General features: G+C 44.9%; 3 protein-coding genes, 3 non-coding genes and 1 pseudogene across 7 annotated transcripts in view; 2 read left to right on the top strand and 5 right to left on the bottom strand.

Moving 5' to 3' along the window:
- Positions 1-44,486: 44,486 nt before the first annotated feature.
- On the bottom strand, positions 44,487-95,416 carry PLRG1 (pleiotropic regulator 1). Of its 2 annotated transcripts, none has more exons than XM_066573614.1 (15): positions 95,301-95,416; positions 71,144-71,250; positions 69,189-69,316; positions 68,482-68,535; positions 67,495-67,588; positions 67,234-67,324; positions 63,918-64,019; positions 63,287-63,379; positions 61,406-61,555; positions 60,547-60,648; positions 59,903-60,005; positions 54,217-54,325; positions 52,281-52,420; positions 51,999-52,192; positions 44,487-45,040 (listed from the first exon to the last, which is right to left on the bottom strand). In XM_066573614.1, the coding sequence occupies exons 1-15, from the start codon at positions 95,328-95,330 to the stop codon at positions 44,981-44,983; spliced, it is 1,557 nt and encodes a 518-aa protein (XP_066429711.1). In that variant the 5' UTR covers positions 95,331-95,416; the 3' UTR covers positions 44,487-44,980. The 2 variants fall into 2 exon arrangements, with proteins under 2 accessions (XP_066429711.1, XP_066429710.1); XM_066573613.1 differs by lacking the exon at positions 95,301-95,416 and adding an exon at positions 87,794-87,979.
- Positions 85,126-85,218, bottom strand: LOC136573695 (Z30 small nucleolar RNA). Its single transcript, XR_010785917.1, has one exon. It is a non-coding gene; the product is annotated as a Z30 small nucleolar RNA (small nucleolar RNA).
- LOC136574202 (Z30 small nucleolar RNA) lies at positions 89,185-89,277 on the bottom strand. Its single transcript, XR_010786291.1, has one exon. It is a non-coding gene; the product is annotated as a Z30 small nucleolar RNA (small nucleolar RNA).
- LOC136574201 (Z30 small nucleolar RNA) lies at positions 92,937-93,029 on the bottom strand. The gene has a single exon (XR_010786290.1). It is a non-coding gene; the product is annotated as a Z30 small nucleolar RNA (small nucleolar RNA).
- An 11,636-nt stretch (positions 95,417-107,052) lies between the features above and the next one.
- On the top strand, positions 107,053-108,300 carry LOC136573391 (NAD-dependent protein deacylase sirtuin-6-like; annotated as a pseudogene).
- A 4,069-nt stretch (positions 108,301-112,369) lies between these two features.
- FGB (fibrinogen beta chain) lies at positions 112,370-120,506 on the top strand. Its single transcript, XM_066573612.1, has 9 exons — positions 112,370-112,491; positions 112,600-112,620; positions 113,051-113,257; positions 113,508-113,691; positions 117,090-117,317; positions 117,511-117,624; positions 118,066-118,188; positions 119,173-119,458; positions 119,783-120,506. Exons 1-9 carry the CDS (start codon positions 112,402-112,404, stop codon positions 120,009-120,011), a joined length of 1,482 nt encoding a protein of 493 aa, XP_066429709.1. The 5' UTR covers positions 112,370-112,401; the 3' UTR covers positions 120,012-120,506.
- Positions 120,507-136,590: 16,084 nt separating this feature from the next.
- Positions 136,591-144,179, bottom strand: part of FGA (fibrinogen alpha chain) — a 10,026-nt gene continuing 2,437 nt past the window's right edge. Inside the window, exons 3-6 of the mRNA XM_066573611.1 lie at positions 143,021-143,204; positions 139,804-139,949; positions 137,941-138,886; positions 136,591-137,425 (exon numbers count right to left, since the gene is read on the bottom strand). Of these exons, the coding sequence (XP_066429708.1) occupies positions 136,719-137,425; positions 137,941-138,886; positions 139,804-139,949; positions 143,021-143,204 (1,983 nt within the window). The 3' untranslated portion in view covers positions 136,591-136,718. The remainder of the gene's footprint in view (positions 137,426-137,940; positions 138,887-139,803; positions 139,950-143,020; positions 143,205-144,179) is intronic.

Here is a 144,179-nt window from a genome sequence, read left to right as displayed (position 1 = left end):
TATGCAAGGCAGCGTAAGACGCAATAGTGCCATGATAAATAGCATTTTATTGATGTGCCACCTTTTCTGTTTTAGTGCTGCAATCCGGTGGGCACCTCCTAGACATCATGTGAATAATTACCTAAGAAACATTACACAAATGAATATTTTTAAGCATAGTCTTGCTCTGTAGAGTGTAAAAGATTAGACAATTCATCATTATGCAACCCGTTTCACAGCATGTATTTGCCAAACAGAGGCAAAGCAGCGAGGGAAGATTACTTGCAGACAGCTACTGAGGAGATGTGCAATAAACTGCAAATACATTTTTTTATTTTTTTTTAAGACGTGTGTTCTGCATGACAAGTGGCTGTTGGGAGGGTTATAGAATTTTATTACCTTCAGCTGAACCGACTAAAGAGCGTCTCTATTCACGTTAATCTGAGTTATGTATATTCTTGCAATGAGCCACAACGGCAGTTACTGAATACGCAGAGGAGTAAACTCAAGTTAAATCACCTTAAAGGGGGTGCAGAGGTAGGAGTCATGGGCTCTGGTGCCAGGTGTGAAGACCACTGTAGTAAATAGCACAGGGTAGGTAGGTGGGTCACATTTACAGCTTTGCACTAGGAATTTAAAGTTATGACTCTGTAAACAGGGATTTGGTGTGTGACTCATAGAGTAAGCAGATTCCAAAAATGTTTATTTTGTTATACAAGTGTAAAGGGGGACAGAGAGTAGAGGCAGTATTAACCCTTTCCAATCCACTGTCTGACCTGTGAAGACGTTATGATTTAAGGCTGTACAGCTCCGATGTTGAAAGACATCCGTCTGGGTTCTCTTACTGTATATTGCCAGTCTCTCTGCTGTTGGAGCCTATCCAACGTGTCACCTCATGCAGTACTGGCTTTAGCCAGTAGATAGCGCCATTGTATTACGGCAGAAAAAGAGTAAGCCCCTTAGGAAAACCAGGATACAAATTGGATTGGAAAGGGTTAACCATCTTGTTTGCTAATAAAGCACTTTTCCTACATCCAAATAGGGCCGTTATTGCAGAACAGTTCCATGTAATGTAAAAAGGTGCTGATTTGCCTAAAAGTGGCATTTCTAGGCAGCTTTAGGACAGACCAAGGATGACTTATTGTAATTTGTCCCACAATTTAGGATTTCAATGCTGGAGGGTTTGGGCACTATACAGTACTGGGCAAAAGTTTTTGCAAAAACAGTATGGCTTTTTGGCTGTAATTCCTCTATAAAGACCACTTCTGGCCAGACTTTTCCGAACAGTAGATGCATACTTGGGTCCTGCTGGTTTCAGTCAGTTCTGAGCTGATTGCGTTGCTGGACATCTTCCAGTTTCAAAGTGAAGTAAGCATGATGTGTCTGTCATCTGTTGCACTGTTTTCTTGGCTGACCACTACGACTACTGTCTTTAAATTTCCCCGTTTCTTTGAGCGTCTTCAAAGGGGCTTGAACAGCAGATCTTGAAACACCAGTTTACTTTGAAATCTTTGTCTGCAAGAGACCTTTCTGATGCAGTATAACTACCTTGTGTCTTTTTGCTGTGCTCAATCTTGCCATGGTGTATGTCCTGTGACATGAAACTGTCTTCCACAACCTCACCTTTGGCTATTCCTCACCAGGTTTTAAGCCTCCTACACAGCTGTTTCTGCTTCAGTTAATGACTACATTTCTACTTACATACAAAAAGGATGATCATTATCACCTATGTGGTATAATTGGGTAACCATACAGCTGACTTTAATACAAAATCCCTGATTTTATGTAAGTGTACCTAGAATTGATGCTGGTTTGAAGGCAAAGGGCGGTCACACCAAATATGGATTTGATTTACATTTCTCTTTTGTTCATTCACTTTGCCATTTTTTAGTTGATAAAAAAAAACTAGTAGCACTATTTTTGATACTTTTTAGCATTTTTCCATACCTGTCTAAAACTTTTGCACTGCACTGTTTATTGATTAATGATTGTATTATCAAAAGTTAGGCAATGCTCTATACTCGTGTTATATTTTCTTTGAAATGTGTATAGACATACTATATGCATTAGCAATAGCAGCCATCAATCATTGCTGAGAAGGGGTGGAAGGTAGAGGTAAGAAGTGATGAACTGTCAGGCTTATGAGTATGCTGGAGTTATAACTGTAAAGCATTTTCTGAGCAATTATTCCATTGGTACAATATTATTTTTGCCATTTAGGATAATAGCTGATTGGGGCTGTCATTATGTTACCCTTAAGTAGATATTAGAGATGAGCGAACGTACTCATTTCAAGTAATTACTCGATCGAGCACCGCGATTTTCGAGTACTTCAGTACTCAGGTGAAAAGATTCGGGGGGCGCCGGGGGGCGGGGGGAGGCGTGGTGGCGTGGGGGATAGCAGCGGGGAACAGGGGGGAGCCCTCTCTCTCTCCCACTCCCCACTGCAACCCCTCACTCACCCACGGCGCCCCCCGAATCTTTTCTCCCGAGTACGTAAGTACTCGAAAATCGCGGTACTCGGGCGAAAAAGGGGTGTGGCCGAGTACGCTCACTCATCTCTAATAGATATTGATTAAGGTCTGATAATGATTACTTTCTGTCTTACAGATGACAATATTGAACTACACTGTATTTGATAACCTCTTGGGCTATGAATTAGTGTGAAAGCTCTGGTCTGTCTGACATGTCCATGCTGGACAATTGGTCTTGTGCCATATCATACTTCATTACATGTAAGCACAGAGTATATCAATAATGTCCTGAGATTTTTTTTTCACTTGACTGTTTGCCAGGGAAACCCAAATTCTATACATTTGGGGGAGCCCATGATGTCAGACAGTGTGACCCACTGTGGAGATACAGGGCGATCCCCTGCTTTGCCAGTAGGCGAAGTGTGGCGCACCTATCTGTGGTTGGTGTCTTTGGTATCCATTACATGTGCAGACTATGTTTGTTTGCAGTCACTCCTTCCCAGTCTGGGCTGGGTTGAGTGAGTGGCTTGCACTATTAGTCTGCATTGAACAAGTAGCTCCTCCATATTATAGTATGGCCCACTGCATTCTACTAGGGTCTACGGTGATTGTGTCTGGCCTGCAGTCTATCAAGTGTTACATTGCTGAATTCCTTTTCAGTGAATAATGTCCTTTTTTTTCTCTCACCGCTGTGATTTTAAGTTCTGGATGGCTGTTGAATGGCCACCCTGCTCCTACAAGAATGAAACTTAAGCAAGGAATTGGCAGAGTGATGTTTTTGGTCGGAATATTGGGAAGTGAGATGGTAAGGCCCTTTAGGGTTCCTAAATATGTCAAAATGAACTCCTCACTCAAAAGGAGTTGCTAACTGAGCATTTTCTGCCATGGTATTAAAAGAAAAAAACGTGCCTTCTGAAATAAAACCATTATCATGCAAGACAGTGCACCATACTATGCTGGAAAAAAACATTGACTCCTTGGATGCTATGGGCATAATACATGATAAAATCATGGTTTAGCCACCATTATCTCCTAATGAGTGATTAGTGGAATAATTGGTTCATTTCGGAATCAGGCTGATTTCAAGAAAATCATCATGAATGGGGACAGTCTATTTGAATCCCATTTAAATCAATGGGAGTAAAAATTGGTTTCACCATTTTGCTCTCCAGAAGATCCTTAATGCAGCCAAAGTCCCCCAAATTGCATAGGAATACAGACACACATCTGAAGAATACTGTGCTCCTCCCAAAAATTGGTAAAATAGTGTACAGTGTACTCGTAGCATACAGGTGTCACTTAGAACAAAAAAGGCCCACATAGGGATTCCTACATCAAAAATTGTGCCAAGGAAGGCGGCAGGTGTGCTGCTTGTTTTAAAACCAATGTCACAAATCTTACAGGGACAAATTCTGCCAGGTCAATACAACACTTGAGCATGGACCTACTGCAAGGTATAGTTGTAGAACTACCAAAGATTACACTACGCAAGAGAGCAGGTGGGCTGCCTGTTGTAAAAGCAATGTCATAAATTTTACAAGCACAAGTTCTGCCTGGTGAACACAACACTTAAGCACGGGCCTCCTACTCCTTCTTCTCCTCCTCCAAATAAAAGCAGTAGAGTTACCAAAAGGGAGACAGCAGGTGTGCTGCTTGTTTTAAAAGCAATGTCATAAAGTTTGCAAATGACGGATTCTACCAGGTGAACAGAGAAGCCTAGCATGAGCCTGTTCCAAGGAAAAGCCGTAGAGCTAGGCCGCCTGCAGCCCTATAGCTGTTTCTTATGCTTTAGAAAAGGAAACATGGCAGAAGAAGGAGATCAGTAGGCGTTCCACCACCAGTAGCAACAGCACCTTGAGGGCAGAGTGCGCTCCTTGTGGAAACATGAACGCTGTAGTTCCGTATTTCTATATTGTCATATTTTTCATTTGAGAAAAGTAGGAGGAAGAAACATGGTGGAAGCAGGAGAAGAAAACTAGCAGTAGAATGTGCCATGGGGGTGCAGAAGTCAAATTAAATCAATATCAGATGATCCACATTGTCTGCGGACAGGCGGATGCATCTGTCAACTATCACACCCCTAGCTGTGCTGAACACCTTTCCTGATGGCAGCGGGGCAGGCAAGCACCTCTAAAGCATGTTGTGCAAGTTTTAGCCACTCGTCCAGCTTAGACATCCAGAAGTCAAAGGAGCCAATGCCATGTCTGAGCACATCCACACAGGAGCTGACATAGTCTTGGACCATCATAAATAAGTGCTGCCTGTGCCTGAGTCCTACCCTGTCCTTTTGCTCCAGGCTGCGACGGGCTGAAAAAACTATTTCATACCTCTGTTAGACTTGCCCTGCCATCCATGGCGGTGCTACTGCTGCTTGTCTGCCTGAATTAATTGGGCAAAAATGGGGTCAATTTTATCACGCGACCATCAAGACGAGCAACACTGTTCCTGACTACAATCCTATTGAGAACCCGTGGAGTATCCCAGGGGTGTAGCTAAAGGCTCATGGGCCCGGTGCAAAAGTTTATCTTGGGGCCCCCCAACTTCTCTCAACCCCTAACACAGAGGCGTAACTTGAAGCTCCTGGGCCCCAATGCAAAACCTGTAACAGGGGCCCCAACAATAATGCTTTATTCATAGTACTGGGCTACCTATGCGGAGAAAAGAGGCCTTATGGGTCCCCTAAGGCTCTAGGGCCCGGGTGCAACCGCATCCCCTGCATACCCTGCATACCCTATAGTTACGCCAGTGGAGCATCCTTAAAAGGAAGATATATGACAATGGATGTCGGTATACCTGAGAACAGCAGCTCTGAGAGGCAATACTGGCATCCTCTAATGAAATACAAGCAGAAACTATACATGGACTTACAAGTTTAATGCATAAGAGAGTTGTTCATGTCATATCAAAGAAGGGCTTGTACATCAATATGTAACCTGATCCGGAATATAACTTTTTGGTTTTAAGGTGTGCTGATCTTTTGCACAATTACCTGTGCCTGCAGCAAATGATGGGAATGTCATTATTTGTTCAAAACCTTAATTCAGCATAATATTTTGGAACAACATATTTTGCGTTCATTTCAAAATCTAAATACAGCCATCGCCACTATCAGTACTTCCAACAGTAATAGCAGCCATAGTGTAATAAAACTGTGGAGGACATAAATAAATCCCTGCATATACTGTAAAGAAAAATGGCATGTGCATAATAATTTGGAACACCGTGTACAGCAGCGTTTATACAGCAGCTTTCTATCTCTGAAGCAGGATGCAGAAAAAGTCTAGAGCTCAAGTGGCTACATGAGGATACAAAAAAAGGCGCACACAGGCATGAAAGGGTTCATTTTTTGCTGTGATGACACTTTAAAGGAGTTTTCTAGAATTTGTATCACGAGTTGCCCCTACCCCCCCCCCCCCCCTCCCTCATGAATAACACTATTTGTGCTGCGATGGGGCTATGTCTAGTATTGCAGTTCAGCACTATTCATTTAAATAGGGATGAGCTACAATTCATGATATTACCCTTGGAATCTAGAACTTGGGAGGTAATTAACCCCCTCGACTCTTCCTTAGGCCTCTTACCCACGATTGTCAATGGGATTTATTAATGCTAAAAACGCATCGCACTAAAATCCCAAAGCACAAACTTGTGATGTGTTTTTAACATTAGAAAGTCCCATTGACAATAGCATGAAAATAGCGATATCGCAGCATTAAAAAAACGCAAGTGGGTAGAAGCCCTTAGGTCGGCTGCACACAACCAGGTCAGATTCCACATCTGAGAGCCCGCAGTGGAATCCAACCCTTTGCCCAGCCGGCAGTGTGTACCTGCCTTTTCTGTATCCTCTCTGTACTGTGGATAGTCCGCACGGGGAGCAGTCGGACATGCGCAGTACAGATTTTTTTTTTTTTAAAACCCTGCTTTCCCACGTCATCGCTAGGCCTTTATAGAAGGGACATGGATCGGACAGCTTCCACTGACTTCAAAGGAAGCCATCCGCATAGAATCAGTGCAAAAATAGAACAATGCTGTGATTTTTCCTCCGCAAGTGGAAATTGCAATCGATTTCTGCTCATGTACAGGAAAAAACGCTTTTCCATAGCATGCTATGGGCGGTATTTGCTGCAGAATATGGAGGCAGATGCCCACTCCAAATTCTGCAATGCAAATCCGCTCGTGTGCAGGCGGCCTTAGTCACACCTCATTTGGAATACTGTGGTTAGTTCCAGGCACCCCACTTTAAGTCCTCATGCAGAATCCCGTAGCAGGTCTCTTCTTTCCCGCGGACATGAGGCCTGATAATTGATTTTTCTCACCTGCCTGGATGCAGCAGATCTTCCCTCCGTCGCGGCCGGATCTTCTTTCTCTGGCCCGGCGGATGTGCTCGGCACGCCGGAAGCGTGCCGCACTCATGCACCGTGCACTCTTTTTTTTTGAACTTCTGCTTTCCCACGCTCCCGCGCCGGAGAGCAGGAATTCAGCTGCGGGTGTGCCGTGGATACGGACGGCTTCCATAGGCTTCTATGGAAGCCTGCGGGAGCCGTCCACGTGGGAGACCCGCAGAAAACGGAGCATGCTGCCGGTGATTTCCTGCACGTGCGATCCGCGCGGCAGTGAAAAAGGACATCCGCGGGTATTTACTTACCTGCGGGTGTCCTATGCATCCCTATGGCCCCGGAAAATGCAAGCGGGACACCCGCGCGGATTTTTCAATTATAATTGTCCAGTGGACATGAGGCCTAAACAAACACATAGACAAACTGGAGCAAGTTCAGAGAAGGGTTACCGAGATGGTGAGCGGTCTGCAAATCATGTGCTATGAGGAACGGTTAAAGGATCTGGGAATGTTTAGATTGCAAAAAAGAAGGCTGAGAGGAGACTTAATAGCTGTCTACATATATCTGAAGGGCTGTAACAGTGCAGATGGATCAGCCCTATTCTCATCTGCACAAGGAAAGACTAGAAGCAATGGGATGAAACTGAAAGAGAGGAGACACAAATTAGATATTAGAAAAACGTTTTGATAGTGAGGGTGATGAATGAGTGGAACAGGTTACCACGGGAGGTGGTGAGTTCTCCTTCAATGTAAGTCTTCAAACAGAAGCTGGACAAATATCTGTCTGGGATGATTTTGTGAATACTGAGCATTGAGCAGGGTCTTGGACCCGATGACCCTGGAGACCCCTTGCAATGATATGAGTCTGTGCTTATTTTCCCATGCAAGGTTTGTGCATCTTGGAATCCAACAGAACTCGTGCAGCGACCGGGAACCAGGCCTTTAGCCGAGGGAACGGCGGGGTACAGTTTCACAAACAGTCCATGGTGGCCCTATTGTCTCCCTTTTCCAATATGGTTGAAGGATAACCTAGCCCAGCCACCCACAGGGGAGAATAAGGGTGTATAACTTGGTTACCTCGAAGTAGATCCTGATTGTCGTTGTGATGCCAGTGTTCCTGGACAAGTGACGAATCACCAGCCTTGAATAAAGGTCATGTGGTTTACTTTTACTCATGATTACCTTGGATAACTCCAATTACAAACAGTTCACTTGAGCTTTGCAAAGTACGGCAGTAAATGCTTCAACATAACCATTAGATTTACGTTCCTTGACTGATTCAAATTAGAGAACAGTTCCTTTCCCAGGGCACACTCATCCTCAGTCGCTGTTATCTGATGGACGCAAACTCTCTGAAACATTCACATATTCATTCCTGTTGCTAACGGCAATTAGTTTCTCACTGGTTTCTTTAAGCTGTTGTTCAGCGGGGGAGCAGGCCATGCTGCACTCTCACACCAACTCCTTTCCTGCATTCCTTGCATTACTATCCCAGGAGGAGATGAACTTCCCACGAGGAGAGACCTCATCCAGGCTCAGCCTCGGCAGGAGCGGCCCTTCTCTCCTCCATCTCCATTCTTTCCACCCTCTCTTCATCAACTCCCGTCTCTTCTCCTCTCACACTCTCTCTAACTTTTCTCCTAACAACTGACCCATTACACAACACGGGAATATTGAAGTTAGGAGAGACAATACACATAACTAGACTAGACTGATACAATTCCAGACATTAACTCTTTCATGTCCTGTTTTTTATTAATACAGATAAACACAAAGACAAACAGATTCAGTGCTGAAGGGGCCCCTACTCCGGACCACTACACTCACCCAAAAAATTGCCTATGTGAATAGAGGGTAGAGAGCCTCGAAAAAGACAGCAGAGAATTTTTGTAAGCCTTATTAGGGGACATGGACATCACAGAGGGGACCTACCCATAGGACCACCTTCTATCAGAGCAGATAGTTTCTAACGAAGCTCTGCTTCAGCTCTGGGGGCCATGTATTATATCCAGCAATGTATTATATGGTAGGCCATTACATCACGTTAGAGATGAGCGAGCACCCAAATGCTCGAGTCCGTGTTATTAGAGTTGAGCTTTTCATAAAATTCGAGAGCTCTACTCGAGTAACGAACCCCATTGGCTACAATGGGAGACTCAAGCATTTTTGTATGTGGGACGCCGGGTGCCAAGCTTTTTTTTTCCTAGGTTCATTTCTCTCTCTCTCACCAATGACGCACGCTGCATCGTGGCGGGGAGGGGCCAAAACAGGCACGTCACAGCGGGGAGGAGCCAAAAACTGGGGCGGGGTCAAACACGGCTTGATGCTCGTTCGAGTAACGAGCACCATCGAGTACGCTAATACTCGAACGAGCATCAAGCTCGGCAGAGTATGTTCACTCAACTCTACTTCACGTGCTTGACATGTAATACTACATTTCCCGGAAACTATCAACACAAGGTAAATGTCTGGCTGGTGGCAGATTTTCCTAGTTATAAAAGTGGATAGTCGGGAAGGGGGGTTGAGTTCAAATCTGTGTACAAAATGCCCCCATATTATGCTCCCCTCAAACCTACTTCTCCTAACTTGTTCTTTCTGCGCGCTCTTGCGGTTGTCACCTTGTGAGATTCAGGTTATCATGCCGTTCTCTACCCGAAATAAATGCCAGCTCATCAGAATTTCTGTATTATTGGATGCCAACTTAAGGCAGTCACACGTGTATAACAATAAAGAACTTGTCTCGTTAGAGGACTATCTATGGCTGCCTTATGCCTTTGCACAATCTCATACAATTTCTAACCATCTGTTGTAATCATGTCACAGCGAAAGAACATTTGTCAAGGTAATAGACATTGCTTTGAAAATAAACACCATGGGTTAGCTGCCATTTATATTTCTGACAAAAGGCTTGTTATTGCATTGCAGGCACGTGGTCGCAGATGAATAGCTTTATGGGCCTATGGTAATGCTCTGAAGGTTTTATGAATGTGTTCTTAGCTGGGCTAGTGAATTCTACCAGGATGGCGAGAGATTGCTTTATTTATTCATTGCACTACTTCAACTTCACTGCAGAATTCAAAACGCGTTGGGATTTTGTCTGGTCATTCCCAGATGGAGCAGGCTTTATTTCATATATGAGTTTTCTTTTTTTGCTTTTCAATTGTACATAGGCGGTGGTCATTAAAGCGGCCCTCTGGGTCTGGACATAAAAAAATGGCCGATTTGTGTCTCTGACTACCTGATGCACACTGTGCATTACTGTGCATCATTGGTCTAAGACAACACATCTGCTTTGATTGGTCAGTGCTGCCCATGTGAGCAACATTGACAAACCATAGCGGCATGAAATGTCTTAGATTTCCAATGCATACTAATACACAGTGTGCATCAGGTAGTCAGAGAAGCGGTTTGGCCATCTTTGTTTGTTAGGGACTGGAGGGTCACTTTAATATCAATTATCACTGCAAGCCGCAATAAATTCTGCACCTAAATCCGCAGGCTACCTGTGGATTTTGATGTGGAATCGAAGATGGCCTAAAACCTGCCTGCAATTCAGCATCAAAACTTACACTTAGACCAGCAGATTTTGAGTGGATTTCCACAGCTGCGAATTTAGCTGAGTGGCGTAATTCCGTCCTGTTTGAAGGGTCCCAAAAATGACTCACAGAGAATTATTGGTTGAACCGTAAACTCATGTTACCGCTGCAACCAATCACTGGACTCAGCTATGATACCATTTTCAATTCCCAGTCATTGTTACAAGGCTTGTATAAAGAGTCTAAGATTGATTTGCAGGAATTCTGCCTTCCAATAGGTGGCGCTGCAGAGGTATTATTCCATCTTCCTTATTTGCATATTTTCCAAGGAGCATGCATGGCCTTATAAGTCTCCTTCTAGGTTCTCTCCTTAAGGAGAAACAATACCCTTCTCAACCGCTATCATGTATGGCACAGGCTTGCTGAAGGCAGTAATTGCCTGCGGTGGTGCAACACCCCAGAGGAATGACCCCGGATACTTGACTACTGTGCAGAGCTGGGGGGAATAAGTGTTGGCATGTCATGGCGGCACTTACCAGGCTCTGGTCCCAGAGGGATGACACGTAGCCAAGGCCAGAGCAGGATTGCAGGCTACCTTCAACACCCCTAGGATAGGGAATGCCAATAAACGGGATGGGGAGAGTAGTAGTACTTATCACTCGTGACGCCAATGTTCCCACACACTGGCATGTTATGCAGCAGAGAAAAGAACACAGAGACTTGTGTATAGTACCTCAGGTCCCCAGGAATGGTTAGGGCCCTGTAAAACTTTACTTAAAGATTTTAACTTTACAAAACAGGTATTCAAAGCAAAATAGGTACAGTTCACTTTTAGTGACACAAGGTTAGAGCTCAGAGGTAGGGAGGATACACAGGATGAATACAGTCCTACAGTCCACGTTATCTGTATGGCAGCGCTCCTGGACTGTGAGCACACAAGAGGAGGAAGGGGGGTAGGAGTCACTCCACAGACACTCCAGCAGACAATTATTGACAAGAATGCTTAAGCAATAAACACCCCGCTCGGCAGGTGCGTGGCTGTAACTCAGTTGCGTACCTCTGTGCGGTGATCCTGACTCTGGACAGTCGCACAGGAAAAGCTTGCAGTGTGAACTGGTACCTGTACAGAACTATTTGTAGGGCTCTTTCACTCTCTCTGATGGTGGGACTTACTCCATTCATATCCACACTCCAAACGCTACTGGATATCGCTCCTCTTCCTCCATCTTCACCTACATGAAAGCTGAAGGTGCTTCCATGTGGCTCTGTTTTAGCACTCTGTAGCAGACAAGATGGAACTCCTTTCCCACTCTCAATCACTCCTATTTATACCTTCACTCACACCACATGACAAGACAAACTGATACATCTACATGCAGGCAATGATTTTATTATTTGTTAACCTCTCAAGCGCCGCAGCTGTGCAGCACACACACTGGATATGACAGGACAAGCTTTGCACAATGCATCTACATAGGCCAAACATCTATGACATTTATGGAGGGGACCAGGATGGTGTTCTGGGCCACAACAGTGGTCCTTGCTGCAAGAACATCCACAAGGACCAGTGGAGAACACCAAGGTGGCGGTACTAGAGCAGCAGCGGATTTATCAGGTGATTAACAGTTTTTTTTGTTTATTGCTTTTCATTCCCTTACAATAATTTTTCTCAAGTTTTATGTTAATTTTGTGTTTCCTGGACTGCGTAACTCATTACTGTTAAGCCGTGAAAGAAAATAGGATATCTCTGCCTTTCAGTAGGTGCATTGTGTGGGAATACTACAAAGGAAGTGTTAGAACAAGCATGGCAGACTAACAGGAAACAAAGGGTTTTTTTCTTTAATTTCATAGTTCGTGTCGGAAAGCATGAATAACAGGTACATTCATTTGTGTGCGCCTTAGGTAACATGTTCACTCTATTATTTAGAGTTTAATAGGAAAGATGAAATATGACTATTTAGCCGCAGCTGAATGCAACAAAGTGTAAAAGTATAAAGTCTTACATAACTAACAGGAGGCAGGAAGAGACTGGCACATCTCAGTCCACATGCAATCCAATGAGCTGTTTTGCCAATAAATCATCACCTCTTGTCCGTGCTCCGAGACAGAAAACAAGGACACTTACATACCGTGTCTAGAATCTGACATCAACCAGGGGGCTGTCCAAATAATGGACATACTTTGTTAAAGGGGTTATCCAGCTTTCGAAATGATAGGCCATTAGGATAAGCCATCAATATCTGATCAGTGGATGTCCGCTCCCTGGGACCTCACCAATCAGTAATTAAAGGGTCCACGGTGTTCGTCCGAGTGCTGCAGCGGCTGCTGAGGCACCTACTTGTACTCAGCATGCTGTATTTTTAATAGCGACTCTTCTGACTAGTGCAGACTAATACCATTTTGGTTTCTTTTTATTACACTTTTTTCTTGGAGATGAGGTGACCAAAAAAGAGAAATTCTGCATTGTATATCTATTTTTCTGACGGCATTCACCATGTGGGATAAATAATGTTCTGCTGGGATAGACTTTTCACAGACGCAGCAATACCAAATTATTTTTTACATTTTGATTTTTTTTAATGATAAATATAGGAAGTGTTTTTTTTTAAACTTTTATTACCTTTTTATTTTTTTTATTAATATATATATATATATATAAATCTTTTTTCACATATTTCTACATTTCTTTTAGTCACCATAGGGAACTTGAACTTGTGATCATTTAATTGCTCATTGAGTATAATGCAATACATTAGTATTGCATTATACCGCGTTCTGACAGGACGTATATCAGGCCATGCCAGGCAATCAGTCATGGCAGCCCTGGAAGCTTTTCTCTTCACCTCAGACAGACACAAGCACACAGAACTTCTCACTGTATAATGCTGTTTTGCTCCTCCTCCTGGTTTAGCGCTTACTGTAGTGATGGGAAGTTGGCGGAGAAGCTGAGGAAAGTCACATAGGGAGAAGTGCTGCGTCTGCCTGTGTGAGGAGTTTCCTAATGGGTAACTGCAGTGTGTCTGTGGGATCTAAATTGGGGAAAAGAACAGGAGTAGAGCAGGTGGGTAAGCAAATTCCAGCAATGGATCTTATTGTAGTGCAGGGGGCCCAGTTGCATTGCAACCCTTCTGACCTCTATAGCTACACCACTGGATACCAGTCCCCATTAGTACAGACCCTCAGACCTGACTCCTCTTAAAATAGACCCTAGACTAAAATGCCCCACAAACTAGACTCCAGACCAGATATGCAGATTCTCACATCTCTCTGTTCTTGAGGTTCTCTTCATTCCCTAATGCCACTAGAGTCCGCAATCATCATCCTGGTCCAGGAAAGGCACACAGGAGTGAAGAAGGCTGCACCCCAGAGGGAAAAAGTGAGTATATTTCAAATGGAACACCACATTCCAGATATTATCAGCTCTTCTGGGAGTCCAGGAGATCTCACTTTTTTCCAGGAGTTTTCCAAACAATCCAGTGGGGTTGGCAAGTATAGCATTAATACATGTCTCCAACAATGCACACACATATAGTTACACATACACAAATGTATATGCAGATTTGCACACAGAAACAAATGCATATATACAGTCAGGATATATGCATTTTAGGCACTCTTTATAGAGTTGGAAAGGAATTTTTTCCCCTCAAATTGGGTAAATTGTCTTCTGCATTATTCAGGTTTTTTTTCCTTCCTCTGGAAACAGGATGAAATGGATAGACATTTGTCTTTTTTCAGTGTCAGATAGCAAAGGGGGGGGGGGGGCTTTAATCTCTGCAGTGCAGAATGAAGAAGCCAGAGGGTGAGGAACACATGAACTCTTCTATGCTGGACTCTGGATGTTATCAGCACACAGACAGCTGTGTACTCCTTTTATTCCTGCTAAACTGCTTTAAGCCCCATTTACACGCAATGATTATCGCTCGAAATTTGTTCAAACAATGGCTTTTGAGCGATAATCGTTGTGTCTAAATGCTCCTACCTTTACTCTTCGGCTGAATGATGTATTTTTGGTGAGCATAAAATCCATCGTTCACCTAGAGAGAAGATAACACAGAATGCATGCTGTATTTGCTGTCCATGGTGCTGAATTCTCCACAGGAGCTGCTGATTACATTTTATTCAGCAGAAAGCCAGCGGCAGCCCATTGCAGAACAAAGGAGCTGAATGCAGGGAACAGACCACCCGCTGTTCTCTGCATACAGCTCCCGGAGACTCATTTTCATGCAAATGAAGGTGATAAGCTGCTAATGGACCTTAGTATCCATTAACAGTTTATGCAAAACAATTGCTAAAAACCTATCTTTTGAACAATTATCTTTGCATGTAAATGGGCCTTTTGGCTGAACAATGATTTTTAGGTGAGCATAAAATCCAGCAGGGACCACATGCTGTGTTCTCCATGGGAGCATTGATTATATTGTATTCAGCTGACAGCCCCTGGCAGCCCCTGTGAAGACAATGCTGCTGAGTGTAAAGCTCAGACCACATGCTGGGATTTGCAAACAGCTCCTAGAGGCTCATTTACATGCAAATGAAGCTGATATAGTGCTAATGGGCATTAGTGCCCATTCGTACTTTATGCAAAATTATTGCTAGCACTGTCAATTTTTCAATCGTTTGAAAGATTGTCTTTGAGTGTAAATGAGCCTTTAGAACAGGAATTGCTCTATTTGTATTACTGTAAAAGTTTACTTGCTCATGAAAAAAATTGCATGTTCGTACAACAGTTAAAATGATTTTTTTTTAAAAATCATTAAAATGATTAAACGCATCGCACTTGCATGCCTACGTGATTTGCATGCTTGTGTAATGCGTTGCTGCTACAGGAAATAATGGATGATTCTGTACTAACAGTCCGAGAGAAAAATCGCAAGTATGCATGAACCTATTGAAATCAATGGGTTGTTTTCCAGTGTGTCCATATCACAGTTGTACAGAACTCACAAGAAAGTATCACCTGTGTAAATACACCCTAATGGAAACAAGGAATGGATACAGATAGAGAATTTCAATGGCGAGTCTGTTATAACTCTGGGTTCTTTTGTAACAGATTTTGGCTAATTTCACGCACAGTGTTTTTAGAGAAAAAAAATGTCTTTGACAAAAAAATGCAGCAGCCAAGTGTTAGCTGTAGGTCAATAGTAGAGATGAGCGAACGTACTCGTCCGAGCTTGATACTCGTTCGAGTATTAGTGTGTTCGAGATGCTCGTTACTCGAGACGAGTACCACGCGATGTTCGAGTTACTTTCACTTTCATCTCTGAGACGTTAGCGCGCTTTTCTGGCCAATAGAAAGACAGGGAAGGCATTACAACTTCCCCCTGCGACGTTCAAGCCCTATACCACCCCCCTGCAGTGAGTGGCTGGGGAGATCAGGTGTCATCCGAGTATATAAATCGGCCCCTCCCGCGGCTCGCCACAGATGCGTTCTGACAGAGATCAGGGACAGTGCTGCTGGTGCCGGAGCTGCTATAGGGAGAGCGTTAGGAGTTATTTTAGGCTTCAAGAACCCCAACGGTCCTTCTTAGGGCCACATCTAACCGTGTGCAGTAGTGTGGAGGCTGCTTTTTGCAGTGTTGCACTTTTTTTTTTTTTTGTATATCGGTCGTGCAGAGCATTGCGTCCTGCAGTAATTTTACATTGTCCAGGGCCAGTAGTGGTGAGGCAGGGACAGAAGACATATTTAGTGTCTATAGGCAGTGGGCCTTTCCAAAAACATTTGGGGAAAAAAATCTATTTGGGCTGCCTGTGACCGTCCTCAGTGTACTGGGTCTCTGCTGGGGGTAGTTGTCCTAATTCATACGCAGCCAGCTAAGTGTTACAGCAGGCTTGTGCAAAATTCTTTCCTGCCTCTGTGTTGCCTCTTACATCACCGCTGTATTCCTGTCCACAAGTGTACTGGGTCTCTGCTGGGGGTAGTTGTCCTAATTCATACGAAGCCAGCTAAGTGTTACAGCAGGCTTGCGCAAAATTCTTTCCTGCCTCTGTGTTGCCTCTTACATCACCGCTGTATTCCTGTCCACAAGTGTACTGGGTCTCTGCTGGGGGTAGTTGTCCTAATTCATACGCAGCCAGCTAAGTGTTACAGCAGGCTTGTGCAAAATTCTTTCCTGCCTCTGTGTTGCCTCTTACATCACCGCTGTATTCCTGTCCACAAGTGTACTGGGTCTCTGCTGGGGGTAGTTGTCCTAATTCATACGCAGCCAGCTAAGTGTTACAGCAGGCTTGTGCAAAATTCTTTCCTGCCTCTGTGTTGCCTCTTACATCACTGCTGTATTCCTGTCCACAAGTGTACTGGGTCTCTGCTGGGGGTAGTTGTCCTAATTCATATGCAGCCAGCTAAGTGTTACAGCAGGCTTGCGCAAAATTCTTTCCTGCCTCTGTGTTGCCTCTTACATCACCGCTGTATTCCTGTCCACAAGTGTACTGGGTCTCTGCTGGGGGTAGTTGTCCTAATTCATACGCAGCCAGCTAAGTGTTACAGCAGACCTGCGCAAAATTCTTTCCTGCCTCTGTGTTGCCTCTTACATCACCGCTGTATTCCTGTCCACAAGTGTACTGGGTCTCTGCTGGGGGTAGTTGTCCTAATTCATACGCAGCCAGCTAAGTGTTACAGCAGGCTTGCGCAAAATTCTTTCCTGCCTCTGTGTTGCCTCTTACATCACCGCTGTATTCCTGTCCACAAGTGTACTGGGTCTCTGCTGGGGGTAGTTGTCCTAATTCATACGCAGCCAGCTAAGTGTTACAGCAGGCTTGCGCAAAATTCTTTCCTGCCTCTGTGTTGCCTCTTACATCACCGCTGTATTCCTGTCCACAAGTGTACTGGGTCTCTGCTGGGGGTAGTTGTCCTAATTCATATGCAGCCAGCTAAGTGTTACAGCAGGCTTGCGCAAAATTCTTTCCTGCCTCTGTGTTGCCTCTTACATCACCGCTGTATTCCTGTCCACAAGTGTACTGGGTCTCTGCTGGGGGTAGTTGTCCTAATTCATACGCAGCCAGCTAAGTGTTACAGCAGGCTTGCACAAAATTCTTTCCTGCCTCTGCTGTGCGTTCCGTAAGCGAAGTCAGCCTCCAATCACAGGCCAATAAGCGGCTCATTTAATTACAGCGTTCTGTTTCTGCACTACTGGTAATACAGCATGCTGAGGGGTAGGGGTAGGCCTAGAGGACGTGGACGCGGGCGAGGACGCGGAGGCCCAAGTCAGGGTGTGGGCACAGGCCGAGCCAGTGCGGTGGCCAGGGGTAGACGCAGTGCCAGACCGAATAATCCACCAACTGTTTCCCAAAGCGCCCCCTCGCGCCATGCCACCCTGCAGAGGCCAAGGTGCTCAAAGGTGTGGCAGTTTTTCACAGAGACGCCTGACGACCGACGAACAGTGGTGTGCAACCTTTGTCGCGCCAAGATCAGCTGGGGAGCCACCACCACCAGCATGCGCAGGCATATGATGGCCAAGCACCCCACAAGGTGGGACGAAGGCCGTTCACCGCCTCCGGTTTGCACCACTGCCTCTCCCCCTGTGCCCCAACCTGCCACTGAGATCCAACCCCCCTCTGAGGACACAGGCACGAGTGCCTACCGGCCTGCACCCACACCCTCACCTCTGCTGTCCTCGGCCACATCCAGCAATGTCTCTCAGCGCAGTGTCCAGACGTCGCTAGCGCAACTGTTTGAGCGCAAGCGCAAGTACACCGCCACGCACCCGCACGCTCAAGCGTTAAACGTGCACATAGCCAAATTGTTCAGCCTGGAGATGCTGCCGTATAGGCTTGTGGAAACGGAGGCTTTCAAAAGCATGATGGCGGCGGCGGCCCCGCGCTACTCGGTTCCCAGTCGCCACTACTTTTCCCGATGTGCCGTCCCAGCCCTGCATGACCACATCTCCCGCAACATTGTACGTGCCGTCACCAACGTGGTTACTGCCAAGGTCAACTTAACAACGGACACGTGGACAAGCACAGGCGGGCAGGGCCACTATATCTCCCTGACGGCACATTGGGTGAATTTAGTGGAGGCTGGGACAGAGTCAGAGCCTGGGACCGCTCACGTCCTACCCACCCCCAGAATTGCGGGCCCCAGCTCGGTGCTGGTATCTGCGGCGGTGTATGCTTCCTCCACTAAACCACCCTCCTCCTCCTCCTCCTCCTCCAACGCAACCTCTGTCTCGCAATCAAGATGTGTCAGCAGCAGCAGCACGTCGCCAGCAGTCGGTGTCGCGCGGCGTGGCAGCACAGCGGTGGGCAAGCGTCAGCAGGCCGTGCTGAAACTACTCAGCTTAGGAGAGAAGAGGCACATGGCCCACGAACTGCTGCAGGGTCTGACAGAGCAGACCGACCGCTAACTTTCGCCGCTGAGCCTCCAACCGGGCATGGTCGTGTGTGACAACGGCCGTAACCTGGTGGCGGCTCTGCAGCTCGGCAGCCTCACGCACGTGCCATGCCTGGCCCATGTCTTTAATTTGGTGGTTCAGCGCTTTCTGAAAAGCTACCCACACTTGTCATACCTGCTCGGAAAGGTGCGCCGGGTCAGCGCACATTTCCGCAAGTCCAAGACGGACGCTGCCACCCTGCGGACCCAGCAACATTGGTTTAATCTGCCAGTGCACCGACTGATGTGCGACGTGCCCACACGGTGGAACTCTACGCTCCACATGTTGGCCAGACTCTATGAGCAGCGTAGAGCTATAGTGGAATACCAACTCCAATATGGGCGGCGTAGTGGGAGTCAGCCTCCTCAATTCTTTACAGAAGAGTGGGCCTGGTTGGCAGCCATCTGCCAGGTCCTTGGAAACTTTGAGGAGTCTACCCAGATGGTGAGCGGGGATGCTGCAATCATTAGCGTCACCATTCCTCTGCTATGCCTCTTGAGAAGTTCCCTGCAAAGCATAAAGGCAGATGCTTTGCGCTTGGAAACGGAGGCGGGGGAAGACAGTATGTCGCTGGATAGTCATAGCACCCTCATGTCTATATCTCAGCGCGTTGAGGATGAGGGGGAGGAGCATGAGGAGGAGGGGGAAGAGACAGCTTGGCCCACTGCTATGGGTACCCATGCTGCTTGCCTGTCATCATTTCAGCGTGTATGACCGGAGGAGGAGGAGGATCCTGAAAGTGATCTTCCTAGTGAGGACAGCCATGTAGTCAGCCACGTTCAGGTACCCTGGCACACATGGCTGACTTCATGTTAGGATGCCTTTCTCGAGACCCTCGCGTTACACGCATTCTGGCCACTACGGATTACTGGGTGTACACACTGCTCGACCCACGGTATAAGGAGAACCATTCCACTCTGATACCCAAAGAGGAAAGGGGTTCGAGAGTGATGCTATACCACAGGACCCTAGCGGACAAACTGATGGTAACATTCCCATCCGACAGCGCTAGTGGCAGAAGGTGCAGTTCCGAGGGCCAGGTAGCAGGGGAGGTGCAGAGATCAGGCAGCATGTACAGCGCGGGCAGGGGAACATTCTCCAAGGCCTTTGCCATCTTTATGGCTCCCCAGCAAGACTGTGTCACCGCTCCCCAGTCAAGGCTGAGTTGGCGGGAGCACTGTAAAAGGATGGTGAGGGAGTACGTAGCCGATCGCACGACCGTCCTCGGTGACGCCTCTGCCCCCTACAACTACTGGGTGTCGAAGCTAGACACATGGCCTGAACTCGCGCTGTATGCCCTGAAGGTGCTTGCTTGTCCTGCGGCTAGCGTCTTGTCAGAGAGTGTGTTTAGTGCGGCTGGGGGAATCATCACGGATAAGCGTACCCGCCTGTCAACCAACAGTGCCAACAGGCTTACACTCATCAAGATGAACAAAGCCTGGATTTCCCCAGACTTCTCTTCTCCACCAGTGGACAGCAGCGATACCTAAGCAATACGTAGGCTGCACCCGCGGATGGAAGCATCGTTCTCTATCACCATCAAAAACGGGGACCTTTTTGCTTCATCAATCTGTGTATTCTATTCATCCTCCTCCTCCTGCTCCTCCTCCTGAAACCTCACGTAATCACGCCGAACGGGCAATTTTTCTTAGGCCCACAAGGCTCAGTCATATAATTTTTGTAAACAATTTTTATACGTTTCAATGCTCATTAAAGCGTTGAAACTTTCACCTGAACCAATTTTTATTTTAACTGGGCTGCCTCCAGGCCTAGTTACCAATTAAGCCACATTAACCAAAGCGATTAATGGGTTTCACCTGCCCTCTTGGTTGGGCATGGGCAATTTTTCTGAGGTACATTAGTACTGTTGGTACACCAATTTTTTGGGGCCCTCGCCTACAGTGTAATCCAATTAATTTTTTGCCCACCTGCATTAAAGGGGTTGTCCCGCGAAACAAAGTTGGGGTATACACTTCTGTATGGCCATATTAATGCACTTTGTAATATACATCGTGCATTAAATATGAGCCATACAGAAGTTATTCACTTACCTGTTCCGTTGCTAGCGTCCCCGTCTCCATGGTGCCGTCTAATTTTCAGCGTCTAATCGCCCGATTAGACGAGCTTGCGCAGTCCGGTCTTCTCCGTGTTGAATGGGGCTGCTCGTGCTGGAGAGCGCTCCTCGTAGCTCCGCCCCATCACGTGTGCCGATTCCAGCCAATCAGGAGGCTGGAATCGGCAATGGACTGCACAGAAGATCTGCGGTCCACCGAGGGTGAAGATCCCGGCGGCCATCTTCGCAAGGTAAGTAAGAAGTCACCGGAGCGCGGGGATTCGGGTTAGTACTATCCGTTTTTTTTTTTCAACACATGCATCGGGTTTGTCTCGCGCCGAACGGGGGGGCTATTGAAAAAAAAAAAAAAACGTTTCGGCGCGGGACAACCCCTTTAAAGCTGACGTTACATCAGCTGTGATGGGCAATGCAATGGGATATATTTATGTACCGCCGGTGGCTTCCTGGCACCCACCCATGCTGTGGCTCCACAGGGAGTTGTAACTGCATGTGTCCACTTCTAAAGAACCCCAGTCTGACTGGGGCATGCAGTGTGGGCTGAAGCCCACCTGCATTTAATCGGACGTTACCTCAGCTGTGATGGGCACTGCAATGGGATACATTTATGTACAGCCGGTGGGTTCCAGGGAGCCACCCATGCTGTGGGTGCACACGGAATTCCCATTGCGGAGTTGTACCTGCCTGTGACTATTTATAAAAAAACGCGGTCTGACTGGGGCATGCAGTCACCTTGACAGAATGAATAGTGTGTGGCACATAGGTTCCCCATTGCTATGCCCACGTGTGCAGCTCCTGATGGCGGTGGCACAGGATTATATTTCTCATTGCTTCTGTACAGCATTGTGGGCTATCGCCCCGCCCCTTTTAAAGAGGGTCGCTGCCTAGCCGTGCCAACCCTCTGCAGTGTGTGCCTGCTTTTCCTGTGGCAGACGCACTTATAAATAGACATGAGGGTGGCGTGGCATGAGGGCAGCTGAAGGCTGGGCAGGGACACTTTGGTGTGTGCTGTGGACACTGGGTCGTGGGGGGGGGGGGTTGGGCAGCATGTAACCCAGGAGAAGTGGCAGCTGAGTGTCATGCAGGCAGTGATTGTGCGTTGTTGGAGGTAGTGTGGTGCTTAGCTAAGGTATGCATTGCTAATGAGGGCTTTTCAGAAGTAAAAGTTGTTGGGAGGGGGCCACTCTTGCCGCTATTGTGGCTTAATAGTGGGACCTGGGAACTTGAGATGCAGCCCAACATGTAGCCCCTCGTCTGCCCTATCCGTTGCTGTGTCATTCCCATCACTTTCTTGAATTGCCCAGATTTTCACAAATGAAAACCTTAGCAAGCATCGGCGATATACAAAAATGCTCGAGTCGCCCATTGACTTCAATGGGGTTCATTACTCGAAACGAACCCTCCAGCATCGCGATAATTTCGTCCTGAGTAACGAGCACCCGAGCATTTTGGTGCTCGCTCATCTCTAGTCAATAGAGAAATATGAAACGCACTACGAAGATTGATTTTGGGGGGGCTTTTTTCACTAATGTATTTTTGGGTCAGTGGTGTTTTTTGCTGTCACAGCCGGCGGTCACTTTGGCCTTTTCTGTTCTGGCACTTTTGCATAGGATTCTCTATAGAACAGGGGAAAAGTAATTAAAAATGCATGTTTAAAATGTGTGTAAAAAACACCGCCTCCTAAAAAACACATGTACTTCTTTTAAAAAATGCATGCTTTTTGGGTAAAAAAAGAAATACCAGAAAAAAGTAATTGTGCGTGTGTGTGTATAGCCCAAAGGGTGTTTTTGTAGAATGATGGAACCTTGGACAACCCATGTAATACATTTCACACTTACAAAGTACAACAAGGTTTTGCAGAATTTATCATAGGGAAGTAGAAGTTTTTTCTTTCGATAATCCAGTACTTGCTTCATCTTTTCCCTTGTTGTCGCTAAAGTGGTTATTAATATGTATGTTGATGCAAATCTGTGTCCACAGGTGTATGAAACAAATTAGACTTTGCAAATTTTTACATAATGTGCAATGCTTCAGTGATCTAGAGAAACCCTCGGAGCTTCCCAGAGAATTCGACTAAATATTTTCTTGTTCAGTAGAAAAATGGATTTCAATTACTTTTTTGGCACTCCAGTTTTCCTTGTGCATTATCTCAGTCAGGCTCGCCGTACTTACCGAAAGTACAATACTCTTACTTAATTACATTTATAGTGTGGTGACTTATGTCCTCCTACAGGACATATATGCTATCATCCAGGAATTCTTATTTGGAAAATTGGACTCATTTATAACTATACCTGACAGTTGAATAGGGACGTTTTTTTATATAGCGAGCCTCAATGAACCAGAAGTCCTCCCGTCAGTGACCATGTCTGTTGGCTGATACAGAATTTCTTTCTTTTCTTTGTAAGATTTTATACAAGGAACCCATTTTTCCTGCCCACATGTAATATGAGTAGGGGCATGACAAAAGGACACATCATAAGCACCGCTGGGAGAGTATAGGTGACCACTTGGACTGTCCAGCATTACTAGCTGCAGTCAGTGGGTATAGTAGCGAAAGAGGCCTATTGCTGAAGCTTCTGGGTGATCTGTTTGCTCGGGCTTCTTGGTCAATACCAGGCAGTTGTAGTAAAGCTACTTGTAAGTTCACGTCACATTTTATGACTATGTTGGGTATATGCTATGTTGGGAATGCTCCAGTTGCATGCATCCATTAAGCTATCTTGACTCGCCAAACACCAATGGAGTCTCCTTTTTGGCTGCATTGAATAGCAAAGCCTACTGTATACAGAATTATACAAAGAACGTTATTAATTAGCAGTAAGCTGGCTGGTGAAGCAGGGTTTACTCATAAATACTGCACCAAAATATAATAAATTATATATCAGCATCTCTCCCTCTATACTATGCTGTCCTCAGTTAGGGCAGTGTAGATGACCTGACAGGTCCACTTGACTGTCCAGTTAGTTAATTACTAGAGATGAGCGAGCATACTCTCTAAGGACAATTGCTCGAACGAGATCTCTCTCTCCCTCCTGCTCCCCCCTGCTCACTGCCGCAACTCACCTCTAAGCCCGCGCCGGCAGCCGAACCTTTTCTCCCGAGCGGGCAGGTACTCGCTAAGGGCAATGCTCGATCGAGTAATTGCCCTTAGCGAGTATGCTCGCTCATCTCTGTTAATTACATATCTCAATAAATGAAATGTACTGTATACGTGTGTCTGTATACAGTAATGTACATGCTGCCTGAGGCGAATAGAAAAATGGAGACAACCCGCTCCCCCCCCCCCCCCCCCTCCAAAAAAAAAATCATCGCTGGCAGCCTGTAAGCAAAGACCAGTTGGCAGTCACTGAAGCATCGGTGCTTGTTCGGAGGGAAACTGAGGAGGGGAGCGCTGTTTATTTCCTTTTTCTATTCTAGGACATTTTTCTTTTTTTATTATTTTAAACTAGTGGACAGCCCCTTTAAGGCTATATTGACACTTCATTTTCAATATAGGCTTAAAGCCTGAAGCGTCACATCAGTATCAAAGGATGCACCAAAATCCATGTTAAAATCCGCATGTAGCACACAGATTTCACCCCCTCATTTAAAGAGGTGATATCTGCACTGAAAATCTGCAGCAAAAATTGACACACTGAGGATTAAAATTTGGCACTGCAGGTCAATATACACAGTGGAGTTTCTCAAAATCCCACTTTGCTGCTGCTATAATACACTGTGGATTTACACTTTGATGCTGCTATAACACAGTGTGGATTTTCTGCTGCAGAAAATCCACAGCATATTCGGGACATGTGAACCTACCCTAAGGATGGCCTACCATTGGTTTCAGAAACACTGAAATACTTAGTGGCCACATCCCTAGTGGCCTAAGGCAGGGAGGAGTTATTGGGCAGAACTCTGGTGGTGTAGATCTAATAAAGGCAGCTAGTTGAATACACCTTTGGAGTCAAGCACCTCATCATCTTCCACCTACTCTTCCTCCTCCTCATCCCTCTCCTACTGATTGGATTGTATGTCACAGTGCGCACCAAGAGCTGGCATCTCCTTTTCTACATCCCGTTGAGTACACATTACCTGTAGAGGGCTGACCATGTGTACTGACCCACCCTCATCTTACTCTTCGGAGGAAGTAATATGGTTGGGCATTAGAGCATTTAATGTCTTGGTCTTCTCCCTTTGATTGTTTAGACTGCCTGGGCGACTTCCATGATAATGAATAATCAAACAGCTCCTCAAAATGATCCATATGGACTGCTTCGAAGTGTGGCACACGATGAAGTAGATAGGAGATGCTCATGGCCGACTGACTGCTGTTTGCCTCCGACTGGGAGGGTTCTCTGCTGCTGGCTGTTAGAGCAGGAGCCTGGCTGTCAGTAGTCAGCCAAGCCACATCCTTAAACAGACTGCAAATTAAAAGCCCATTAGTGAGGTCAGTAAAAAGGCGTATTGCGGTCTCGAAGGCGTTTTAATCTGTGGTACTGCAGCTAATTTACATTCCACTCTATAGCAGATTGAGTCTTACGTACATTAATTACAACATAAATCCTGAACACGGTAATGTTAATACATCTTATGTCTAGTTCATGCAGAGCTGTGCTACCATATGAGGAGGGTAACATTACAGTCCTCCCACCAAACTCCAATAGTTTCCAATCGGTAGTTTCCGGAGTCGGACTCTATCTATTATGAACAATAAATGTGATTGTCAGGTTAGTAAATTAATCCCAAAGTATTTTTCGTCATCTTCGCTAGGATGCAGCAGGGAGAAAAGTATCCAGTAACAAACAGAGTGTGTCTTGTGTGGAAAGATCATTGAGAGATGGCAGGAATATTCAGGATATGGCAAGACAGAAGAAAATTCAGGCACCTCCGCAATAAAAAAAAGAAGGAAATTTTATTTACAGAGCCATCAAGCTTTCTGTTCACATACAAAGTCAAGTTCAGATTACATTTCCAAACATGTATTCTGTACAAGGACCTAACCAGATGAGCTAGCTAAATAAGGACATTACAATGGGCCACAGTAAGAAGGATTATATGAAGGGGAATCTCCGGATCCACTAGTTCACAATGTAGAATTTGGGAGGTCATGTGGTTCTTTCCTCCCGTTTACGAGATAACACACATTCTATAGGGGTTTTTGTTATACATGTACACACACAAATCACCATCATCTCGTTTTCTCTTGTATCTGCAGGGGGTGGACAAAAATATGGAAACGCCAAAGCTGTAGTCTACTTCTTTTCATCACATTCCAACACGATGATCACCTGTCTCTGTCACTCAACACACATTTCCCTCCACGCTGGTGTTTGTCGAATCCATTTTATCCAGTCTTACTGTATGCGGTGATAATCTTGGATACTCTGCCTCATGATACAGAAACTTCCTCTACCTTTGTTGCAGAGGCACACACCGTACGGGCCCCAACAATTTGACATCGTTGGGATTCCAACAGTTCTTCCATGATAGCCTCACCACTGAAGAACGCTGCCTCAAAGACAAATAACGCTTGCTACGTGTTGGTGCTGTTATATAGATCACTGCATCAAGCAACAACTACAGCACCGCCTACTAACTCCTTTCTAAGTATCTCGAACCATTAGGAGGGATCCGCATGGGATTTTAATCAGCACTGAGCTGCCCTTTGGATACAGTTAAAATTTACTGGTAGTATTGTGAAGTATGATTTATAATCCCATGCAACTTAAGGCATGCATTTTGTTTCCATATTTTTGTCCACCCAGTATAAGGAAGTCTTTTTGGTTACTTGCAGGTAAGGCTGCTCTCACACAGCCCACGTTTTACCGTGTTCAGCGCAGCATTGCAAATGTGCAACACTCTCATTGATTTCAATGGGGCTTTACAGACCAGCACTTAAACTCAGCCATTCGAGCACTGTCTGCTCTATTTTTGTGCATTTTACTGCTTTTTAACCTACCTCATCACAATGATTGGGTGCTTTCAAAAACGCTGTAACATGCGTTTTTGGATGCGTTGTTTTGTGAACACGTGTGAGAGTGGTCTTATACAATTTCTCTGCTCTTCATGCTACAATCAGACCTTCTAGAAATATGGCTCACTGTAGAGAAGTAACCTATTTGTAGCCTTAGGCCACTCTCACACATACCACTTTTTACTGCGGCATCCAGAGCGCCACGGTACAACTCAGCCATTGATTTCAATGAGGCCTTGCAGACATGTGCTCGAATGCAGCAATTCTAACACCGCGCTTTTCGAGCACTGTCTATTTTTGCACGTTTTAGCACACCTCACAGGTGCATCACAATGATGGGGTGTGTTAAAAAGCGCTTTCAAACGCTGTGACATGCATTTAAAAATGCAGCTCAAAATTGGGGTTGTGAGCGGCGTTTTCTGAATGTATGTGTGAGAGTGGCCTTACCGTTAGATTTCGGTGTAACAGCCATAATTCTAGTTTTATAAACAATGTGGTGAAAGTTAGAAATCTGCAAAGTTTCTTCACTGCACAACAAGACTTTTCTTATAAAACTCACCTTTTATTACTACTTTTCATTAGGTAATTGATATGATTTTAGCTAATGATGTGATCATGGGCAAAGCTGAATAGTTGTAAAGGACATAATCCTCTCCCTAATTCTGGAAGCCCCGTACCCTTTGTGTTCCAGCACACTATTGTCCACTTCGGATCAGAGTTGCATGAAAAAGTAATTGAGCCCTTTGCAATTTCCCAGACTTCTGATTGCTAAGAAAATGTTGTTCAACTGTGATTTAAGTCCCAATCACAGAGAAAAACAAACAATCTAGGGCCTTGTTCACACTAACGTTTTACTGTGGCCTTTTTGCCGTGATAAACCGCCGACCAAAAACCACGGCCATCTGAAGCATTGGATTCCAATTCTTTTGGACCAGCGCATAGAATTGGTGGTCCGGAAAAAGCTAGCACGTACGCTGACGATTCCAGCCAGCCACTTTTACGTGTGGGCAGAAAAGATAGGTCTTGCCCTATCTTTTGGCCCCAATCAGCTGGCAGCTCCCATAGAAGCCTATGGGAGCTACCTGCAAGGGGAGGGGGACTTAGCGGCAGGCACTACTAAACTACCACCTCTTCCCTTTGCCGGCAGCTCCCATAGGCTTCTATTGCCGCAAGCAGCCGGCAAAGGCATTGCTAAACTCTCTCCCACTAGCCAACGGAATTCCGTGTGAATGGGTGAGAAAATGCGAAATTTAGCTGCGACTTGGTCGTAGCTTTCTCTCGTCCATGCGATTTTTGGCTGCAAATCACAACGCTTGTGTGAATAAAGCCTAAGGGTGAAGTCACACGAACGTATATCGGCTCGGTTTTTACGCCGAGCTGATATACGTTGTCCTCGTGTGCAGGGGGGAGGGAGGATGGAAGAGCCAGGAGCAGGAACTGAGCTCCCGGTCCCCTCTCCGCACTATTTGTAATGGGAAGAGGCGGGGTGGGGCTAAGGTCCGAGATTTAGCCCCCAGCCCACCTTTCCCCATTGCAAATAGTGCAGAGGAGCGGAGAGAGGGGCGGGCGCTCAGTTCTTGCACTTGTCTCTTCCATCCTCCCCCCCCCCCCCCCCCCCCCCTGCACACGAGGACAATGTATATCGGCTCGGCGTAAAAACCGAGCCGATATACGTTCGTCTGACTTCACCCTAAACGTCTGTTTAGATCTGCTGATTTCTTATTTAAAGAGCAATGTCAGAGTTTACTCAGGCTGCTTGTTTATACAGGCAGATACAGCGCTAGCTCACATTCAGTGTATAAGTGACTGAGAACAACTGAATGATCGGTATTTAAACCAAATGATTAGTGAATGGGCCAACAATGATCTGTATACCTACATAACATGAACAAAAAGCGAACAGTAGCTTTTGTCATTTTGTTCTGTGCAAAAGAACCTTAAGTGAATGAGAATGACCGACTTATCGGTATTTCAACCTAACAATTAACGGACGAGCCAGCAATGATTTTTATGCCTGCCTAAATGAATGAAAAACGAACGATGATCATTCATTTTCACTCATTTGATCGATTTTTTTTGAACAATATCATTCCGTCTGAAAGGGCATAAAACTAGTAACTCACAAACAGCGATACTGGGCATGTCTTATTGAGCAAACATCCACAGTGCAGGGAGAATAAGTAAGTGAACCACAATGTTTTCTAAGAGCCACTTGGCAAAAGAGGTTTCAATTAGCCGTTCAATAACTAGCAATTTTTTGAACTTTCACTTTTTCCCTCCTTGTTTTTAAAGAGCCATAACTTTTCTTTTATTTTTCTGTTGACATAGCCATGAGGGCTCATACTTTTTGCAGGACAGGTTGTATTTTTTAATAGCATTATTCAATGTACCACATGCAAATAAGGAAGATGGAACAATACCTCTCCCTCTTCCGTATTTGCATATATTTCCCAGAAGAAAGCATGCATGGCTTTAGAAGTCTCCACACACCCTCTAGGTGCTCTCCTCAAGAAGAGACGATACCGCTCCCGACTCAGTGTACCATATAATGTGTTGAAATACTGAACAACAAAAAATAAGTGGGATGAAATGGGGAAGAAAAAAAACAAAAAAAAACACAATTGCACAGTTTTTTGGGCTTTATTTTTACGGTATTCACAGAGCAGCAAAAATGACACGTTAACTTTATTGTGCAGGTCAGTGTAAATACAATACTGTGTTGTTTTTAACCATTTTGTGGTACATATGACTTTTTGATCATTTCTAGAGATGACCGAATCTACTCGTTTCGAGTAATTACTCGATCGAGCACCGTGATTTTCGAGTACTTCAGTACTCGGGTGAAAAGATTCGGGGGGCGCCGGGGGAGGTGTGGCGGAGCGGGGGGGTAGCAGCGGGGAACGGGGGGAGCTCTCTCTCCCCGCTGCAACCCCCCACTCACCCACAGCACCCCCCGAATCTTTTCGCCCGAGTACGGAAGTACTCGAAAATCGCGGTGCTCGGGCGAAAAAGGGGCGTGGCCGAGTAGGTTCGCTCATATCTAATCATTTCTTATTCAATGGTTTTTTAGGAGGCAAGGTGCTCTAAAAACACACTTCTGGCATTATGCGTTTTTTCGGTTTCTTGTATTATTCATTCCACACAATGAACATTTATAATATTTAATTCGGATTATTCCAGACAGGATGAGACCAATTATGTTTATTTTTTTAGTTGCAATGAGAAAAAGGATAGTTTACGAACTCTAAATTTATATTTTGAAAAATACTCAATAAAAGGTACCTGAAGACCTGTATCATCACTTGATCCTATGTACAGTGTAGTGCAATACAGAAGTATTGCAGTATACTGTACATTTCATTACTAGATTATTAAATCCTGACACAAACTGAGCTTAATAGACTGTAATACATGGCAGCCTTGAAAATCTTCACTAGACTATTCAAATAAAATATACCAAAGGAAAACACTTGTCTGCATGAGTTTTGCATGATTGTGGATTCTGACTTCCACACTTTACCATGAATCACAAAAATACAAATACCATATAAACGTGCAATTGAAACAAAACTTATCTGAATGCTGTAGAAACATACAATTAAACTGTCACACCAGTGCAGTTGTAGTTCATACCGTCATTCATAGGAATCACAGAAGGCAGAAAAAATCCTAAATTACCTCAAAAATGTCTTCACAGAATAGGATTAAACAATAAGCTTTATTAACATTGATTAAAGCCAGAGCAATTTGGCAATGAGTGCCAGATAAAGATACATTGACGAGAGGAGAGCCCAGGTTATGGACTTGTCCCTCCGGCATCTCCTTATAATAGGAATTCTTCATAGTATGTAAAGCCGAAAAAAGACTTCCATCCAGTTCAGCCTATTATCCCCCAATGTTGACCCAGAAAAGGCAAAAAACCCCAATGAGGAAGTCGCCAATTTCTCCATTTAAGGGAAAAAAATTCCTTCCTGACTGACTCCAATCTGGCAATCGAAATAATCCCTGACCCTTCTGCCGTTATTAATGATAACATATAATACTGTATCGCTCAAGAAAGACCCCTCTTGTACTTAAAACAAAAAAAAATAGTCATTCATAATGCAGATCGAGGCAGCAGATACAGGAGTCTGCGTGAACACAGGCCAACAGCAGCAACATTTTGGGAACCTCCTCCTTCCTCAGGCATGCCAGAAGAGCTGGCTCCAATCACAGCACCAACTGGGTATGGAGCGGGCTCAGCTCCAGCACCAGCTCCTCATCCCAGCCACCGTACATTTACGGAGTCCGATAGCAGATTGAAGGAAAATCACAGAAAAAATGTACATGTTCCTTACCAATGTACTGATAAGTCATAGATGGGCAGGCAAAGAACCCCAAGTAGGCTTGCAAGCTTGCTTTAACATCATGTAGTTTTGTTAGTAGAGATGAGTGAGCACCAAAATGCTCGGGTGCTCGTTACTCGGGACGAAATTTTCGCGATGCTCGAGGGTTCGTTTCGAATAACGAACCCCATTGAAGTCAATGGGCGACCCGAGCATTTTTGTATTTCGCCGATGCTCGCTAAGGTTTCCATGTGTGAAAATCTGGGCAATTCAAGAAAGTGATGGGAACGACACAGCAACGGATAGGGCAGGCGAGGGGCTACATGTTGGGCTGCATCTCAAGTTCACAGGTCCCACTATTAAGCCACAATACCGGCAAGAGTGGCCCCCCTCCCTCCCAACAATTTTTACTTCTGAAAAGCCCTCATTAGCATGGCATACCTTAGCTAAGCACCACACTACCTCCAACAAAGCACAATCACTGCCTGCATGACACTCTGCTGCCACTTCTCCTGGGTTACATGCTGCCCAACCCCCCTCCCCCCTGCACGACGCAGTGTCCACAGCGCACACCAAACTGTCCCTGCGCAGCCTTCAGCTGCCCTCATGCCACACCACCCTCATGTCTATTTATAAGTGCGTCTGTCATGAGGAGGAACTGCAGGCACACACTGCAGAGGGTTGGCACGGCTAGGCAGCGACCCTCTTTAAAAGGGGTGGGGCGATAGCCCACAATGCTGTACAGAAGCAATGAGAAATATAATCCTGTTCCACCGCCATCAGGAGCTGCACACGTGGGCATAGCAATGGGGAACCTATGTGCCACACTATTCATTCTGTCAAGGTGTCTGCATGCCCCAGTCAGACCGGGCTTTTTAATTCATAGACACAGGCAGGTACAACTCCCTATTGTGAAGTCCCTGTGGACCCACAGCATGGGTGGGTGCCAGGAAGCCACCGGCGGTACATAAAAATATCCCATTGCATTGCCCAACACAGCTGAGGTAGTAATGTCGTGCTTAATGCAGGTGGGCTTCGGCCCACACTGCATGCCCCAGTCAGACTGGGGTTCTTTACAAGTGGACACAAGTAGGTTAAACTCCGTGTGCACCTACAGCATGGGTGGCTCCCTGGAACCCACCGGTGGTACATAAAAATATCCCATTGCATTGCCCAACACAGCTGAGGTAGTAATGTCGTGCTTAATGCAGGTGGGCTTCGGCCCACACTGCATGCCCCAGTCAGACTGGGGTTCCTTACAAGTGGAAACAGATGCATTTATAATTCCCTGTGGACCCACAGCATGGGTGGGTGCCAGGAAGCCACCGGCGGTACATAAAAATATCCCATTGCATTGCCCAACACAGCTGAGGTAGTAATGTCGTGCTTAATGCAGGTGGGCTTCGGCCCACACTGCATGCCCCAGTCAGACTGGTAATATGTACCTTAACAGTAACCGCGTTGGTGGTAATGTGGTGGTGACTGCGGACCTAGTAGCGCGGTTTTATTTTGTTGGTTTTCGGAATGTGGCCAGGATTAAGTGGGCCGTGGCGGGGGATGTTTTTGAGGCACTACGTGTCCTCTCCACGTGTCCGTGGTTATATGCACCTTAACAGTAACCGCGTTGGTGGTAATGTGGTGGTGACTGCGGACCTAGTAGCGCGGTTTTATTTTGTTGGTTTTCGGAATGTGGCCAGGATTAAGTGGGCCGTGGCGGGGGATTTTTTTGAGGCCCTACGTGTCCTCTCCACGTGTCCGTGGTTATATGCACCTTAACAGTAACCGCGTTGGTGGTAATATGGTGGTGACTGCGGACCTAGTAGCGCGGTTTTATTTTGTTGGTTTTCGGAATGTGGCCAGGATTAAGTGGGCCGTGGCGGGGGATGTTTTTGAGGCACTACGTGTCCTCTCCACGTGTCCGTGGTTATATGCACCTTAACAGTAACAGCGTTGGTGGGAAATGGCCTCGCCGCCATCATGTCTTTGGGAAGCCTCTGTTTCCACATCCCAGAGACATACCATTAGCAGCGGTATAGGCAGAGCCCATAATTAGTAACATTTCAGCCATAGCATTAGGACAGGCCCCACTAACATATCACTAGCAGCATTATAGGGGGAGCACAGTATTAGTTCCATTTCAGTAATAGTAGCACTCAAGACAGGCCCCAGTAACAATTCCGAAGCAGCAGTATAGTGGGAGCGCAGTCTTCGTTCCATTTCAGTAATAGTAGCACTCAAGACAGGCCCCAGTAACAATTCCGAAGCAGCAGTATAGTGGGAGCGCAGTCTTCATTCCATTTCAGTAGCTGCAGTATAGACAAGGCCCAAGTTACATTTATGTAGCTAAAGTGTAGGCCAACCCCACACACCTTTCTGTACCATGAGTGCAGGCGAAGAACATAGAAATTGCTATGATTACACTGTAGGTGAGTGCCCAAAAAAATGGATGTACCAACAGTACTAATGTACCTCAGTAAAAATTGGCCATGCCCAACCAAGATGGCAGGTGAAACCCATTAATCGCTTTGGTTAATGTGGCTTAAGTGGTAACTAGGCCTGGAGGCAGCCCAGTTTAACGAAAAATTGGTTCAAGTTAAAGTTCCAACGCTTTTAAGAGCATTGAAACGTATAAAAAATTTTTAGAAAAATTATATGAGTGAGCCTTGTGGCCCTAAGAAAAATTGCCCGTTCAGCGTGATTACGTGAGGTTTCAGGAGGAGGAGCAGGAGGAGGAGGAGGAATATTATACACAGATTGATGAAGCAGAAATGTCCCAGTTTTGGATGGTGAGAGAGAACGTAGCTTCCATCCGCGGGTGCAGCCTATGTATTGCTTAGGTATCGCTGCAGTCCGCTGGTGGAGAAGAGAAGTCTGGGGAAATCCAGGCTTTGTTCATCTTGATGAGTGTTAGCCTGTCGGCACTGTCGGTTGACAGGCGGGTACGCTTATCTGTGATGATTCCCCCAGCCGCACTAAACACCCTCTCTGACAAGACGCTAGCCGCAGGACAAGCAAGCACCTCCAGGGCATACAGCGCGAGTTCAGGCCACGTGTCCAGCTTCGACACCCAGTAGTTGTAGGTGGCAGAGGCGTCACGGAGGACGGTCGTGCGATTGGCTACGTACTCCCTCACCATCCTTTTACAGTGCTCCCGCCGACTCAGCCTTGACTGGGGAGCGGTGACACAGTCTTGCTGGGGAGCCAGAAAGCTGTCCAGGCCCTTAAAGACTGTTGCACTGCCTGGGCTGTACATGCTGCTCGATCTCCACACCTCCCCTTCTACCTGGCCCTCGGAACTGCGCCTTCTGCCACTAGCGCTGTCGGATGGGAATTTTACCATCAGCTTGTCCGCAAGGGTCCTGTGGTATAGCAACACTCTCGAACCCCTTTCCTCTTCGGGAATGAGAGTGGGAAGGTTCTCCTTATAGCGTGGGTCGAGCACTGTGTACACCCAGTAATCCGTAGTGGCCAGAATGGGTGTAACGCGAGGGTCACGAGAAAGGCATCCTAACATGAAGTCAGCCATGTGTGCCAGGGTACCTGTACGCAACACATGGCTGTCTTCACTAGGAAGATCACTTTCAGGATCGTCCTCCTCCTCCTCCTCCTCAGGCCATACACGCTGAAAGGATGACAGGCAAGCAGCATGGGTACCGTCAGCAGTGGGCCAAGCTGTCTCTTCCCCCTCCTCCTCATGCTCCTCCTCCTGAACGCGCTGAGATATAGACAGGAGGGTGCTCTGACTATCCAGCGACATACTGTCTTCCCCCGCCTCCGTTTCCGAGCGCAAAGCATATGCCTTTATGCTTTGCAGGGAACTTCTCAAGATGCATAGCAGAGGAATGGTGACGCTAATGATTGCAGCATCGCCGCTCACCACCTGGGTAGACTGCTCAAAGTTTCCAAGGACCTGGCAGATGTCTGCCAACCAGGCCCACTCTTCTGAAAAGAATTGAGGAGGCTGACTCCCACTGCGCCGCCCATATTGGAGTTGGTATTCCACTATAGCTCTACGCTGCTCATAGAGCCTGGCCAACATGTGGAGCGCAGAGTTCCACCGTGTGAGCACGTCGCACAGCAGTCGGTGCACTGGTAGATTAAAGCGATGTTGCAGGGTGCGCAGGGTGGCAGCGTCCGTGTGGGACTTGCGGAAATGTGCGCAGAGGCGGCGCACCTTTACGAGCAGATCTGACAAGCGTGGGTAGCTTTTCAGAAAGCGCTGAACCACCAAATTAAAGACGTGGGCCAGGCATGGCACGTGCGTGAGGCTGCCGAGCTGCAGAGCCGCCACCAGGTTACGGCCGTTGTCACACACGACCATGCCCGGTTGGAGGCTCAGCGGCGCAAGCCAGCGGTCGGTCTGCTCTGTCAGACCCTGCAGCAGTTCGTGGGCCGTGTGCCTCTTATCTCCTAAGCTGAGTAGTTTCAGCACGGCCTGCTGACGCTTGCCCACCGCTGTGCTGCCACGCCGCGAGACACCGACTGCTGGCAACGTGCTGCTGCTGCTGACACATCTTGATTGCGAGACAGAGGTTGCGGAGGAGGAGGAGGGTGGTTTAGTGGAGGAAGCATACACCGCCGCAGATACCACCACCGAGCTGGGGCCCGCAATTCTGGGGGTGGGTAGGACGTGAGCGGTCCGAGGCTCTGACTCTGTCCCAGCCTCCACTAAATTCACCCAATGTGCCGTCAGGGAGATGTAGTGGCCCTGCCCGCCTGTGCTTGTCCACGTGTCCGTTGTTAAGTGGACCTTGGCAGTAACCGCGTTGGTGAGGGCGCGTACAATGTTGCGGGAGACGTGGTCGTGCAGGGCTGGGACGGCACATCGGGAAAAGTAGTGGCGACTGGGAACTGAGTAGCGCGGGGCCGCCGCCTCCATCATACTTTTGAAGGACTCCGTTTCCGCAACCCTATACGGCAGCATCTCAAGGCTGATAAATTTGGCTATGTGGACGGTTAACGCTTGAGCGTGCGGGTGCGTGGCGGCGTACTTGCGCTCCAACAGTTGCGCTTGCGACGGCTGGATGGTGCGCTGACAGACATTGGTGGATGGGGCCGAGGACAGCGGAGGTGAGGGTGTGGGTGCAGGCCAGGAGACGGTAGTGCCTGTGTCCTGAGAGGGGGGTTGTATCTCAGTGGCAGGTTGGGGCACAGGGGGAGAGGCAGCGGTGCAAACCGGAGGCGGTGAACGGCCTTCGTCCCACCTTGTGGGGGTGCTTGGCCATCATATGTCTGCGCATGCTGGTGGTGGTGAGGCTGTTGGTGGTGGCTCCCCGGCTGATCTTGGCGCGACAAAGGATGCACACCACTGTTCGTCGGTCGTCAGGCGTCTCTGTGAAAAACTGCCAGACCTTAGAGCACCTTGGCCTCTGCAGGGTGGCATGGCGCGAGGGTGCGCTTTGGGAAACAGTTGGTGGATTATTCGGTCTGGCCCTGCCTCTACCCCTGGCCACCGCACTGCCTCTTGCAACCTGCCCTGCTGCTGCCCTTGCCTCCCCCTCTGAAGACCTGTCCTGAGTAGGCGTTGCAAACCAGGTGGGGTCAGTCACCTCATCGTCCTGCTGCTCTTCCTCCGAATCCTCTGTGCGCTCCTCCCTCGGACTTACTGCCCTCACTACTACCCGACTGCAAGATAACTGTGTCTCATCGTCATCGTCCTCCTCACCCACTGACAGGTCTTGAGACAGTTGCCGGAAGTCCCCAGCCTCATCCCCCGGACCCCGGGAACTTTGCAATGGTTGTGCATCAGTGACTATAAACTCCTCTGGTGGGAGAGGAACCACTGCTGCCCAATCTGAGCAGGGGCCCGAGAACAGTTCCTGGGAGTCTTCCCGCTGCGGAGCATGTGTCATTGTAGTGGAGTGAGGAGGCTGGGAGGAAGGAGGAGCAGCAGACAGAGGATTCGGATTTGCAGCAGTGGACAGTGCAGAACTGTGGGTGGACGATAGGTTGCTCGAAGCACTTTCTGCCATCCACGACAGGACCTGCTCACACTGCTCATTTTCTAATAAAGGTCTCCCGCGTGGACCCATGAATTGTGCGATGAATGTCGGTACGCCAGAAACGTGCCTCTCTCCTAATCGCGCAGCAGTCGGCTGCGATACACCTGGATCAGGAGTTCGGCCTGTGCCCACACCCTCACTTGGCCCTCCGCGTCCTCGGCCGCGTCCACGTCCTCTAGGCCTACCCCTACCCCTCAGCATGCTGTATTACCAGTGATTTGATTTCCCAGGCAGGAAATAAATTGGCGCAAGCCTGCAGGCCAAATATCCTTTTTTCCCTTTTTTTAAAAAGGAAAGGCCCACTGCGTCTATTCAATGAATAATAAGTTTAATAACTGTGTTGTGCCCCTGCAAATGTGTCACAGAACTTTAGTGTTGCAGAGTTATTAACTACAGCTGAGCAAGGAATTTCACAGGCAGGAAAGAAAGTGGCGCAAGCCTGCTGTAAAACGTAGCTGGTTGCGTCTGATTTTTTTACGTTCTCCACGCAGCACACACGTACCCAGAGCCCTAAGGAGTGTCAGGGGCAGGCCAAATATACTTGTTTCCCTTTTTTTTTAAAAGGAAAGGCCCACTGCGTCTATTCAATGAATAATATATGTCTTCTGGCCCTGCCTAATCAATTCTGTCCCTGTAGTATTAATGCCGGGTGCAATGCTCTGCACAGCCGATTTTGAGAAGAAAAAAAAAATATGCAACACAGCTAACAGCAGCCTGCACAGTACTCCACACGGTTAAATGTGGCCCTAGAAAGGACCGTTGGGGTTCTTGAAGCCTACACTCACTCCTAACACTCTCCCTGCCTAACCACCACTTCTGTCCCTAATACCGGGTGCAATGCTCTGCACAGCCGATTTTGAGAAAAAAAAAATATATATACACTGCTAACAGCAGCCTGCACACGGGTAGATGTGGCCCTAAGAAGGACCGTTGGGGTTCTTGAAGCCTACACTCACTACAAACACTCTCCCTACAGCAGCACCAGCACTTTCCCTCAGCTAACTCACAAGGCATCTGAGGCGAGACGCGGGAGGGGCCGATTTTTATACTCGGGTGACATCTGATCTCCCCAGCCACTCACAGCAGGGGGGGTGGTATAGGGCTGGAACAACACAGGAGGAAGTTGTAATGCCTTCCCTGTCTTTCAATTGGCCAGAAAAGCGCGCTAACGTCTCAGAGATGAAAGTGAAAGTAACCCAAACATCGCGTGGTACTCGTTACGAGTAACGAGCATCCCGAACACGCTAATATTCGCCCGAGCATCAAGCTCGGACGAGTACGTTCGCTCATCTCTATTTGTTAGCCATTAAAAGGTATCATATCTACAAAAGTACTTTGGTTTCTCTCACTGAGAACAAATCACACTTTGCTCTACTTGCTAACACTGTACTAAACTCTTCTCGTTTTAGCTGCTCATGTGATGTTGGGCTGATGCATCATGTACTTGATAGCAAAGAGTAGTAAAAAAAAAAACATGGGCAAATATCAAAAACCAAGATATGGCGCCTGATCAGACAGGAGGCTGCAATTCATTGAAGTGCAACATACATAGGAGACGTCCAGAATGTGACAAGCAGGTGAGGGGTGCCGGTAAGAAAAAAATTTAGAAGTCCATTAACAGTGAATGCCCACAGATTTCTACCACATTTCAAGTGGCAGAAAACTGCACGCGAATTCCGCAGCTATTAGGCTCCATTGAACCTAATAGCTTTCTATTTGCCAATGTTCACATGTGGAAATCTACCGCGGGAAATAAATCACAGTATGTTCTAATTTATGCCACAGGAGGTCTCCATTCATATAGCAATAATAGAGACCGTGGAAATCCGTGCGCACCAGCAGGCACTATTTGTTTTTAATCGTGGTACTCCCGCGGCGTAAATCCATGGGCGGATCCCGCGACATTCGTGGGCATGAGTGTCTACACAGTTATTTTTAATACAAGGAAATGATCAGTTTAACAAGCACTCTCAATCAGTAACCCGCGTAGGACTCTTTAGTGACCTGCGCCAATTTTTCTACACCGCAACTAAAGTGGTTTCAGTGTAATCTTTACCAAGTACCGTTAAGCAGCAAGAAACGTCTTCTACAATAATTCATTAACAGTCTAGAGCAGACTAAAGTGCTACAAGGAACAGGACTAGAGCTAAATCATAGCCGTACTCCTTGCCAAGATGAAGGCATGACCCAGATGTGTAATGTATGAAGTCAAGTACAGGAACTGTGTAATCATACATAAAAGCTTCCTACATTACATGATGTCATGATACAGGGAGAATTTATAGCTGTGAGAACACAGATAATGTGATGCAACAGGCAGATAATAAATTGTACTCCGTTCCACTCCAATATTTGTAGTCACTGCAGCCAGTGGCTCAGAGCTCTTGGCTTTCATTATCTGGACTATTTGTGAGATGCCCGCACATGAACAAGCACTAGAATAGAAAAAATAGGCTACAAACAGGCTGGCGTTGGCTTCATGCATGAGCTGCAGAATTCTGGTTAGGGTGGCCGCCGCTAAATTCCAACATAAAGTGAATGCGCTATTAGGGCTCAGTCAGACGGGCGTTTTTTCACGCGATTTGCGCATGCGTCCGGCGATTTTATAAAACCATTGCTTTGCAATGGTATCGGACACGAGCGCTGTTTATGCGCTCGTCCGATAAATTATAGAACAGAAATCGCAGATCGCACCTGTCTGCGATTCCTGTTCTCTTCTCTATATGCGCTCAATGAGACCAGTGGCAGCAGCGCCGACCCCATTGAGAACATATAGTAGACAAATCATTCTCCTCTGCCACAGCTGTAGCTGAGAACGATGTTTGCCCATTGAATTCAATGGAGCCGGCAATACAGCCGGCTCCATTGAAAGCAATGGGCTGCCAGCGAGCGCGGGATGAATTTTCAGGAAGGGCTTAAATATATAAGCCCTTCCCTGAAATTCATCCAGAAATGTGTAAAAATAAAAAAATATATATTATGCTCACCTTGTCCCGGCAGACGAGTTCAGCCGCGGCCGGCAGCAGTTCTCCTGAACTGCTCCTGATTGGTCCCTGCGCTGAGCCAATCAGGGGCAGCTCTCCGCTGTCATTCAGCTGAGAGCTGCCCCTCCCTGCGCTGAGCCAATCAGAGGCAGCAGAGGCCTCTGATTGGCTCAGAGGCCGCAGCTGAACTCCGTCTGCCGGGACAAGGAGTGTGTGAGTGAGAGTGTGTGAGTGAGAGTGTGTGTGAGAGTGAGAGTGTGTGTGAGAGTGAGAGTGTGTGTGAGAGTGAGAGTGTGTGTGAGAGTGAGAGTGTGTGTGAGAGTGAGAGTGTGTGTGAGAGTGAGAGTGTGTGTGAGAGTGAGAGTGTGTGTGAGAGTGAGAGTGAGAGTGAGAGAGTGAGAGTGTGAGAGTGTGTGTGAGAGTGAGAGTGTGAGAGAGTGAGAGAGTGAGAGAGTGAGAGAGTGTGAGAGTGTGAGAGTGTGAGAGTGTGAGAGTGTGAGAGTGTGAGAGTGTGAGAGTGTGAGAGTGTGAGAGTGTGAGAGTGTGAGAGTGTGAGAGTGTGAGAGTGTGAGAGTGAGAGTGAGAGTGAGAGTGAGAGAGTGAGAGTGAGAGTGAGAGTGTGAGAGTGAGAGTGAGAGTGAGAGTGTGAGAGTGAGAGTGAGAGTGTGAGAGTGAGAGTGAGAGTGAGAGTGAGAGTGAGTGTGTGTGTGTGTGTGTGTGTAATTTTTTTATTTTTTATTTTTACACATTTCTGGATGAATTGCAGGGAAGGGCTTATAGATTTAAGCCCTTCCCGACAATTCATCCCGCGATCGCCCGCAGCGCATTGCTTTCAATGGAGCCAGCTGTATTGCCGGATCCATTGAATTCAACGTGCTGGACAGCTGCGGCCCGTTTCTATTGAAACACGGGGTAGAAGCAGTATTTTCGGGTGATTTTTCAGCCCCGGTCACGCGATTTGCGGATGCGCATCCGTCATGCGATCCACAAATCGCGGGAAAAAACGCCCGTGTGACTAAGGCCTTAAACTGCATTCATAAACAGAAGATAAAACCTGTAGCGGATTTTGAGATCCACAGCATGCCCAATCTGTTGCCGGATTTTCGGCACAGATCTCATCAATTACACTGGAAGAAACACATACAAATTCTGCTGTGGAAGAAACTCTGTAAACCCGCACTGTACATTTTGGTATGCTTTGCTACATTTTGTAATTATTGTCACCGCTTGTACAGAAAAGGCTTCCTAGGACCGGCTTCACATGAGCCGAAAGCATATTTGTGCACAACCTAACGTTTTTGCAGAACAAATGATGTTTTTGCATATTTTACTGTACATTTTGCACCCAAACAATGACGCACCAATTGAAATGACTAATTAGTCTTAATGCGTTCAAGCTGTTATTGCCTGCACAATTACGCATTTTCTTGCATATTGCACGACCACTGACTTCTATGCGCAAATCCAGAAAAATAGATAATCTAAATTTTTTTTGCCCAACCGAAATGCGTGCACAAAATACAGAAATGTGAACGAACACATTGAAATCAATGGATTCAAGTCTTTGTGCACAAATAAGTCTGTGTGAAGCCGGCCTAAAGCTGCAGTTACTGAAATAGTTCTGTAGGTCTTTATAGGAAAACGTTTCCTGAATCCTAAAAATATCACATTTTGAAAATTCTTTTAAGTATACTTGAAAAATTATACACTCATTAAAGAGGTTACCCTATGATCTGACGTAATACCCATTGTTCTGTACTACTAAACTTATGAATATGCGCAAATACATTCAATCAACTGAATGCCCTTTTACACGGGCCAACAGTCTTTTAAACGACTGCAGGAGTGCTGGCGTCACCACTAAGGTCGTCAGCGCTCGTGCAAAACATTCAAACTGAAAGACTTGCCGCCAGCTGCTGGGCTTCTCGTCCACTTCTCCTCCTATGGGAGGCGCTGAGCGATGAGCATTCACACAAGATAAGAAGCCAGCGAACCAACAAGGTTTTTTAAGCGGACTGAAAAGTCAGCCTAAACAACCACGGACACGGGAGTGATTTTTTTCGCATTCACACTGAATGATTATCGCTCAAGTTTTTTTGAACGATTTTTGAGCGATAATCGTTACGTGTAAATGGGCCTAAAGATGCATCGTTATAAAGCACTGTCAGCTAACTGGTTACATTCAGTAGTGGTTTTCCTGTGGCCAGTTGGGTCATGTAGAATGAGATCTGCTATTGTGCTATAACAGTCTCCGTGCAGGTACGCGGTGCATGCACAGTTTTGGCTGTCCAAACATGTGCAGTGCAACCCACATATTGCAGCTGCTTCTCACATATAGCTGGCACCGCTGTAGATAATCCCACTTGAACCACCAACAGAAGAATGTATTATTCTAAGTCGTCCTGTTGCAGGAGTAATGAGGAGACAGAGGATTTCTGGGTAATGTGTCTTTCTGGTGTAGGTTGGTAGTTGTGTGTTGGGCTGGTCAATTTACAATAGTGATATTCTCAGCAGTGTATGAATGGGATGTCTTAAAGTTGCATCCACAATGCTACCACTATAAATGCTGGAACTTTTCTGCATGTGATTTCACTGCAGAAAATCAGCACCATTATTTCCGATCACATCCTAACAAAAAAAAAACAAAAAAACTGACAATTACAGGTTCTCAATCTTGAACGCTAAAAAGGAAAAAAAAAAAAAACAGACAACCATTTGTGATATATATCGTATCTATACCACCATAGTACTGTCTATGGCAGCACAAGTCACAGACAATATGGCAAATATAATGGGGCTTGTTTACTACCAAAATTTGGTTTACTGATGCAAATTGCACCAAAAAACTATGCGTTTGCCATTTGCCATGTTATAAGGCCCATTTAGAGACGATTATCGTTCAATCTTTTGAACAATAATCGTTGTCTGCATTTACGCACTCCGAGAACTGCTGTGTTCTTGGAGAGCTCAGCTGGTATCCCGCTGAGCGCTCCAAGCAGGGTATGCAGCAGACAGCTGGAGTGCTGTCTTCTGTATACAGCTGTTGTGTTCTCTTAGCGGGATACCAGCTGAAACACTAGTATCAGCAGTATCCCGTTGAGAACTCAGTGCACGGCACTGATAAGGCTCATCATTAACTTTCAGCTAGCTTTCCAACAGTGCACGATGACCGCGTGTTTAGACAACAATTAAACGCTCAAAGACTGCTTTTGAGCGAATCGTATCTAAGTGGGGTATTAGACACTTTTGAACACTTTTGCTGTGTCTGATAAGGAAACATTCCCTTGTAGAAAAGGGGACATAGCCTAAATGAAACACTGCGGGGAAAAAAAATGCGCAAATTTTGTCAGAAACTAAGGCAACTAAAAGCTGATATTGTTAGTCTTGACAGTTAAAATTCAATATACTTGTCATTTAGCAATTATGTGATACATCTGGTGCATTCTGCAACGTTCTAGTCCAAGTCTGCACTTTCTATTAGGGTATGTCCACATGTAATGAAAACGGTGCAGATTTTTTTGCGTCATTTCCGCGTCAAAAATGTGTCTAAATCTGCAGCATTTGTGTGCATTTTGATAAAGATCCGGAGCAGATTTCACCCCTTTCAGTAGAAGAGGTGAATTCAGCTGTAGATCTGCCCCAAAATCAACAGTGTGGTTTTTGACACAGAAAGAATGCGGAAAATCAGCACCACTTACAGTACGTGTGAACATACCCTTAAATGGTACTAGCAAATAAGCCCCAACACTACTGCCAACTGTCTGTCTGCTGCATGGTGGATAATGGCTCATATCACATTGGTTCTGAAACCTTTCAAACATGTATAGGAATTCTCCCAGCACAGCGATACGAGAAGTGATATTTCGTGTCAGGATGGTTATAATGAAGACCATGTGCCCGTTTCCAAGGTTCTGATTGTGTGGCTTTCTCTGGCATCCGCTGCCACACATTCTTCCCTTTGGCTGATGAAGTGTAATTTGACTTGTGATATTCCTATTGATGTGCATGGTTCGCAGACCTCAGACTTAATCTGGCCGAGTGCATAATGCTGTAAATATCCTTCCTGGACTACTGCACAGAATTAACATTTTAGGAAAAAGCCGTTTTGTTTAGATAATGTTATAAAGCTTAACCGCATTTACTGTTACATCATTTCCATTTTTTTACCACAACTCTGGCCAAAAAAAATTGGGAATCATTGATTGTTTCCTGTGTTATGACTCGAAGACGTAATCCGACAATCCTGGCACGTTCCTACCAGCCATTGTCTCTTCTGCCTTGATAATAGCTAACATCTTACCTAAACAGCTTCTATTTTTGGGCAAACAGACTAAAAGATATATTCACCCACTCCAGAGATTGCCTTCAGAGGAGCACGTCACTTCATAGGCTCAGAATTCTGCATCTCGTCCTTCTAAACAGCTCATTAACTCACCGACTTAATACACTTGTAGACACAGACATATGGTTTATTGGGACAAAGGAAATATAAAAACAGCTTTTAAAAAAGGAGATTGATGGCTGCAAATAAACGTAATTCTATTTTAAATAAAAAAGGGAAGAAAAAAAACAAAAACAAGAGTTCACTATTTCAGGTGGCACTTTCAGGAGTTACTGGACTGGAATGATATATATTATATATTCACAACGTGCATGGGTCTTTAAAAAAAAAAAAAAAATAGGGGAGAAAAAGACAAAAGACACAACAGGTTTTGTTTTTCTACATTGGTAAGCCTCAACCTTTAATAGGTTTCCTCTTTTCGTATGTGTGACCGCTTCCAGGGATCCTAGAAGAAATAGCCATAACAGGAAGCATTTGAATACAATGATGAAAGACAAAGGCTGCAGCCAATGTTAGGCCTGATGCTTCAAACAGAATCCATGCTATGTCAAACGGTGATAAACAAAGTGTACCAAAAAAAAAAGTTACAGATGAAGTTTATTAAAATCTTTTCCTTTTGATAATTTCAGGTTTCCAGTTGATTGGATGTGTTTCTTCACTCTGAAAGAGAGAAAAGTAAAACGGTTACACTCATGACTAACCTACATGGTACAATATTTTATATATCCTTCTATAACATCTATTGCTCCCAATTTCCCTATACACAAGGGCTCCGACAGGCAAACACAGCGGTTTATCTTCGGGGACTACAATAAGGTACACAAGCATGTAAAACTCACCAATCCTGACCCTTCCTTCTCCTGACATCTGTTGCGTCAAAAGCAAAACGCCACCACATACACATGGCTGGTCCCATAAAAAGTTGGCTGGTCCCATTAAACTGTTGAGTTTGGCCAACTACCTCCTTTTTATATGTGGGCCTTAATTTACATAATAGCAGACCTATAAGCACCTATAAGATTGTGAGGGAACACTTAGCTAACTTAAATGAATTCAAGTCTCAAGGTCCAGATGAATTACATCCTAGGATACTGAAGGAAGCAGCGCAGGTAATTGCTGAACCACTCGCCATAATTTTTGAAAATTCCTGGAGAACAGGAGAAGTCCCAGAAGATTAGAAAAAGGGCAAATGTTGTCCCTATCTTCAAAAAAAGGTCAGAAGGTGGATCCAGGAAACTACAGGCCTGTGAGCCTGACTTCTATACTAGGAATGATCATTGAACAAATTATTAAACAGCATGTATGCAAGTACTTGGATGAAAATGGAGTAATTAACCAGAGCCAGCATGGGTTTGTAACAAACAAATCGTGCCAGACGAATCTAATTTCCTTCTATGACAGAATCACAGACTGGGTTGATCAGGGAAATGCGGTGGATATAGTATATCTTGACCTTAGTAAAGCATTTGACAAAGTATCTCATACCATACTTATTGAACAAAAATGGCCAAATATGAGATTGACAAGGCAACTGTTAGGTGGATTCACAACTGGCTGAGGGATCATACTCAGAGTGTAAAGATACAATGGTAACCAGCAGCACACAGTCAAACCCTGTCTGGGTGGGACATCAACTCTTCCAAGCAAAGCCACAGAAATAGGGAGCCCGAATCCGTGTTCCCTCAATAGAGTCCAGTAGAATAGAAATCACTCTGTAGCAGCATACAGCGGTGCAAAAATAGGTGTAAAAACAGCATTTATTCCTCCATTTAAAAGCAATGTTTCAATCACACAATGTGATCTTTATTATAGAGTGGTAATAAATGGCTGCACATCCAAGTGGAAGAATGTATAAAGTGAGGTACGACATGGCTCTGTCCTAGGCCCAGTGTTGTTCAACATTTCTATAAATAATCTGGAGGAGGGAATTGGGGGGAAACTGATCAAATTTGTTAACGACACAAAGCTAGGAGGGATAGCTAACACTAAGAAAGAGAGAGAGTATTCAAAAAAAATCTAGAAAAGCTTGCACGGTGGGCAGCGACTAACAGAATGGTATTTAACAAGGACAAGTGCAAAGTCCTACATTTGGGCAAGAAAAATAAAGAAAGTACATACAGAATGAGAGGAATTGGGCTAAGCACATGTGAAAAAGACTTGAGTATATTAATAGATGATTGACTGTTGCATCACATTATTGACTCATGTTCAGCCAAAAAGGCAAACACAATTCTGGGATGTATTAAGAGAAACAGAGTCTAGATCATGTGAGGTAATTATCCCCTCTACTCTTCCTTAGTCAGATCTCATCTGGAATACTGTGTGCAGTTCTGGGGACCCCACTTTAAAAAAGACAGACAGACAAACTAGAGCAAGTTCAGAGAAGAGTTACCAAGATGGTGAGTGGTCTGCAAATCATGTCCTATGAAGAACGGTTAAAGGATCTGGGATGTTTAGCTTGCAAAAAAGAAGGCTGAGAGGAGATTTAATAGCTGTCTACAAATATCTGAAAGGCTGTCACAGTGCAAAGGGATCAGCCCTATTCTCATTTCCACAAGGAAAGACTAGACAATGGGATGAAACTGAGAGGGAGGAGACACAAATTAGATATTAGGAAAAAACTTTCTGACGGTGAGTGTGATCAATGAGTGGAACAGGTTACCACGGGAGGTGGTGAGTTCTCCTTCAATTGAAGTGTTCAAACAAAGGCTGGACAGACATCTGTCTGGGATGATTTAGTGAATCCTGCACTGAGCAGGGGGTTGGAGCCGATGACCCTGGAGGTCCCTTCCAACTCTACCATTCTATGATTCTACCTGATCGGTGGGGGTCCGACCTCTGAGACCCCCCTAATCAAATAGGGAATAACTTCATATTACCCCTTTGGGGCTGCACAATGTGTTCACTGTAATAAATCACCAATATACAATGATCCCCCAAAGTACAATATTAATTGGTTCCAAGACAACCATTATTGAAACTTGATAATGTAACTAAGGCAAACTAGTAATGGGTCCGGAAGCCTGAAAATTTCAACCAATAGTAATACAAAATAGAGATAAAAGATTAACCCCTTACTAATGAGGATATTTGTTTGCTTTAAGGACCAAGCATTTAACATTGCTGTATTGCAAGAGCCGTAACATGTTGACATAGCTGTATGAGGGCTTGCTTTTTCAGGACAAGTTGTATTTTTCTTAAATGGTCCCACTGTGGGGTACATATGTAGGATTGTATGACTTATTTATTGGTGGAATGGGTGAAGAATGCCACTGCCTTAAAAAGATGTGTAGGTTAAAAACCCATTAGTGAGGTCAGTAAAAAGGAATAAAGGCCATCACTAAGAGATTAAGCAGATAACGAAGGTAAAGCAAGTCCTTACATACTGTAAAATCACCTTCTAGGACCAGAATAGGAGATTCTTCAGGACCCTGTACAGAAGACACATGTACCACAAAAATAACATGGAGCTGCCCTAACCAGGCGTCCAAAGGAGCAGCTCATTCTGGCACAGGTAAAGGGCAGTACAAAACATGTAGTACCGCACTGTACTGTAGAGAGGCGCTACTAGGCATCCAATCAGTGCATGCACTTCAGGAATACAGGGGATTTTCCAGTGAAATGCTTATGCTGATTGGCTGGACGTTACAGCCAAGTGCAAATGCTGCAGATCTGGTTTGAATTACAATAGTCCAGGAAATACCATAGTGTGCTATGGTATTGTATCCTCAGGACTCTGGATCTTGAAGGGTTGACTGTAAAGGATATGTACTGCAGTCATATTGTGCCAATGCATGTAAAGTAAGAGAATGTGAGGCAATATGGTTACATCTCCAATCAGTTTGTGTATATAGCTCCACTGCACGCTTATTTGTCTCTGTGGCTACAAATATCTATAGACTGATTATGCAGTTATGTGCCATTTCCCTTCGGAGCTAGCCAGAAGAGAGAGGGAATGACGCATCATCTGACTCTATGATCAGATTGTGCAATGGATTGTTTATGACAACATACAGGTTTGCATAGGAGCTCTATGCAGAACCATTTCTCATGGCCATTTGCCAAAGTTGCTTCATTTCTTTAAGTTCCAGACACAAGGGGGCAGTAAAAACATCTGAGAAGTGCAGAGTCTTGAAGACAATAGTTTGCCTGCAGTCCCGTATAAACTACAAATAATGCACTATGTACAGTCAACCCTCAGACAATCTATACTTGTATTCCAAACACCCCGTTTGGACTCATCCGGTTGGAAGAGGTTGCACTGAACTCTGCGGATTCTATACATTATGGTCCTGTACCCGCTTCACTAATCGTTCAGGATAGGTCCACAATATCTGAATACTGACAACCATTCCCTGCCATGAATAGACTGATAATGCTGCAGAGAAATCATTTATTCAGCTGGTTTTAAAGCGGCTTCAATAATTTATCCGGCTACTGATATCAAAAACCGGCTAAATGTGATCGTTCTATCTGGTGACGGGAGCCTCACAAATCTAATTATAAAGAATGGCTGCTGAGCGGAGTCTCATTAGAGGCCTGCAGACCTGCAATGGACACATCGAGGGGAGGAAAACCAAAGTACCTGGCTTTAAAATCAATCCCCGGCATTCAAAACACGTCAGGCGAACTAGTAGGAAAGGTCACAGAGGTTGTGTAATGCTACTGTGCGACTCCCGTATTACACACGACGGCCATCATGCACACGGCAGCAAGAGGAAAGCGCTTGGGCATGCAAAGCTGAGGAGAACCCGGAAGTAGGACTCAAAAGGCTTTCATTGAGTCTCAAAAGAACTTATGTCTTAAAAAAGGAAGAGCTGCCAGCCGGATTTTAATTTTTTTCTTGGACAATATATCAAATATATATTGTGCTAGTGTTTAGCTCCCCAATAAATACACCTTCTTCCCGAACCCTATCCCCCTAACATATTTAAAAGGTTTCAATGATGTGTTGTCCCCCCACCCTTCTTAAGATGTAACACGTGACTGTACGGTTGCAGAATTGTTCATCACATATAGCCCTCTTGTCCACGGGTGGGTCAGGTTCTGTGGGCGGGAGCCCTACTGCGGGATCCCACCCTGCCTGCGGCACGAGGACATTACTTACCCGTCCGGATGCGTGCCCCCCGCACATGAGCAGTGGATACAGATAGATAGATATATCTGTTTTTTTTGGTTTTTTTTAATCTCCTGCTTCCCCGCAGCACATCTGGAGTGACAGTTCCGGGTGTGCCACAGATCGGACAGCTTTCATTGATGGAAGCCATCCCTGCGGGATCCACGGCAAAACAGAGCATGCTGCAATTTGTTTTCCGGACCGGAAAGTCCAGAAAACAAACCCGCATGCTTTAATTAAGCTGCGTGTGCCCATGAATAGTCTATGGACGGCTAGAACTCCGGATCATCCGCGCGGGTACACCACGCGCATACCGGAATTCAAACCTGCCTGTGGACATGAGCCAATACTGTACTAGTGAGGTGCCATCATTTTGTGATCAGTCCGGGCTGGACCTCTGGGACCCTCACTGATACGGAGACTGCTAGGACTGTAGACCCTTAACTATTTTTGCTTAGGGTCAGTTTACACCAAACAGTCAGAGTTCGCTCGGGCAGCCTGTTTATACGGGCAGACACATTGCTGATGCGGTCAAACGAGATATTGTTCAGCTGTTCACATTTGCTTTATAAGTAAATGAGAACGGATTAATGATCAGTATTTAAACAGAATGATCAGTGAACGAGCCAACGATTATAGTTCGTCGTCAATTGATGGCTGCGTTTACATTAATCATTAAAAGAAAAATCTCATTCAAACGTGAAAATTAACCCCTTCCCGCTCCAGGACGTACATTTATGTCCTGGAGCGTCAGGGTATGTATGCAGAGAGGTTGCGACCTCTCTGCATACAGCACGGGTGGCAGCTGTTTACTACAGCTGACACCTGCGGGCAATAGCCGCGATTGGCCATTCGTGGCTATTAACCCTTTAAATGCCGCTGTCAGTTCTGACAGCGGCATTTAAAGCCCCCGTACGGCCCCCCTGCGGTTAGATCAGGGGAGCCGTGCAGGTGTCATGGCTGCCGGGGCCTTCTGAAAGGCCCCAGAGCTGCCTTGAGAGACTGCCTATCAAGCCATCCCCGTGGAGTGGCTTGATAGGCTGCCTGTCAGAATGCAGTATGACGTATTGCTATAGCATTACATCATACTGCCGGAGCGATCAAAGTATCGCATATTGTAGTCCCCCAGGGGACTTAAGAGTAAAGTGGGGAAAAAAAAGTTTTTTTTTACAATTAAAAAAAAATAAAAGTTTAAATCACCCCCCTTTTGCCATATCTATAATTAAAAAGTCTAAATAATAAAATAAAAATACATATTTGGTATCGCCACGTCCGTAAAAGTCCGATCAAAGTAGTGCATTATTTACCCCACACGGTAAACGTCGTCTGAAAAAAATAAAAATAAATAAAGACCGCCAGAAATGCACTTTTTTAGTCATCCTGTCTCCTAGAAAAAACGCAATAAAAAGCGATCAAAAAGTCATATGTATTCCAAATACTAATGGAAACTACAGGACATACCGCAAAAAATGAGCCATTGCTGAACTACGTCGACAGAAAAATAAAAAAGTTATTGCGCGCACAAGATGACTGCAAAAAATAATTGAAAAAAATTAAATGTCTTTGGAAAAAAACTAAAGAGTAGTATAGTAAAAAAAAAAAAACTATACAAGTTTGGTATTGTAGTAATCGTACCGACCCATAGAATAAAGTTATGTTTTTGTTGCAGTTTGTGTGCTGTAGAAACAAGACGCACTGAAAGATGGCGGAATGTTGTGGTTTTTTTTCATTTTACTCCACTTAGAATTTTGTAAAAGTTTTTCAGTACATTATATGGTACACTAAATAGCACCATTGAAAAATACAACTTGTCCTGCAAAAAGCAAGCGCTCATACAGCGACGTCGATGGATAAATAAGGGAGTTATGATTTTTTTAAGGGGGGGGGGGGGTGGACGGCCGCGTCATGAAGGGGTTAACGATCGTCTTGCATGAAAGGGCCTGTACACAACAATGCCCCAGACATCAGCTCTGCAAGGAAATCAGCGCTGTGGCCCCTTCACTCTCAGGATCTGTGAGGCTCCCAGAGGAGAGACCTCCACTCTTCATAAGACAATGGTATACCCCGGCCAATGTTTAAAGGGAATCTGGCAATTGATTCATACTGCCATAACAAGCATGAAATACTAACAAGCTCCCACATTACACGGAACTATGTTTTACTGCGAAACATAGCTTTAAGAAGAATCAGGAACAGGGAGAAACGCCTGTAATTGACAAGACAAAAACTAAAGTAATTTCAAAGGATTCACTTACTTTTTCTGAAAAAAAAAAAAAATGTACACGGTGGTAAAAAGAAAAAACAAACAGCGTGGCCTTTACAATTACGGAGTTCTCAGCTGCACGGTGTAATCCGATTTTTTTTTTTTAAAGTCTCCTAACAATGTAACATCTGGACGCCATGATAAATGACTGCAGCAGCCGTAACACAGAAAACCGCAGAAATACACTAAGTCAGTGTAGTTGCTAATATTCGTAATAAAAAAAAAAAGGCGAAACATACCGCAGTATCGTCCTCTCTGTAGACTTTGACAGTTTTATCGGCTTCGGCAGTGATTAATCTGCTTTCTGACTGGTCAAAGCTGCATGCAAATATGCCAGATTCGCTGTCTAGAGAGCCCGGCTGAACGGCAGCATGGATTCTCTGGAAGTTGTACCCGGTCCGCCAGTCCCATAGGTGCATTGTACCATTATCAGCTGCAAGACAGAAAGCACACTTAATACCCGCACGACGTAGGTATACCAGCATTATATCTGACGGACAGAAGTAAATAAGACGCGGCACCTCCTGAGACCAGCACTCCATCAGAGTTGACGGCTAACGTGTTGATTATAGCCGTGTGACCGGAGAGGTTCTGGATGAAGTTTCCATCAGGGAATTTCCACTGTTTAATATTATCTGGTGACCCAGATGCAAATGTGTACCTAGAATAAAAGAAACGATTATGGAGTGGAGAAATGAGGTGGATAATTTTGGAATACACATAATTGCACAATAGGAGTTGTGCTGACTAGTCCCCAAATCGAGAACTGCAGCGGCGGCACTTCTTGTGTCACACGGCGAGCTGCCGCACATGTAAGGCTATTTCTGTCTCAATACCAGCGCCTGGGATTCTGCAGAAAAAATGGATTTCGTAAAAATACAATAACCAATCATTTCATGTCCTTCTGTTCTTTTTAGAAAGCACATTAGATTTACCATCTATGTGTACAAGGAAACGCAGAGTGATTTTACATCAGCGGACAAATCTGCTAATTTTATGAGGATTCTGATGTGGAGTTTGATGCAGATTTGAAGTGACATTGTTTCAGCTTACGTCCATTGCAAAGAATGAGCTCGATCAATTCACTTTTCCATGTAGATTTTGCATGCGGATTTTAAACTTGGGTCAAGCAGCAGCCAATCAAGACTTGGGCTAATTTTGAACATTTTTTTGAAAAAAACTCAGGCACGCTTTAACAAGCAGGGACAGTTTTCCATGTACATTTTCCTATTTTTCTGCGGCCCTGTTTGCAATCCAATTACAGGTTGGGGTGAGTCCTAAGCAGCCATTCTACCAGTACTGTATTGGCCGGGACTAACTTATATACCAGGCAAGGCTGCATCTGAATGCCCGCCCCTTTGTTGCATGTAGTAACCAGCAGTGTCCCCAGGTCCCTGTTACTAGAAAAGTCAAATGTCTAATGGCAGGCAGAGGATTGGCAAGCTGCTGGAAGGGGGAACCCTAGTGGCAGGTGCTTCAAACTTGATTTAGGTCCAATGTCAATGAGCGGATCTGATGCGCGGAAGTTCCGCAAATCAAGCCGACCATTGGGATACATGGGCATCTGCAAGTGAAATAAAGCATGCGTTTTTTTATTTGTAGACCTTTTGATACAGAAAGGGGGTGTGGTGGTGGTGGTGGTGGTGGGGGAGGGGGGGGAATTGCAGCATGCTCCATCTCACTGTGGATACCGCACAGACGGCTTCCATTGAAGTCAATGGAAGCCATCCAATCTGCAGCCCGTACGCAATGCCGCGGATTCCGCAGAAAAGCAGGAGTTTTAAAAAATTAAAAAAACCACTGACTGAAAAGTCTGGGTCCATTTAAAGGGGTTTTCCAGGATCAAAACAAACAGTTTATACTCAAGATAGGCCACCAACAGCAGATTGGAGAGGGCTCTATCTCATTCATCAGCTGTTAGGTAGCTGGTACGAATGGCCGGAACCAACAAAACGCCATCCGTAACACAGTGGCCAAGTTTGGTATTGCAGTTGTCTCCAATTGATGACCTGCTGTTGATGACCCATTGTGAGGATAAAGTGCCCCTTTAAATTTGCAAACCATTTCTGACATAGTCTGGTAGAGATAACTTACCTACTATAACCCTTAACAACACAGTACATACATTAACGTCCTGTGGGATTGGCAGACGATCGTGCTCCATATAATGTAAGTGCCGGCTATTTCTCACAGCTGAGACGCAAGCGCTGACTAATGAGTGGACATGAGCATTGTGCTATATAGAGCTTGCCAGATGTACTCAGACGGTTCATATTTTGCAACCCTAGGAACTGACTGGTTCAAGACTCAAAAGGTGTCTTACGTGATACACAGAAATCGCCAAAACTCAGACTTCACAAGAATCATGTAAAAATACTTTACATTTTGGGTGAAAATGTATATGATTAGTCATTAGATGTGTAATAATATAGTAGTGGATAAGGAAAGGGTACTTACTGCCGTGGATGTAATACGACAGCTCTGACAGACTTCTTGTGATTGGTCAGTGTAACACGAGTCTTTCCACCCACCATGTCCCACAGCCTAATTGTAGTGTCGTGGCTACCTGGAAAAAAAGGACAATTGTAAGGAAAATTAGTATACATAATGACTAGTAAGGCTACGTGCATACTACAATAGGCAAACATGTCAAGAGGAAGGCTCCCAGCGCATATGCTGGACATAGCCGTAAGCCCTCCATTACCTCTAATTAAGGTTAAAAAGAATGTCCTTTTGGCCTTTGTTATGATATGTAAAGACATACATTTTCATAAGAAGTGCAGCAGCTTTCCTATAGTGGACCACTGCCAAACACATACAGAGCAATATACTTTATAGTGGCAAAGGTCTGAGGTATACGTTCCTCTGTCTCTTTCCAACAGCATTTTTCTCCTCCTACTAGTTCGTCCGTGCGTGGGTTTGTGAGTGACTTACATGCTCCGCCCCTGATCACGACAGTGTGGGAGTTACATGCTCCTCACCTGATCATATATAGGATGGTGACTTTACAGGTCCTGTACGCACACAGTTGCTGTCCGGCTAGGTGCTTGTTAGTATTATATAGCAACTGAGGCCACAGAGGGTTTGTAGTCTGCCCAAAATTTGCATAAGAATGCAGGACCTTTGATGACCGTAGAGTCATGTGATCAGGGGAGGAGCATGTAAGTCACTTGGGATGAGCGTCACCATCATGTGATCAGGGGTGGAGCATGACAGTGATGTCATCACAGGCCCTCATCTACTCTGCTGTGCTGCTTCTGATCCCCGTTGTACGTGATGAACAATGTATGTAGCAGTGCTGTGTGTGACATGCATGTAGCACATCTGTGTGGCACCACCAGAAACACTTACTATAATTTCTCAATAATTACTAGCAGTCTTCTATGGGTTGCAGCTTGAATCTGATCTTTGTGTATAGACATTGTATCGGTACATTCAGAGAGTGATCAGCGAAGGAGAATAGACTGGTAAGTGGACAATGAGGCATTTTTCTCTAATAAGATACATGGCCATTTTGTTTTCTTATGGGTGCTTGTACTATTGAATTGTGGAGTGAAAAGTCTACTCCAAAAGACAGATCAACTAGATGAAACGTGATTAAATGAGGTGCAACATCAGCTACTAGAGGAGCGCTCTTCCAGTGGGTCGATCGACTGAATGTTTCTTTGAAAGCATCTGAAATCTAATGCAAATTTTCATACATATATCCTAACTCCACTAAAGCCTAATGATTACAGCTCACGATGAACCGGAAGAGAAGACATTTTACAGATATGCCAGCAGTTGGCGTGTATTAACAAGATGTACACAGCATCAAAAGCTGTAGCAGCAGATCTGCCTCTTGTAAAAGGTTCAAGAGCCTCACACAAAAAAAATATTTCTGGTAATCCAGTCCATAATTGTAAACTATTTTGGTATTTACACTTAAAAAGGAAAAAAGTTTCTATCCTGACATATTCCAGGACCGATGCTAGAATAGCGCCACCTGTTTCTACTAAAGAGCCCTTGTGTCCTGTCCCACACAGTAGATGTCCCTGGGTGGTCACACCTACTCAGTCTTGCTTCTCTGCAGTAAGGAGGTCTCACTCTCTTAGCATCCGTCTGGTATCAGAGTAGACGCAGTAGCTTCAGAAGCAGCCGCTCACCACACTGTGGATCCCTCCATATACCCAGGGGAGCAAAGAAAGGAACAGGACTGAGGAGATGGAACAAATCCGGAGATGGACACAGGATAGAAAAATAGGTGACTATTCTATCATCAGTCCTGGAGTATCTTAGGATAGAAATATTTTTTTGGATTTTACACTTATTTTAAAAGCCATTTATAATTGTGGGTTGTATGAAAACTATTGTTTCGAGTTACATGGAACAAGCGCTATAAGACTAAATGGGTTTTCCAGTATCAAAATTATTTGTGACCCAACCTCAGAATAGGTCACCAATAATAGAGCAGAGAAGACTCCTCAGGACACCAGCCAATCAACTGATAAGAAGCTGCTATGTATGACCAGATGTGTTAATATGCCGTTCTAAGCAAAAAGGTCCAATTTAGTATTGCAGCTCGCTCCCATTCACTTCAATGTGAGAGAGCTGCAAAACCAATCTGAGCCACAATGCTATGGAATGGTGTATTGTTCGTGTCATGCATAGCAGCTTGTCATCAGGTGATGGGTGCTGAGTGCTTCATATATAAGATGAAGCGCTAAGCAAGAAGCCCGCGATCCAGCGGTGAAATCTGTCAGTGTGAACACTCTGCACGAGCGCTACTGACCTTAGTGGTGACGTCAGGGCTCATGCAATCGTTTACCCGACTGTCATTCCGTGTGAAAGGGACATTAAGGTGACTTTACACAGGAAGATTACAACCTGAATAAAATCACTTGTACTAGTGAATTTGGGCAATAGACGTTTCGTGTACACACGACCACGGACAGGGCAAAAAAAAATAAAAATTTGCTCACTTGTTGGAGTTGCTTGGTTTTTAGCGGACTTTTTGATTTTTACAAATAGGTCGTTTACGAATGACAAATTCCCTTGCGGACCATCCGCAATACAGAGAACGAAAGTAACCAGGTACGCATGGATGCCGCTGCTCCCAGGGCCGGATTTCACTGCAGAATTCAGCTCTGCCATGTGCAGGAACCCCAAGACTGTCCTGCCTAAAACAAACTGCCTATATAGAAAATAAGTGTCAGGAGGCCGTGACAAATCAGCCTTCCAAAGAACCAAATAATCACGATGGACTCCACGAACTTTTTAATCAAGCCTGCTGAGTTTTCCTTCACTTTAATGGCAACGAGTAGTGTTGTGCGATGCCCTGTTCATGCTATTAGAAATGATGGCGACCCCAGCAGAGGCTCCGAAAACTGTACGTGCACATCTTACAAGCACATTAAATAAAATTATGGATCTTAACAATGACTGCATCAAATTATATGAAGAAATGAAAACTTAGTAGCTGTTGACTTATATAACAGCAAAAATACATCAAAGCAGATCAATCAGCTCTCAGGAAAAAAGGGAAGCCATGACAGCAGCGCCTTCCATTTATTAGAACTGCATGAAGCATAGCTTAACATTCCACTGAACCTTCACAGAGTCTGGAGAAACCCCAGACAGAAACTACTGCGTTTGTCTCATTGATCTCTCCCCTCTCTGGACTTGTTCAGTACGCTGTCTGGGCACGGCTTACGGTTGTACTGTTCCAGGTTGCATAAAGATCACCTGACAGCGCTGACCGATAGGGTGGCCATTGCAACTCCCATGAAAAGGAAAACTACAAAAGTCTACAAACATATAGAAGTGTAGGGTAAAGACTCTTCAGAACCTCATTTTTGCTTTTGCTGATTACCTCCATACCAAAATTCACAGTAGATTAACCCCTTATACATAAGGCTCATTTTCAACTTTTGGACACAACTAATTTTCTGTCTTTACCCGTCATTGTAATATTCATAATTTATTAGCTTCGTAAAACCTAGCTTTGCCTTAGACAAGTCACTTTAAAGGTAAATGAGCCGAGGTACCGGTGTGTAGTCACAGCTCTCCAGAGAGAAGCTTGTAAAACAATGGGATAAAAGCATCCAACTTTCATTTTATTTATTCGATTTTTGTGGCCATCAATTCTTTCTCCATGACTGGAGGGTCACTTTACCTTTATTCAGCAGAGGGAATTCTGCCACTCCTATCCTGGCCAGGACTTCTCTCTCACACCTCCCAAGCTGCTCTGCAAAGGCCTACTCCAATCAGCTGCAAGGCATGCGAATGCCCACCCGTTTTATTCCTAGTAACTAGTATTGTCCTCATCTTCATGCCCCTGTTACTACTGAAGCCAAATGCCTAATGACAGGCAGTGGTTTGCAAAGCTCCTGGAATGGAGATCCCTAGTGGCAGGCAACTCCAACTTGATTTTCAGTGGTAAAAAAAATATATGAATGCAAGTATATTACATGATTAAGGATATACACACAGGCGGTTAAGCCTCTTTTAAGAGCACTGTTATTGTGTAAATCGCTCGTTAGATTGAGCGGTCAGCACAATAATTGGGCAGCGTGAACACATGTGGAAGAATAAACAGCGATAAATTGCTGACAAACTTTCTTGAAGACCCAAAAATCACTGCTGGTCTGTCGCCGCATCGTTCCGTGTAAATAGGCTGTTGGACTATTTACGGTAAATGGAGGCAAGCGGGCAGTAACCAGGTGCTCCGCGTTCCCTTCACTGACTGAGGATTGCTCCTTTGTAAAAGCACAGGAGCGGTCATCGCTGCATCGGCTGTCTGGCACTGAAGTGCCCAATGGTCGTCTTGCGTAAAAGTGGCTCTATAAACGGTGTAAAAAGTTAGTGTACATCTATTGCCATCTTGATTTCAGAAATCATGTAAGCCTAACATTTCCTATCCTTTAAGGGGTCACCAAAAAAATCAGCATGAATATTTGAAATGCTTTGGGAGCCTTTATGATGAGTGCATAGAAGCTGCCGAGGATTATATACACCCACAATCTAACAGTAAAAGTTAAATCATGAGATTGTCAATATTGGATCTCATTAGGCGTTTCTGAACTAGGGGACGTATATGACAATAATGTGCTTGTGACGATCACCCAATTGTGTGAAAAACTACAACTATTTTGACTTCAATGGTTTCGATACTTCTAGCTACGGCATGCTCTGAATACCCAGTTCCCTTCTACAGCCACCCAGATATCAAAATATCCCATAATAGGCATATTCAGAACCCAAAGGGCCTAGAGGCCTAATCAGCACTCTACATCCATTTACGCTCAGCGAAGATCAGCTATAACCCACTCTCTAGCCAGGATACATGGCAGTCTTGTGCCCCTTCACTAACCACTGAAGAATGGTCAGATACAGCAGAATCCCATCTGACGGTTTTCCTGGCCGTTAACAACAAGCTAATTAACCTCTATAATTACCCATCAGTCCTATCTGACCCCAGTGCATCTTCACAAAATGGGTGAGACACCAACGTTAGCCTGTCACAGATGCCATCAACTTGATGCCATTTTCTGGCATCTGATATGGGACTGCCCTTATATGACAAGCTTTTGGTCTGATGTCATTAATTTTATATCCCCGCTCTTACCGCCACCTTTGAATATAAACTCAGACCCAAAGACTATGCGGTTGGGTCTATTGGATGAGCAACACTGGCCGCGTCATACGCCAATACTTCTGAAAAAATTATTATTTTTGTCTCAGAAAACTATTGATATGAAATGGACAGAGATAAAGCCACCTTCCCCATCAAGCTGGTCAACACAATTATCCCTTATGAGAAAGTCATATACCAACATAGGGCCTGCCCTGGTAAATTCTAAAAAAAATATGGGGTTCTTGGCTGGATGTACATTCCCCATTTCACTTAAGTTATCTTTCTCCTATGGAGAATTGTCCTCCCCACTTTTTTGTATGCCAGCCAATTTGAATTTAAGTTTGAAAATCTACTAGTTGCTGATAACTAATGTTTAGCAATAACAGAAATATTTTATTCTTGATATTATACTATTGTCAATTAAAAAGTTAGAAATACACAATGTTTTCTAAGTCTCTTTATTGCTGTATACTGCTCTTGTTTAACAACAGTGTTAAATAAAACGAATCATGAGACGAGTGGCCTTACCTGTAATGATCTGAGGTTCAGCAGACTGGCATCGTACTGTTGCCACAGCATTGGTATGCCCGACGAGTGTATGTACACCAGCCTTTGTTCTTATATCCCAGATCTACGTGCAAGAAAGGAAAGAAAGAAAATTAGTAGCAGTTGCCAGTGTTCCTCCATGCTAGCTAGTGATAAGAATATTGAAATAGTTGGACTATCAACTAGTCCAAAAACACAAATTCTCATATTAAAAGGGCTCATTCACACAGGTGCAAATACACTCTGGATTACACGCCTAACGTGTGTGTATTTTTCATGAGATTCAGTCGCAGGGAAAAAAAAACCACTGCATGTCCTATTTTCATCCATATTACGTACCAAAATAGCCCATTGAAGTCAATGGGAACGTGCAAATACACAGTGAATTCCCACAATACATGTGTATTTCCCTGTATATTTACGCTGCAAACCAATGGGGCCTAATGCAGGTGTTTCTTTGCATGTGTGAAAATCACAATACTCACACGAAGAAAAAAACCACACAGAATATGCAGCTTTTCGATTTGTGAATATGCTGCGTATATTTCTGGACTGACATGTACATACACACAAGTGAATGAGCCCGACTGTGTTTGAACTGGACATAGAGAAACTATCTTACTTACTCGTGCTGTGGAATCTCTGCTGCAAGTCACAAGCACGTCAATGGTGGGATGCAAGTCTAAACCATAGACTGCACTTAAATGACCGTGGTAATGTCTTATAACCTAGTCAGGGGAAGAAAAAAAAAAAAGAATCAACATACATGAGCAGCTGCACTTTCATCTAAGCTGTACTGATTTACACATAAAACAGTTTAATATCTGCAAAGAAAAGAAATTTAACAAAACTTGAGCTGCCTCTGGTGGCATGTATGAACTTGTGTCAGGCCAGGCGCACACAGCCGCATGCAGAATCCGCAGATGTGAGCCGGGCCGTTACCCTGTGTACAGCCGCGTAATGTACTGCATATGACAGAGTACTCACACAGGCGGGCATGTGCAGCACACTTTTTTGGTTTGTTTTAATTTCGGCACTGTCGCTTAGCGATGACATGGATACCCGCAGCCTATACGCAATGTAATTGCATATGAGCTGTGGGTATATCTGCGACCATGGAGAACAATGGGCTCTATATCACAAACAGATTACACAATTCTGACCCGCTGATGTGAGCGGAATTGTGCAATCCAATGCATTTGATTAATCTGCGTATTACCACGTATCAAACACTCACAGAATCCGCAATTCCTATCCGGTTATGTGAGATTGGCCTTAAAAGCAGATGGTTCTGGGTCAAAAAATACTCAAAGTAACCGCACGGACTACTCCACAGATTGTTAATGGGGTTTTCAGGTAAAATAGCCGGTAAGACTATTTTGAAGAACACACATAGTAATAAAAGAAACTAAACTTTGTGGCAAATCCTAGGACTGCTGAATCCTGTATGGTGTAGGATGAGCGCGCTACGGATGTAAGGCATACCTTATTATATTCCAGATCCCAGCATTTCACCTGCTTGTCCTCGCCACAAGAAAACAAATATGGGCTCCGGCCACTTACAATCACTCCCCGGACAGTGCTTATGTGTCCTGTTAAGGACAGCTTTAATTTACCACTTGCCAGATCCCAGATCTCGAGAGAAGGGAGAAATGAAGTTAAACTCTGAGCAGCACATCATTAATACTACAAGACACAAATACTCGCCATAAAGCAAGAACCTTATTAAAACAACGGCAAGAAAACCACGCTAGACTTGTGCTTTGTATTAAGACGATATTTCTCCTGGGGCCACTAACAGGAGTGGAAACCAGCGGCTCTCTGATGTAATGGACAACGTGAGCTAGAATCCAGAGACTGCGAGATGACAAAGTCAGAGCTCAGGAACGTGAAAGCTGGACAGGACAGGGGCCAAAACCACGGTCTCCAGCTCCAGGGTCACACAGGGTGCCTGGTACCGTGACAATTACTGCAGGTGCAGTGCTAGCCTATGGGAAGAGATCATACGGGCAATTTTCCCATGCAAGTTCTGTCCCAATTCTGAGAAGGACAGAACTCATTTGGGAAAAGAACCCATTCAATTGAATAAGTCAATTCACATGAGCGATTTTTCTCTTGGACTATTTGTCAACAGTTAGAGTAATGGTTGCATGTTGCATTTTTGTGCGACAATTCCTCAAGAATTGACCTTTTTTTTTTTCTATGGCAGTGTTAAAAAATACAAGAGTTGCAACCGCATGCGATTTAGGAGTGCGTTGTATTTTTAATGCAGGTTATTACGGGGACCACATCAAAATAAGACCCAGAGAGAAGCAAGATATAGAAGGTGTGACCACAGGTGGCGCTGTTCTAACATTAGTCCTGGGATATCTGGGGATTATTTTCTTAATAAAATGAAGATACAAAAAGGGTTTATAATTATGGGCTGCAGTTAATTACAAACCTTTTCCATGGGAAAGCCCTTTATTTCTAGAAATGCTAGCACCTCATGAGTTCACACTAAGTAGCCTTTCTACCTTTGTAAATGGAATGAGTTACTGCATGTTAAATACTGTATTTTGCTCATAAAACATTATATACACACAGTATATAAAAGTTTCCTGTAATTTAGTGCATTGATATAACTCAAGCTCTGTTCACACCTGTGTTCAGTGGTCACATCCGGAGCCAAGTGAATTTTGACAGCAAGAATATTACAGCATGCAAAGCCATTTTTGTGGCAGATACAACAGAAGACTCGACAGATCCAATTATAAAGCTTAATAGGGTCCGCCGGGTGCCGTTCTGAATAGAAGTCATAGAACAGATGTGAACGCAGTCAAATAAAACATATTGCATTCCTACAGAAAAATCAGACAACTTCATGTATTTGGTTAAAGAATAACCTCAGATGTGTTGTGAGAGCTGCATATTTTCGGAGTCATATATTTATATTTGTAAAGCATCTCTGTATATACTGGTCACTGCAGCTCAGACGTGACAGCAGCCCCCATAGTCATGTACAGAATAAAAGAAGAATACAATCAGAAAAAAAACAGAAAAATGGAAAAGGTTAGGCTGATTTTTATTAAGGAAATATATAGGCCGTGTATTTCCTTTATAAGGGTATGAGGGTAGAGAAATGACTATGGCACATGATTAGCTGGAGAATAAACTGAGTTTAGTAAGGAAGTTTCTATTGCAGCAATTTACTTAGTTGTATTGATTTCAACTTCTAAAACATCAAAACATGAAAAAGAAAATAGCTTTTCCTCCATTGCACTAAAAAGCTCCCAAAGCCAGAATGAAAAAAATGACAAAGACCCGACAGGAGCACAGCAAATTATACCCTAAAGCATTTTGATTCACAAAAGAAAGGCTTCTTACCTTGATTGTTCTATCTGCTGAGCCGGTGACAAACCACTGGTTCCCAGGTTCCACTGCTATGCAACGTACCCACCCCAGGTGCCCACTGATGACCTGGGAAGGAACAATCACTACACTTAGGATGCGGAAGATGATTAAAACAACACTATGCCCTGATCTAGAAAGAACAGTACACACATCCAGGAGATCTCCAACACAGAATATGCAACATAGAGATGCGCGAACGTGCTTGCTTAGGGCAATTACTCGAACGAGCATCGCTTTTTTCGAGTAACTGCCTACTCGGGCGAAAAGATTTGGGGGACGGGAGGCGGCGGGTTGGAGAGGGGGGCAGCAGGGGGGAACTCTTCCTCTTCTCCTCCCCCCCCCCTTGCAAACCCCTGCTCCAACGTGCCGCCTCCCGCATCTTTTCGCCCAATTAGGCAGTTACGCGAAAAAAAGCGATGCTCGATCGAGTAATTGCTGTAAACAAGCACGTTCGCTCATCTCTAAACATAGCGAAACCCAATGAATAGAAAAAGAATTGCTTTTCAATACAATTAGTCACAGACAGATCAAATGCAGCAGAAGAAATACCACACTGTAGAAGGATAGAAGTGGTTGGTATACGAGGGCACAGAGTAAGACTCACTCTGTACAGTTTCCACGGTGGATGCCACTGTGGTTTGGGCATGGTTGGCGCTTTCTTTGCCATTAATGCAGAGTTCTTCATTCCACCAGACTCCATAGAAGCCTAAAATAAAGACACATAAATCTAACTTGTTATGTAGCCAAAGAATCTGACAACTGGGACTGCCAACAAACGGCAAAGTCTACAAATAATTCACTAACGGGTCTATGCTCGCTGTGTGCATATAACATATCACACATGACTGTCCACTTCATAATACAATTCATAAACATGTACAAGACACGGGAGAGGACGATTTGATTCTGAAGAGCTTACAATCTACAATGTTGGAACAGTCAGTACAAAAAAAAAGGAGCAGATACACTGACTGGAAGATGTAAGAAAAGGTTTTTTGAATAGGTCGGTTTGAGGGACCATTTGACTAACATATGAACGGAAATATGTCTAATAGCATGAGGAAGTGAACATCACAAAATGGGGCAACCCCATAAATTTATGTGAAAAAGAGTCAAAGTCAAAGGGTTCATTCACACAACAGTGGGTGACCGCATTTTACCGTTCTGGATGAGCGGGCAATCGCTGAATATGACCGAGTGTACTGAGCATGACTATCTAACGCACACGGTCATGAACAGTGTGATTTTTTTTTTTTTTTTAATTTCCCGCTCTGCCCCATAGAGGGGTTGCGTATGTTCCATCATCAATAAGCAATGTATTGCGTGTGGAAAGCATTGTATATGCTACCCTTAGATAAGCCTGTGTGATGTGCGGTGAAATAGAGCATGCTGCAATCTTTTCCACGCTGGTGTTTACACACTAATGACGATTAATGAATGTCCACGTACTTTCATTGACTCCACTTATTGCATGTCAGACGGCCGTGCATCGCATGTGTAAGGCTGCCTGTCCATTGGCGTTTTTGCATTGCGTTCCCCGCTGTAATAATCCGGCCGCGGGGAGCGCAGTGAAAGCACTCCATAGCGTTGCTATGGAAAGCGCAGCCCCCCTATCCACGAGTGGAGAATCATAGCGATTCTCCGCTCACGGGCGGCAAATCGCAGCATGCTGCAAATTGCCATGATTCTCCGCAGTGAGCCTATCTGTCAGATAGTCTCACAGCAGAGATCCATCAGCCGGCTCCTGCTCCCCGGCGGCAGCTCCCGCAGCAGAGATCCGCCGCGGGATATCGCAACGCCAGTGGACAGGGGGCCTAATATGCACTGAAGTCACGGTCATGTGAATGAGCTTCAAGTGATGGAAGTCTGAACTACTTTGAGCAATTTATTTGAAACCATCAGATTACCCGAAACAGGGAATATACCATCTATCTGTACCTCAGAGGATCTAAATCTTTACAGAATTTTTCCAACAGCGGTCACTTCTACATGCGCTCCTCAACACTGAAATTGCAACACCAAGAAGGACAAGCCCCAAGTTTCCGCAAACTGAGGAAGTAGATGGTGCATTTGCATTTGTAACAAATGCAAATGTACAATTTCCAAGCAGTAAGCTGCAATCTCTGGTGTCTGCGAGGGGCTACAATGGTACAAAAGCCACATGAAACCTCAAAGATTGGATCAAGTCTTGTGGTAGGTTTATGCGAGGCCTCCTGTTTATCGATGTGTCAGTTACTGCCACTTGTTACAAACAGAGGGGCAGAATCCTTGAACTGAGAAGACTTTGGTTTCACTCTCTAGAAGATCACTATGCATCGGCTGAGATGTGAGCACTGTTCAACATTGCGCATCCCAGTGGCTGGGAGAGCGACAACACACTTGAATGACAGCAAGAGGTGCACAGAGGAGAACCTCTGCATGGACGGATCATCAGATTAGAAGAACGGCACGTAGTGAGCCATTCTGTACTGGGAGTGAAATTGGGTGTTACATCCTAAATCTGGGACAAAGAGTGCCTACACAGACCATCGGAAGGCACTTGTACAACACCGGGCCACAAGTCCAGCAAAAGGTGTCCCATTGACCTCACGCCACCATTTTTAAGGACTATCATGATGCAGAGCAAGGCGGCAACAAAAGTCTATGTTCTTCATTGATGAGTCCCGCTTTTGTCTTGGATGCAATGATAGCTGGAAATGAGTCTGGCGACCACATGGGCAATGCCATGAAAAGGCCTTTGTGAGGGCATGTCAAACCAATCCAACGCTCGCTCAGGATTATGGGGCGCAACAATGTACGATAGCCGGACTGCTTTAGTCTTCATTCCAGGTACGCGGACAACTCCGTGCTATATAATTATTTGGTTGTGGAATCAAGGGTGCGGCCATTTATCCAAAGTATCCCGGAAGCAGTTCTTCAACACGACAACGCTAGGTTGTAAGTTGCTTGTGCAACTGTGAGCAGCCTGCATGGTCTAAACATGCGACCTTGGCCTGCAGTGTCTCAGAACTTATCTCCCATTGGGAAGTCATTGGATCAAAACGGCAAAGTGAGCAGCCAGCAGCGCATCTTCACGATTTACGTGTGCAAGGGCATGCAGCATGGCAGAACATTCCTCAGAAAACCATAAAGTTGGGTTCACACAGGGCGGATTTGCTGCAGAAATTCCATCCGGAATTTCGCTGCGGCAAATCCGCCTGCGGACGCTAATCCCGGAATTGGCCAGCCATGTGGACGAGATTTGTCAAAAATTTTGTCCACAGGAAATGGCCAATCCATCACGGCAGAGTGGGCGCTGCGGAGCAGATTCCCCGGCTGCATGTCAAATTTTTTTTTTTTCCCCGTTGCGGCCGCGCTCTCCTTTATGGGAGCGCCAGGCGCAATGGAAAAGCAAGAGGCCAAACCGCTCCAAAACCCACGGCTAAGTGACACAGGTTTTGAAGCAGCGGTTCCCTGGTGGAAATCTTGCGGTTTTTCGCTGCGGCCAAACCACGAGATTTTCGCCCTGTGGGAACCCAGCCTTAATAATCTCACTAATACCATGCTAAGGTGTGTGTGTGTGTGTGTGTGTGTGTGTGTGTGTGTGTGTGTGTGTGTGTGTGTGTGTGTGTGTATTTCTGCACATGGCACTCAAACTCCATCAAGAGGTTTTGAATATTTTGTTTCCATTTTCTATCATTTGCATATCAACATGTCTACTTCTATTGATCCGACAATTTCTTCTTAGTGTTGAAATTTCAATGTTTGAGGAGTGTACGTACGCAGGGAATAGTGAAACCAAATGTAGACCGCTGTACAGCAGCATGTAATATTACTGGTACTAGACTGAAAATGGATACCTAATGGATAATGAAGTACAAAAATGGAAAATGAATCTAAATAGGGCTTTAATGTGTTAATTAGGCAAATAGTGAACTAACCATTGACAAGCCAGGGGCATGTGAATGCTCAGGATGTCCAGCCTGTCTGTAAATATCTCCAATACCAGAAGCAGTGCGATGAGCGTCCAGTCTGTGACAGATGAAGAACGATTAGTAAATGCAGGTTACTATTACAATGGTGACACAAAATAAGAATATCCGCTATGTATCATTACTACAAGAAAATACGACCCTGAAAGAGAGAGATTTTATTGGAAAACTTCGCTATTCCCTAAAAGTTGAAAGAAGTTTGGGAGCTACCTTGCCTGGGAAGGTGGAAGTGCCAGTGCCAAAGACTGTGCTGCCGATTCACTCGGCATCCTTTGGATCTGAGTGTCAGCTGTCAACGCCACACCTAGAAAGTAAAGAACATTAAACTGACAAAATAAACATTAAAAGGAAACTTCTCATATTGCCTTAAAACATAAAAACACCGACAACAACTACATATTTGAATATACATCACACTGCAATAAGTATAAAAATTCTATAGTTTTAATCAACGTAATTGTTAGTTTGGCGGTGTTCTTCAAATGTAAGCTGAGTAATATTAAAAGTGGTTTTCTAGGACTGCTGTGTCTGTCATTTGGGATGTGATCAGACTTGAGCCGAGTCATTCTCTTCATCGTACAAAAAGTTTATAACAGACTTCACTTCAAAAGCCTTGCATAAGGGCTCCTGCAACTGGCGAGAGTGATATCGGCCCGTAAATCACAGCCTGATATCGCTCTTGCAAACCTTCTAAAAGCCCCTGTGAAAACAGCCTCGCATCACTGTGGGGAATCCCTTCATCCCATTGCTTTCAATGTGGCGCAGCAGCAGCCGCATTGAAAGCAATGGAAGAACATGGTCATCTCCTCCCTATGTTTTCAATGGGGCCGGCGGCAGCAGCACAAGGTTAAGCCCCTGGATGTGACAGCCTCACATCCCTGAGGGGCTGAAGAAATCTCCTGCTGCAGCAGGGGATTGCCTGCTTCTACCATTGCTTTCAATGAGGCCGGTGACCCTATTGGAAACAATGGGCGATATTGCAAAAAGAATAGGCATGCTGCGATTTTTTTTTCATGCAGCATCGCAGGAGTGAAAACATCGCAAATAAGAATGAAACCATTGAAATTCATTGGTTTCATAATTATGCGCTTTCACTCACTCTTGCAGCACGAGAAAATTGCCAGATTTTCTCGCCAGTGTGAAGGCGCCCTAAATGGATTAATATCACTGAATATAACAAAAAAACGAATAAAATACCTGGTCCTGAAGGGTACGGATGTGTTCCAGTTACCATGTATTCAGATTCAAGACCTAATGGAGTAGATGAATATTAGCAACTGTCTTAAATCACAATCAACTAAAGATACAAGTGGTCAGACAAAACGTTGACCAACAGCCTGGCATCAACATTAAGGTGGTATTCTGGCCTTTTAGAACTGATGACCTCTGAGCATCAGTAGTTAATTGACAGGTATATAATGCTCAGGATCCCTGTCAGCTGAACCTCCATCCCGCAGTCAGTGCGGAGGGGTCAGTTATCAGTGGTATGGGGAGGAACTGAAAGCTCCAGCTTGAGTCCCATTGAAATCAATGGGAGCACCTTGCTTCTATTACACTTCCGGTTCCTCTTATGGTCAGCATAGCACTAAAACACATGCAGTGTGTTCTGGGGTTTTTGCCCCTCATCAGAGTGCAGTAGAGGTTGCTGGCTTGGCTGGGTAAGAGGCCTATGATGTGGGTGAGAAAGAGAGAGCAAGGCCAGAAAATATAAGTCAGAGTCTTCTCCCCATTTGTATAGTTCCCAGAGGAGCATGCATGGCCTTAAAAGTCTCCTCACACCCAATAGGTGCACTCCCTAAGGAGGAGCTTTACCTCTTCTGTATATTACACTGCAGCCTTACAAATGCTGCATAACTTATAGTAAACACAGAATCTTCCACCAATCACAAACAGGTTGTACAAACCTTGAATACTGGGATAATGTTCATATGGATCCCCCAGGACGCCGTGTCCCTTTTCACGATTTTGTGTGGGCATATGTAATACAGGACCAAATTCTGTTCGTAATTTAACAGCCATCTTCAGTTTGTGGCTAGGAAAGAAACACACATTTCTAGTGAATGCTTACGCTCATACAGTATATACGGTTTTTGTACTACATCCATTGAAATTGCAGAAGCAAATTAACCCCTTAAGGACCAGGCTGTTTTGTACCTTAAGGATCAGACAAGTTTTAGGGATTTTACCCATGTGGTGGTTTTACTGTCTTATTTTTTTTCCCCTTCAGCTACCAAAATTAATTTTGCTGCGTTTTTTTTCCGTGACATATAGGGGTATATTTTTACATCTTTCTTCAATGACTTTTTCCTTTATTTGTTTTATTGAAGGGAGTGGGGAGGAAAGTTTAAAAAAAAAAAAAAAGGGGGGGGGGGGGGGTTTAACATTTTTTCTTTTAATTAGTAAATTAATGCTAAAATAACATGTGAATGGGTTCCTCATTTTGTTTCGGACGTTTTGACATAGGATATGTATGGTTTCGGATTATAAGGAGCATACGGCGACTGTTTTGGTTGGTGTCGGCTTTGGGTCACTTTTTTTTATGTAAACATTTTTATTTTATTCTGTAATTTTTTTTTCCCTACTTATGTTCGTAACTTTTTTTTTTTAACCATCTATGACCCCCCATGAAGTCATATAAGACCTCTGGGGGTCATTCACATTGTCATTCTTTTTTTATTTGACACTTTACCACTGTGGCTGGGGCATCCATAGGAGCAACTGTTACAGGGGGAAACATCCCCCTATAGTGACAATAGTTTAACCTTGCGTCATATTTCTGCCATCAGGCGGAATTAAAGCCCAGGACCAAGCGCTGTATATTTACCATGCTGGATCCTTAAGGGGTTAAAATGAAAAAAATAAAAAACAAGAAGCCAGTACTATGAGATAACATGAATGCGAGTTAGTTTGTTCCACCAAAAGTAGCTCTCCCCAATCCGCAAGATAGTGAATACCCAGCTGACTGTGGCGGTCCAACCTCTAGTTCCCTCACAATATCCAGAATGGGGATCCCTAAGGTCCCTGAATGAATGGAGCTGTGCATGCATACCACGGCTTCATTCTTTTCAAATGGGACTGCTGGAGATAGCCAAGCGGTTGAAATTGGGCATCTCTGGTGGCCCCACTGAAAAGAATGGAGCGGTGGTGCGCTTGCGTGACCCCTATCTTGCTGCGCAGGACACAATATGCAGTATCCGCTGTGCTTTAGACTTGCCTTTGTGTCTTTCTAGCATTTTGCTGTTTGGAATGATGTACACGAATATGGTCCGCTTTATTCCATTGCAAAATATAATCTAGAAAAGACACGGGTAGAAAAAAAAAATAAAAATCAAATAATCAAACACATAAGATGGGCTAGGATGGGTGGTGTGATGCATGTATGCCATGGTCATTGGCAAAGGAAAGCCATTAAATGAAAAAACACCTCTGAGAAGGTCTCTTGTTTGGACGACCTGCAGATCCAGTCCACTTCTCCACAGCAGCGGATGAAATGGCCAACGTAATGGCCGTATTTAGCTCCCTGATATTTGACGAACTAATGATGTGAAGCCTTCCCTCTGTAGTGAGCAGCAGGTACAACGATAACCTGTTTATTCCTCTGCATTATTTATTAGCAGCCGGCAGGACATGGCTAATTGAATTCCCCACATGCTGTTTAAGGAAGCCTTCAAACTCAATCAGAAGGGCCGTAATTGTGAATCCCTTCAGCAGCTCCCTGGCAGAATTATCTATTCTGCAGTGGCTATGGACCGGCAGCTCCATCTAACTGGATATTTACTTAAAACCCATTAACCAGAGTGATGGGCTCCACCGACTCATACATAATAGAAGTAAAACGGATGTCAGCCATTTAGCTTACCTTTCTTCATCTGTAAGGATGGGCTTGGCATTGTCAGCCACAAACATGTCATGGGTCCTCTTCAGGGACCTGAAGACCAGCGTGTGGACCGAGTGTTTCTGCACGTCCTGTAAGAAGAACAGGAATACGCGACCTTCAGACCAAGTACTGTACTTTTTTTGGACAATAGGACGCTCTTGTTAAAAAGTGTATGTTTTCTATTAGTTCAAAGTCAGGAGGATCCAGCAGAGCCAGAGTGGAAACCAAATAGACCCCATTATAGTCAGCTAAGGGTATGTTCACACGTTGTGTAATCTTGTGTAGATCCACATGAGAAACCATGCAAAATCTGCGCCATTTGTAAAGTTTTTACTAAGATGTGCCAGGAGAGATGGGGCCTCTTAAAATGGAAATAAAGTGACATAATTAAAAACATTTTTAATCCAGAATTCTGTATAAATTTGTCACATCAAATATGGCCGATCTTAATCCAGAACAGACAATTAGTCTGCTCCTTCACCAAGTGAAATAGTGAGCAGAGACTTGAGAACAATGCTGATGGGGAACATATACTGTCCTACCAAAAGTATGTGAAGACCCCTATAAGTAGAATGGATTGTCTTATTAGCATGTCAAGCGTCCTAAACCATGCTACATAAGATGCAGACCCTTGGAGGAGTCAGCCATAGCTTGCGACAGGAACTTCACGCAACTGGATTTACGGGTTATGCTGCTGCACACAGACCGCCCATCATGAAGCGCAATGCATTGGCCCTTCTATAATGTTGCAAGGAGCATCATCGCTGGACACTTGAGCAATGGAAGACTGTTCTATGGAATGATGAACAACAAGACAATGCGCATTGTTACAAATCCAATACTGTTTGCTTTGAGGATATGGATGCTCTATGATTGGACCGGCTGCACAGAGTCCCGACCTGAACCCTACTGAACATCTTTGGGATGAACTGGACCGTCGGATCAGGAAGTATGAACAGTGTCTATCTTTGAAAGAACCTGCCAGAAGTTTTCAGGATGAATGGAGGGAAATACTAGCTGAAGTGTATCAGACATTAGGGAGAGTATCCAATGTCATTAGAGCCAGTTAAGTATTAACATATGGAAATAAATACTACTTTTAATTCTTGCTCAGGCGTCCAATTACTTTGGTAGGGTAGTGTAGTTCAGAAGGTGTGATGTGACAATTAGGGAGCAAATCTTAGGAAAAATGTTGGTCTGAAATTTATTATTCATGTTCGTCAGCGACATTAATATTGGAGCCCCCATATCGATCACATGAAAGGAGCGCTAGCTGATACCTTCTCATTAAATGGAAAAAGTGATATACCGTTCCAGCATTTACACAGAGGCAGGAGAAGCTCTCTCTACAGTTCCAATTACTATATTTATTAAAGGCTGATAAGTATTCGGCTGGCGTGCTTGTAGGTAGAGATTACAGAGAGGGTAATTAAATCCGGCACACTATCAGAAGTATTACCAGCGTCTTCTACTAGATAGCCCGGCATTCCCATGGCCACGCAGCGCGGATGAGTAATTAGCATTGTGTAGATGCAGAGACATGGCTGCACCTGAGCCCCTGTATAAATCATCATTACACTATGTATTGGAGAACTGACAGATGATTATTCCTTCAGACATAGCTGGGGGTTTCAGCGACTGGCATCTCGATTTCTTCGGATGTAGCCACTTGGCATGAGGCCAGTGCGGCTTCAGCTGCAGCGCAGGACAGAGGGGAATGGCGGCAATACTGCGGATCAGCCAAGTGCAGCGTCAGGGCAGATAGAGACGTAGGTCGCTTGGCGAAGGCCACAGCTTTTGCCTGGAGGTAAACTTTAGTTAGTATCTAAAGTAAACTTTTTTCACCGTTTAATAAAATCCATCAATTGCCACCGTAAGATGTTTTTTGTTTCAGCTTGTATGATAAGCGGCACGGCTGCCTTTACATCTCCTACACAGGCTGTCAACCGCTACTCACCAGTAATGCAGCACAACGAGGGGAGGATGTAGTACTGCACAACTAGGCAGTTTGTAATCCGGGATCATTAGGGAGCAAACAAAATACCAGTAGTACAATAAGAGATCATCTCAACCATTTCCCCTTAACCCCTTCAGATCCTACCCATTTTGGCCTTGAGGGCGACCATTTTTTTTCCTGCCTTTCACCACTGAAAATCAAGACCCCTGGCTTTATTTTTCTGTTGGAGGTTCTGCAGGTGCATGAGGGGTCGTCTCCTCTGCAGAAGCTATATTTTTCAATGGCACTCTTTTAGGTACCCAACACTTCATTTTTTTTTTTCCAGCTTTTTTGGGGAGCAAGGGAAGAAAAGACAACCAAGTAATTTCGCATTTTTTAAAGCGTTTAATATTTACATTGCTCACCGTACAGCATATTATGCCCAATATGTCAGTGGCCGATCATGAGGATAACGAATAGGGCTATATATTGTTTTGTTTTGCAGCATTCCAAGAGTCATAATAACCTTATCTGTCCGTCAATGTAGCGGTGTTTTTCCTTGGAGGGTGGTGGAGTGGATGGGGGGGGGGGGGGAGAAATGACGCCCTTACTTACCTAATCACTTAGGCCCCCTGTCCACAGGCGAGGCAGAACATTGCTAGCGATATTCCGCCCCCGGGGAGCAGGGGAGAGAAGTGACAGGTCTCCGCGGTGAGCCTGACATATGGGCTCACCGCGGCAAATTGCGCCATGCCACGATTTGAGTCCTGCGAGCGGAGAATCGCTATGCTCATGGACAGGGGGCTGCGCTTTCCATAGCGACACTATGAAAGTGTTACTCACGGTCGGATTACCGCTGCGAGTAACAGAATGCACTATCGCCCGTGGACAGGAGCCCTTAGATAGAAATCAGAGAAAAGTGTACTGGGTCGTAAAAAGTTAAAATATAATGAAATCCTATACCCTATTGTACCCTATATTCTATACTCCAAAAACTAAGTGGGGGAGCCGTACTGAAAAAGGCAACCCCACACCGCAACCTACCCTTACATCCACCCTAGTATAGGGAAGATAGGAATAAAGGAAAAAGGGGGGCATATTGACGGATCTGGTCCGAAACTAAAACTCTAAACCGCAGATAAATAAGTCACTCAGAAATATATAGTAAATATAACACTCAGTCAGATGGGTCCCCGATGATTAAAAAGGGTGAAACAGGCCGGATTTTCTTACAACATCTGTGACTTATTAGTTTTGGGCCTATTCTTTGTAATACATTTATTAATGACCCGGTAGAAGGATTGTACAGTTCAATAGTTTTGTACCATCTGTGAATACGGCTATGTAAAGATATTAACACAAGAGCGGATGCAAGGCAACGGGATCTGGATAAGTTGGGGGCAGAAAAGTGGCAAATGAGGTTTAACACTGATAAATGTAAGGTTCTGCACATGGGCAGAGGAAATACATGTCACTATTACACACTAAATAGGAAGCCACTGGGGAACACTGACATGGAAAAGGACTTGGAGATTTTAGTCAACTGTAAGCTTAACTAGAGCAACCAGTGTCAGGCAGCTGCTGCCAAGGCAAAAAGTATCATGGGGTGCATCAAAAGAGGTCTAGGGGCACATGACGAGAACATTTAAGTCACTAGTCAGACCACACACAGAATATCATGTACAGTTTTGGGCACCGGTACTCAAGAAGGACATATCAGAGCTTGAGCGGGTACTAGGCAGGCAACTAAATAAATGGAATGGGGGGAATACAATACCCAGAGAGGTCATCAAAATTGGGATTATTTAGTTTAGAAAAGAAATACGGCTGAGGTTCGACCTAATAACTATGTATAAATATATCAGGGGACAATACAGAGATCTCTCCCGTCATCTATTTATACCCAGGACTGTGAATGTAACAAGGGGGCGCCCTCTACATCTAGAGAAGAGAGGGTTTCTACACCAACATAGAAGGGGGTTCTTTACTTGAAGGCCTCATGCACATGGGGCAAATTGAGCAGCGGATTCCACGCTCGTCACCAGGCGATCTGCTACTCACTGTGCCCATTGATGTGTGGAGATTCCTCTCTCCACATATACCAGCGGATTTTATTTTCAGCCGCTCCGTACCGAAATAAAATCGTAGCAGGCTTTATTTTCAGAGTGGATACGCAGAAACGGCTTCCACTGAAGTGAATGGAAGTGTCCCTCCAGCGGCACTTCTGCAATGAGCATTCACAGGAGGATTCTGTGTGGGATTTCCCACATGGAATCCATGCGTGCCTGTGTGCATGAGGCCTAAGAGCAGCGAGACTCTGGAACTCTCTGCCTGAGGACAAGGTGATGACAAAATCACTAAAAGAGTTCAAGAACCGCCTGAACATTATTCTTGAGCGATAGAATATTATATACTATCATCATTAATAAGTTCAGAAGCGTTAGTAATCCGGAGATTATTCTAATAGCCAGATTGGAGTCAGGAAGGAATGTGGAAAAATTGGCTCCTATCCTATAGTAACATAGTATGTTGGGCTGAATGAAGACAATGTCCATCTAGTTTAGCTTATTTCAACCCCCTTGTTGATCCAGAGGAAGGCACAAACCCCAAGAGGCAGAAGCCGATTAGCCCATTCTGGGGAAAAATTCCTTCCCAACCCCATAATGGCAATCAGAATAATCCCTGGATCAACCTTTGATAGCTCCTACCTGACTGTAAGACCCGCAACTACAAACCCGCTGGTCTGTAATATCACGCTTTCCATCACCAAAATGATAAAATAATCAAGCTCCATTATGCATGCCACGGTTCTCGATGGTTTTGATAAAAAAGATGAAGATAGGAATTCAGGAACGTTTTTAAATACTATAAAAGAAAATCTGCAACTAATTCTGTATTGAATTATACCATAATAATCATTTTTTTTTAAATGTACATTTTTTTTTTTTATAAGCTGGAAAGGTGCATTTCTACGAACTCTGACTCCTAACTTCACAGCCTGGCCCATTACAGCCAGTTAGGTTATACACAGGCAGTTTTTCATACGGACCACTGGGCTGTATCAAAAAAATTGCAGCATGTCCTATTCTCCTTTGCATCATGGGAGAGAATTGGACAGCATACAAACTTGTGACCGTGTGCAGTGTGAGGCGCGTCGCAACTTGCGTGAGAGTCTTGTCTTCGGTACATATCACTAGAGAGTGACAGTTAGTAGGATGATAAGTAGTACATTGTGCAAGGTCAAGTATCTGGAGATCCTGTTATTAGCCTAATTATAGTGAGGCCTCGTGGGTCACCAGGAATCTTCATACATAATCCTGGTATGTCTAACGACTCTCCACATACCAGTCACATGACAGAAAATTGTATTATTGGTAAAAAGACAACAAGCCTAATGGTCAGAACATTCCGTCCATAGAATGCTCTGTAAGGGGGCTGGAAGAGCGAACAAGAGTCGGAGAAGAGTCCAGCATGCAGACCGCACGGATTTCACAGGAGGACACTGCCTGAACCAGAGCGAGTTAAAAAACAAAAAAACAGCCCCAGGCTCCCCATGAGCACCCGGGACAGCACCGCAACTAGTTTATGGGCCTGTTTTGTTGTGATAGGGTTTCCTTTAACCTGATGCATAAGTATCTGCATACAACAGTTAGAGGGGTTTTCCTCGCCCATCAGTCTGATGCCCTACCACATCTTTCCCACATAGAGCTCCTCTAGTGCCCACGGGGTCAGGTAGCTTGTTATAAAGGCTGTATTCCTTGCATTCTTCTTCCTGCAGGTCAGTGAAGATCACATCCCTTTGCTGTAGCGTTTACCACTTAGGTAGGAATGTTGATCTATTGCAGATACAGCTCACATGAGTAGTCTCTGAAGTAGATCGGCACTCCCCATGCTGGCCTGTGAACTGAGACATAACGTACATTGGCTGGCAGGAAGGAGACTGTCTGAATGTACGTAAGCTCACAGGAAGAATCAGCCAGCTAGAGGTGACCCCCTGGACTGCAGGAGACAGGAGAAGATAGGTGAGGTGAAGATCTGGTAAGTAGACCGACAAGGGGAGGTATAGGTAAGTATAGAATTTTTTTTTAAATGACAGAACCCCTTACAGTCTGTTCTCATCTGCATTGGAAGCTCCATTATGGCCAGATGCATTCAAACCTCCTGGTCCAAACAGCACAGCACACTGCATTAATTCATCAGGGTAAATGCTGAAGCCCATTATAGTTAATTGTGTGCGTTGGGCGCCGTTCTATTCTATCCCTGGATGGATTAGTTCAGGCAGAGATTAACCCCTTGAGTGGCGGGTTTCCTACCACCCTGTCGTGCCCACCAGGGCAGGTTTTTTAAAATGGTCTAATCATTGAATTTCAACTAATTTTGCAGTTGCGTCTCAAGAGCCATAACTTTTTCATTTTTACATTGACATGGCCATATGAGGGCTTGTTTTTTGCGGGACAAGTTGTGATTTTTTTTAAACAGCGGGGAGGAAAAAAAGAAATGGGGAAAAAAAAGAAAAAAAAAGGGGCCATGTCATTAAGGGGTTAAATAATGTATTAACTTCCTTCTCTGGGTCATTATGACGCATGGATACCACATGTGTGATTGTATTTTTGATTTTTAACAAAGTAAAGGGAGACAAGTGTTTTTATTATTTTTTTTTAATAATTTTTTACCTTTTTTTTTTTGTCCCTTTAGGGGACTTCCACAGGGACTCATCAGGACCCCCGATCACATTCCAGGGGTCCGATGGTGACAGCCCTTTATATGCTGCAGTCACATAGACTGCAGCATGTAAAGGGTTAACACAGCAGAGATCGGAGGTTTTCTCTGATCTCTGCTGTAAGAGCTAGTACCTAGCTGTCCTCTGACAGCTAACAACCAGCTCTCCCTGCCACAGAGACCATCGGCTTGCTTCTGACAAGCCGATGGTCTCTATGGCAACTTGTAAACAAAGCAGGACATTGCCGACATGTCGGCAATATCTTCTGCTGGTTTTTCAAAGCCCTTGCACTGCTCTGTGTGGGTCTGTGCAGGCAGAGCACAATGTCACAGCTTGTGGCATTGTGCTCTGCAGCTCCCATAGTGATACATAGCCCGGAAATCTTCTGGGCTATGTCACTATGAGCAGTGGAGCTCGTCCCGGAAAATTTCCGGGCGTGCCACTCAAGGGGTTAAAGGGGTTGTCTCGCGGCAGCAAGTGGGGTTATACACTTCTGTATGGCCATATTAATGCACTTTGTAATATACATCGTGCATTAAATATGAGCCATACAGAAGTTATTCACTTACCTGCTCCGTTGCTGGCGTCCCCGTCTCCATGGATCCGTCTAATTCTGATGTCTTCTTGCTTTTTTAGACGCGCTTGCGCTGTGCGGTCTTCTCCCCTTCTCCTAGGTCCGGGCACTAGTGGCGTTCTGGCTCCGCCCCCTTCTACGCGTCATCGCGTAGCTCCGCCCCGTCACGTGTGCCGATTCCAGCCAATCAGGAGGCTAGAATCGGCAATGGACCGCACAGAGCCCACGGTGCACCATGGGAAAGGACCCCGCGGTGCATCGTGGGTGAAGATCCCGGCGGCCATCTTGGTGAAGGAGGAAAGAAAGAAGAAGGAAGACGTCGCAGAGCGGGGATTCGGGTAAGTAATATGTTTTTGTTTTTTTTTTAAACACATCCCTTGTGGTTGTCCTGCGCCGAACGGGGGGGCCTATGGGGAAAAAAAAAAAAGCCAGTTTCGGCGCGAGACAACCCCTTCAAGTTTTCCTGCTCTCATAATAGAGTAAAAAAAAAAACTGGAACCCAAACAGTGTCCTTAATACCCTAAAATAACACAACGGAGAGGAGAGGTATCAATCATTCCGCAAGACTGTGTACAGAAATGGAGAAAATTGTAAAGTGCACCAAATTTGTCATAATGGTACAAATGACAGCATTATTATTGGCATAATAGTTAGCATAATGCTACATCCACATGTGTGAAACTCATGTTGCGAGATGTGCGAACATGAACTCCATTCTTTTGAATAGAGTCACACACGAGCAATGCTATAAGGTCAAAAAAAAGGCAGGTCCTATTTTTCACGTCACTTGAAACGCATTGCCCATTATAGTCAATGGGACAGGTGAACACGTTTCATGCTGTGCGATGAGCATGCGAGTTGGTACAACGAGAAACATGCGCAGGAGGATGGTAATTTCCCAGAAGTGACAAGGCATCTTTGCATGAACGATGCCTTGCAGCCGCAGGTAAGACGCATATCCACAAGTGCAATACCGGGCTGGGTTTTTCGGCCTGATATCGCGCTCACCGTGTGAAGGTAGCCATAGTACTGCAGCACATTAGACACTTCTGTCCTTTATGCCACCTCATCAATGGTTTAAACGTACACCAAAAATTGGAGCAAAACAACGAAAAATTATGCGGGTCTACGAAAAATATGACACCTTACACAATTCATCTTAGCCACACCCATTTTCCTTGACACGTGTCAAACCTGTCAAACGGTGTTAAAACTGTTAAAAAACCCAACAGAATTGCTGGCTTTTAAATCTTGTGTTATGTATGCGGCAGGAAAGGTAAAGCTAGCACCAGCGTGGTGCCTGTACATGGCTGCTGGCCGGCTATGTACGAGGATCTGGGTACAGGGTGGAAGAGGAGCTGATTACTATGCGGATAGTGAAGGCAACGAGCAGTGTAGTGGACATCCCCGAGGCAGGAGCTTCTCACTGATCACTGTACAGGTCGGGTCGTCTACCTACACAGAATACACAATAAGCCAGTAACACAAGGCCGGGAACGGAGGCACAAATCATAAAAAAGAGACGGCATCAAATAATGAAACGCTCGTCTGGGGTACAAAAAAAACATGTGCTCCTGTTGGAAAAAGTTAAAAAAGTCCATGCAAGTGTTACTAATTAGGAGCGAGCAATAACAATACTATGCGGCATTCTCAGTCATGTTTTCCACAAGAATCATATTTAGAACATTCCAGTGTAAATCTGTAAACCATGTGTTTCCTGTTCAGCGAGCGACTTTCAGGCGGCAGGAATAACAGCAGTCCTCAGCCCTTCCATCTAGAGGTACATACACCGCTGGACATTACTGCAGGGGCCAGGCGGACTTCTTAGTGGCTACAGACCGACCGAACACACACTACAGAAGTAAGCAACGCAGAAACACATACTCCAGAAGAAAGCCTCTCACAGCATTTGTAAGGGCAGTTTACACAAAGTAACCATCGTTTAGATGGTCGCCCAGGAAAGTTGTTGAAACGCCTGAATGAGGGTCGCCCATTGACTTCTACAGACACTGATGAATGGTTATTAGTCGCTTACCCACACATTAACTCTTCTAAAGCCCCATTTACACACCATTATAATTTGAACAAACGACTGAACAAATTAGCGACTTTTTTTTTTGCATAGAAATTACGAGTATTTAACCCTTTTCCAATCCACTGTCTGACGTCTGAAGACATTATGATTTAAGACTGTACAGCTCCAATGTTGGAAGACGTCCGTCGGGGTTCTCTTACTGTATATTGCCAGCCTCTCTGCTGTCGGAGCCTATCCAACGTGTCACCTCATGCAGTACTTGCTTTTGCCAGCATATAGCGCTGTTGTATAATGGCAGAAAAAGAGTAAGCCCCCTAGGAAAACCAGGATACAAATTGGATTGGAAAGGGTTAAATGTACAGATAATCATGTGAAATCCTCTCCAGTTCCCTCATTAGCTAAAGGGCCACTTAGACGGACAAGTGTTGGGCTGACAAACAATGCCCGACACTCGTCCCCGCTCACATGCTTTTGCGCAGGAGCGGGTATTGTTGCTTCACAACGGGGTGGCTGGAGATTTCTCTCCTTGCTCTCCGCCGCCCCTCTCCGTTGACTTAACATAGCGACCGTTCAGTACTGAACAGCCACCATTTACACGCAGGTGTGAAGGGGTTTTCTGGGACTCCGATAATGATGACCCCGGTGGTGTTCCAACGCTCATGATCAACGGCTTAAAGGGGTTGTCCCGCGCCGAAACGGGGTTTTTTTTTTTTTTTAAACCCCCCCCCCCCCCCCCCCCCCCCCGTTCGGCGCGAGACAACCCCGATGCAGGGGTTAAAAAAACAACCCCCACAGCGCTTACCTGAATTCCGGCGGTCCGGCGTCTTCATACTCACCTGCTCAAGATGGCCGCCGGGATCCTCTGTCTCCATGGACCGCAGGGCTTCTGTGCGGTCCATTGCCGATTCCAGCCTCCTGATTGGCTGGAATCGGCACGTGACGGGGCGGAGCTACACGGAGCTACACGGAGCCCCATAGAGAAGAGGAGAAGACCCGGACTGCGCAAGCGCGGCTAATTTGGCCATCGGAGGGCGAAAATTAGTCGGCACCATGGAGACGAGGACGCCAGCAACGGAGCAGGTAAGTATAAAACTTTTTATAACTTCTGTATGGCTCATAATTAATGCACAATGTACATTACAAAGTGCATTATTATGGCCATGCAGAAGTGTATAGACCCACTTGCTGCCTCGGGACAACCCCTTTAAAGCAGCGTTTAGTGCATGTAGGACATCTAGTGTCACCTTACTGGGACTGCGCTGCTTTTAGGCCATGTGAGCGATGAATGTGGCGTTATGTGCCAGATAAGTGGCTGCGGTCTCCTGAAACAGCTGAGCAGTGAGGGTCCTGAGCAGCAGACGCCCGCTGATCACATATGGATGACCAATTCTAAGGACAGGATATCAATCTGCGCAGATTTCACCTGTAAAACCATTACAAAAATCTGCGGCTATTGAGCCACAATCCGCATGCAGATTTAGCCATGTCGATAGGCAGAAACTCTGTGCGGAGTTCCAATGCATTTCCACGTGAATTGATAGGTCACTTCTTAACAGTAATTTGCGCAGAAACGCTGTGGAATTACGCACAAAGATTTTACGTATTGGTAGGGTAAATTCGCATGTGGATCTGCATCAAATTAGGCCATCCGAGTGCCAGGAAACCCCTTAAAACCGGCTTCACACGGGCGTAAGCTTATGTGTGCGCACCTGTGCGTGTTTTACTGTATTTTTTCTGTGTGCAAAAAGACATACAAGCACGCTCCTGTTACTTTCAATGGGCAATTAAAGGGGTTGACCCGTGAAAGCAAGTGGGGTTATACACTTCTGTATGGCCATATTAATGCACTTTGTAATTAATACATCGTGCATTAAATATGAGCCATACAGAAGTTATTCATTTACCTCCTCCGGTGCTGGCGTCCCCGTCTCCATGGCGCCGACTAAAGCTGCCTTCTCCTTCTATTAGACGCGCTTGCGCTGTCCGGTCTTCTGCTCTGTTGAATGGGGCCGGAGAGCTGGTCTGCGCATGCTCAGAAGACATGTGCGGCGCGAGCACGCCAGAGCGGCCCCATTCAACAGAGCAGAAGACCGGACAGCGCAAGCGCGTCTAATGGAAGGAGAAGGCAGCTTTAGTCGGCGCCATGGAGACGGGGACGCCAGCACCGGAGGAGGTAAGTGTATAACTTCTGTATGGCTCATATTTAATGCACGATGTATATTACAAAGTGCATTAATATGGCCATACAGAAGTGTATAACCCGACTTCCTTTCACGGGACAACCCCTTTAAGATAAATTAGTTTAACCCTTTGCAATCCAATTTTAGATTCAGAGTTTCCTAGGGGGTTTTCTCTTTCTGCCATTATACAATGGTGCCATCTGCTGGCTACAGCCAGTACTGCGGTATGGGACATGCTGGAGAGGCCCCCCAACAACAGAGTGGCCAGTAATATACAGTAAGAATACCGTGCTGGACATCTTCCGACATCGGAGCGGTACAGGCTTCAATCAGAATGTCTTCAGACGTCAGACAGTGGATTGGAAAGGGTTATTGTACTACATGTATTTTATTCACTTGTTGCAACCTTCAAAGAACCCGGTAATACGAATGCCACAAAATGGCGCATGGCATTCCCATGGCGTGGAGTTGCAGAACAGTCTGTGTTGGACAAGGTGGCAGATCATTATTTAAAAAAATAAATAAATAAAAAATTCTAAAAATATTATGCAGAAAATGAAAACAAAAAAATGTGAAACTGAATAAATTGCAAACACATTTCTGCAGCGGTAAGTAATTCTAGCAGGTACCGCGAAATGGAGAACGTTATCTCTAGATACTCGCTATTGGCACAAAACTGTATTTATAGGGCAATTATCCCGGGCGGGTTCTGCCCGACTGCGCAGGCAGAGCCCATTCATTCCAGTGGGTTATGATGCCAGTGATTTTTCTGGTAGTCCGACACTGAAAAACTGCAGCGATTCTTCTGCAAAATTCCCCATTATTTGTTACTGGAGCGTGGGAAAACAAAGCACATCGCAGTCACACGCCAGCACCAGGTTCTCCAAAAATGTTACTATTGGAACCGCAAACAATTTATTTCACGCATATGAGAAACGGATGTAAATGTGATGCAGGTTGTGTGTTTATCTCAGGGAACGCATGGTGCCCACAGGAAATAGTTTTTCACTGACCTACAAGGCACTTGCCCGTGTAAATATAGCCTTCATAGGTAGTCATATTAAAGGAGTTGTGCCAGGGACCTCCCCACAAGAACAGGGTCCTGAAGACCCCCACGTGAATGGAGTTGTAGCCAAGAACACGTGGTGCCACACCATTCATGTTAACGGAACTGTCGCAGATCGCCACGTGCTTCACCATCTCGGTACTATTGTACCTTGTCATCACCGGAAGTTAGGGGTGGTGACAATGTACCAGCTGTCAAAAAAATAGAGTAACGCCCCCCAGCTTCTGATTGGCTGGGGGTGTGTATGTAATTCCCCAAGTGCTGTTCTGACACGAAAGGAAGACAGCGGGGAGCGGCGACGGCGACAGAGGCACCGGAGGACACCGGCTAGGCTGTGAGCACCAGCCTGTTGAAGCCCCCAAGTGCCGTTCTGACACGGCAGGAGGACTGCGCGACAAGAGTGGGAGCAGCGGCAGGGGCTGATGCAAAGGGACAGCGGACCCCAATAGTGAGTGACCAGGGTAAATGGCGGCCAAGACGGAGCTCACTGTCAGCACGGCGGCAGCCAAAAAGTGCCTGCATGGACCACTGAGGGAGCGCAGGGACAGATGCAGCGTGTACATTCATTTTGTGCCCTTGCTGGAGGGTTAGGGTTAGTTTTCATATTAGGCTTATAGATTATAGCTAAAAATGTAAACCTAACCGGAAAACTAATCCCTAACCCTCCAGCACGGGCAGAAAATCATTGTACACGTTGCTGTTAGGACCTTACTGAATTCACCCTATCGGGAGCTAGGGGTGTGACAAAGGCATTCCTCTATCCAAACCCTGTCAAACCCCTAGCTTCCGGTGGTGACAAGAGACAATAATACCCACCATCTCTGGCAGTCTGACTGAAGTGAATGGAGCGGTGTTGTGCATGTTTGAGCATCACCCCATTCAGGGACACACCGGCCCCCACTTTCAGGACTGGTGAGAAGCTCAGCGGCTGGATCAGAAAGTTATCCCCTATCCTGTGGCTACGTTCGCACAAGCCCTTTATGGGGGACCTAATGACAGTATTAGATTATTCTTTCTATTTTTCCTTGCGTTATTAGAAATATTTCCAGGGATTACGTTATTAACCCCTTAGTGACAAAGCACCTTAATAACTAATATATCAGTTTTTCTCATCATCTCATTGCAAGAGCCGTGGTTGTAGTCACATATATAGCGAACACCGCTAACTCTTCCAATAGCCTATGAAAACTATTCCTTGCATCTGCAGCCATGTTAGTCCCCTCCTGGAGCTCTGCCCCACCCCTGTACAAACCCCATTGTCATATCCCGGATAAACCCCTAAATGGAAGTCGGGCACTTATGGAGAAGTGGCCAAGCAGAGAGCGAGGATCACCGGGAGTCCGAGCGGCAGAACACCCACAGGGTCAGGAATGGTGATGCAGCACAACTAGAGGAGAACTTCTGGTTTTGCGCCCCACCTTCACCCTCCTCACAGGACAACTTGCATAAGTCTCAGCTCAGAGAGAAGATTAAGTGATCATATACTGGTCAATGCAGAGTTAACTCTTGCAATACCAGCTCATACTATATCCTATTCATCATAGCTGAATACAAGTAAAAGAAGGCAACAATGCTAAACACCAGGAAAGCAGCCATATGGCAGCAACAGGTCCCCTACACCAGGCTGTACAAGTCTTCCTTCACTCCACCGTCTCCACTCAATAAAGTGCAAAGCTTGTAAAACCACACAACTTCCCTCATTCTTGCATCCCTCTCCCAGGATCCCTCAGTCTGTGTTCTGTGGACCCCCACCTCCCTCGGACCGGGCGCTTGGAGAGAAATTCATAAAATGCCAGATAGTTACCAACATGGAAGAAACTCTCCCCTACAGGAGAACCGCCGTCTTTTAGGTGCTGCTACATTAAAGCCAACGCTGTGCAGGTCCTTCTGCCCCATGGTGGCCAGGACTCCAACAAACCTCTTCAGGTGTCCTGTGGTACTGCACCAAGATGGCAGCCGCAGAGCTTCTAAGGAGACCCTTCCACACACTGGCCACCCGCTATACAGAATACTAGTACTCTGTCCATTACCAGTCTGCTCATCCTGGACAAGTGGGAGGTTCTACTCCGTATAACTAAGGCCGCTCACCGCCGCCTACACAGCAGTAAGGCCGCTCTCTACAGGACGCTTATTACGTTTCAAATGCCGCGCTAAACTCTGTAACATGCCTGAATGTGGCGTCTCAGATGAGCCCTTTAACGTGATGTGTCTAACGCCGCGTTTCTTGAGCGCTGTCCTATTTTAAGGCATTTCATCGTTTGTAAATGGGATGCATCGCCCATTGAAATGAAGGGGGAGTACTTTCAACTTTGTCAAAAATGCGGTAGAACGCTGTGTACGGTGTTTTTGAACACGGCGTTCTATGACAACCGAGAGGGAAACTGAAAGTGGTGACGTCATCAGCTTTCTTTGCCGGCGTTGTTAGGCTGGGTTCACACGGGGCAGAATTGCTGCGGAATTACCGTGCAGAAAGTCCGCATTGGCAATTCCACCCGCGCCTCCTGATCCTGGGATTAGCCAGCGAAGTGGACGAGATTTTACAAAGATCTGACCCACGTGCCGCAGCCAATCCGCGCAAAAACGGATATGCAGCACGGAAAACAAAGACGCAGCACGGCAATTTTTTTTTTCCCGCAGTGGCCGCTCTCCTTTCTGCACTTTTCCAGCAGAAGTCTCACTGTTTTTCAGTGCGGCCATTGCGCTGGATATCCGTCCCGTGCGACCCCAGCCTTACTGCGCTAAAAGCGCATTTCAAGGGTTGAATCCCGCACTATAGACAGATCTGTGGTGTACTTAAGAATCCGCAGGGTTTCTAAGAAATGCGTCAGATTCTCCATGGAAGATTTTTGCACGTGTGAAGAGGATTTTTTTAGATCTCCCCCATGTCCTATATTGTAAACACTGCGCAAATCCAAGCAGCGCTTCTGCCGGGTGAGAAGGCGGCCTAAAAGGGACAGAACTTTGCGTTTTTACATTGTCTGCGCGGTGCTTCTGTTGTGGCTCTGCGCTCCTCCACACTGTCCAAGGCTATTCAGCGCAGCTGAACAAGCCGGGCCCCTTCTGGCCCCGATTCACTTCAAGGCCTAAAGACAGACAAGTGTAGTGTGCAGTCCCGTCTACGGAGGGCGCTGCCAGATGCGAGGGTCTAACATGTACATACATAGTAAGGGTAGCAGTAATTCACAGACAGTCGGTATATTCCGTGGCACTTGTATCTGCCGTCACATCATTCTGCGATCGGTGGACAAAGTGCTTGAGCCGTCCTATGTGCACAGCCGATATACGATATGCTTCTGTTGTGGCTCTGCGCTCCTCCACTCTGTCCAAGGCTATTCAGCGCAGCTGAACAACAAGCCGGGCCCCTTCTGCCCCAGTTTCATTTCTAGACCTAAAGACAGACAAGTGTAGTGTGCGGTCCCGTCTATGGAGGGTGCTGCCAGGTGGGCCCTCAGGTGCAAGGGTCTAACATGTACATACATAGTAAGGGTAGCAGTAATTCACAGACAGTCGGTATATTTCGTGGCACTTGTATCTGCCGTCACATCATTCTGCGATCGGTGGACGATATACGGGCACCGAGTGCGTTTACATGGAGGGCAGGTAAGTGGTCACACGGGCAGGGCTCCTCATGGCATACTCGCGCTTTTCACGCACACGGATTTTTTCATAGTAAAACCCCATTTCAATGCAAGTTTGATGCAATTATTTTCCAGACTCCAGGGGAATAATGGGGGATCGGGGAACGGTCACCCCAAAATAGGAGGCGCTGCGATTGTCCCACCTCAGACCGTCCGTAGCAGGGGAAAAACAACAACTTGTGGATAAACGGATATAAATGGACGCGTTCTGTTCACACCACGATCAGACGGGCTCACGCATGAGAATCACCGGGGAGATTAGACCCCAGAAGGCGGCCGTACAGCACCGCACATCACATGGCAGCTCCAGGAACCATATAGATGTACATCCCGCCACATACACGCAAGGAGCAGAAACCACATGGCCCGTACTAGCAGCAGCACGTCTCCGGGGAGCTGGAGGGGTGGGAGTGCCGGCATACAGCCGCCAGTATGGAGGGTGACCCGCCGTCCACATCCCCGGTCTGCACCCGCAATACTTACCGCCGCGACGCCCCATTCCCGCTGAGACATCCCGCCTGACGGAACTGTCGCAGATCGCCACGTGCTTCACCATCTCGGTACTATTGTACCTTGTCATCACCGGAAGTTAGGGGTGGTGACAATGTACCAGCTGTCAAAAAAATAGAGTAACGCCCCCAGCTTCTGATTGGCTGGGGGTGTGTGTGTAATTCCCCAAGTGCTGTTCTGACACAAAAGGAAGACAGCGGGGAGCGGCGACGGCGACAGAGGCACCGGAGGACACCGGCTAGGCTGTGAGCACCAGCCTGTTGAAGCCCCCAAGTGCCGTTCTGACACGGCAGGAGGACTGCGCGACAAGAGTGGGAGCAGCGGCAGGGGCTGATGCAAAGGGACAGCGGACCCCAATAGTGAGTGACCAGGGTAAATGGCGGCCAAGACGGAGCTCACTGTCAGCACGGCGGCAGCCAAAAAGTGCCTGCATGGACCACTGAGGGAGCGTAGGGACAGATGCAGCATGTACATTCATTTTGTGCCCTTGCTGGAGGGTTAGGGTTAGTTTTCATATTAGGCTTATAGATTATAGCTAAAAATGTAAACCTAACCGGAAAACTAATCCCTAACCCTCCAGCACGGGCAGAAAATCATTTTACACGTTGCTGTTAGGACCTTACTGAATTCACCCTATCAGGAGCTAGGGGTGTGACAAAGGCATTCCTCTATCCAAACCCTGTCAAACCCCTAGCTTCCGGTGGTGACAAGAGACAATAATACCCACCATCTCTGGCAGTCTGACTGAAGTGAATGGAGCGGTGTTGTGCATGTTTGAGCATCACCCCATTCAGGGACACACCGGCCCCCACTTTCAGGACTGGTGAGAAGCTCAGCGGCTGGATCAGAAAGTTATCCCCTATCCTGTGGCTACGTTCGCACAAGCCCTTTATGGGGGACCTAATGACAGTATTAGATTATTCTTACTATTTTTCCTTGTGTTATTAGAAATATTTCCAGGGATTACGTTATTAACCCCTTAGTGACAAAGCACCTTAATAACTAATATATCAGTTTTTCTCATCATCTCATTGCAAGAGCCGTGGTTGTAGTCACATATATAGCGAACACCACTAACTCTTCCAATAGCCTATGAAAACTATTCCTTGCATCTGCAGCCATGTTAGTCCCCTGCTGGAGCTCTGCCCCACCCCTGTACAAACCCCATTGTCATATCCCGGATAAACCCCTAAATGGAAGCCGGGCACTTATGGAGAAGTGGCCGAGCAGAGAGCGAGGATCACCGGGAGTCCGAGCGGCAGAACACCTACAGGGTCAGGAATGGTGATGCAGCACAACTAGAGGAGAACTTTTGGTTTTGCGCCCCACCTTCACCCTCCTCACAGGACAACTTGCATAAGTCTCAGCTCAGAGAGAAGATTAAGTGATCATATACTGGTCAATGCAGAGTTAACTCTTGCAATACCAGCTCATACTATATCCTATTCATCATAGCTGAATACAAGTAAAAGAATGCAACAATGCTAAACACCAGGAAGGCAGCCATATGGCAGCAACAGGTCCCCTACACCAGGCTGTACAAGTCTTCCTTCACTCCACCGTCTCCACTCAATAAAGTGCAAAGCTTGTAAAACCACACAACTTCCCTCATTCTTGCATCCCTCTCCCAGGATCCCTCAGTCTGTGTTCTGTGGACCCCCACCTCCCTCGGACCGGGCGCTTGGAGAGAAATTCATATAAAATGCCAGATAGTTACCAACATGGAAGAAACTCTCCCCTACAGGAGAACCGCCGTCTTTTAGGTGCTGCTACATTAAAGCCAACGCTGTGCAGGTCCTTCTGCCCCATGGTGGCCAAGACTCCAACAAACCTCTTCAGGTGTCCTGTGGTACTGCACCAAGATGGCAGCCGCAGAGCTTCTAAGGAGACCCTTCCACACACTGGCCACCCGCTATACAGAATACTAGCACTCTGTCCATTACCAGTCTGCTCATCCTGGACAAGTGGGAGGTTCTACTCCGTATAACTAAGGCCGCTCACCGCCGCCTACACAGCAGTAAGGCCGCTCTCTACAGGACGCTTATTACGTTTCAAATGCCGCGCTAAACTCTGTAACATGCCTGAATGTGGCGTCTCAGATGAGCCCTTTAACGTGATGTGTCTAACGCCGCGTTTCTTGAGCGCTGTCCTATTTTAAGGCATTTCATCGTTTGTAAATGGGATGCATCGCCCATTGAAATGAAGGGGGAGTACTTTCAACTTTGTCAAAAGTGCGGTAGAACGCTGTGTACGGTGTTTTTGAACGCAGCGTTCTATGCCACCGAGAGGGAAACTGAAAGTGGTGACGTCATCGGCTTTCTTTGCCGGCGTTGTTAGGCTGGGTTCACACGGGGCAGAATTGCTGTGGAATTTCCGTGCAGAAAGTCCGCATTGGCAATTCCACCCGCGCCTCCTGATCCTGGGATTAGCCAGCGAAGTGGACAAGATTTTACAAAGATCTGACCCACGTGCCGCAGCCAATCCGCGCAAAAACGGATATGCAGCACGGAAAACAAAGACGCAGCACGGCAATTTTTTTTTCCCGCAGTGGCCGCTCTCCTTTCTGCACTTTTCCAGCAGAAGTCTCACTGTTTTTCAGTGCGGCCATTGCGCTGGATATCCGTCCCGTGCGACCCCAGCCTTACTGCGCTAAAAGCACATTTCAAGGGTTGAATCCCGCACTGTAAACAGATCTGTGGTGTCCTTAAGAATCTGCAGGGTTTCTAAGAAATGCATCAGATTCTCCATGGAAGATTTTTGCACGTGTGAAGAGGATTTTTTTAGATCTCCCCCATGTCCTATATTGTAAACACTGCGCAAATCCAAGCAGCGCTTCTGCCGGGTGAGAAGGCGGCCTAAAAGGGACAGAACTTTGCGTTTTTACATTGTCTGCGCGGTGCTTCCGTTGTGGCTCTGCGCTCCTCCACTCTGTCCAAGGCTATTCAGCGCAGCTGAACAACAAGCCGGGTCCCTTCTGCCCCCGTTTCATTTCTAGACCTAAAGACAGACAAGTGTAGTGTGCGGTCCCGTCTATGGAGGGTGCTGCCAGGTGGGCCCTCAGGTGCGAGGGTCTAACATGTACATACATAGTAAGGGTAGCAGTAATTCACAGACAGTCGGTATATTTCGTGGCACTTGTATCTGCCGTCACATCATTCTGCGATCGGTGGACGATATACGGGCACCGAGTGCGTTTACATGGCGGGCAGGTAAGTGGTCACACGGGCAGGGCTCCTCATGGCATACTCGCGCTTTTCACGCACACGGATTTTTTCATAGTAAAACCCCATTTCAATGCAAGTTTGATGCAATTATTTTCCAGACTCCGGGGGAATAATGGGGGATCGGGGAACGGTCACCCCAAAATAGGAGGCGCTGCGATTGTCCCACCTCAGACCGTCCGTAGCAGGGGAAAAACAACAACTTGTGGATAAACGGATATAAATGGACGCGTTCTGTTCACACCACGATCAGACGGGCTCACGCATGAGAATCACCGGGGGGATTAGACCCCAGAAGGCGGCCGTACAGCACCACACATCACATGGCAGCTACCGGGAACCATATAGATGTACATCCCGCCACATACACGCAAGGAGCAGAAACCACATGGCCCGTACTAGCAGCAGCACGTCTCCAGGGAGCTGGAGGGGCGGGAGTGCCGGCATACAGCCGCCAGTATGGAGGGTGACCCGCCGCCCGCATCCCCGGTCTGCACCCGCAATACTTACCGCCACGACGCCCCATTCCCGCTGAGACATCCCGCCTGACGGAACTGTCGCAGATCGCCACGTGCTTCACCATCTCGGTACTATTGTACCTTGTCATCACCGGAAGTTAGGGGTGGTGACAATGTACCAGCTGTCAAAAAAATAGAGTAACGCCCCCAGCTTCTGATTGGCTGGGGGTGTGTGTGTAATTCCCCAAGTGCTGTTCTGACACGAAAGGAAGACAGCGGGGAGCGGCGACAGAGGCACCGGAGGACACCGGCTAGGCTGTGAGCACCAGCCTGTTGAAGCCCCCAAGTGCCATTCTGACACGGCAGGAGGATTGCGCGACAAGAGTGGGAGCAGCGGCAGGGGCTGATGCAAAGGGACAGCGGACCCCAATAGTGAGTGACCAGGGTAAATGGCGGCCAAGACGGAGCTCACTGTCAGCACGGCGGCAGCCAAAAAGTGCCTGCATGGACCACTGAGGGAGCGCAGGGACAGATGCAGCATGTACATTCATTTTGTGCCCTTGCTGGAGGGTTAGGGTTAGTTTTCATATTAGGCTTATAGATTATAGCTAAAAATGTAAACCTAACCGGAAAACTAATCCCTAACCCTCCAGCACGGGCAGAAAATCATTGTACACGTTGCTGTTAGGACCTTACTGAATTCACCCTATCGGGAGCTAGGGGTGTGACAAAGGCATTCCTCTATCCAAACCCTGTCAAACCCCTAGCTTCCGGTGGTGACAAGAGACAATAATACCCACCATCTCTGGCAGTCTGACTGAAGTGAATGGAGCGGTGTTGTGCATGTTTGAGCATTACCCCATTCAGGGACACACCGGCCCCCACTTTCAGGACTGGTGAGAAGCTCAGCGGCTGGATCAGAAAGTTATCCCCTATCCTGTGGCTACGTTCGCACAAGCCCTTTATGGGGGACCTAATGACAGTATTAGATTATTCTTACTATTTTTCCTTGTGTTGTTAGAAATATTTCCAGGGATTACGTTATTAACCCCTTAGTGACAAAGCACCTTAATAACTAATATATCAGTTTTTCTCATCATCTCATTGCAAGAGCCGTGGTTGTAGTCACATATATAGCGAACGCCGCTAACTCTTCCAATAGCCTATGAAAACTATTCCTTGCATCTGCAGCCATGTTAGTCCCCTGCTGGAGCTCTGCCCCACCCCTGTACAAACCCCATTGTCATATCCCGGATAAACCCCTAAATGGAAGCCGGGCACTTATGGAGAAGTGGCCAAGCAGAGAGCGAGGATCACCGGGAGTCCGAGCGGCAGAACACCCACAGGGTCAGGAATGGTGATGCAGCACAACTAGAGGAGAACTTCTGGTTTTGCGCCCCACCTTCACCCTCCTCACAGGACAACTTGCATAAGTCTCAGCTCAGAGAGAAGATTAAGTGATCATATACTGGTCAATGCAGAGTTAACTCTTGCAATACCAGCTCATACTATATCCTATTCATCATAGCTGAATACAAGTAAAAGAAGGCAACAATGCTAAACACCAGGAAGGCAGCCATATGGCAGCAACAGGTCCCCTACACCAGGCTGTACAAGTCTTCCTTCACTCCACCGTCTCCACTCAATAAAGTGCAAAGCTTGTAAAACCACACAACTTCCCTCATTCTTGCATCCCTCTCCCAGGATCCCTCAGTCTGTGTTCTGTGGACCCCCACCTCCCTCGGACCGGGCGCTTGGAGAGAAATTCATATAAAATGCCAGATGGTTACCAACATGGAAGAAACTCTCCCCTACAGGAGAAACGCCGTCTTTTAGGTGCTGCTACATTAAAGCCAACGCTGTGCAGGTCCTTCTGCCCCATGGTGGCCAAGACTCCAACAAACCTCTTCAGGTGTCCTGTGGTACTGCACCAAGATGGCAGCCGCAGAGCTTCTAAGGAGACCCTTCCACACACTGGCCACCCGCTATACAGAATACTAGTACTCTGTCCATTACCAGTCTACTCATCCTGGACAAGTGGGAGGTTCTACTCCGTATAACTAAGGCCGCTCACCGCCGCCTACACAGCAGTAAGGCCGCTCTCTACAGGACGCTTATTACGTTTCAAATGCCGCGCTAAACTCTGTAACATGCCTGAATGTGGCGTCTCAGATGAGCCCTTTAACGTGATGTGTCTAACGCCGCGTTTCTTGAGCGCTGTCCTATTTTAAGGCATTTCATCGTTTGTAAATGGGATGCATCGCCCATTGAAATGAAGGGGGGAGTACTTTCAACTTTGTCAAAAATGCGGTAGAACGCTGTGTACGGTGTTTTTGAACACGGCGTTCTATGACAACCGAGAGGGAAACTGAAAGTGGTGACGTCATCGGCTTTCTTTGCCGGCGTTGTTAGGCTGGGTTCACACGGGGCAGAATTGCTGCGGAATTTCCGTGCAGAAAGTCCGCATTGGCAATTCCACCCGCGCCTCCTGATCCTGGGATTAGCCAGCGAAGTGGACGAGATTTTACAAAGATCTGACCCACGTGCCGCAGCCAATCCGCGCAAAAACGGATATGCAGCACGGAAAACAAAGACGCAGCACGGCAATTTTTTTTTCCCGGAGTGGCCGCTCTCCTTTCTGCACTTTTCCAGCAGAAGTCTCACTGTTTTTCAGTGCGGCCATTGCGCTGGATATCCGTCCCGTGCGACCCCAGCCTTACTGCGCTAAAAGTGCATTTCAAGGGTTGAATCCCGCACTGTAAACAGATCTGTGGTGTACTTAAGAATCCGCAGGGTTTCTAAGAAATGCGTCAGATTCTCCATGGAAGATTTTTGCACGTGTGAAGAGGATTTTTTTAGATCTCCCCCATGTCCTATATTGTAAACACTGCGCAAATCCAAGCAGCGCTTCTGCCGGGTGAGAAGGCGGCCTAAAAGGGACAGAACTTTGCGTTTTTACATTGTCTGCGCGGTGCTTCCGTTGTGGCTCTGCGCTCCTCCACTCTGTCCAAGGCTATTCAGCGCAGCTGAACAACAAGCCGGGTCCCTTCTGCCCCCGTTTCATTTCTAGACCTAAAGACAGACAAGTGTAGTGTGCGGTCCCGTCTATGGAGGGTGCTGCCAGGTGGGCCCTCAGGTGCGAGGGTCTAACATGTACATACATAGTAAGGGTAGCAGTAATTCACAGTCGGTATATTTCGTGGCACTTGTATCTGCCGTCACATCATTCTGCGATCGGTGGACGATATACGGGCACCGAGTGCGTTTACATGGAGGGCAGGTAAGTGGTCACACGGGCAGGGCTCCTCATGGCATACTCGCGCTTTTCACGCACACGGATGTTTTCATAGTAAAACCCCATTTCAATGCAAGTTTGATGCAATTATTTTCCAGACTCCGGGGGAATAATGGGGGATCGGGGAATGGTCACCCCAAAATAGGAGGCGCTGCGACTGTCCCACCTCAGACCGTCCATAGCAGGGAAAAACAACAACTTGTGGATAAACGGATATAAATGGACGCGTTCTGTTCACACCGCGATCAGACGGGCTCACGCATGAGAATCACCGGGGCGATTAGACCCCAGAAGGCGGCCGTACAGCACCGCACATCACATGGCAGCTACCGGGAACCATATAGATGTACATCCCGCCACATACACGCAAGGAGCAGAAACCACATGGCCCGTACTAGCAGCAGCACGTCTCCGGGGAACTGGAGGGGCGGGAGTGCCGGCACACAGCCGCCAGTATGGAGGGTGACCCGCTGCCCACATCCCCGGTCTGCACCCGCAATACTTACCGCCGCGACGCCCCATTCCCGCTGAGACATCCCGCCTGACGAATGAGAGAAAACCAGTGCTCCTCCAGCACAAACCTAACCGGATGTGACGTACAAACCGGAAGCAAGACGGAGAGCCATAGAGAGATATAGGCCTTCGTGTTCCTGCGCGTGTGCCTCTCTAGCGGCACTGTGCGGCTGGGAGGACCGAGTACAAGCAAGTACAGTTCTGCGGGGCTGAGCCCTGAGGATACAGCGGGGAGGCAGTGGGTTATCTACATCACCATGGCAACACATATGGAAATACTGTTCACACATACATAGCTCTGTGTTGTATGTGTTGTTATTATGTGCCCCAAGTGCTTTTGTTCTTTAACCCCTCAAGGACCAGACAGTCTTTTTTACTCATGTGGTGGTTTAACTGCCTTATTTTATTTTCCTTCAGCTAGCAGTTATTTTTGCTGAGCCCCCCCCCCCCCCCCCCCATGACATATAGGGCTATTTTTAATTTTTATATCTTTTTTTCACTAACTTTTGTTTCCTGTTTTATTGCAGGGGGAAAAGGGTTTTTTTTTTCTTTCTAAATTTGTAGTTGTATTTTATTAAAATTGGGTATCACCGAGGCAAATAAGTTCCCCTAAGATAAATATATTTCACCGTGGGGAACCACAAGAATGCTAAAACTTAACTTTAATTATTAGTACAAATAAAAGATCAAAAGATAAATAAAATAATTTTCTGTGCTTGTGCGTGTTACTGTGATGAGAATACTATGCTGATACAGCAAGAAAGAGTTCCGATTAGTTGTCTATTATTGACTCCTAAGGCCTATGTTATCTTACTCACAAGGGTATTATGCAACAAGATGCATTTATAGTTTGAATGCGCAAAATAACTAAAGTAACTTTATTATACACTTTCCCACTGTAGCTGGGGCATCCATAGGAGTCCCAGTTACGGGGGAAAACATCCCCCTGTAGTGACAGTAGTCATTGGCAGAGCTGATCAGGATCTGCTAGGACCCTGCAGCTCTGGTGTAACAGGGGGCTCCCAGTGGTCACGTGACCACCGACTCACGAAGTGGAAAAAACACTTCCACTTTTACTTCTCAGTACATAGCGCTCACTGAGCGCTATGTACCCGGGAAAGGAGAAGGCAGAAGCAGTGACTAACAGCTGAGGACCCGACCTTTAATCCCGCGCCGCACTTCTGCTATCTGCCAGGATTAAGGCCCAGGACCAAGCGCCAAATATTTACCATGCTTGGTCTTTTAAGAGTTAAAGGAGTTGTGCCTTGAGAAGTACTTCTCCCTTAACCATAGGATAAAGGGTAAGGATTAGAGATGAGTGAGTATACTCGCTAAGGCACATTACTCGAGTGAGTAGTGCCTTAGCCGAGTATCTCCCCGCTCGTCTCTAAAGATTTGGGGGCCGCCGCGGGTGACAGGTGAGTTGCGGCGGGGAGAGAGGGAGAGAGAGATCTCCCTTCCGTTCCTCCCCGCTCTCCCCCCCCCCCCCGAATCTTTAGAGGCGAGCGGGGAGATACTCGGCTAAGGTACTACTCGCTCGAGTAATGTGCCTTAGCGAGTATACTCGCTCATCTCTAGTAAGGATCTGATCATTGGGGGTCTCAGCTAGGGTTGTCACCTTAGTCACAAAAAAATAGCTAAGATTTAGTTGGGTGTGGCTTATTACAACATGTTTTTAACTCCATTATTGTAGTGGCCACAACTAAGTGGACCCAATACTAACAGTATCATAATCAGCTGGGGTCCACCGCTCAGGAATGTTTGGGTGCCTGCTGTCACCAGCAAAACACATAGCTCTGACCGCTGTCTTGTGGCCAGCACTGGTAACTGCAGGCACAGCGCTCATTGGATTTAATTGAGCTGCTCCTTCATTTACTAGTACCGGGCACTACATGGGGGGTCGGAGCCATCTGCTTTCACTCCATACACCGTGTGCTTTGCTGGTGGCGGTGAACAACTTATTGGCCGAGTCCTGAGTAATGGACCCCGGACGATTAACTATTACTGACCTAACCTGAGGATAAGACAGCCATAAAAATAGCCCAGAAAACCCCTTCAGGTTACTTCTGTGTGTCTATAGAGTTTGTCTATATATGTACTGTCTGATTTGTAAATCTGGAGTATTTTGCCTTAGGACAAGTCCCAGCATAGCCTGGTGGAGCACCATCCAGGACCAGCTGACCACATGCCACTAGTGGTGCCCTGCAGTACCCAGGCTTTACAGATACAATCCACAGAGAGTAATGCTGCGTTTAGATGGGAAAAAATCGTTAAAACAAGCAAAATCGAACAATAATTGTTCAGTTTACACGAGAGCCAGCGAGAATCGTTCACTTCTCATTCGTCTTTCAGTTTCAGGCGGCATACAAGTAATCGTTGACCGGTTGACTTGACGTTGCGTTTAAATACTCCCCACGCCGTGTTATACATAGGAATGTGCAACGCTGAATGAGATAGCATTGACTTCAATGGCCGTGTGAGGTCGCAGGGCGATCTTTCATCATGCATCCCTTGAGTACAAGTGGTGGCGTTGCCCCAGCCTAAGACCACTGCACTCACCAACTGGGCATCAAAACCTTTTTGCTGTGAAGGAATGATCACGAAGTGCAGATAAAATTCCAGGTACGACCGTACGTGAAACGGAGGTAAGCTGAGGAGTTTATCTACACGGCGGCTATAATATTCATAATCCAGAAGACCCGATGCCCTGGTGGTGAGTGCTGCGGTCGTGTCCCCTGTGGAGCATACATTGTCACACATGTGTATCCTGTCCCGAATTACTCATTTTGCTCCTGTAATTGCACATTTTAACACTAGGGGGAGACAATTACCAACACTAAGCATCATATCTGAGGTTGTGGTGACCTTCTTGTAATAGACCAAACACAGTCCTAGCTGTATCAGCATGTTTTTACTGAGCTTACATGAGTATAAGATTATATACAGTACTAGTGTACCCGTCGTGCGTTGCCGCGAAGACAGACATACATACATACATTCGTTTTTATATATCTAGATAACAACCAATCACAGCGTAGCTTTCAAGTTACCTCAGCGGTATAATATATAACAACCAATCACAGCACAGCAGCTTTCATGTTACCTCAGCAGTATAAGAAATAGCAACCAATCACAGTGCAGCTTTTATTTTACCTCAGGGGTATAGGAAATAACAACCAATCACAGCACAGCTTTTATGTTACCTCAGCAGTATAAGAAATAGCAACCAAGCAAGAATTTTAGTGCAGCTATCCAATCCAGTTATTTACACTTTGCTTGTCTGCCTGCGTGCCGTGGATTATTTTAGGGGTTTTCCCCAGCTCGCAACATTGTATCCAATAAGGGAGTTCTCCACTAAACATTGTTCTCCATGAAAGAACTGAGCGTACCTTTTTTTTAAATGACGGCAGCAGCGACCAATAAGCTTTGGAGGCCGCTGCTTCCCCCTTGCAGGCTGAATAAAATAGCCGTTGTGTGGAACATCCAATTTATCCGGCTGCTGTGGCTTCTTGGGAAGATAGCCTAGTACATGTTTGCCCACTTCCAACTCCAATGGAGACTGACTGTAAATGGCTGGCGTGCTCTAGTATTTATGGTTCCAAGCTGTACGTGTCATTGCATACAGTCTATCTATCTATCTATCTATCTATCTATCTATCTATGACATCAGGAAATGAGAGAATTAGATTCCGTACGTAAAATTTGAACGCTAATACTTTGGCGCTTTGAATTGAATAATCGAGTTGGGACCCACTAACTTTTCCTATTTATGACATAATCAATGCTCGTGCCAAATTTCAAGTTTCTATGACATTGGGAAGTGAGAGAATTAAATTCCGTACATAAAATTTGGACGCTAATTCTTTTGTGCTTAGAATTGAATAATCGAGTTGGGATGAGACATAAGGCCTTGCCCATAAGCATTCCCCAACCTCCAAGAACTGAACCTACCTACCTGAATGAGATTTTGTAGGCCGCTGCTTCCCCCTTGCGGGCTGAATAAAATAGCTGTTGGGTGGAACATACAATTTATCCGGCTGCTGTGGCTTCTTAGGAAGATATCCTAGTACTTGTTTACCCACTTCCAACTCCAATGGTAATTGGCTGGCGTGCTCTAGTGGTTCCAAGCTGTATGTGTCATAATAGAGCCTTAATGACATCACAATGCAGCTTTATAGAACATGTTGGGGCATGTTCAAGGGCGTCCGATGTTGATGACATCAGTGATGACATCACAATAGCAGGTGGCTTACTTATTCGATCTACGTGGGGGGGTGGTAACTTTCGACGACGCTCGCGCGCGCGCCATTTATCGTAGGATAGTTGTACTATGCCTATAATCTTCCCAGGAGTGTACTCAACAACTTCCCAAAGTTTCATGGCGATTGGATGAATGGTGTAGTAGCGCATAAAGGACAAACAGACAGACAGACACGCAGACAGACATACATTCAATTTTATATATATAGACTAGCGTACCCGTCGCGCGTTGCTGCGAAGACAGACATACATACATACATTTCGTTTTTATATATCTAGATGACGGCAGCAGCGACCACTCAGGTTTTATGGTTTCAAGCTGTACGTGTCATTGCATACAGTCTATCTATCTATCTATCTATCTATCTATCTATCTATCTATCTATCTATCTAGGTTATTGCATACAGTCTATCTATCTATCTATCTATGACATCAGGAAATGAGAGAATTGTATTCCGTACGTAAAATTTGAACGCTAATTCTTTGGCGCTTTGAATTGAATAATCGAGTTGGGACCCATTAACTTTTCCTATTTATGACATAATCAATGCTCGTGCCAAATTTCAAGTTTCTATGACATTGGGAAGTGAGAGAATTAAATTCCGTACATAAAATTTGGACGCTAATTCTTTTGCGCTTAGAATTGAATAATCGAGTTGGGATGAGACATAAGGCCTTGCCCATAAGCATTCCCCAACCTCCAAGAACTGAACCTACCTACCTGAATGAGATTTTGTAGGCCGCTGCTTCCCCCTTGCGGGCTGAATAAAATAGCCGTTGGGTGGAACATACAATTTATCCGGCTGCTGTGGCTTCTTAGGAAGATATCCTAGTACTTGTTTACCCACTTCCAACTCCAATGGTAATTGGCTGGCGTGCTCTAGTGGTTCCAAGCTGTGCGTGTCATAATAGAGCCTTAATGACATCACAATGCAGCTTTATAGAACATGTTGGGGCATGTTCAAGGGCGTCCGATGTTGATGACATCAGTGATGACATCACAATAGCAGGTGGCTTACTTATTCGATCTACGTGGGGGGGCGTAACTTTCGACGACGCTCGCGCGCCATTTATCGTAGGATATTTGTACTATGCCTATAATCTTCCCAGGAGTGTACTTAACAACTTCCCAAAGTTTCATGGCGATCGGATGAATGGTGTAGTAGCGCATAAAGGACAAACAGACACGCAGACACGCACGCACGCAGACAGACATACATTCAATTTTATATATATAGATGTGCCACTATTACTAAAGAGGTTGTGTCACCTCAACAAGCAACGTCTAACTTTTGAAACTCCCCTTGATGGGCTGTTAGGTTCGGGCGATACAATGATTGTAATGTTGCTTTAGGACATCTAATGATCGTCATCGGAGTCATGCTACCACCTGCAACCAATCACAAAAAATCTAAACCTGTTAGATTTTTGGTTGCAGGTGGTAAGTCACACACGACTGTCAGCATAGAATTCAATGGGAGCTGCATGCAACAGCAGATCTTTTTTGAAATGCAGGCAAATCACACATATTTTTGGTCGCGCGATTTGGCTGAGATTTGATATTGCACAAGTAAAGTCTTCTTGCAGTCCTACATAGCCACTCTGGCCGTGAATGTCACACAGCCAAAGATCATACTATGACCCTAATGCATTGCATCCTGGTAAAAGGCCATCTTCACATGGGCGTAAGCACAATTGAGCTTGCCTTAGTGAAACATTGTGCTATGAACGAGGCTTTTTTGCGCATGTATTTCACTGTATTTTCATGCATCTCCTTGCATATTGCACACACATCTGCACCCCTCCCCATTGACTTCTATGCAGACCTTTGGTGTGCAAATAAGCAGAAAAATAAAGCTGTGACCGAAATGTGTGAAATACGAAAATGCGAACGAACCCCTCTAAAATCAATGGGTTCTGATCTCAATGCAGGGGTGTGACTATAGAAAATGCAGTTGCACCAAGGCCCAGTAGCCTTAGGGCGCACATAAGGCTTCTCCTCTCCATGTAAGGAGCCCAGTACTATGAATAAAGCATTATAGTTGGGGGCCCTGTTACAGGTTTTGCATTGGGGCCCATAGGCTTCAAGTTACACCCCTATCTGTTATGACTCACAAGTTACTATGATGCATTTAACATTTAAAACTAGCGTGGGTTCTAGTAAGGGTGCTTTCATACAGCGGAATACTCCTTAAAATGCTGTGGAATATTCCACTGTCAAAATCTGCCGAATATTCCAATGTGTGTGAAAGCACCCTAATACTCTCCAAGAGCACATCCCGGGGACTGCGGAGCACGTAGCCATACAGCTCTATCCTGGCCAGGGGTTTAGCTACAGGAGGTGCAGGCATACCAGTGACTAGCGGGCCGTGGAACCTTAGGGTATGTTCGCATCACGTTTCAGTTTCCGTCCCGGGTCACCTCCCATATCTTAAATGCTAGACCGGATTGGAACTGCCTGGTGGAAGAGATGTCCGCCATTCTACAAATCTGCTGAAACGGAGACCAATCGGGCTGTGCTACGTCCGTTTCTGGCATCCTGTGCTGGAAAGAATAATGTAGTGACCAAAAAGTGCTCAACACAGTCACAAAATGTCAATTAGTTATACTTGTCAGTTACAGATATTCACGTTAGTTCTCTGCAATGAATTATCATTTTTTTCCTGCCATACTTTCCGTTTCCTAGTCGGTGGCTCACAGCCAAGCAGGATAGTCCAGCCTTCTTCTTACCTCGTGTGACCTGATATTAACCTTATTTGACCTGATATTAATTGTATGTTGCACAGATTTACATCTGCATCCACTTACACACTTCTTAGCTACTAGATGTTGGTGAAGTTGTTACAAATACAAAGGGTTAAATATTGATAAAGTGACTGCAGAGAACAAGGTGATCTTTGTACGGACATTTGTCCTTCAGACCTCTGTGGACGGAGGAAGGGGCATCGCCCTTGGGACCAGAGAGATTAAAAAAAACAACCATTGCCCTCTGTGATACAATCACACTTTGCAATAGCCGGGGTAAAATAAAATCTGAAGAGATAAATGAAATGTCACAGTTCACATATTGATATAGACATTATTGACAGTAGGCTGACACAATTTTCGGGGAAAAACTGGCATTGTTTTTTCCCAAAAACGCTACAAATTTATATTAGCTGTAAAGGCCCTTTTAGGCACAACGATTTTTGCTCAAAAATCGCTTAAAGCTGTCTTTTGAGCGATAATCGTTGTGTCTAACTGCACTGACATTGTACAGTTTTCGCTAAGTCGTCGCTGATCTTTCAGCATGCTTAGAGATCAGCCATCAGTTATCAGGAATTCACAGCGGGATACAGCTGATACTATTGTTTCAGCTGTATCCTGCTCCTTGATGACAGGCTGGGTATGAAGAACAGAGCGGTCCAGCTGTGTTCTCCATACCCCGCTCGGAGCACTCGGCTGTATAACACCGGGTGCTCCGAGCAGAGAACAGCTGGATGGAGAAGACAAGCGGGGTGTCCCCGTTTGTCTTCTGCATCCTCCGCTTGGAGCGCTTGGCTGTATAACAGCCGGGTGCTCGGAGTGGGGGACAGCTGGATGCAGAAGACAAGCGGTGACACCCCGATTGTCTTCTGCATCCTCCATTTGGAATGCATGTTGATCACTCTCGTTTAAGCGATCACCTTGCGCTGTGAAAAGGCACACGATTATCGCTCAATAATCACTTAAAAGATTTTTTGAGTGATCTGTTACGTGTGCTGCTGGGATCTGTAATTCTAAGCTTCCTAGTAGCACAGCACTCTCAGGGTTAATTGATTACTGTTATGTGTGCTGCTGGGATCTGTAGTTCTAAGCTTCCTAGCAGCACAGCACTCTCAGGGTTAATTGATTGAGCTGGCTGGGTGTGGTACTTCCTGCTAGCCAATCTTTTGGGTCTGTGCTCAATCAATTAACCCTGAGAGTTCTGTGCTGCTAGGAAGCTTAGAACTACAGATCCCAGCAGCACACATAACATGATTATTGTGTCTAAACCAGCCTTAAGGCAAGCTTCACAAGGACAAGAAAACCGCACAAGATATGTGCGTTGAGAGATACACAAATATGAACCTTATTCTTTTGAATAGGGTGCTATACATGAGTGATGTTTTCTTGCATGGCACCGCGATGCAACGCTATGTGGGAAACAAATCGCGGCATGTCCTCTCTCGCACGTGTTCTCACACCGCAGTGCCCACTGTGTTCAACTTAGCCGGCGTCAGCATTGCACCACATGCTAGGTGCATGCGATGCAAGGTCTCCCACTGAAAACAATAGGAGAAACACCGCCAACAGCTGCGGCGGAGGTTCCCTGCAACTTGAAGTGATGCAAGGCTGTTTTTACATCCTGAGGGATTTTCCATGGATGGCGAGGGCGTAGTGATTCATGGCCCAATATCGCCCTCGCTCATGTGATATGCCCTACAAACTGTGCATTTTTGTGCCAGTTTTGTCTTATTGCTGATGCAGTTTTGGGACAAACTCACAGCATACTCAAGGTATGGCTTTTTTTCAGGTGTTTTTTTTTCCATAGGCTTCTCTTTAGGAAAGAAAAATAAACGAAAAAAGTGCCAAATATGTCTTTATAAAAAGAATCTCAAAGCCTCATAAAAATGCACACAATTTGTGGCATCCTTTACAAGCCCAAGAAAAAAAACGCACAAAAATAGTTTGTGCGGAGGAAGCCTTAAAGGCGGTGGTCACCTGTGGAGGGCATTTTTCTTCATTTCTTCATGTATGTTTGGGCTGATAATTATTTTTGCAGTAGAGTGTGATTATAAAATGTAGACTGTTTGTGTTCTGCAGCTTCTACATATCACTGTATAAAGAAACTGCAGTCTAAAGCCGGGCTCACACGAACGAGTCGGATTCCGCATGTGGATTTCCGCAGCGATATATCGTGGAAAGTACTTACAAAGGGTCACAGATACAGTTGTTTTTCTGTGCCTATTTATGCAAAGCACAGCGTATCATCTGCGTGGAAGGAAGATCTCTCGCTCCTCTCCAGCAGGCATTTCGGCTTTTCTATCTATTTTCCTATGAAGTAGTGAGTGTATCCGCCGCTCATGCGCAATGTTAACTCAAACCAATATCATGCTAGAAAAACGGTAATTTTATTTATGTGAGTGTGATGCGTTTTGAAAGAAAAATGCATCACATTGAACACAATCGCGCAAAAATAGGGCGTGCTGCAATTTTTCTGTCTCACAGCATTGCTGCGACCTATTTAAAATAATGGGCTCTTTCTCCGCACCCATGTAGATGCTCTCTTAGGGCTCCAGTCCACAAGCGAATTTTCATTGTGTTCCTCATGGCGATAATCCGGCTGCGGGGAACGCAGTGAACACTCTCCATAGCGTTGCTATGGAAAGCGCAGCCCCCCTGTCCATGAGCGGAGAATCATAGCGATTCTCCGCTTGCGATCGGCAAATAGCAGCATGCTGCGAATTGCTGCAATTCTCCGAGGTGAGCCTATCTGTCAGATAGGCTCACCGTGGAAATCTGTCTGCCGGCTCCTGCCCCCGGGCTACAGCTCCTGCGGCGGAGATTCGCCGCGGGATATCGTAACGCCCGTGGACAGGCAGCCTTAATAGGAGACCCATCATTGTGCTGGACTGACAGAGCCCTCATCTCTTCTCCTCTGCAAGTTCTTACCAGACATTTGAAAAACAAAAGTTGCACAGAACAAGATCGGGTGAATATGGAAGTCGTGCCAGTGGTGTCATGCTGGGTTTTTTTTGTCAAAAAGTGCTAAACCGTCAGTGCTGTTTGGGCCGGTGCGTTGTCGGGATGGAAGAACCCGTCACCTGTTCGCCACAAATCGGGACGTTTTCTCCGTCTATTGCAATGCAAACTTATCAAAACCTTTAAATAAGAACTTGACAGTTTGACCCGAATTACAAATTCTGAGTAACGATCCCTCGCATGAAAGAAACAAATGAGCGTTGTTATCACCTCTGACTTCACTTGCTGTAGGAAGCAGCCATCACAAAATAGGTGAAAGAATGAAAAAAAAATCACTGGAGCCGAACCCACCTTCCCAGGAACGTCAGCCGACTTAGGCCGCCTGCACACGAGTGGAAATTCCGTGGCAGGATTTCCCGCGGAATTTCCACCGCTGGAAGCCTGCATAGGATTACGTTAACAAACGCAATCCTATGCAGACGGCCGCGATTTGTCCGCGCAAAATGTCGCGCGGCAAACAAATTGCAGCATGCTCTATGCACAGAAATGTCACTCACCCGCCGCCAGCTCCAGTCTGCGCATGCGCCGGCTGCCCGGCAAGCCGGCACATCAAACAGCCGGAGCCGGCGGGCGCGGGTGAGTACGCATGGTCCCTGCAGGCGCTCGGGTCGGGTCCCGCGGTGAGAATTCTTGCCGCCGGATCCGACCCGCCCATCTGCAGGCGGTCTTACTGATTCAGAAGGACTCTGCGGACCTCCGCCTAACAGAAGCCTGTACTAGCAATGCCCTACCCACCAAAAGAACACTCCAGTTTCTTTTGGGTACCCCCTCATAAATTAGCTCATAAAAAGTGCAGAGGAAATTTTCCCCCTAAAGGTGTCTATATCCTTTAACCCCTAAATGCTTTAGGACATACAGCTACATCATGGAGGTTAGGGATTTGTATGAAGGGGATTGGGGCTTGATCCTGATGCATACAGTGTGGGTGTCAGATGTTTCTTACAGCCAAAATCCACCCACAAAAGGTCCAATCGGCAGCACCACTGATAAAGCTGTTAAACTTTTAAATACTGATAGCGTTATTTTAAATTCGCCCGATCGATGTTTGGGGGTCCTGAATGGTCCTCCGCAATGAGAACGTATTGTGCGGTTGCCATGGTAGCTGAGGGCCTACTGAACGCCCCCAGGGCTAACATTGCAGACTGCCTATCAAGCCATGCCATTGTAGTGGCTTGAAATATTGCCTGTCAGATTTCGGTATAATGTAATACTATAGTATTACCACATATTGCAGGAACGATCAAACCATCGCAAGTTCTTGTCCCCCATGGGGACGTAAAAAAATGTAAAAATCAGTTTTAAAAAGTTCTAGTAATTATTGTCAAAGGTAATGAAAGTTTTTGCCATATTCATTTATAATAAGGCCTATTTCACACGGGCTACAAAACGCATGTATGTGAAGCGCATGGTTTCCTATGGGTTCTTTCACATGAGAGATGTTTTGTAGCCTGAAAGAACCCATTGGAAGCCATGGGCTTCACATACATGATTTTGTAGCAATGATTTTGTAGCCGTGTGAAAGAGGCCTAAAAGACTCTAAACAGAAAAAAAATGTATCGCTGCATTCATAAAAGTCTGATCTATTTAAGTAACGCATTATTTACCCCGCACGGTGAATGTTGTCAGAGGAAAAAAACACCAGAATTGTGCTTCTTCAGTCACCCAGTCTCCAAGATAAAATAGCAACTATAGCCCGTGACGTCACACCTACTATGCGCGGCTCCATTGTAAGCGGCGGAGCAGCAGGCGGGGATGTCTGTGAACTACGCGGCCGGCCTGTCCGCCTATGCCGATAAGGAGTGTTGCGGGCTGCCGGAGATTTTTGACTCTCCAGAAGAGTTGCATCAGAAAGTCAAGGAACTTGCTGATATGATTCGGAAAGCCTCATATGTGGTTGTCCATACGGGGGCCGGGATAAGCACTTCATGCGGGATCCCCGACTTAATGGTCCTAATGGTGTGTGGACATTGGAGGAAAAGGGCTTAAATCCGAAATTTGACACAACGTTTGAAACGGCTCAACCATCTGCAACGCACATGGGACTTCTACAGCTGCAGAGAGTTGGAATCCTGAAGTTTTTGGTCAGCCAGAATGTAGATGGCTTACACGTAAGATCCGGATTCCCCAGAGATTACCTGGCGGAGCTTCATGGGAACATGTTCGTGGAGGAATGTATGAAATGTGGCAAACAGTATGTCCGTGATGATGTGGTTGGGACCATGGGCCTGAAGCCCACCGGCAGACTATGTGATGTTCCTAAAGTGAGAGGCCTACGAGCGTGCAGGGGGAAGCTGACTGATACGATCTTGGATTGGGAGGACGCTCTGCCGGATAAAGACCTGACGCTCGCGCATGAAGCCTGCAGAAAAGCCGATCTGGCCATCACGCTGGGAACGTCTCTTCAGATTAAACCCAGTGGGAATCTTCCTCTGTTGACCAAGCGCATGGGTGGGAAACTTGTCATCGTGAATCTGCAGCCAACCAAACATGATCGTTACGGTGACCTGCACATTCATGGATACGTGGATGAAGTAATGACGCCGTTAATGCAGCATCTCGGTCTTGAAATTCCTGTGTGGAGCGGTCCACCAACTAAACTAGAATCAAAAGAGGAGGCCGGTGACCACCCGATAGACTGCAATGGGGATTCAGGCTCTGCACATATTAAAAAGGAGGAAAAGGACGATTGTATTGAGGAGAAGCCGCACCTGCCAAAAAGGGCGAAGGTGGAGGCGACAATTACATGAATCTGGATAAACAGCCGCTGAAAGAAGTTCTCGCTGAAGGGATAATTTGAAGCTCAGACATCTTTAGACTTATAAGAAATGATCAAAGTGCATTGGAATTGGAGCAGAACGGGGCGTTCACAAGGATTGTCCAATCTCCCAGCGGGCTGTCCTGTACATGGCCTTACATTGTACATTCATCGGGGTGTTTAGTTTCAGGATTTTCTAAACTATTCTACTGTAAATATCCGTTTTGTATAAGGAAAAAAAAAAAAAAATAGCAACTATAGGATGTCCCGCAAAATACGAGTCATCTTGTGGAATAACTCGGCAAATTCTAATTCGCAGCTACTATCATTTAGATTGTGTAGCTACTGTATATTCATCTCTGCACTGCTGCCATGCACCAGATCTAGTTGTTTGATGCAGGACATCCTGTAGTTTCCGTTGGTACCATTCTGGAGTACATACAACTCTTTGATTGCTTTTTAATATATTTTTTCTTTGAGACGAGGTGACCAAAAAAGCGCACATCTGGAGTTCTTTATTTTTTTCCCTGACAACGTTCACTGTGTGGGGTAAATAATGCGTTATCTTGATAGAACAGACTTTTATGGATGCAGTGATACCAAACATGTATTTTTGTTTTATTATTTAGATGCCAACGTTTTTTTTATAATTTTTTTTTCTTATTCTTATGGTGAATCCCACACCAAAATCTGCATTAAAAACCATGTCAAAATCTGCACCAAATGGTGCCGATTTTGATGCAGACCTTCAGCTGTCCTCAGTGGTCGTTCCGCAGCGGATCTACCCCTGTGTGAACATGTCTCCAGAGTTGTACTTCTAACAAATCTGCAATGAGGTTATACTGTTTAATTGTTTATCTGCCACATTTGGATTGTAAATGTAATACTGTTTATAAACCAATGGAGGTGCTACACTTGGGAGGTGTCAGATCGATTAGGGTGGATGAAGCAGATTAACGCCTGCACAACAGTAGCGTATATGTGCGCAATCCATTCATGTCATGTTAACATATAGTTCATTCTAGCAGGACTGATGACCTTTGTACTGGTTTGATTTGCTGAGCAAATTGACTTTGGGACATCCCTGTGCCCCGCTCCTGCCTCTGCTCTGACAAGACATAGAATTCTATCAGATCTGTTTGTTCCTTATTTTTGGGAAACGTGTTCATTTCAAAGCTATGCATAGTAATGCATACCAACTTACCCAAAACACATTGCGTCAAGTAATGACCAGAACATGAAGAGTTTCCACACTGAATCACACATTTAGTGGTCGTTCTGGAGCCAAACACAGCAGTGGATGCTAAAAGAAGAATTATCAGTCTTTCCTTTATACTTTTCCTTCTCCTTAACCCCTTAATGACATGGCCTATTTTGGGCTTAAGGACGCTACGATTTTTGGCGGATTTTCATCTCCATTTTTCAAAAGCCATAACGTTTTTACTTTTGTGTCGACGCGGCCGTATAAGGGCTTGTTTTTTGTGTGGTGAACTGTAGTTTTTATTGGTGCCACTTTTGTGTACACAGACTATATTGTAAAACCTTTATTATTTTTTTATGATATCAGGGAGAGAAAATGCATCAATTCTGCCATGGATTTTTTTGTTTTTTTTTTACAGCGATAATCATGCAGCATAAATGACACAATACATTTTTTCTGCGGGTCCGTACGGTAACAACGATACCAAAATTCTTATTTTTTTTAGGTTTTCCACCTTTCTGCAATAAAAACCCATTTTTGGAAATCTTTTTTTTTCTAAATCGCTGCATTCAAAGTCCTGTAACTAATGATGCGCCTATTGAAAAGATAGAACTTTTGCATGTCCGCTCAGATGAGCAGATAGTAATTTTGATTTCCTCAAGCACATTTAAAATCGCAGCAAGTTCTATTTTTGTGCAGAATCCACACGAACGGCCCCTATTGAAGTCAATAGAAGTCGTTGACCCGCAGACCATCCACAATTCTCATTGCGGATAGACTGCAGGTACCTGCATCTTCGCCTAGTGACGGCATGGGAAAAACAGATATTTACAAAAAAATATATGTACTGCGCATGACCAACGGCGAACATCTGTAGTCATTCGCAGTACAGAAATGACAGGTACGCAGGGTCACCGGCTGGGGTCACAGCTGTATTCCACTGCAGATTCCCGCATGTGGAATCCGGCTCATTCATGTGCAGCCAGCCTTATGCCGACTGCGAAATCTCGCAGCAGAATCAAACCCAGTGTCCCCGCGGTGAGCCCGACTTGCCTGTCCGGCGTCTTCTCTCTGCTCTGCGGATGTGCCAGCTGGTGCACCGCCAGACATGCACAGTGCAGAGAGTTGAGCCAGCGATAACTCAAATCCAATGCGACTTGCAGCAAGACGGACGGCTTGCATTGACTGCAATGGAAGCTGTCTGTGCGAGGCCCGCACACCAGAATAGGATAGGCTGCGATTAGTCCCCGTGAGCGGAAAATTGTAGTTGATTTTTGCTCATGGAAAATTGTTTTCCTTGCATGTCCTATGGGGAGTATTTGTTGCCGTATCCGGAGGCGGACGGTCACTCCGGATCCCGCAGTGCAAATACGGCCGTGGGCATTGGTCCTTAATGGGATTGAATAAAATCTTTTTCGTCATATTGCATAAAAATAAAAGCAACTAAGTAAATGATTGAATTGCTCTATCAGTAATTTTCACTATAGCTGCCCGTAAATGTTATGAATAGAGATGAGCGAGCATGCTCGCTAAGGGCAATTACTCGATCGAGTATTGTCCTTAGCGAGTACCTGCCCGCTCTGAAGAAAAGGTTCAGCTGCCGGTGGGCGCGGGGAGTGGCGGAGAGAGGGGCGAGGAACGGAGGGGAGATCTCTCTCTCCCCAGCGCTCCCCCCTGCTCACTGCCGCAACTCACCTCTCTCCCGCGACCAGCAGCCGAACCTTTTCTTCTGAGTGGGCAGGTACTCGCTAAGGACAATGCTCGATCGAGCAATTGTCCTTAGCGAGTATGCTCGCTCATCTCTAGTTATGAAATGATAATGATCATCATGATCATCTTTAGTATCAAGACAATCAGATACTGTATGACCAAGTGAGCCTCTGAATCATAGAAGGAACATTTTGACTAGAAGGTGTTTGTCAAGTGAATCTCTGAATGGCTTGAGAAAGGCTCCGTTGCTGGTGCATCTTGTCTCCATCAGAAGTATGGGTGGAGACATGAGTGTAGCCAGGTTGAGATGCAGGTGACGGGTAGGTGACGCCCACAGGTGCTGATTGGCTGAGTACCCTCTGTCCTCTCCGTAACCTGGCCGCTGTCAGGGTGCTATTCCGCTCCCATCTCCCCAGCCGACCCCCCTGTAACTTTCACCCTGGGCTCTCCTCTCCATAAGGCTCTCATTTCCCTTCCAAACCCCACTGTCTGTGTCGCATGTGCCGTGGGGACCCTGTTGTCACAGTTCCTTTTAATATGTGTCAGGGCTCACGAACCCGCTGTGACTGTTCCCGGCCTTCCATCTCCGCTGTCATTGTCATCCCCAGGCACCCTCCCAACTCCGCTGCCGGCACTGCTGTCACTTCCCTCCACCCCCGCTGCCGCCCTCCCCTCCTCTGTGCTGGCAATGGCTGGATGCATAGATGGATGTCCGGCTCACATCACTGTCTTCTGCGGCTGGGCCTGAAGGTAGCCAATTGGCAGTTGTGGGCGTTTCCTATAACTCTACCAGGACATACCCATGTCTCCATGCATAGTTCCGGTGGAGACAAGATGCACCAGCACTGAAGGCTCCTTCGTGAGCAGAAAAGTTGTAATGGATGAATAAAACTGGATCATGGATTTGGAGTGCTGCTTCTCTCTTTGTTTTTGCTCAGTTGAACTTCTACATCCGTTTATCACTCACGTTTTCATGGTTGTTGACCATTATGGGAACTTGTTTATCATAATCAGATGATTTAGAAGTCACTATGAGGCCCATTGTACATACTGGATGCCAATTTTTAGTTTATGATCAAGAGCATTTCTATGACTCATGTTTTTATTTTCAGAGACACAACAAAGTATTTCTGGTAAAATTGTTACACCTGTCATTAATAGAAAACCATAGTTTAGCAATCTTACAAAACATCACAGTAGGTCTTTTGCAACTCCAGTGATATCAGTGAGTCCACCTACACATCCAAGCAGATAGTTCCCATAAGTGATAGCATTGGTTACCTATTAACGCTACCGCAGTCTATGTGCAATGGTGATCCTATCAGAGCACACTAGGCGTCCTATGTCAATACCTGAAGGCAGTATAAAAGGATCTTACAACCAGAGAGGCTATCACAGCTAAGAATGGCTAGATTACTGAGGGTGGTTGTGTTATTAGTCCTCTGCACCACTGCAGTGTGGTGTACCAGTGATTACGATGATGACGATGATGGGGTAATTACATAGTATAATTATACCTAATAATATTTTTGCTGATTGCATTAAACTACCTAAATTTAGGATGTTTAATCATTTTAACTCTTGTTTTCTTTTTGTTTGCAGGAAGAAGGAACAGGAGGAAACGTAATAATGCATTTATATTACTACACTTATATCATTTCTTACACTTTATTACATGCAACTTACAATTTTATCTAAGAGGCATTTCTATAAAATATATATAGACCCAGATGCTATTGGAAATCATTTATGGGGGTGCATCTATATTTTATACCTATATTGTGCTTTTAACCCATTGAAACCCATTGAGAATAAACATTACCAAACACTCTAGCCACCAAATGTAATGTAATAGTATGAATCTTTATTTTATGTTAAGTATATAGTGCAATTTCTCTTTAATTCCAGCAATGTTCACTGTGATATTAGCTACAAATTCATGATATAGGAGTTGTAAGCATGAACAAAACAATACCCGCATGGCTTTCTATCTATGAAATGTATTTGTATTGGTGTTAGAAACTATATGCTGATATATCATGTATATTTACAGAAGACAGAATCATCGGTTGATGCAAGAGGACATCGGCCACTCTCTAGAGGACAAGCACTAACTCCCACCAGACGACCTCCTCCACCACCAGTCAGCGGAGGTGGTGGCTACAGAGCACGTCCAACCAAAGCTCCAGCCAAAGGACAGCAGAAAGTACCCGAAGTGTTTCCTGAAAGTGGAGGCTGCAAACATCTAGAGGAGGAGATGGTAGAATCGCCTTATTATGACTATAGGGCAGAAAAAAATAACATTAGAAAGAAGTTAAAGAAGGGTTAATATCTGGTTGTGGGGAGTCCTATTAAGCCTATTATAGTGACTTAATGACGAAACATATGCCTAAGGATAGTGATAGATTTTGGAAATGTTACAATAACTTCGTTAATTGTGACAAGTAATTTTTGGAGTAAATTTCTCATTTTCTTTGATACATAACAATTCATGTCTTTCATTCTTTCAGGGAGTGTTATGCCCCACTGGTTGTGAATTACGTACCAGTCTTCTGAAGCAAGAGAGGAATGTCAAAAGCTCTATAGATCTCATTCGTCCCAGGCTGCAGTCACTTTCTCATTCCTCAACCAATATATTCCATTACGCCTCTCTACTTGAAGAGAAATTCAAACAACGAGATGAGCTCAAGAGAGGTAGATGTTCTACTGCTTCTCAGCTTAAAGTGGTTGTCCCGCGGCAGCAAGTGGGTCTATACACTTCTGTATGGCCATAATAATGCACTTTGTAATGTACATTGTGCATTAATTATGAGCCATACAGAAGTTATAAAAAGTTTTATACTTACCTGCTCCGTTGCTAGCGTCCTCGTTCCCATGGAGCCGACTAATTTTCGCCCTCCGATGGCCAAATTAGCCGCGCTTGCGCAGTCCGGGTCTTCTGCTCTCTTCAATGGAGCCGCTCGTGTAGAATGCCGGCTCCGTGTAGCTCCGCCCCGTCACGTGCCGATTCCAGCCAATCAGGAGTCTGGAATCGGCAATGGACCGCACAGAAGCCCTGCGGTCCACGGAGACAGAGGATCCCGGCGGCCATCTTCAGCAGGTAAGTATGAAGACGCCGGACCGCCGGGATTCAGGTAAGCGCTGTGCGGGTTGTTTTTTTAACCCCTGCATCGGGGTTGTCTCGCGCCGAACGGGGGGGGGGGGGTTAAAAAAAAAAAAAACCCGTTTCGGCGCGGGACAACCCCTTTAAATCTCTTAACACTTAGATAGCATAGCAATACTGCTTAATGGACATTACAATTGTACATTTTCACTTGTGTTAATTAGGATTACTAACTTCTTCACTGTATGGTTGGATCTAGAGATCCAATAACGCGTTGTGCTTAGGTCGGATTCCACATGTGGATTTCCACAGTGGAAGACCTGCAATCATTTGCGGAAAGTAATTACGAATGATCGTGGAAGATGCAAACGTCTTTTCACGTAGATGTACGGTATGCACAGTGCATAATCCGCGTGGAAGAAAGCTCTCTTTTTACCCTCCAGCCGGTATTCCGGTTTTTCTATCTATTTTCCTTTGAAGTTGCAAGTGTTTACACTGCTCATGCACAATGTTATTTGCGTATGGGCGATGGAACACTTGCATCCATTGACTTGGTGGAATGGGCGGTAAAATGGAGCATGCTGCAAGTTTTCTTCCACTTGCAGAATACGCAATTTGTATCCGCAAGTGTGAAGAAAAAAGCAAAAATGCATGCCTTTCAATGCTTGCGTTTTACCGCAGATCTCTCACATAGACGGCGATCGCGGAATCCGCAATCCAAATCTGCCCGTGTGAGCCCGGCATTATGGAAAACATCGCCATGTAGGAAAACACACATACGTTAGCAAGGAAAATATTATTATTTTACCATTTTAGGCTCATAGAAACTCCACAAAAGCCCTTTAATGCTGGTGATCTAGTTAGAGGTAGCCATTTCCATGGTTGCAAATATTCCACTGCATCGCTACATGTAAATCTACTATCAATGACTTGAAAACCTTCAGTAGTGACTTAAACAGCTACTGTGGAAGCATATTTAATGACTGTCCCTACCAATAAACCCTACTTTTTAGAACCATAGATATAATCCATGTTAGACAGGGAAACCCAGGACCCACCAGGAAAATTGTGGGGGCCCACTACACAGCTACATGAAAATATCCCCCGATTCTCAATCACAAATTTCCATTTACCACATTCTCCATACAAATCAATGGAAAGTGGCTGCATTGGCAAGTAGCCCTATTTCCACTGAAGTATATGGAGAATGCAGTGGGCAGAGCTTCAGCCCATATGTGCACAGCTCATGCGAGGGGGAGTGTGTGGGGAGGCCAGGGGGGGCACCCTAGTTCGGGGCTCACTGGGGATCCAGCTGTTCTCCTGTGGGCAAGTCAGAGCCTGGCTATAATAATTATTGTTCATCATGATCATTGGTGTTATTTTAGTTATTAAGAAGGTTTTTAGTATCTCTGTAACTAAAAATTTCATTATTAGCTAATAGAGATGAGCGAGCATACTCGTTAAGGCGATTCACTCGAGAGGGCATCGCCTTTTTCGAGTAACTGCTGGTTCATCCCTGAAGATTCAGGGGGGGCGCAGGGCCGCGGAGGGAGGGTTTACGGGGGGAGAGTAAGAGAGATCTCTCTCTCCCTCCTGATCCCCTCCACAACCCCCCGCTTACCCCCACGGCCCCCCCGAATCTTCAGGGACGAGCCAGCAGTTACTCGAAAAAGGTGATGCTCTAACCTCTTAGAATATAGCATTTTGGGGTGAAATCCCTGCTTCTAACATATAGGTTTTACTGGCAGTTTTTCATGCAGTTTTGGAAGCCAGAACCAGAATTTTGGAAGTGGATTTGCAGATAATGGTAAATATAAAAGATCCACTTGCTAGATCCACTTCTGGCTTTGGCTCAAAATGCAGTATGGAAAACTGCAGTGCAATGATGGCTTGAAAATTATCCTTAAAGGGGTTGTCTAGGATTCAAATTTTTTATGGCTGGGTAATGTTGTGAAAGTAAAAAGCCATAATCCTCTGGAGCTTTGGTACCCGCTGTACAGAAGCTGCAAGAAACCAGCTGTAGTCACATAACATTCATTGTGCACGTGAACATTCTGAATCCTGATCATTCAGAAACACTGCTGAAGCATGTGACTGGTGAGCAATAAATGGAATATAACTGTACTCAGCTTTTTCTATGTTTGGTGTGGTGAAGACTGGAGCTCCAGTGCTGGATGCAGAACTACTGAAGAAAGCGAGCATGCCTTTTTTCTTTCTTTTATAACATTCCATGGCCGTAAAAAAAAAAAATTGGGTACTGGAAAACCCCTTTAAGGATAATCTTTAAGTTTTTTTTCTCAGCCAGCTAATTCATCCTGTATAATTAAATTGGTATCAGTAAAAGAGTGTAGCCATACTTGTTGGTTTTAAACTGTAAATATTAAAGGATTTTCCCACAACTTAAAATGGCTTCACAGCCATTCTGTCCTTCCTGGTTGCTGACCATGACATGTGACTGCTGCAGCCAATCACTGGCCACATCTACAGCCAGTGATTGGCTGCAGCAGTCACAGTCCTGGTCAGCAACAACCAGGAAAGACAGAATGGCTGTGAAGCAATTTTAAGTTGTGGGAAAACCCCTTTATGGTATGTTTACACATGGATGAATTGGTGATGATTTCCCACAACGGAACATCTATGTCAAAAACAGTGCCGATTTTGACACAGATTTTAGTGCAGATTGGCAGCAGAATTCACCCCTTCACTTGAAAGGTTGAAATCTGCTGCGGATTTCCACACCACAAACTGCATCATAATCTACATCAAGCGGTGCAGACTTTGATGTGGTTTTTGGCGCGGACCCACAGCATAAAATATATTGCAAATCCACTTTAAAATCTGCAACGTATGAACGTACCCTTTAGATTATTTTCCCTTTACCAATCCCTGCTGTTTGTCATGTCCCAAACAACCGACGAGAAGATATTTTCATTGATTTTGTAGAGCCTTGAGCAATACCTCACGTAAATGTCAAATATTTCCTTTTCAGAAAACGAGAATGCCATTAATCAATACGGTGTAGATCTGGAGGAACAACACGTTTATATCAAGGAAAATCTGGATACCAATATTCCATCCAATATCCGCATCCTCCGCCAAGTACTGGAGAATCTAAGGTCTAAAATCCAGAAGCTGGAAGCCACAATTTCCTCCCAGGTGGAGAACTGCAGAACTCCTTGTGCTACAACACGCAACATTCCAGTGGTATCTGGCAAAGGTAAATAGTCTACTACTTCTCACATTTGCATCCGGCTGTGAAAGCAATACAAGGCTCAGTAATTAAGATGAGCAATAGAGAGTCTCAAATAGTCCAATTAGTTTTCAAAGGTCTACATGCATTTTATACATTCCAGAACTTTTTCCTTGCTGTTCACTGGCAACTTATTGTTTCACTTCATATATAATTACAGAGTGTGAAGAAATCTACAGGAAAGGTGGGGAGACTTCGGAGATGTATCTTATACAGCCAGATGGATTCTTCAGACCGTACAGAGTTTACTGTGATATGACCACACAAGATGGTGGTAAGCATGCCAGTAATACTAAAACTTCTGTAACTAGTAGATAGCCACAAGGGAAAATCGTTCAACAACCAAGGAAAACCATGTAGGTGGGGTTTCCTTTAAAAAGATCTAAAAAAAAATCGATTGGATTTATATCACATTTCCAATAAAATTCAGAACAGGCTTCCTCCTCATTAAGACATTTTACTTATGCCAATTACTGGTAGTTTAGTGGTCTATAGCCTATCTGGTCAATAAAATATGATAGATATCATTGATCATGATTAGTGACTTCCACAGTCCTGCAAAAGATATTGGGTGTGAATTCCCAGCATTCTTTTAGAAGTGATTGAGAGAGTTATTTTTTAATGTATTTCTTAAGTTGACATATACTACTAGCCTGAATGTTGTATAGAGCCCGCTTATACAATGCAGAAATGAACAGAATGACAATATTTTTAGGATGGACCTTAATCCAAAACAGACAAGATGGCACTGTTAACTTTGGAAGGACATGGGATTCCTATAAGAATGGATTTGGAAATATTGCTATCGATGGAGGAAAAGGAATCGGCGACGCACCAGGTATATTTCAGTTGCATCTACTGGTATGGTTACCGATTGCACAAATGCAAAAAACAGTAAAATTGTGGTTGGTAAGTTTTATTCCAATCGAGAGTAAATCTTTGGCCACCTCTTCGTTATTATCTAACAATTTCTCATTTTTAGGTCAGTCGAGGGTCCCAAATGCTAGAACCCTGTTGATTAGACCTTCAACCAATGCCCCTTTTTCGTCGTTCAGTCATTGGCTGTGTTTAAACTGAACGATTGTTCAATTTCGCTAATTTGAATTATTTTCTGAACGATAATCGCTCAGTCTAAACGCACCATAAGACATATATACTTCATTCAAGAAAACAGAAAGCCAATGAACATACATATACATGTTTTATGGGGGCAGTGCCATAGCAGTGGGGGATCTAGTTTCCCATTGCTTCAATCAATCAGTAGAATACTAGCTGTTTTATGACAGCCTACATTTACTACCCCACCGGCTACCAAAAAAGATAGACTTTATTGTGTTGAGAGTTTTACAGGGTAGCAGTGGATCCCTAATATATGATGAATCCATAGGATAGGTCATCAGTAGCTGATCGTCAGGGGTCTGCTGCCCAGAACCCCAGATGATCTGCTGTTCGATGGGCCAGCTGTCACGCTGTACATAACAGAAAGCAGATAACTTCATATATTGTATACTAGCCTAGTGTGGTACTGTAGGCACAGCTCCAATAGAAGTAAATAGGAGCTGTGCCTGCAATACTACACCAGGCCACTGCACATTGTACGGAGCTATCTGGTTCCTGCTCTATACATGGTGATAGCTCGCCCAGTGAACAGCTGATTGGTTCCTGGCAGGTGGTAGATCCCCACCAATCAGCTATTGATGACCTATCCTGTGGATAGGTCATACATTTCTAACAACTGAAAAAGCCCTTTAAGTAAAAAGAAATGGTATGAGAATATATGAAGGCACTTCATGCAATTTCTGTAATGTCTGACTTTCTTCAGGTGAATACTGGCTGGGTAATGAGAGAATTAGCCAGCTTACTAACCTCGGACCCACAGAAGCTTTGATTGAAATGCAAGACTGGGATGGCAACAAAGTTTCAGCCAGATATTCTGGTTTCACCGTGCAAAATGAGGCGAATAAATATCAGCTCTCTGTCAGCGGTTACAGCGGTAATGCCGGGAATGCACTCATGGAAGGAGCTTCAGAACTGAAAGGAGAAAACAGAACCATGACGATACACAATGGCATGTTCTTCAGCACTCATGACAGAGACAATGATGGCTGGTATGTATGGCAAATACCTTGTAACCCTTCATTTCCTATCAAACTGTGATCTATAGCCTCATCCATAATTTCCAAGATAGCTAATAACTATATTAACACTTTGCCCAAAGTCATATTCATTCTGTACATGCAAACCTTTAGATGGTTCAACTTGCACCTTACTGCAAGTTTCCCAACTCGTTTGTGGGTTGCCCAGTGGGTAACAGGAAAACATTACAGATCCAAATGGCAATATCCCTTCTCTATGAATCCGGATATTGCTGTTATATAATTTATATAATATTCATGTTTTCATACTCATCAAAAGTAATGTTTTATTTCTAGGTTAAACGCAGATCCAAACAAACAATGCGCCAAAGAAGATGGTGGTGGATGGTGGTACAACAGATGCCATTCTGCTAATCCTAATGGCAGATATTACTGGGGTGGGCATTACACATATGATATGGCAAAACATGGCACAGATGATGGTGTTGTATGGATGAACTGGAAGAGATCCTGGTATTCAATGAAGATGATGAGCATAAAGATCCGGCCATTCTTTAGCAATTAACATGCAATTTGGTGACTGAAACAGCAAGATACCAGCCTATGAGGTGCTGAAAGACATCATCAAACACATGAAAAAACACTTTAGGTCACTTATCAGAATAATGATCTATGAACCATTCTAGGATCATTTACTAGAAACATAACTATCTGCATAATATATGAGACACAACATCTTACACTCGGGTTCTTCAACCTACAAGGTTGTCTGCAATAGAAAGAATAAGCAAGAGATTTGTTAACGCTTTACAACCCAGTGCGATCTCATTGTAGCCCTTCAGTAAGAAGTGAAATGGGCCTTGTTGACGCCTTGTTTTCTTATTTATGAATGAATATTTGATTTTCTATCTAGCTGTTAGCAAATCTACTAACTGATGACAACTCTGGCCGTGACACAAGAATGAATATATTGATGAGCAGATTAATAAGTGCAACATGTTGTTATGGTGATATGACTTAAAAGCTGTGTACCAATAAAGATGCTGAAGTTTAGTCTAAAGTGATTGATTTCTGGTTTGTTCTGGGAGGAACACATTAAAAGGTCTATGTTTATGGAGAGGAAAATATTATATTTCTATCCAAAATCTTAAATTGAACATATTTTAGTAAATCACAAATTGGAGCAGCTGGGAGTGCTGGGTTGTAATTGGTAACAATGTTATATTCCACGTACAGTCTTACTGGCATTTTTCTATTTTTTTTTATGTTGGTGAGCATTTTTTGCAAAACTGTTAACAGTGTGTGCAGGTTTTTGGTTGCCACTCATGAGGTGGTTTTACACCTGCACTTGGGGTTCTGCTTCCCTGCTCAGTTCTGGGAGCAGGAAAGGGGAATCCCCGTGACTGAACAGCTATGTCTCTGGATGGAACCGAACAGCGCCGGACAGACCCTATTGGCTATAATGGGGTCCACCTGCTTTCCGCCCAGCTGCCCGGCTTTTGGATGGAAGAAAAAGTGATGCATGCAGTATTTTGTGCTGGATCTGTGATGGGACCTGTGGTCGAAGGGTTCTAACGCAGATGTGGATCGGCCTTAGCTTAGCTGAGACTGCCAATACAGTAAAGTAAAACTGACACCTTGTTTATAATAGAACATGCTGATATAACCGTTTTTAGCAATTGATGGTTAAACTAAAAGGTACCAACCAATGTGGCTGCACTTCCAGTTACCACTTAACTAAACAAAAAACTGTCACATTTCTAAACATAATTAACAAACATCTGTTTTACTTATATTTGCCCAATATAAAGTCCCTTATATGAAACACTAATGTAATAATCTATTTCTTGTGAAACATATAGAATTAGTTATAAGATCCTGACCAGGGGGTACAAAACACTGGGTGGCTTCATGCCATCTTCCCTTTCAGGGGCGTAACTATGGGTGATGCAGGAGATGAGGTTGCACCTGGGCTCAGGAGCCTTAGGGGGCCCATAAGGCTTCTCTTCTCCATATAGGGAGCCCAGTACTATGAATAAAGCATTATAGTTGGGGGCCCTGTTACAGGTTTTGCATTGGTGCCCAGGAGCTTCAAGTTACGCCTCTGTTCCTTTCCCATGCAGATATATGTTGGTAGTGCCAAAGGGCTTGGGGAGCCATGAGACATATAGTGGAGCTGCCTACTTATTCAGCCCTTATGCAGAGATAATACTGCACTTTTTAACTCCTTGTATGCAGCCAGGGTTCACCTTAAATTAGAAATGGTTTTGCTATCATACATATTATGGAGGTATTCTCTTATGCTTTTCATATGGTCCACATATACAGAGGTGTGTGGAGGCACAAAGACTGCAACACTATATACTGCATTGGAGTATGTGTACCCTCATATACATATGTGCATTTCTCATATACCTGTGTGTATACCGTCATATGCATTCATATAGCTATATGCATGAGCCCCTATGGCTCTGCTCTGCTTGCTATAATAGCATGATTTTGGACACTAGACAAAATATATAGTTAAGCATTTAGAATTAAACAATAACAGTAATAACCGTGTTTTCATGCAGTGCTATGCAAAAGAAAGGGAGGCTCCATAGGAAAACATGGGCTACTAAACTTTGCAAATCGTGCCAATATTCAGCAACCTGCAATTTTTTTTCTCGCAATGTAGCAGCCTAGAAAACATCACTAATGTGGAGGAACCCATAGGAAAGCATGGACTTTACATACATGCGATTTTTAGCGCTGTCATACCGTCAGAAAATCGTGCAATTTTGTTGCCCGTGTGAAACCGGCCTAAATCACACTTGTGACAGAGGCTGGAATTGTCAAAAAGGTCTCTGCCAAACCTCAAAAAAACGTCCTCAATGCCTAGCTATCTATAACATATTACAGAGTAAAGCCATCTCTAAACCTAATCTAAAAAACATGTAACACATGCCCTTCCAACATGTAACACATGCCCTTCCAACATGTAACACATGCCCTCCCAACGTGTAACACATGCCCTCCCAACGTGTAACACATGCCCTCCCAACATGTAACACATGCCCTCCTAACATGCAACACATGCCCTCCCAACATCTAACACATGTCCTCCCAACATGTAACACATGCCCTCCCAACGTGTAACATATGCCCTTCCAACATGCAACACATGCCCTTCCAACATGTAACACATGCCCTCCACACATGTAACACATGCCCTCCACACATGTAACACATGCCCTCCCAACATGTAACACATGCACTCCCAACATGTAACACATGGCCTCCCAACATGTAGCACATGCCCTTCCAAGGTGTAACACATGCCCTTCCAACATGTAACACATGCCCTCCCAACATGTATCATATGCCCTCCCAACATGTAACACATGCCCTCCCAATGTGTAACACATGCCCTTCCAACATGCAACACATGCCCTTCCAACATGTAACACATGCCCTTCACACATGTAACACATGCCCTCCACACATGTAACACATGCCCTCAGAACATGTAGCACATGCCTTCCCAACATGTAAAACATGCCCTCCCAACATGTAACACATGCCCTCCCAACATGTAGCACATGCCCTCCCAACATGTAACACATGCCCTCCCAACATGTAACACATGCCCTCCCAACATGTAACAGATGCCCTCCCAACATGTAACACATGCCCTCCCAACATGTAACACATGCCCTCCCAACATGTAACACATGCCCTCCCAACATGTAACAGATGCCCTCCCAACATGTTTTCCCACAAGGCTTTATCAGGTAGGCTATCCAGCCTTGGGACCCGGAGCTCTTTCACACAGGCTTCTCAATCTTTATTTGCATTTCTGACAGCAAAGCATATTGCACAAATGCACCAGAAACGTACTAAAAGTAACAATAATCATGTATGTGTGTTTTACCATGCAGTGCTTTCATGCACCGGCGGACTTCATAGACATGCATGTAAAATGAGAGGGGTAGTCAGTTCATTCCATGAGCATGCCTATGTAGTTCGCCGGGTGTATGCAGTAGCGGCTTTGACAGCACACAGCGGGGGATCAGCAAGTAGGGTAAGTATAATCCAGTACATCCCGGATTCAGCGTTTCAGCTCCTACAAGCCCAGATGTTCAAGGACTCCATTTAAATAATAATGATTGAAACCAAAGGCATTTTCTTTTTATATTTTTACGTATTCTACGGGTTTTTTTATATCCCACAACTAACTCTTTAAAAACCTGAAATAGCCTCTATTCACAGCAACAGTAGATCAGATCAGAATCATTTCACTCCTTTCCCCTCTGTGACATACATGTACATAGCCAAGGTACGGGCATGGGTAGAAAGTGGGCTCAAGAGCTGAGCTTGCTTCATACATGGCAGCTGCCAGCTGTTTCTGACAGTTGACGCCTGCCCCAAACAGCCAGCTCTGATTGCGACTGTTTCACACTTTACATGCATGGTAAATCCTTACCGCAGCATGCAAACTGTCAGCCAGAGGGTTATGTCCCCCCTGTGAGTCACCATGAGCCCTTCGTGAAGCAATCTGTCCAATGTATTTGACCATATTAAGCACTGCTTGTGGTAAGGCTTTATACTGGAATGTGAAAAGATCAATGGCAGAATTGATGTGTTTTCTCTCCCTGCCCTCCAAAAAAAATATAAAAGTTTCACAATGCATTATATGTACCCCAAAATGGTATCAATAAGAATTAACACCAGTGATATTTTGTAATTCCCCGGGGGTCACCAGATTTACTGGCTGCACAGGACAGATTGTCCTACAGAGGAGGCCTGCTAATAAACTGCGTGGGCACAAGACTTTGGCAGTGTTTAGAGAAAGGTTAGCTGCAGCTTAGATTGCGCAAAAGTGAACTTATCTCCCATTATGTTAACATTGGGATTTTGGCAGTTCCCCTTTGATATTTAAACAGCTTATTTGCGGAAACTGAATCAATAAAGACCTGAACTCTGGAGCAAAACCTTTTGCTAGGCTTGAATCAAAGTTCATATTTGTATATATAAAATAATGTGTGCAAATCCTTGTTCCGTTTGCTCAGATATTCAGAGAAGCACTCTGCAATAAATCCATCACAATATCACTGACTTCTGCTATGAAGAATCCAGTTCTGTAGCTCGTTCCCTCCAGGCTGTGTATTTTGCACTTTTCTTAAGGCCTCCAGGTCACATGACCAACACTCTGACAACACTCATGGGGCAGATTTATGACAACTGCCATGAAGCAAAACCCTCTTACTGTTAGTAACCAATCACAGTGCAGTTTTCATTTTGAATTACAGAATACAAAATGAAAGCTGTGCTGTGATTGGTTGTACATTACTGTAGTTAAAAACGTCATGCAATACTCCATTGGATGTCATCTGGACCGCAATTTTTCCTCATATCAATGGATACTAAAAAAAACAAGTCCATGCATGTCAAGTTGTATAAACACTTTGTATGTGTTACTATGTTACTATATGAGCAATGTTTTTTTTTTTTCTCTTAATACTGCTGGAAAAAAAGAAACTGGATATGAAATATTTGTAAAGAATATGGAAATTTTGTATAATTGTTGATGCTCCATCTTCTCTATATATGTTTAATGGGATTATAGTCAAAAACATTTCCACGTTGAAGAGAATTTAAAGGGAATCTGTCACCACCTTTTTGCAGCCCCCACTGAAAGCAGCATAAGGCCTCTTTCAGATGAGCGTATATTGGCCACTGTTTTCATGGACGGCCGATATACACTACGATCTGATGCATTGGATTCCAATGCATCAGATCACATGGCCGTATTCCCGCGGCGTTAAAGCACCTGGCCGGGCCAATATAACGCCGAGCCCTGTTTTATTGGTGTCCCTCACAGGTGTTATTAGCTCCCTCATTTGGTTGTCTGCTACCTGCATGATGAGAGGATGCAGCAATCTGCCCTCCTTAGTCAGTAAGTATATGGCCATTTTCTGTGATTTTATTTATAGTAGTATAGGGACTCACTACAGGCAAGGAACCTTGACGCGGTTAGTGGGCTCATGTGTCTTGGCCAAAATCCAACTAATGCCTTGCAATTATTATCTATTATTCACATGCAGTGTGGCTTTAAAACGCCAGGGGGAGTCCGAGGTGGCAGTACCAATGTGGTTCACTTTTTGAGGTGCAGGGCAACCCACCGAACTATTATGGCGTCATTAATAGGTTTCTGGTCTGCATGGTGCACTACATGTATCAGAAGGTCTGGCACTTTGTATCCACTCTGTGTCGGAGTATACACCAAGCACCTACCCCCCTCTATACTAAGAGGCTGTGTGAGTGGCTGTTTCATCGGTGTCCCTCACAGGTGTAATTAGCTCCCTCATTTGGTAGTCTGCTGCCTGCATAGTGAGGGGATGCAGCTATATGCTCTCCTTAGTCAGGAAATATATGCCCTTTTTTGTGATTGTTTTTATGTTTTTATATTTCCCCTTCTCTGACATAATTTAACGTCGAGCGCTTTCACGCTAGTCCTGGACCTATCTTTTAAGCCAGAATACGTCGGCCCCACTAGTCTTATGCACCCAGCTGTTTTCTGCACTGAACAGCTGTGTTCTTCATACCCAGCCTGTCATCAGGGAGCAAGATACAGATGAAACAATAATATCAGCTGTATGCCACTGTGAACTCCTGATAAGTCTCATCGTTGTCTTTCAGCACGCTGAAAGACAATGATAGGCGACGGCTTAACAAAAACTGCACGATGTCAGTGCAGTTAGACACAACGATTATCGCTCAAAAGACGGCTTTGAGTGATTTTTGAGTGATAATCGTTGTGTCTAAATGGGCATTTACTATATCTGTGTATATACATTCTGCCTATCTCCTGCTCTTATTTAGCCTCCTGTGAGCTGCATAAATTTATTAAATATATTAGGAACGTAAAAGAAAAGCTGAACTTCAGGATATTGCAAAATGCTTAGTTTAATTCAATGATAAATTCAACAGTAAAACTGTACATGCATTGTTATTGCATAGATGGAAGGTAAGACCTCTAATCAATTCCACTGGTGGGCCCTATGTACCCCAGCCGGATACTGGTAGTAGAGGCATACTATAAAAAGAGCTATAGATGAAGACTCTTACTCTTAGGATGGGTGTCAATACTCACCATATTGCCCAGTGATTTATATATAACAGGGTTCCCTCATACTGATGTGTGTAATGTCATAATAGCAAAAACACCTTGATGTACTTATCAAGATCTAGGAGGAGCTCATTGTTCTGGGCAATATTTAGATATTGCATTGTATCTAGAGATGAGCGAGTATACTCACTAAGGCTAACTAGTTGAGCGAGTAGTGCCTTAGTTGAGTATCTGCCCGCTCGTCTGTAAAGATTCGGCTGCCGGCGCAGGTGACAGGTGAGTTTCGGCGGTGAGCTCCCCCCTGCTCACCACCGCAACTCACCTGTCACCCGCGCCAGAAGCTGAATCTTTACAGACGAGCGGGCAGATACTCGACTAAGGCACTACTCGCTCAACTAGTTAGCCTTAGCGAGTATGCTCGCTCATCTCTAATTGTATCCTAATCACTTAAAGATAACATGATGTATACACTCAAAAATACTTGATATATATATATTATGCAGCTATATATGTTTTTGTTAATAAAATAAGGGCCGTAACGGAGGCCTAAAGGTCGTGGGTGAAGGTCCACATGACCTGGTTTGCAGGGAATGGGAAAAAAGGGGCTCATAGAAGATAGGAGGAGGGAGGTGAAAGGGGGCGGGTGATAGGAGGAAATACAAGGGGGAGAAAAGTGCTGGAAAGGCAGTTAGGAGTGAAAAAATCTGGAAAGATCCACCCTCCCGCCCTTAGGTTGTTTATTAAATGAGGGGAGGTTGATAGTATAAAATTGTAGGGAAAATGAATTGGCAGGTGATGGGTATGTTGGGGCATTTTAATATGTCATGGCTGCAGTTGGTGGGTGGGCGGGTCCTTGGAGTCGGTTCTAAAATTTGTTGGTGGGGGAGTCAGGGTGAGAATAGCCCACCTCCCCCCGTTTATTGGCAGTGTCTAGCGCTTGGTGGCTCTGACAGGGTGGAGTCCCTGACAGCTGGTGGATGTTATTAATTAGCCTTATAAGGGCTAGTGGGGGCTCCGAGCCTATGGAGAGTGGCTGGAGGCAAATGGGATATTTTCCTTTAAAAGTTGTGGCGCCAGATTTTGGGGCTCCTAGGACCTCACCTCGTAAGGGGAATATTAATAATTTTTGTTAAAGAAATATATATTAAATATGGTTTGTAATAAAAATGTCTGCTGTGACCAAAAGTATCCCAAGAAATAGTTGATTGTGTTTTATTTAAGGAGAAGAAGGGTAAGGAGTTGAAAAGGGGATATAAGGTGTAAGAGTTACAGGTCATCAGCAGGAAACTACTCTGGAATACCCAGGTCATGAACAAGTCAGTAAAACATCTAGTAATTTCTATAGTCTTAAAGGAGTGGGCTGAAGGAATTCATTAGTCGCTTCTTCATAGATCTTCTAATTTTAGCCTATATTGGTCTCTACTTTCGAACATCTCTAGCTGTTTCATCTCCATTAGAGGCCATAGTGTTTTGAAGCTGGGAGTATTTTCTTCTACATGAAGATTAACAAAGCCTATGTTAGGTAGAGCTTTCGTGTCATCTGTTTGATAATTCTTTATTGTGTCCAAATCTTTCTTCCAGATCCCGTAATGTTCAAGATTGGCCATGAAAACCTGGACATTTTGACATGATCCTTTGCAGGTTCGAATTTTGATGTCAATATCCACCTAAAGAAGAGTGGCATCATTAAAATACTCTATAGTACAAGAATAAAGATCCGTTACTACCAAAAGATGATGTTATCGTATCATCTAAATTAGATCATAATCATTACAAAAATACTTCCACACATAAAAAGAATAGCATGGTGCCCTACAATGAATAAATAACTGAGCAATGCAGAAAGATAATGCGTATCACTGGACCCCACTCACCAGTCATGGAAGGCTAAACGTATGTACAAAACTATGCCCATGCAGCAGTACTTGGAGCTCTTCTTTGCATTTTCTAAATGCTGGGTCCTGTGTATTTTTGTAAAAGGGCCCTTAGGCCTTATTCACACGAGCGTTTTAACACAAATCGCAACTATCTGAAGCATTGGATTCCAATGCATGAATTCAGATGGGCAATCTTTAGTCGCCCAAAATCGGACGTCCAAATTTGGCAGCTGATTTTACATATGGTCGAAAAAGATAGGTCTTGCCCTACCTTTTGGCCGCGATCAGCTGGTGGCTCCCATAGAAGCCTATGGGAGCTGACGGCAAAGGGAAGGGGAGGGAGTTTAGCAGTAGCTAGCGCTGTTAAACTATTTAAGCTGGTTCTATTGAGCCAATTAAAGGTTTTATACCACCTGAAGGAATTCCTGGCTGCGGTGTCTATATGCCACAACTTGCCCTATGAATGGGCAAGAAAATGCGAGATTCAGCTCTGACTTGGTCATGCGTTTTTCGGCCATGATGCAGAAGGCTAAAAAACGCATCACCTGTGTGAAAGATGCCTTGCACTCACATTTTCTGAAAGCCATATCTGATTAAGGGGACGCTGGCTACTCTGGGCTTGAGACCCCAGATGCAGATTGCTCTTATGCCGAAATAGTCAGTACACTCCTGCTCTTTGTAACACAACATTTTTCCTACTAGGATCTGCTAATTCGATTATTACGTATCTAATCTTCATTTAGATATACAGTTAAACAAGATGAAATACTTAAGCTGAAAAATGAAAGCCACTTACCTCCATTTTTTTCATTATTGCAAGCTGATCTTCGATCTCGCGATGTAAGTGTTTGAGTTTTGTTATTTGTTCATTCACCTTTATTTTAAGGTAAGTAATTCTCCTTCTTAATTCATTTCCAAGTTGGGCAAAGGTTTTCAGTGTTTCTAATAAAGACATGTACTGTTATGTTCAAAATCATAAAGTTTAGAAAGGCAAAGTACTAATTCTTTAAAGGGTTAATCTCATGACCTTTAGTAATTGAATATGGTTAGGCTATGTCATCACTTACTAGTTGTGGGGGTCCAGCTGGCATGATCCTCAGAAGGAAGGGGCTACATTGCTAGTTAAAGAGTGCCTGCACTTTGCTCAATGTACAGAATACACCATGCTAAGCATTTTTGTAGTTGGTTTTATTAGCCTATTCTGTACATTTGTCTTACAAACCCCTCTTCTGCTATACAGCTACGTGAAGATGGGGCTGCGAAATCTGTCTTCACCTCACTGCATAACAGTAGAGGGGCTCCATCCAGCTGCGTCTGCATCTATTCTTTCTAGAACAGCTGCAGACACAACTGTTCTGTTTCCATATAACTTTTTATTAAGATGTATCTCTATTATATATCATTTATTTTCAATAGCCCTGTGCCCCAATCTGTCCCACCACCCCTGGTGTTTTATCCCTCTCTCATCCCCGGGCATGGTGAAGGAGAAGCCGTTCTATGCTGTGGACGGCTTCTCCCCTTCGCGACGCATTTTGCGCATACAAAAGGAAGCAGCATGCACGCCAAATATGCAAGAAGATGCATACTATACTACACAGGAAAAAGAGCACATCTGGAACTCATTTGACTAAATTGCCATTTAAATGCGTGCAGTGTGTATGCAGGTGTGCAATGTGTATGCTCAGAGTGGGTATACAAGTGTGCAGTGTGTTTGCTCGGAGTGTGTATACAGGTATGTATACAGGTGTGCGTTGTGTATGCTCAGAGTGTGTATACAGGTGCACAGTGTGTATGCTTGGAGTAAGTATACAGGTATGTATACAGGTGTGCAGTGTGTACGTTTGGAGTGTGTATACAGGTGTGCAGTGTGCATGCTCAGAGTGGGTATGCAGGTATGTTTACAGGTGTGCAGTGTGTATGCTCAGAGTGAGTATACAGGTATGCAGTGTGTATGCTTGGAGTGTGTATACAGGTATGCAGTGTGTATGCTTGGAGTGTGTAAACAGGTATGCAGTGTGTATACAGGTGTGCAGTGTGTACACACAGAGTGTGTATACAGGTGTGCAGTGTGTATGCTCTGAGTGTATACAGGTGTACAGTGTGTATGCTTCAAGTGAGTATACAGGTATGTATACAGGTGTGCAGTGTGTACGATTGGAGTGTGTATAAAGGTGTGCAGTGTGTATGCTCAGAGTGGGTATACAAGTGTGCAGTGTGTACGCTCAAAGTGAGTATACAGGTATGCAGTGTGTATGCTCGGAGTGTGTATACAGGTGTGCAGTGTGTACGCTCAGAGTGGGTATACAGGTGTGCAGTGTGTATGCTCAGAGTGTGTATACAGGTATGCAGTGTGTATGCTCCAAGTGTGTATACAGGTGTACAGTGTGTATGCTTGGAGTGAGTATACAGGTATGTATACAGGTGTGCAGTGTGTACGTTTGGAGTGTGTATACAGGTGTGCAGTGTGCATGCTCAGAGTGGGTATACAGGTATGTATACAGGTGTGCAGTGTGTATGCTCAGAGTGGGCATACAGGTGTGCGGTGTGTATGCTCGGAGTGTGTATACAGGTGTGCAATGTGAATGCTCGGAGTGTGTATACAGGTGTGCAGTCTGTATGTTTAGAGTGTGTATACAGGTATGCAGTGTGTATACAGGTGTGCAGTGTGTACACACAGAGTGTGTATACAGGTGTGCAGTGTGTATGCTCTGAGTGTATACAGGTGTACAGTGTGTATGCTTGGAGTGAGTATACAGGTATGTATACAGGTGTGCAGTGTGTACGTTTGGAGTGTGTATACAGGTGTGCAGTGTGCATGCTCAGAGTGGGTATACAGGTATGTATACAGGTGTGCAGTGTGTATGCTCAGAGTGGGCATACAGGTATGTATACAGGTGTGCAGTGTGTACGCTCAGAGTGAGTATACAGGTATGCAGTGTGTATGCTCGGAGTGTGTATACAGGTGTGCAGTGTGTACGCTCAGAGTGGGTATACAGGTGTGCAGTGTGTATGCTCAGAGTGTGTATACAGGTATGCAGTGTGTATGCTCCAAGTGTGTATACAGGTGTACAGTGTGTATGCTTGGAGTGAGTATACAGGTATGTATACAGGTGTGCAGTGTGTACGTTTGGAGTGTGTATACAGGTGTGCAGTGTGCATGCTCAGAGTGGGTATACAGGTATGTATACAGGTATGCAGTGTGTATGCTCAGAGTGGGCATACAGGTGTGTGGTGTGTATGCTCGGAGTGTGTATACAGGTGTGCAGTGTGTACGCTCGGAGTGTGTATACAGGTGTGCAATGGGAATGCTCGGAGTGTGTATACAGGTGTGCAGTCTGTATGTTTAGAGTGTGTATACAGGTGTACAGTGTGTATGCTTAGAGTGAGTATACAGGTATGTATACAGGTGTGCAATGTGTACGCTTGGAGTGTGTATACAGGTGTGCAGTGTGTATGCTCAGAGTGTGTATACAGGTGTGCAGTCTGTATGCTCAGAGTGTGTATACAGGTGTGCAGTGTGTATGCTTAGAGTGAGTATACAGGTATGTATACAGGTGTGCAGTGTGTACGCTTTGAGTGTGTATACAGGTGTGCAGTCTGTATGCTCAGAGTGTGTATACAGGTGTTTATAGTGAGTGCGTTTCCCAAGTGTATACAGGTGTGCAGTGTGTACGCTTAGAGTGTGTATACAGGTGTACAGTCTGTATGCTCAGAGTGTGTATACAGGTGTTCATAGTGAGTGTGTTTCCCAAGTGTATACAGGTGTGCAGTGTGCATGTTCAGAGTGGGTATACAGGTATGTATACAGGTGTGCAGTGTGTATGCTCAGAGTGGGCATACAGGTGTGCGGTGTGTATGCTCGGAGTGTGTATACAGGTGTGCAGTGTGTACGCTCGGAGTGTGTATACAGGTGTGCAATGTGAATGCTCGGAGTGTGTATACAGGTGTGCAGTCTGTATGTTTAGAGTGTGTATACAGGTGTACAGTGTGTATGCTCAGAGTGTGTATACAGGTGTGCAGTCTGAATGCTCAGAGTGTGTATATAGGTGTGCAGTGTGTATGCTTAGAGTGAGTATACAGGTATGTATACAGGTGTGCAGTGTGTACGCTTTGAGTGTGTATACAAGTGTTCAGTCTGTATGCTCAGAGTGTGTATACAGGTGTTTATAGTGAGTGTGTTTCCCAAGTGTATACAGGTGTGCAGTGTGTACACTTGGAGTGTGTATGGAGGTGTACAGTCTGTATGCTCAGAGTGTGTAATACAGGTGTGCAGTGTGTATGCAGGTGTGTAGTGTGTGTTTATAGTTAGGATATAAACAGAGACAGTGTAAATTAGCGTTCAGTACAGACGCAGAAATGTGGGCATAACTCACTCATCTGAAACTAGTTATTGGCCACTTTCATGCAGTATTTGGTCAATATTTGGCTTCAGTGTTTGTAGCCAAAACCAGGAGTGGAATCCACAAAGAGAGAAACTCATGGACAGATTTACACCTCCTCCATATTTTGGCCCCACTCTTGGTTTTTATTACAAAAACAGATGCAAAATATCGACCAAAATCCTGCCGTGTGAAGCTTGCTTCTCTGGAGCAGCAGCGGCCAATCAGAGCAGCACGCAGTGCCATAGAGTACCAGTGCACAGTGTGGTAGTCAAAGAAGCAGTGCAGCCATGCAGGCACTTTCATGATATCCACCTTTTGCCCAATAGTACAATAGGTATCACCAGATCCAAAAGAGTTTGCCCCAGCCCTGCAACTGGATGCAACTGTATTGCAGTTCCTTGCATGATCGAGTGAACAGGAGCTCCACTGTCGAAGAAAAATCCAAAGAAACGTCTGTAACTTCAATTAGGTGATTGACAGGAATCTCAGAGGTTGAACCCCCATCAATCATGATGTGATAACATCCATCACTTCCTGTGATGGGGCTAGCCTTTAATCAATAAAGTTTGTGGACAATGGAGGGTATTTATCATCAGGGGGATTTTTGGTGCCAATTTTCTGGCAGCTTTTCTACTTTAAAGATGTGACAAAAGTGTCAAAAGTTACACCATGTTGATACATTTGTTGCATTTTTAAATAGGACTAGAGATATGGAATCACTTTATATTCCACCCAGTCACATATCACAAATGTCTCCAAAAACCTCACTCCAATTGTGTATGGAAAGAGTATTTTTGCCTCTATAGGCCAGATGCTTAGAGGCATTCAAGCCACTAAGTGTCTGGAGTCCTTTCACTTGGATGTCAACACCAGATTTTCCGTGTCCGTTGGTTTGACTTCATTAGCAACAGCGAGATACAGGCTTGCACGGGGCTTGAGTCAATCACAAAAACAATAACAAGGAGACGACTCGCACTTTTTGGTCATGTTGCACGCTTGTCAGAACTGTTCAGGCCCACGGTGCTCTAACCGCAGCAATTGCTAGGAAAATTGAGAGACGACCCCCTGCCGAATGGTGGAGGCCTCCTGGTTGTCCGCGGCACTCATGGGTGCAACAGATAGGCAACAGTACCTCTTCCAACATCAACACTAAATGGAACAATGCTCTCAGTCGTGGTTATTCTAGATTGGCGCTATGGACCCTCGTTGTCCAAGCGAGATAACTAACTAATTCAACATATACTCATAGCTTGGAAAGCCTCTATCTTACACCTAGCACTGGCTAAAACATCATTAATTATGACAGGGGCGTAACTATAGAGGGTGCAGGGGATGCGGTTGCACCCGGGCCCATAAGGCCTCTCTTCTCCATATAGGGAGCCCAGTACTATGAATAAAGCATTATAGTTGGGGGCCCTGTTACAGGTTTTGCATTGGGGCCTAGAAGCTTCAAGTTATGTCTCTGTGCAGCATGGTTTAGGTATGGGTACGGGTACAGATACAGATAGAGGGGGGGCCAGCTCACCTTTTGCATCAGGGCCCCTGAGCCTTTAGTTACGCCCCTGAACCATGATGTTTATGGACATGTGCACTGTGCACACACCTGTTTTCAAGATCTCTTGGGACCTACGGGTTAACCTAGTAGCCATGTATTGCTAATTTATTTGAACTCGGCTTGCATTACTTAAGTTATGTAATATATTCTGACCTACACCGTGCCTCTCAAGTAGATAAGAAGATAGCTTTACTTTACAATAGCTGGCAAAATGGTTATAAAATGTCACATAGGATAATTTAGTAGAAATATCATGCAGCGTCATCCATGGTTTATAAGTTCACTGCAGACAAAGGCAGGAGGCATCCATCATGGAATAGTGTTGGTGAAGTCTATTCTTGACCTCTGGGGCTGATTAATGTTGATGGGACTACCCCAGATTATCATATACCATGAATGCTAAGCACAATATTGTTTTGCTTTTCCATATCTTGCTGATATACTATTTGTATAATCTCGATATTTTGGAATCTTGGATGTGTTTTGATATCTTGCATGTATATCTACTTTTTAGCACTTTTTAGCACTTTATTGATATTTAGAGTGTGTATGCGAACCCATTTTTTTCCAATAAATCACCACTTAAACTTGACTTTTTCTGTAGATACTTTTTAAAAGTGGAGTGAGAAGAATGACATCTGTTCTTGTTGGTGCAAATCAATAGCAAATTTTTCTAAATTATTTTGTACCAAAAAAGTCACAATTTACACCAGAATCCTGGAACCACACCAGTAGTAAATGTGGCCTTATGTTTGAAATTCAACACAGTATATTCTGTCTTTCTTGCTGTAGCGGTAGGCAAGCACAGTTACATCATTCTGTAGTGGGACCATATTGGTTAATGTTACTAAAAACAAATGACCTTGGGATTTTTACCAGAATATTAAGTGTTGTGTGACCAAGTTTTATATATGCTATATTTGAACTGTAGAAAGAGGATGGTAAAGTGGATGCTGTCATTTCATAAGGAACAACCCTGAAAATGACTTTCTCCTATGAGTGTACACAACAGATCATTTATAGCAGTATTATGTATGAGAATGTTTGTAGCTATAGCATCCCTATTTAACCCCTTTAAGACCTCATGTCCACTGGACAAATAGAATTAGGAAATCCGCGCAGGTGTCCCGCACGTGTGTTTCGCGGCCATAGGGATGCATTGGACACCCACAGGTAAGTAAATACCTGCGGATGTCCTTTTTTCCTGCTGCGTGGATCGCACGTGCGGGAAATCACCTGTAGCATGCTCCATTTTTTGTGGATCTCCCACAGGCTTCCATAGAAGCCTATTGAAGCCGTCTGGATTTGCGGTACACCCGCTGCTGAATTTCTGCTCTCCAGAACGCGGGAGAGCAGGAGCTCAAAAAAACAAAAGAGTGCACGATGCATGCGCGCGGCAGGCTGCCGGCGTGCAGAGCACATCCGCCGGGCAGAGGGAAAGAAGATCTGGCCGCGACAGACGGGAACCCGCAGCGTCCGGACAGGTGAGTTAAATCATCTTTCAGGCCTCATGTCCGCGAGAAAGGAGGGACCCGCTGCTGGACTCTGCATGGAGAATCCGCGTGGGCCCAAATTTCCTAGTGGACATGAGGCCTAAGTTAAGATAAACCATTACTGTACTTGCCTTTCTCTGTAAGCATGTTTCGATCTGCAACTTCGTGAAGCTGTTTTAATTCTGAAAGCATTTTTATATTGTGAGAGTTACTTGTCACATACGATTGTTTTGCAGATTCCACTCGACTGAAAATCTCCTTCTCAATTTTGGTAATCAGGCCTTGTACCCTACACCCATTTGGGCACTTGCTGACCTGCCAATAAGGAGAGTTTGAGTCACTTCGCTGGCCATTACCACTATGCTTATTAATCCATGTGAATATTTCTTGGTATATTGCTGTCCCTGTGCACTTACTCTATTATAGTTCATATTGGCCATAGCAGGTATTACATGATGAACATAGACTACGAATAGTACTATTTCTCAAGTTAACTACAATGTTTTATGTCTGCTATGGCGCTACAGTAGAATTGTGACAGTATTATTTCAACATGCTTAGATACTGGAAATGACCAGATGCAGAATGTAATAACTGACTACATGGCTTTCCCATATGATAACTCTATATAATAATTTTATGTTGTGTACTATGTCATGCACAATTGTTTCTACCAGTGCTATGACAATGTTATTTGACATAAAACAATAAAAACACAACAAAGAGTTAATGAAAGTGAGTTATTTAGTCTTCTCTTCAGTTACAGTTGCTATACATTAAGCCAGGTATAATAAAAAAAAACACATAATACAATGGTGGTTATGGGAGTGCAGTAGGATTACAAACAAATACTTTTATGGAGTTTCAACGGGCCGAATTTTAATTTTCACAGTTTTTAAAGAGTAATCAGTTGGTTTGAACAAAACCCAAACAATCCCATTTTCGATCTCATAAGGGACATTATTTCTTGGATCATACTGACCTCCATTATAGTAAATCCCATTAAGATTGGCTGCCTGACAGTTGTTATACCACCACCCCCCTCCGTACATTTCTGCACAATTCTCCTCCCACTTGTCACTGTCCCTATCATATGTACTAAATTTCATGTTGGCATGAGAAGTAAATTCACTGTCATCCTTAGAGCCTTGTACCAGGGCATCTCCTGCAGTACCTTCATAAGTATAGACATTAAAAGCATATCCCTCCGATTCGGATCCTAGGTGGAAACTATATTCTGCATAAACCTGAGTCCCAGACCAGTCTTCTAATTCAATTCTCAAAATTGTCTCGTTTCGACTCAGTAGATAGATGTATTCATTCCCCAGCCATAGTTCTCCTTTCCCATTTGCATCCACAGATCCAAATCCATTCTTGTAGTCTTGCCAGGTTCGGTTAAAATTCATAGATCCATCTTCTCTTTGTTGAATCAAGAGCCATCCTCCTAATTGGGTATCTTGGTCACAATACACTGACAGCTCTTTACTGGATCCTTCTGGTCTGATTTTGAAAATGCCACTTTTGGCACCAGAACTGTGTTTCTGGAGGATATCAGCACAGTCTAAAAAGAAATGCATTTTATCTTGTTTACCTGTTTTATTATTGTAATATTATATGGTTACTAGTACTGTCAACTTAGATTCCATTTTTCCCTCACTTTTTGGGGCTTGGATATACATAGGTAAGAGTATTATGTGAATGTTTTTACATTTTTTGTAACTACTTCCCATGGCGTCTTTCTTGTATGACTTTTCAGTTATCATGCTTAAAATGGTCTAATGAGCATTATAAGTGATGTTCAAGCCACTTCTAAGTGACATGCCATAAAATAGATGGGGCTAAGGAAATATTCACTGATCTAGCACAAGAATCAAGAAAGTGAGTATGCCATGGCCAAAAAAGGTACTATTTGTGTTCTGATTCCTAACTTTAAAAAAAGTGTAATTTTATAGATTTTTGTTTTCTCTTCTTTAAGCATCCCGGTAGATATAGTAGTAGTTTTCCTGCCGAATTATGTGTTTTCCCAGCTTAATATTGGAACCTAGCACTGTCACTGTATCTCTCACTTTCAATTACCTGTCCCAGTGTGTTCTCCAGTCACTTTCACTCCTGTTTGCACACCGCGGGCCCGAAGATCAGGCATATCTTCCTCACTATTATCATGTTGGATCGGGCCAAGATCTTCAAATACCGGCCCACTCTTAAAATGTCTGCTTGAGTGGATTCCATCCTTTGTGCTGCCACTGCTGTGTTCTGTCTTGGAATAAGAGGATGAGCTGGATGAACTCTGGGTTCTCCCAGGGTTGAAGTTAGGCGTGCCATGGTCTATATGACTAAAGTCATCAAACTCAACTTCTCCATGAGTGTTTGAGGTAGAGCTACTACTAACTCTGCTACCGCTACTCACAGTCTTACCACTAATGAAGTCTTCAAAGCTTGGAAGGCTGGCAGTTCCTGAAGTACTGTCGCCTGTGACTCGAATGGTATATGTGCCATCGGTCCCTACCACAAGCGATGCATCTGGCTGAAGCTTTTCACATTCTTCTCCACCACTTATTACTTCACTAGTTTCCTCCTTAGTGCCAGTAGATCCTGTAACAGTTTTCTTTTGAATGGTTTTAGTGCATGAAATAACTTTGCTTCCTGTTACCTCAGACCCTGTTTTACTAGGTTGTTCAGATTTACCACCACCCTGGACATTAGTAAAAGATGTAGTAGACACTTGCTGCCCAGTTACCTCTTTAGATTTCCCTTCTAGTACAAATGAAATTTGCTCAATTTCAGAGAAAAGTGGATACTTTTCTTTGTCTTGAGCAATTGTCTTGTATCTGGAATCCATTTGGGATTCTTTGAAAGGTCTCATCTTGAGGATTGGAAGAGGATTCATGCTTGGTCTCAGATCAGTGGATTCAGCTTGCAAGAGTTGTTTATGTATATTTTCATAGCTCGCAACATCCACGTTGAAGTCAACTCCCTTTGCACATGATCCTTTGCAAGCACGGAGTTTGATATCAATGTCAACCTAAAATAAGAGGATAACATTATTGGATCACATCAGTTGAAATATATTTCAGTAGTTAAAAGGGGTTGTACCACAATTACAAATTTGACCCTATGTACAGGATAGGGGAGAACTTGCTGATTAGTGGGGGTCTCACCACTGAGACCCATTTCCCCATCCTCAATACTAAGGGGTTACTGCATCCTCTTCTGTGAGGAGGAGATTAAATGGAGCATAGGTTGTGGAAGCGCATGAGTACTTCATTCACTTTTAATGGGACTGTGGAGATAGACGAATGGAATCCGCTCGCCCATTTCCATCAGCTCCATTGAAATTCATGCAATGCTGACCGTGCATGCTGGGTCAGCGCTCAATTCACAGTGACATCACTGTGGCGGGAGAAGTGACCCCCACAGTGACAGGCATAGCGGGACATGAAAGTCTCATTTTCGAGATCAGTAGAGGTCTCAGCGGTCAACAAGTTATACCCTATCCTGTGGATAGGGAATAACTTGCAATTGTGGTACAAGCCCTTTAATTTTAGTATTCTTAAAGGGGTTGTCAGAGTTCTAGCTCCTATGAAAAAATCCATTTCCCAATACGAAACATAACAAGTTGACTCATACTTATTTCGCCAGACTCAATCTCCCATTCTGTTTGTTTACAACCTGCTGTCCTGCCCAGTTTATGGAATATCACAGGCTTTGTAGCCAATAACAGAGCTCAGTGATTGATCACTCAGCTCTGTCATTGGCTGCATAGCCTGTGACATCCCATAACAGGCTAGGGCAGCCTGTAAACGTGATGTCAGAGGGGAGACCCAGAACGGTGGCATACGACAGAGTGGGGAGAAGTGAGTAAGGCCTGATTTTGCACGGGAGATAGAACTTGGAGAACCCCTTTAATTCTCAAGATATACAGAATCATTAGTGGCTTACCTCAAGGCGCTTCATTTCAACCACCTGATCTCTGATGTTCTTCTGCAATAACTTGATTCTTTCTACCTGCCTGGAAACCTGTATTTTCAAAGTGTCAATTTTCTGCCTAAGGTTGTCAGACACCTGGTTATATGAGCCGTCGCTCACTAAAGAAAGCAAAAATACAACACTTGTCATCATTTCTATCTATTTGGAATATCCTCACAGTAAGAGCTCTAAAAAGTTCTAAACTATAGAAAAAAACTATGTAAAGAGAAAACTCTAACCATACCACTAGTGCTATACAGGTAAAACATCAGCAAAGTTATCATCCAAGCATGTGTATATGAACTGATTACTAACTAAAGAGGATTAAAGGGAATCTGTCATCACCTTGAGCCCCAGAAATAACAGTACATTATGGGGCTCAAATGTGAGGACATAGGGAGTCCGGGGAGCTGTTTCATATTTGCCGGGAGCCCCGTTCTAGTGCTGTGTCCCTGTGAAGTTGGCATGCACACACCCTGACTCTTTTCAGCTGGTTCTCTCCATGTGCTCTGCCATAGACATGAATCAGAGCACATGCACAGAGCTGACTGAAAAGCGTCACAGTGTGTGTGTGCGCCAACTTTGTGGGGTCTTAGCACTGGAAAGGGGCCCCAATGAGGATAAAACAGAGGTCCCTATTCCCTCACCTTTGAGCCACATTATGTAGGTTATGGGGCACAAAGGTGATGGCAGGTTCTCTTTAAGGAAATCTGTCAACTCAAACATGTTGTCTAATCTGCAGGCATTATGTTATGGAGCGGGAGGAGCTGAGCAGATTGATATATAGTTTTATAGAAAAAGATTCTGTATAACTTGTATTTTATCCATTTATATCTTGGCACATTCTGAGTTAAACAGTCCAATGGGCGGAGCTATCAGTGACTGACAGCTACATACACAGCTTTCTACCCAGTCCACACACTGCCTATATTAGGCATCCACATGCAAGGATAGGAACATGCATTACGACCAAGCCCCAGTTAGTGTTGTTCTCTGGTTCTGCCCTCTGCCTCTATCCCGACTACTGTGCTCCCTGACCTCGGCTGTTTATTAGACTTCATTATTGTTTGCTGCCTGCCCGGACCTTCTGCCTGGACCCTCTTATCTCTACTGCCAGTCCCAACTTCCGCTATGTTTCCAGTTAAGTTCCTGTTCACACAATCAGGTATTGCACCTCAGCCCAGTGCAGCATCAGCAACCAAATAACCAGGACTATCTGTGTGTGTAATGGCTTGGGGACCCCGCAACAGAGTGGGAATCCCTAGTGAAAAGATTAAGCATGAATACCGGGGTTTCCAGGTGCTGCTACCTCAGATTGGTTCTAACCTGGTGTGTGGCAAGGTGGCGCCACATCCGTCTGCCTGACAAATTACACAAGTAGAACCAGCAGCACAATTCACAGCACTTTAATATTGAGGCAAGAAATGCATAGTCACCTGGAAGCAGAATCCATGGATCCCATCTAGAATCATAGGAGGAAGACATGACAGCATTCAAGGTGCAAAACTGAAAAAGCTGAGACATAATAGCAGCCAAGTTTTGACCAGAAGGTCTTTGTCAAGCATGCTTGACAAAGACCTTCTGGTTAAACGTTGTTGCTATTGGGTCCTTGGAGGAATAAAGACTTTTCAATTTTGCACCTTGAATGCTTTCATGTCTTCCTCCTATGCCTGATAAATTACATCATCTGTGCAATAGTATGAACATCCTGAAGACCTGACATGTTGGGGAGGTTGAGATAACTGGAGTTTGTGACACTGCTATAGAATAACTGTATATTCTTTGCAGCACACATAATGGGACTTGTTACAAAGCTTGGCAATCTTCTATGGGTTTTTTATTATAATGATGTTGTCATTTGCAATTTTGGCATAGACATAGTGTGTAGCAGGGAAACGTAGAGAGAATGTCTTGCACCTCCATGACACTTTAAATAAATGTAGTGATAATACAAAACCAATGTTACCATCTACACGATAAGTTGCCTTTTGCTTTCATTAGAATTCATTTAGTTCAGCTCAGTATTAGGGCTTCTACCCACTAGCGTTTTCTTTAACGCTGCGATATCGCTGCGTTTTTTTCAGTGGGACTTTCTAATGTTAAAATCGCATCGCACAAAAATCATGCTTTTGCGCTTTTGTACGATGCGATTTTAACATAGAAAGTCCCACTGAAAAAACCGCAGCGATATCGCAGCGTTCAAAAAACCGCTAGTGGTAAAAGCCCTAATACTGAGCTGAACTAAATGAATTCTAATGAAAGCAAAAGGCAACTTATCTTGTAGATGGTAACATTGGTTTTAAACTTTGTTAGAACTAGCAAAACATAAGAACTTGTGAATAAATGCTCCTGTGTCTAGATTTTGCTTATATAAACATGTTCTGACGCAACAAACATGCATTGCGATGCGATCTTAACATTAGAAAGTCCCATTGACTTCCGTGATAAAAATATGTGCAATATTATCGCGGGCGGCAGCGATGTGATGGTAAATAATTATTCTTTAAAAAGCATCGCTAACGCTCAAAAATCATCGGAAAAAACATGCGATTTTGCCACGATTTCTGGGGGCAAAATCACGATCGCCCGTGTGAAACTAGCCTTATGCGTCCATTGCCGGTGATACACTTGCAGAATCGCTTAATCAGACAGCTTGGATCCTCTTACACTTGGGCCTTGGAGTGATTTCTGCTATTTTGTAGACCCATCAATAAGAATCAGCTTCTTCTCAGAAAAGGAATGAAAAGAACAGCAGGGGCCCCATAACACACATGTGACAGCAATATCTAGACACTCGAGCATTTTAACATGATTTCAATTGTAAAAATTATGTTTTTTTGTAATATTTAAAGGGCTTATGCCAAGATATAAAGTTATCCCCTATCCACAATATGATTGCTGGGGGTCGACTACTGGGAACGAGGGTCCTGAAAGTCCCCGCATGAATGGAGTGGAGTGCAGTGGAACTCGCAGGCTTCATTAAATTTAATGGGAGTACGAGAAATTGCAGCGTGTAAGCGCTCAACAATCTCGACACTCCCATTGAAATGAATAGAGCAGCAGTTGGATCATAGAGTTACCCCCTATACCTTGGATAGGAGATAACTTTATATCTTGGCACACCCCTTGTAAGCATTGTTCACCCCCTTTTATAACAGGGCTTCAGATGACAGAACTGACGTATACTTACGTTGAGCTGCAACGAGCTTCTCCTTGATTAGTTTATATGTTTCTTTGGTTCTAATGTCAATGGTATCATGATTGCCTTCACTCTCCTTTAATTTTTTCTTAATGACATCAATTCTGTTCTTAAATTCTTTGTCGGTCTTGTCAGATAAACCTTGAATTCTGCATCCTGAGGGACACTTGGGACCCTGCAGAGATGGAACACAACATTCATGATACAAAGTATTATTTTTTAATCAGCAACATGTGTACAGATGCAGCAAACGTTAACTTGACCCTCAAACTGTTATACATAACTACAGTATTCTAGAATGCTGTAAATCGAGTTATCAGAAAATAGCAGCGATGTTAACAATTGCTACATCTGTACATAATTAGTATATTCATGTTACATATTATTGACACCAACAGCATCATTTTCGGTTCTCTCTGGTCTCCATTGCCCTCTGATGGCTAGTAGAGTAGCACGCTTTTATAGTACTAGGTAAAAGCCTATACACGGGCGAGAACATGTTTCATACATATGAGTTATTTTTTGCCGCATTGTTCTATATGGCTGCTTGATCTCGCATCGCAGCCCCATTGTTTTTACCTGGGCCAGTGGAAACTGCCCCCGCCGGCCCCATTGAAAGAAATGGGAGAATTGTGACAACTGTGGTGCGGATTCCCTGCATCCTCAAAGTGATGCGAGGCTGTTTTCACATGAAAACATCATGCATCTATGGGACTTTCACATGGATGGGGAGCCGGATGTTGGGCTATGAATCACGGCTTGATATTGCCCTCGCCCGTGTGATGTTAGCCTATGATATATATACAACTTTTGATTTGGGTGGTTGAATAATTTTAGTGAAGTACAAAGCAGCACATCTCTTAGGAGTGGATTGTAATTAGGGTGCATGCTCTGGGATCAAGGGACCAAAAATCCCCATGATCAAATCTAAGAATGAACATTTCTCCAAAAGTATTGAATGCACATTATAAATTTAGCATCTAATCTTGGACAGACAGATTCCAACACCCATCTTTTAACGGCATATTGCCGGTGGCTCCCATTGGCTTCTATGGGAACCGGCTGGCAAAGGGAGGTGGGGAGGCATACTCGCGAATACTAGCTGCGCCATGTTTGTGGCTGCTATGCGTCCACATGATTTATCGCACCG

Source organism: Eleutherodactylus coqui, chromosome 7 (genome assembly GCF_035609145.1).
Source record: "Eleutherodactylus coqui strain aEleCoq1 chromosome 7, aEleCoq1.hap1, whole genome shotgun sequence".
NCBI lineage: Eukaryota > Metazoa > Chordata > Amphibia > Anura > Eleutherodactylidae > Eleutherodactylus > Eleutherodactylus coqui.
This window is presented reverse-complemented; position numbering and strand designations above follow the sequence as displayed.

Excerpts from the sequence above, each read along its gene's own strand:
- PLRG1 (XM_066573614.1), bottom strand. The coding sequence starts at position 95,330 with ATGTCTCAGCGGGAATGGGGCGTCGCGGCG. Across the intron at positions 64,020-67,233 it reads ATGCCCCTGGCTTGTCAATG|GCTTCTATGGAGTCTGGTGG; the intron begins GTTAGTTCACTA and ends TCTTTATTTTAG. Across the intron at positions 61,556-63,286 it reads CAGCAGATAGAACAATCAAG|ATCTGGGATCTGGCAAGTGG; the intron begins GTAAGAAGCCTT and ends CCTTCTCTCGAG.
- FGB (XM_066573612.1), top strand. The coding sequence starts at position 112,402 with ATGGCTAGATTACTGAGGGTGGTTGTGTTATTAGTCCTCTGCACCACT. Across the intron at positions 113,258-113,507 it reads AACATCTAGAGGAGGAGATG|GGAGTGTTATGCCCCACTGG; the intron begins GTAGAATCGCCT and ends TCATTCTTTCAG. Across the intron at positions 119,459-119,782 it reads GACAGAGACAATGATGGCTG|GTTAAACGCAGATCCAAACA; the intron begins GTATGTATGGCA and ends TTTTATTTCTAG.